General features: G+C 58.4%; 8 protein-coding genes across 10 annotated transcripts; 5 read left to right on the top strand and 3 right to left on the bottom strand.

Moving 5' to 3' along the window:
* The first annotated feature begins 3,865 nt into the window (after positions 1 to 3,865).
* On the top strand, positions 3,866 to 5,907 carry FNDC10 (fibronectin type III domain containing 10). Its single transcript, XM_043573540.1, has one exon. It carries the CDS (start codon positions 3,870 to 3,872, stop codon positions 4,560 to 4,562), a length of 693 nt encoding a protein of 230 aa, XP_043429475.1. The 5' UTR covers positions 3,866 to 3,869; the 3' UTR covers positions 4,563 to 5,907.
* Positions 5,908 to 12,700: 6,793 nt separating this feature from the next.
* On the top strand, positions 12,701 to 39,155 carry SSU72 (SSU72 homolog, RNA polymerase II CTD phosphatase). Its single transcript, XM_043573539.1, has 5 exons — positions 12,701 to 13,051; positions 22,368 to 22,511; positions 36,317 to 36,456; positions 37,045 to 37,163; positions 38,653 to 39,155. The coding sequence occupies exons 1-5, from the start codon at positions 12,972 to 12,974 to the stop codon at positions 38,752 to 38,754; spliced, it is 585 nt and encodes a 194-aa protein (XP_043429474.1). The 5' UTR covers positions 12,701 to 12,971; the 3' UTR covers positions 38,755 to 39,155.
* Positions 39,156 to 40,105: 950 nt separating this feature from the next.
* Positions 40,106 to 46,646, top strand: TMEM240 (transmembrane protein 240). The gene is made up of 4 exons (XM_043573536.1): positions 40,106 to 40,310; positions 40,670 to 40,776; positions 45,101 to 45,309; positions 45,852 to 46,646. The coding sequence occupies exons 1-4, from the start codon at positions 40,254 to 40,256 to the stop codon at positions 45,998 to 46,000; spliced, it is 522 nt and encodes a 173-aa protein (XP_043429471.1). The 5' UTR covers positions 40,106 to 40,253; the 3' UTR covers positions 46,001 to 46,646.
* Positions 46,647 to 46,730: 84 nt separating this feature from the next.
* Positions 46,731 to 69,816, bottom strand: LOC122479790 (ATPase family AAA domain-containing protein 3). 2 transcript variants are annotated; one of them, XM_043573531.1, is made up of 16 exons: positions 69,467 to 69,816; positions 65,854 to 65,930; positions 64,960 to 65,061; positions 64,598 to 64,657; positions 63,960 to 64,029; positions 63,482 to 63,647; positions 63,253 to 63,322; positions 59,810 to 59,965; positions 59,093 to 59,149; positions 58,723 to 58,848; positions 58,404 to 58,528; positions 57,379 to 57,430; positions 56,966 to 57,036; positions 55,990 to 56,157; positions 54,562 to 54,670; positions 46,731 to 47,568 (listed from the first exon to the last, which is right to left on the bottom strand). In XM_043573531.1, exons 1-16 carry the CDS (start codon positions 69,666 to 69,668, stop codon positions 47,425 to 47,427), a joined length of 1,755 nt encoding a protein of 584 aa, XP_043429466.1. In that variant the 5' UTR covers positions 69,669 to 69,816; the 3' UTR covers positions 46,731 to 47,424. The 2 variants fall into 2 exon arrangements, with proteins under 2 accessions (XP_043429466.1, XP_043429467.1); XM_043573532.1 differs by lacking the exon at positions 59,093 to 59,149.
* Positions 69,817 to 75,202: 5,386 nt separating this feature from the next.
* On the bottom strand, positions 75,203 to 80,870 carry VWA1 (von Willebrand factor A domain containing 1). Of its 2 annotated transcripts, XM_043573533.1 has the most exons (4): positions 80,708 to 80,870; positions 79,030 to 79,587; positions 76,800 to 77,078; positions 75,203 to 76,665 (listed from the first exon to the last, which is right to left on the bottom strand). In XM_043573533.1, the coding sequence occupies exons 1-4, from the start codon at positions 80,778 to 80,780 to the stop codon at positions 76,328 to 76,330; spliced, it is 1,248 nt and encodes a 415-aa protein (XP_043429468.1). In that variant the 5' UTR covers positions 80,781 to 80,870; the 3' UTR covers positions 75,203 to 76,327. The 2 variants fall into 2 exon arrangements, with proteins under 2 accessions (XP_043429468.1, XP_043429469.1); XM_043573534.1 differs by lacking the exon at positions 75,203 to 76,665 and having other exon boundaries at positions 76,965 to 77,078; positions 79,030 to 79,192; positions 80,708 to 80,859.
* Positions 80,871 to 87,224: 6,354 nt separating this feature from the next.
* TMEM88B (transmembrane protein 88B) lies at positions 87,225 to 90,311 on the bottom strand. The gene is made up of 2 exons (XM_043573535.1): positions 89,738 to 90,311; positions 87,225 to 88,772 (listed from the first exon to the last, which is right to left on the bottom strand). Exons 1-2 carry the CDS (start codon positions 90,080 to 90,082, stop codon positions 88,512 to 88,514), a joined length of 606 nt encoding a protein of 201 aa, XP_043429470.1. The 5' UTR covers positions 90,083 to 90,311; the 3' UTR covers positions 87,225 to 88,511.
* Positions 90,312 to 92,224: 1,913 nt separating this feature from the next.
* ANKRD65 (ankyrin repeat domain 65) lies at positions 92,225 to 96,058 on the top strand. Its single transcript, XM_043573538.1, has 4 exons — positions 92,225 to 92,541; positions 93,288 to 93,508; positions 93,651 to 94,185; positions 94,701 to 96,058. Exons 1-4 carry the CDS (start codon positions 92,329 to 92,331, stop codon positions 95,139 to 95,141), a joined length of 1,410 nt encoding a protein of 469 aa, XP_043429473.1. The 5' UTR covers positions 92,225 to 92,328; the 3' UTR covers positions 95,142 to 96,058.
* A 3,754-nt stretch (positions 96,059 to 99,812) lies between these two features.
* On the top strand, positions 99,813 to 105,581 carry MRPL20 (mitochondrial ribosomal protein L20). Its single transcript, XM_043573537.1, has 4 exons — positions 99,813 to 100,255; positions 100,345 to 100,455; positions 103,712 to 103,789; positions 105,184 to 105,581. Exons 1-4 carry the CDS (start codon positions 100,169 to 100,171, stop codon positions 105,355 to 105,357), a joined length of 450 nt encoding a protein of 149 aa, XP_043429472.1. The 5' UTR covers positions 99,813 to 100,168; the 3' UTR covers positions 105,358 to 105,581.
* Positions 105,582 to 107,270: the final 1,689 nt, after the last annotated feature.

Here is a 107,270-nt window from a genome sequence, read left to right as displayed (position 1 = left end):
TCCCCAAGTCAAGTCCCTCCTGACTCCACAGGAGGCCTGGGAAACCATGTGTTCCTGTCACAGAAGCGGTTCCCCGGGTTCTTGGTCACAGCCCCAGGCTGTGGTCCCCACCTTGCCTTGCCAGCCTCTGGTGCCTCACACTGACCCCTCACCAGGAGCTGGGTCCCAGGGCTGTGTCTAGGCCCCCCAGGCACAGCTGGAGGCAAGGGACGGCGGGACCCGCTACCCACCGTGCTGCCTCTGAGGCCCCTCTGGACCCAGCCGGGGTGTGGGAGGTGGGACCGGGCAGAGATGCTCAGATCTGCAGGGAGGAGCCGTCAGGCAGAAAGAATGACCTGGGGGTCCTAGGAAAGAGAAGGGGTCCGTGGAGGAGGAGGAGGTGAAGTCGGTGAGGTTGGCAGGGCCCGCTTAGGGCCTCCAGGTCACCCATCCAGGGGACTCCGAGGTGCACAGTTAGAAAATAGGTGTGTCGATGTTTAGGCAGTTTTCCTGGCTCCAGTGGCCTTGACGTTCGGGGGACTCCTAGCCTCGGGCAAGGCTGGATCCAGAGACTGGGAGCAAAGAGTCTGTCCAGGTTGCTTGCACTTCTCAGGGGTCGGCTTCGTTCTCAGACCAGCTCTTCCCACACCTCATTAGGGCTGCAGCAGCTGGCAGTCCGTCCCCTCCAGCGGAGCAAATGCCCCTTCCCGCTCCCTTCGGCAAAGGCCTCGAGGCCAAGGGGATCATCGTCTGAGAGACCAGGCCCGGGTGCCCCGCCAGCCCGTGGGCGGGGGAGGGAGGGTGAGGATGGAGAAAGGAGGTTCCCAAAGAGAAATGAGGGGTCACTACTCCTGGAAGTCAGAAGGGGGGGCAGGTGGGCACCACTGGGGTTTCAGCTTCAGTTGGCGTCTCTCTCACTTCAGCCTGGCTGCACCCCAGTGGCCAGCCTCCGTGCCTGCAGAGCCCAGGCTCCTTCCCCTGGTTTCCCACGAGCCTGCCCAAGAAGGTGACCCCAGGCAGAAGTGGGGGCCACCTATTCCAGCCCACCCCACCCTGCCTCTGGGGGTCCTGAAAGGTTGGTGAAAGGAAAGCTTGTGTGTGTGTGTGTGTGTGTGTGTGTGTGTGTGTGCTTTTGGCGGGGTGGGGGGAACTTTGAGTGATGGGCCACGTGGTCTGTGCACGGGAGGCAGGCGGGCTAAGCTGATGGATGTGCACGGGTCCTGCCCACGTGCCTTTTCTGCTGGCAGGGAGGCCACCGGAGCCACACTCAGCTACCTGGGGAGGGAGCGTGCTGACCCTCGACCTCCTCCTCCCCTCCCCTTAATGGAGCAGAGATTACAACAGGCCCAGATGCTCCCACAATCCCCATTAGCCCTTATATTTCTGGGCAGGGGGCGGCTGAAGGGGGGTTCTCATTGGAAGTTCTCAGGACTGGTGGGTCCGGGATCACAGATGGACTGCCTCTGGGGGGCCAGAGGAAAGGGCCCCAATCCTTCCACTTTCCCCTCAGGCTGTGGCTGGTGGCAACACAGAGCCACGCCCTGGGACTGGGTGTCAGGCAGAGTACAGTAGCTATTCTGCTGGCCATTGGCAGGGGCAGCCATGGAGGTGGGTGTGGAGGTTGATGTGGGGTGTAGGCTGGTTGGGGGGGTGTCCCTTGTGGTCTCTGGGGACAGTTCCTTTGCTTCCAGGGCCCAGAACTTCACATGGGAAGAAAGCCTTTCTCACGTCTGCCCTCCCCAATCCTGCTGCATCTCAACAGAACTCACACAGGGACACGCGGGCACAGGTCTCCCCTCCCTCACTCGCTCCCCTCCCTCCCCTGCCCTCACAGTAGGCAGGATGCCCTGGACGGAGCAAATGGCCACGTGGGGGCACAGCAGAGCCTTCAGCCTCATGGTCAACCCTTCCACCCGGCCAGGAGTTGCCCTGACCAGGAAGAGCTCTGCAGTGGTGAGCCCCCAGCCTCAGAACAGGCTCAGGTCACGGCCACCAGAGCCCCCAGAGAGGCATCAGGCTGGATCTAACCAGATCTCCACCTCGCCACTTTGCAAAATGCTCAACGGCCCTCCTATTTCCGCCGGGCTCTTCTCCGTGGGGTGGACTGGCAGATTGGCTACCCGTAGGTCCTCAGGCCCAGAGATGCCACAGTAGTGGAGATTTGGGCCACTGGAGAGAATGGGGCCTCCCCCACCCCCACACTGTCGCCTGGGGCAAAGTGACTGCAGGAGCTTCAGGCTTCCATGGGAAACGGCAGCCCAAGGAGCTCGGGGTAGGGACATAGAAGTTCCTAGATCATCATCACTTTCTGCTTCCCTGTGGAAGCGCTCAAGTCCCCCACCGAGCTGGGGCAGTCCGAGCCCAGGGCCCTCCATGCCAACAAGCACCCCTCCCCAAATCTACCCACAACCCTTCCCCACGAGGTGTAGAGGCCTGGGGAGACCCTTGCAGGGTCCCAACCAGCTGGAGGGGCCTGGTGTTGGGGTCAGGCTCCTCCAGGCTGGTAATGAGGCATGCTGGGTACAGGACTTCTGACCCTCGGCCTCAGGTTTTGGTAGAGGCCTTGAGATCTAGCGCTGCCCTAGGACTTTCTGGGATGACCAGGAATTATTAAGGCTGGGGGTGGGAGTGTGGGGAGCAAGGAATCTGTGAGTGCTGCAGCCCTCATAGTCCCTCCTCTCTCCCCCAGGTGAAAACAGCACGTGGGAGGTGCTACAGGGAACACAGGGTCCATGAGACAGTTGCCAGGGACTTCTTGTCGCCTCGCTTCCCAGGGCAGAGTAGCCCCTCAGACAGAGACATGTCCCCTGCACCTGACGTGTTTCTGCTTCAGGTCCCTTCAGGTCAGGCGGACCCCCAGCCCTGGAGGGGCGTCCTGAGAACCGGGTCCTTTAGGCAGGGACAGCACTGAGGGGCTGCTGTCTTGGGCCGGTCCTGAAGACAAGAGTAGGAGAAGGTGTGTGTCCGTCCTTCCCCGGGGATGCGCCAGGTGAACTTGTTGGGGGCTGTTCCCTTTGCCCAGCCCTGACCCCCTCCCCAGGGCATGGGGGGAGGGGGGCTAGCCCAGGGTCATGCGTGTGAAGGGAAGAGAGAAGTAGAGGACTGATTAGAGCAGGGGATGCTCTTTGATGAGAAGCTCCATTCAAGTTTTCATCAAAGGAATCCTCCTCTCTCTGGTGCCCCTCCCGCGTGGGCGCTGCCTTGTCTCTAACCCGGTGAAGTAAAGTGTCCGTCTTCGGCCCCTCCTCGTCACTGCAGGCCGACCCTTACCCTGGGTCCCCACCGCGTATCTGGGGAATGGGGCAGCCTAGGGCAGAGTGACCCGGACTCCTCAGCGTTCCACGGCGCTGCCTCCTGTCCCTGTCCGGAGGCGCTGCCAAGGGCGGTCGAAGAGCGGCTCTCGGAGGCCACCACTACCCGCCCCGTCCCCCCCCCCCCACCCCGGTCCCCAGAGAGCCTTCGGAGAGGCCTAGAGGGGGCGAGGAACGGGCGGAGAGCCGCTCACTCGGCGACAAAAGAAGGGACAGGCGGCGTGGACCGCGCGCGCGCGTGCGCGCGGGGCCCGTCGCATCTCACCCCGCCCCACGCGCGGGGCCGGGATCTCCAGGCCTCGCTGGCCACCCCCTCCCCTCGGCGATCCACCCTCCGGGGGCCGCGGGCCCGCGAGGGTTAAGGGGGGTGGGGCGTGGGGCGGCCCCGCCCCCGCCGCCACGCCGGGTCCGAGCGCGCACGGGGCGCGGGGGCGGGTCGGAGCTGGCGGCGGCAGCGGCGGCGGCGGAGGGCGCGGCGCGCCGGGGAGCGCGGGGAGCGGCGGCGGCGCGGCCCGCGTGACCCTCCGCCGCGCCCGTGAGCCCGCGAGCCCGCGCCCCGCCGCGCCGCCCAGCCGCAGGATGCGCGCCCCGCCGCTGCTGCTGCTGCTGGCCGCCTGCGCGCCGCCGCCCCGCGCCGCCGCCGCCGCCCCGACGCCGCCGGGCTGGGAGCCGGCGGCCGACGCGCCCTGGTGCCCCTACAAGGTGCTGCCCGAGGGCCCCGAGGCGGGCGGCGGGCGCCTGTGCTTCCGCAGCCCCGCGCGCGGCTTCCGCTGCCAGGCGCCCGGCTGCGCGGCGCACGCCTCGGCCGGCCGCTCGCTGCGCGCCAGCGTCCTGCGCAACCGCAGCGTGCTGCTGCAGTGGCGCCTGGCGCCCGCCGAGGCGCGCCGCGTGCGCGCCTTCGCGCTCAACTGCTCGTGGCGCGGCGCCTACACGCGCTTCCCGTGCGAGCGCGTGCTGCTCGGCGCCTCCTGCCGAGACTACCTGCTGCCCGACGTGCACGACGGCGTGCGCTACCGCCTGTGCCTGCAGCCGCTGCCGCTGCGCGCCGAGCCCGCCGCCGCCGCCGCCGCCGCCCCGGAGCCCACCGGGCCCGCCGAGTGCGTGGAGTTCGCTGCCGAGCCGGCCGGCATGCGGGAGATCGTGGTGGCCATGACGGCGGTGGGCGGCTCCATCTGCGTCATGCTGGTGGTCATCTGCCTGCTCGTGGCCTACATCACCGAGAACCTCATGCACCCGGCTTTTGGGCGCCCCGGCCTGCGCAGGCAGCCCTGAAGCTCCGGGCGGCCCACCGGGGCTCTGCCTCCTCGAGATGGGCGCCCGCTCCCCACTCCTCGCTCCTGCTCTCTCCTTAGGATCTTCACGCAGGGCCCACCGGAGACCGGTAGGGCCTTGGAGTCATCGCACGACCTTCCTAGCCCGGCCTCTGCCTCCCAGACTCCAACTCGGGACTGACCCTTGGGCCTGCGCAGGGGTGCCAGCCTCGTCCAGGGCTCTCCCTGCTTTCCAGAGGCCTTTTTAGGGGCCACCAGGACATACAGCCCCTTCTAGCAAGAGCCATTGGCACCCCCGGGTCATCACCCTGCACCTCCAGCCTGTGCCAAGTTGGAAAAGGAACAGGCTGTCGTCATCGCTTGGTCACTGTGTGCTTTGCTGGCTCGACGAGGTCCCTTGGAGCCTGTCCTCTCCCCACCTCACCCCAGTGGGCTTAGATTAGCTTCGTGCCTTAGTGTCTCTGGCCCACTGCGGAAGCCACCCACCCGTCCTGTGCTGTCTGAGGGCGTCCGGTGGCCCTGGTACTGGCCGGCTTGTGTGTGCTTCCGGCCAGGGCCCCCTGGGGAACTTACCCCCCCTTCAAGCTTTGCAGGAGCCTCAAGTGTGGGTAAGCGTTGTCCTGTGTTGTCTTCCTACTCTGGTGTGTGACACGCCGGAACCATGATGTAGCAGCAGGCAGGCCCAGCCTTTCATTGCCACGTCCAGGGGTGAGTGTCCTCTTACCTTGTGTGAAGCTGGCGGCTCTCCAGGGCTGCCCCTCATTCTGTTTTGTGGGTACTGCCTCTGTCGAGGGCTTTACGTGGTGAGTGAGGGCAAGTGGCTGGAAAGAGGGGTCTGGTTGGAAAGGACGGCGTTGTATCCAGAGGGCGGAAGAAGGGAGGCCGGCCTCGCTCAGCAGGACTTGCCTCTGTGGTCTGGGTCCCAAGCCTGGACCACAGCATGATGGACAGCACCGCCCCACCCCTTCCCTGGGTTGGCAGTCAAGAGCCAAGGACTTGGCTGGTGATGCCGCTGCCCACGGTGGATGGAAGGCCGGCCCTGCCCCTTTCTGGGAAGACGTGAACCCCCTGGCCAAGGTTGCTTCCTGAGCTGGGCACCGGGCATCCCCAGGAGGGGTGAAGCTCACTTAGCTCTCCAGGAGCCCCTGACTGTGACCACATCCTGGACCTGGCACTTCTGGAGTCACTGGGGCCAACCCCTCCCCACCCTCACCCCAGGTCCTGGCCGGTGCCCCCACAGTGCCCGCTCCCTACCTCTCTGTCTTTGCTCTGCCTGCCCTTGGCATGGCGCTGGTCAGGTGCAAGCCTGGCGTCAATGTCTAAACGTCCATCATTTTAGACCAAAACCACTGTCTTGTGTGCTTACTGGGGAGGAGGGAGGGAAGGGTGCAGGGTGAGGGGAAGAGGTGGCTTCTCCTCCCAGTTCCAGGGCACCCTGCCCTTCCAATTTGGGGCTGAAAAAGTATCTCCTGGGCCTGTGGTATTGGGGGGGGGAGGTGGGTATGGCACTGTCTACACTTGGAAGTAGTCCAGTCTCACGGGTGACCCAGTTGAGCCGTGACACGTGCTAATGCAGCTCCAGGAGGGTCCTCTCCCCAGCCTGGGCCTCCCCACGCAGCGCTAGAGCCGGGGAGAGGGGGACCTGGGGGCCGCAAGTGGAACGCGCACTGGACCACCACCCATCCTGCCAACAGCCGCCCCCTTCTTGGCTGTCCTTGAGATGCTGGAGCTGGCTGTGACCCTGAAGAGCAAAACCAGCTGGGGGCGGGCCAGGCTGTGAGGAGTGACTCATCCCTGTGGAGGGGGCAGGGTGCAGTGATGTGTCTGTCTAGACAGCTGGGGCAGGAGTGGGTTCTGCCTCTAGAAGCTTTCGTTCTGACTTTCTGGGGGCCCTTTGCCTGCTGCAGCACCCCCCCCCCAACCGGTCATGTGCTTGGGTGTCTTCGACAGGGCAGAGGTGGGAGCCCTTGGCAGCTCTGGTCTGAAGAAGCCTGGCGTCTGCCCTCAGCTCCTGGGTGCAGTTGGGTTCCGGGACTGGAGCCACTGGGAGGCTTTGTGAGGCCTGCCCTCATCCCGTTCTCCCCCTTCCTTGGCGCTCCACCTGGTTTGGGGCCCCTTTGTGGGTTCCAGCTCATACCAGCCGGAGCCACAAGCAGGTCCCATGCGCCGCTTGGCCCGGCTGGTCAGCACTGACCTGCAGCCTTCTGCTCCGTACGGTTTCACCCCAGGGGCTCCTTGAAGGACTGGAGTCCGACTGTGGGTTTGCAGAGGCGAGCGGCCCTGCCCCGGCGCGGTCCGGTCGGCGAGCCTCGGCCTGGGGGCTGCCCCGGAGCTGGTCTGGGTGGAGCGCTCCTGCTTCTGAGTTCACCGTTATCCTCACCAGTGCTCCCTTCCCACCTGGCCCCACCGTCCTTCCAGGGGCGCAGGGGACACTCAGGCTCCTACCCCACCTGGCATCACCCCAGTCCGCCTGAAAGACTGACCGGTGTACCTTGTCCAGGGCGTCCCCTCCCCTCCATCCCTACCATCTCCTGGAGGAGACTCCCTCTCCTGCCCCCTTCTGTCTCTCTCCCTTTCCCTCTCGTGTGGCCTCTGCTCTCCTTGTGGCCACTCCAGTTCTGACTGGCCAATGGGTAGACATGCCACCCTCCTGTAATCTCCACGGCTTCCCTGTGTCCTGCAGGTGGGGTCCAGATGCCTCATTTGTCGGTTGAGACTGCCAGTCTCGCGAGCGCCCGGAGATACTTAAGCTTCTGACTTTCTGACGTGGAATATAAGTAACCGCTCTGGTCCCGAAACGCCGAAGGGCTGCCCGGCTGTCATCCTGGCCGTGCCGTCCAACAGCCGTGCGGCCGTTCAGAGCCTTGGTTTCCTCATCTATAAAATAGAGACCGTCACAGAACCTAACTCACAGGCTTGTTTCAAGGCTCGCATCGCTGTCCACGCCCACTTGGAGTGCCCTCTGGGCTGAGACCCCCAGGGCTACATCCCCAGCTGAACCACACGCGAAATGTAGACGTGCGACCCTTCTTGAAATTCCCATTACGATGCCTTCTGTGTGCAAAATAGAACTCCTCATCCCCTGCTCAGTCGCCAAAGCTGGTTCACAGCCTTTACTTCTTGCTTAGCGGGCAGGAGTGACCCACCGTCATCCTGTGAACACGCGCTGAGTGCCCCGGGGGGCTGGCTCTGCGGCCCCTGCACCGACTGCACGATGCGGGACGCGGCCCAGGCAGCAGCAGCTCGCCCCGGGGCCCGGGTTCCTCGGGCGCTGGGAGGCCATTCAGGCATCAGGCCTCACGGGAGCAGCCAGGTTTCCTCAGCGCTGGCCCCCGTGAGGATGTCATACTCTCGGAGGCTGCTCAGCTCGGGGGGGGTGGGGGTGGGGGAAGGTACACACAAGACGGCAGACAGGATGAAAGGCGAATAGAGGAAAAGTCTCTTGACGGGCACATTGCGGTGCTGGCACTTCCCTGGTCATCTCAGGATTGGAGGTCAGGGCTGGTGGATCTGGTTTTCAGGGACAGTCGGGAGCTGCCGAGGACCCCGGCTTGGGGGACCAGCAGTTTGGCCCCTTCAGCCTGGGTCTATAGAGGCCGGGGACCCTGACACCCAGAGCCTCCCCAGACTCGCCACACCTCTCTGCTGCACCCATTTCGTTCCTCACTTGTCATTTTCTGTTTAGCTTTGCTAACCTAGGCAGTTAAGATTTTTATGTTTTCTGGACTTGGCTTTTTCTGCCACGCTTCCTTTATCTGCAGGGATGTTACTATGCTTCTCGTTCTCTGCTTTTCTCACGGTAAGTCTTCCTGGGATTCAACTGCCACTCTGTTCTGTTGGTCATGTAGAACCGAGACTGGTTTCCTCAGGCTCCTCGCTGAGTGTGTGTGGGCTGAGATAGCTTTCCTGACTTCCCGACTGTGTTAACACTGTTCAACACGTGGCCTCCCAGAATCTGGGATCTGCCTTTTCTTTCCCCTTGTCCATTTTGGGGGGGCGGGGCACAGGGAGAGAGAGAGAATCAAGCTCCACGCTCAGCACGGAGCCAGACACCAGGCTCGATCCCATGACCCTGGGATCACGACCTGAGCCGAAACCAAGGGTCGGACGCTGAACCGACTGAGCCATTGAGGCACTGTGCCCCATCCACTTTTATCTGGACTTTCTCATCCGTTGACCCCGGCATCTCTGTCCTGCTCAATTTGGATTCTAGTCCCACAAATTCTTCCACGCCCATTCCCTTCTTCCCTCGTTAGCAAGCACTCTCACGTGTCCTCAGATAATCTGCTCTTTTTTTTTTTTTTAATTTTTTTTTTTTCAATCTGCTCTTTAATTTACCTCCAAGTCGTGCTGTTGATCTTTACTCTTTACCCAACTCCGCGTCTGAGATTCGTCATGTTGCAGTATGCACAGACGTCTGACAGCTTCTCTGCCGCATACGATTCCTAGTGTCCTCACCCCTCGGGAGAACACGGGTAGGTGCAATACAATCACGACGTTTCCATGCAAATCCTCAATCGTGCTCTTAAGCGGTCCCTGCCCACCCGAATACTACAAGAATACTTTCCTAGGGCGCCTGGCTGGCTCGGTCGGTATAGCATGCAACTCTTGATCTCAGGGTTGTAAGTTCAAAGGGCAAAACCCCGAAGAAGAAAGAGGACACGTAGATCTATAGCTTAGTACAGACTAGCATGTGTGAGGGAATTATGAGGCCAGCCAAAGAACCAACAAAAAGGATCAGAGGGCAAACTCCTAGAGTTCAAGCAGGGCCAGGAGCCTCTACCAACCAGCCAGAGCGCAGGCCTGCTTCCTGCGATTCAGTCACACGCACACATGCTGCCTGACGTCGCTGTGCAGCTCACTGATGCGGTTTGTTTTTATCCTTTCTTTGGTTTCAATTATAGTTTCTCTTTGTATGTGTTCAATTTCACTAACTTTCTCTTCTGTAATGTCCAATCTACCATTAATTCCACCCAGTGTATTTTTCATATAGATATTTCAACACAAACCATAAAAGAACAAATTGATAAGCATAGTTTATCAAGCTTCAGAACTTTTGTCCTTCAAAAGAAATTGATGAAAGGAGAAAATATTTATTTTTAAATGTTTATTTTGAGAGCGAGCACAAGCAGGGGAGGGACAGGGATAGAGAGAGAATCCTAAGCAGGTTCCGCACTGTCAGCGCAGAACCTGACTCGGGGCTCAATCCCACGAACCGTGAGATCATGACCTGAGCTGAAACCAAGAGTCAGATACAACCAGCTGAGCCACCCCGGCGCCCCGAGGGAGAAAATATGTATAAATTACATATCTGGCACATGTGTGTGTATATATATGTATAAACATAGACATAGAGCTTGAAATGTAACATGATGATAAATGTATAAATGATTTAGGCACTTCACCAAAGATGTAGAGATGGCCAACAAGCACGTTAAAATATGCTCAATTTCATTGGTCTTCAAGTAAACATACACTAAGACTACATTAACATACCATGAGATACCACCTATTAAAATGTCTAACACGAAAAAGACTAATCATATCAAGTGTTGGCAAGGTAACTCCAACACTACTGGTGGGGACGTAAAATAGCACATCCACTTTGAAAACAATCTGGCAGTTTCTTAGAAAGTTAAATATACAAACATCTGACCTAATCATCCTACTCCGAGGTATTAACCCAGGAGAAATAAAAGACTGTGTCCATACAAAGGCTCACCTATGGATGTTCAAAGCAGCTTTATCTGTAATAGCTAAAAAGTGAAAACCCAAATGTCAGCAGATGGATAAAGTGTGGCCCACACACTCAATGGAATACTGCCCCGTAATGAGAATGACCCAGGGGCGCCTGGGTGGCTCAGTCGGTGAAGCGTCCCACTTCAGCTCAGGTCACGATCTCACAGTCCGTGAGTTCGAGCCCCGTGTCGGGCTCTGGGCTGATGGCTCAGAGCCTGGAGCCTGCTTCCGATTCTGTGTCTCCCTCTCTCTCTGTCCCTCCCCCATTCATGCTGTCTCAAAAATAAACGTTAAAAAAAATTTAAAAAATGAATGACCCACTATTGATACATGCAACATCTCCCCTACAGGCACTCAGCAAGTGCCAATAGGGACAACAGCTCGATGTGAAGAAAAAAGCCATCTCAGCTGGAAACAGAGGTCTTAGCTCTTTAGAGCTGAGTCTGTGAATGTGGTGGGCAGAGCAGAGAGTGCTAAAAACAACGTTCAGAGTCACCAAGAACTAGTTGAATGTGGTGTTGGGAGCACAGAATGGCCGATGGGAGAAGGTGGGGGGAGTGGGGAGTAACGTTTCTTCAAGTTGGTGACATTTATCTGAATCTCAGTGCGAATCTCAGTCTGAATTTGGGGGTGGTATATGCAGAGGTATATAAGGCATGAGACAAGCAGGTTGTTGTTGTTGTTGTTTAGTTGTTGGGCCACTGAGTTCTAAACAGGGACCAGGAAGAAGGAGGTAAGAGAGCTTGCTACTGTCAGACCAAGTCTTTGAATTCCGGTGAGTAGGTTCTGAGCACACTAGGGAAGCCACTGAGGACTTTGGTCTTCAAAATGTAAATAACTCTCGAATTTGTTGTGAATGTAAAAGAAAGTACATGTTCATCATAAAAAACTGAATCAAAGAATTCCAAAAAATATAAAGGACATTCAAACACCCTTAATCCTACCACCCATAAATACCTGCCACCTCACTTTTAACATTTTGGTGCGTGTCCTTCTTATGTTCTGCATATGTTCAAATAAGTAGACAGCAGGTGGGGAAAGTGTCCTCATTCCTCCTCATTCATCCCTCAAACCCCCAAGTTCTTTTTTTTTTTTTTTAATTTTTAAAAACATTTATTCATTTTTGAGAGTGAGACAGAGCATAAGCAGGGGAGGGGCAGAGAGAGAGGGAGACACAGAATCCAAAACAGGCTCCAGGCTCTGAGCTGTCAGCACAGGGCCCGATGCGCGATTCGAACTCACGGACTGCCAGATCATGACCTGAGCCGAAGTCTGACGCTTCACCGACCGAGCCACCCAGGCACCCCAAACCCTCAAGTTCTTCCAAGTAAATGCTTCCTTGCTGCCGTCTGCCCTGTCCTCCCCCACCCCAACTATGTCCAGCAGTCCTGAGAGTCTAGGGGCCGGGTTCTCAGCTTCTGTTTTCCCTGCAGACAGCAGGAGCAAGGATAGGACACTTCAGTATCGGTGACGGTGGTGCCTCACCATCTGGCTTCTGAGTTTCACACGTCCTCTCCAACAGGAAGCCTCTCTTCCACCGTGCCTACGGTCACACCTACCCTTCGAATACCTAGTTCAAAAAGCCGCCACCCCCACGTCGACAGCTCCAGGCACCCCACTACCACAGCTGTTCCACTCCAGGGGGATCTCCAAGTCAACGCACAGAGTGCCCCTCCACTGCCGCCACCCTTGCATGGCCTGATTCCTCCTCTTACCCAGTGCGGCTCCCACGGGGGAGCATCGCCCTCCGTTTGCCCCCCCCCCTTTGTCGTGCTCCCCTAGAAAACACCAACTCCCTGTCCACTCTAAACCCGGATCCAGGCGGTGGACAGGGCTGGAGAATAACAAAGGGGGTTCCCTAGTCTGTTACACCGTGACCCTAAATCTCGAGCCCGCAGTGCCTCCAAACCGACCCGAGGACCTAGTCAACTTGCTCTCCCGCGGGTCCTTCACGGGTCCTCTCCCCAAGTGCTTCGTAACTTCACCTAAATGTTAAACTTGTAAGGGTTTTGAGGAGAGCCGTGCGCTGACGCTTGCGCGCGCCCCGGGCCGCAAGGCGGTTCCAGAAGAGGCGGCGGGGGCCCACGACCGAAGCGACCTGGAGCACTGGGGACTGACAGCGTGCGCGCGGAGCGGGTCTAGGGGGCGCGTAACGGCTCCGGCGGCAGGAGCGAGAGCCCGCGGTCCGGCAGGCCGGGGACGACGCACACAACCGACCCCAGCCGCTGTCGCGGCGGGCGCGTCACTCTCGACGACGACGGCGGCGGGACGTTCGGGGCGTCGGGGGCGACACTGCCGGCGACGGCGGCGGGGTTTTGTGACGTAGGACGCCAGCGCGAGGCTCCCGGGGGGCCCTAAGGCAGCCCCTGCGAGGGACGAGGGCCGCGGCCGCGCCCGCCCGGAGCAGCGGAGCGCTTGCCGGAGGCCCGGCGCCCGGGGGCGGGGCCTCCTCCTCCCCTGGCCGGGCGCTGAGGGCCCGCGCGAAACGCCGCTGGGGCGCCGCGCGCCCGCCCGCCTGCCCGCGTCGCGCGTCTCGACGCGTTACGTCGCGGCGCCGCCGCCTTGGCGTCATGACTTCCGGGCGCCGCGGCCGCCATCTTGCTCGCGCGGAAGCTCCGCGGCTGGGTGGGAGTCCCGGAGCCGGCGCGTCGCGGTCGGTGCGGCCGCCGCTATGCCGTCGTCGCCGCTGCGGGTGGCGGTGGTGTGCTCGAGCAACCAGAACCGGAGCATGGAGGCGCACAACATCCTCAGGTAGTTAGGGCCTCCGCCCTGGCCTAGCGCGCCCCGTCCGATGCCGGCCGACAGGCTGTTTCTCCGGCCTCGCGCGCCCTGCCCTGCCTGTGCTGGGCGGCGGCGGTCCCGGCCCCGGTTCCCGGCCCGTGCTGGGCGGCGGCCCCAATCCCCGGTCCCGCAGGCCCGACGCCGGCGGCCGGGCAGGCGGTGCGCGGCGGCCGCCGGAGGACGCCGGGTGGGCCGCGCCGGGCCCGTTGGCTTCGGGGCCGAGCGCAGCGAGGAGTCGACGAGGCTCGTTGGTCCGCGCGGTACCCCCACACGTTTCCTAGCGTCGCGGGAGAATTCAGGTTCTGAGCCCAGAGGGTCCCGTTCGCGCAAACCTCCAAGCTCCCGGTAAACCCAGATGCTTGATGCTGTTGCATCCACTTTGCACGTATGTTTGTGCATCTGAAAATAGCCGATCTTCTGTAAGATTTTCATCGGTGGGGCGGTAAGTGCCAAGTCCAGGTGAGGGTCTAGGAGATGGTAGTGTCCTGACGACTGTCTCCAGGGGGTGTCGTCATTTATCAGATCTGGAAAACGTACACGACGTAAGCTCAGGATAAAGGAAGGCTTAAAAAAAAGAAAAACCCGCCTATTTTGTTAATTTTATGTATTTGTGTTTTTGCCCCTGACTACATTTTCGAGTCTCCTGCCAAAAAATGCCCCTCTCCCCAAAGCCTCCAGTCAGTAATTTCTGCACTCCACGTGAATTCGCTTTTTGTGCGCTTGTAATCGACGTGTCAGCACTCTCTTTTGTGATCGTGGCGTTGTATGTATTTAATAAAAGTTTATTCCCGCTTGGTAATTTTTTTCGTTCAAAATCACTTGTTAAAACGTGAACTTGATCTCTCACATTACAGTTAAAGTTTGGTATACATTGTCAACTTTGGTAGTAAAGCAAAGTTGAAACCGCCTTTTCTCCCGGAAGTTTTCCACAAGGGATAACAACAGAGCCTGCTGGTAGTTCTCACAGTGCAACTTTAACTCTCCCCAGTAACTCGGAAAACTTAGAATATCCTGCACCTTCTCCCGTTTCTTAACGAAGGTAGGAGTGTCAGGTGTCCAGGACCTGCTAATTAGAAGTTTAATTTTTTCTAATCTATGCCACACAGCCCACAGTATTCGCTTAATGTTTTTTGTTAGAGCATGGGATGCTTTGAACCTAACAATTCATTGTGAAGGTGGTTTTTAAACTACAACCTTTAAAACTGCGAACTTGTTTTAAAACCAGGAATGTGCTAGAATTAAGTTCGGAGTCATTAAATGTTTGGTGAGTTTGAGCAAAAGAATGTAAGGTTAACATTCCTGGAAGATTCCTCAAGGAAAATAAAATTTAATGTCCTGAGTTCTAAGAACGCATTATTTGGAGACCACCTCATTCTGCTGGTTCTGGCCGGTGATCTGCATAACAAAGTTGAGATGAAATGTAACAAAAGGAAAATGTTTTTTTAGTTACCTAAAGCAACTTTGTTAATGAAACCAGTTCCAAAAGTCTTGCCTGTCTGATAACTTCCCTGAGACGGTCATCACAAGACGGCGCGCCCTTGTTTAGTTCAAAGCGGCGGTAGCGGCTCAGCACTGCGTCTCCTGTTTCCCCTGGAAATGGGGGTGCAGAAGAGCCCCTCCGAATAATCACCAAGAAGGAATTATGTGTGTTTTTACCTGTTTTACTGTTAAAGTTTTACTCAAAAAGAGGTTCAGAATGAGGATACAAGGAGGTAAGTTTAGGTAACCTGTGTTATTGATGTGAATGCGACATTAATTTAGACATGAATCTTTAGGGTCTAAAATACTTACATTTGGGGAATGTATTTTTTGTTAGAAAGTAGCGTTTGTACAAACAAAGTTCTCCTTGTAAAAGATACAGAGAAGATGGAGACGATGGCGATGACTCAAAGGACCCTTTCCGTGTACCACCTTCTGGAAGTTTCTGTGTGCCCAGACGCCTAAGAGATTAAAATGTTGTTTGGTAATTTCACATAATGTTTGATTTCGGTTCTTGTTTTGATGTATGGAATTTGAATACCTCTGTTCACATTGAGTAATGGCAGTGGTTACAAAATCAGGACACAGTAATCCAGAGGAATTCTGTGTAGCAATTAATTTTGTAGCCAGTTCCTCATTAGGAGACACTGGGGCTGTTTTCTTTCAGTCTTAAAACGTCAACATCCTTGTGCCTATGAATATCTTTGCACAGTTTTCTGATTTCCTTGGCATGAATTCCTAGGGATAGAATTGCTAAGTCAAAAGATTGGCATATCGTACGTTTGCATATATTGTGCCAGACTGTCTTCCAGAAAAGTACCTGTTAGAGAATTCCCAGTTTCTCAATTTGGGTATCTCATTTTTTCATGCTGCTGGGGCGAGAGAGGATCTCCCCCTTCCTTTGGTTTTAAAATTGCTGTTGAGATGAACCAACTTTTCATGCCATTTTCACTTTTGACAATTATTTGTGGTTTCCTATTTGGATTATTTACAGGTTTTAAAAGCATCTTTAAGAAATCGATGTGGTGGTTTTGTTACCGCCTTAGGGCTTATGAACGTCAGGGCCTATAAAGGGGGCGTTTGTGAAGGCCTGGGGAGAGGGCGTGATAGGTGGGAAAGGAAAACCGCAGCTCGGTTACAGCCACCTGAGACGGCATAGTATCGGAAGGAATGCAGTGAATTGAACCCGCACAGTAGGTAGTTTTATTGGTGAAGCCCTGTTTTATTTTGTTCTTTATTTTTGCCCTACTGAAAATCAGCTTTGACTCTTTTTGACAGGTCAAATATTAGTGGTAATAAATGTTGGCATTTTTCGTCACAGTGTTCCCTGGGGTGATCATTTTTGATCCTTTGAGACTAACTTGTTTCAGATACCAGCCCTGGGAGCGCTTTAGGTTTTTAGGAGTGTTTCCACAGAGGCTTCTGTTCTTTGTACACTGTAGATTGAGATTGCCCTTTGGGGTCAATTAATTTACTTTTTGTTCCAAACTGTCTCCTAGATGTCAGTGGCCATGTTGATTTTTTAAAATTTTCGTCTGTTTATTTTTTCAGAGAGCACGAGCGCATGTACGTGAGTGCAAGCCAGGGAGGAGCAGAGAGGGAGAGAAATGCCAAGCAGACAGCTCATTGTTGGCACAGAGCGTGACGCGGGGCTCAGACTCACAAACCGTGCGATCGTGACCTAAGCCGAAACCGGGAGTCCGACACTTCACCAACTGAGCCACCCAGGCATCCTGAGGGCCATGTTGATTTTTAGGAAGCTCTCTGATGGTAGCCATTCAAAACATTTTAAGGATAGACTTATATATTGCTGAACTGAGTTCTCAATTTGCTTCTAGTCAAAGGCAGTGTGATTTGGGGAGGATGAGCAGAGAGGCTGCAGCTGTGAAGGAAACCAGGTGGGGGTCAATCTCTTGAGCTCCTCTCTGCCGAGCGCTTTCTAAATGCCATTTGATTTCAGCCTCATAACCATTAGGAGGTCCACACTTAATACAGGTGAGGAGATGGAACCCAGCGCAGGAAGCCCTGGCTCACGAGTGACAGCAGGGATTTGGACACGAGGGCCTCTGGGTATAAACCGAGACTCTAGATGGGAAAATCGTGGGCTGAAGAGGGGTCCCGGCTGAGGGGAGGACAATGGAATGGGCTGAGGTCCTGTGGTTTTCCGATTTGGGGTGAGGCAGTCAAGTCTTCGTGTCATGACTGGGTCATGTGGGCCTCCGGCCACCCTGGGACGGGCAATTAGACATCCTCTCCCAGATGGGACCGAGTCTCAGGCTGCCTGTGTTTATACCATAACAGCACACCCAGTTGTGCTAAATCCTCATTTCCAGTAGTGTCTTGTCCTTTACCAGGGAGGGATAGTCAGCTGTGCAGCCTCTCTGGCTGTATCTTTTGATATTTTGGTTCTGAGCACACTTGAATGGAAACCGTTTGGGAAGGTGAAAGGATTTGAAATCACATCTTTATGGCAGAGGGTGGGGCGCCTGGTGGCTCAGTTGGTTAAGTCTGACTCTGGATTTCAGCTCAGGTCGTGATCTCATGGTTCGTGGGATTGAGCCCTGTGTGGGGCTCTGCGTGGAACCTGCTTGGGATTCTCTCCCCACACCAGCCCCCCACCTACTTACGTGCACATGTTCTCTCTCAAAATAAATAAACGAACTTAAAGAGGGAGGTGCCTCCAGGGGAACACATGTGCCTTCATAGATTTTAAGGGACTGCGTTGTTTTTTGTCTTCAGGAGGCAGAACTGAAGTGAGGGTGATGGAGGAACGTAGATTTTTGTTTGAATACAAACATGGGTTCAGAACAGGGTAGACCAAGCATGGTGACCACTCAAAGAGCTAAAATATTCTCCCCTGCATCAGGGATCATCTTCAGTCTTTTATAGATGAAAACAGGAGGAGCCCAGAGCGGGGAATGGTTCAGCAGGCTCCCATCTATGAGCAACACATTCTTGTTTAGGGCCAGTTAGTGTTGGAGCAGGAAAGCAGCACATCGGTGGTCAGCTGTTGCTGGACCATCTGAAGTACCGGGTCTCGCAGGTCAGCTCTGCTGGCACTGTGCGGCGTGGGTGGGCAGGGACGCGAGAGGCTGACGGGAACCAGCAGAGCAAGGTGGCCTGCCGGAAGCCGGGGTTGAGGAAAAGCAGCTGTGGAGGGAGGAACACCCGAGAAGGGGTGCTGATGCGGGGGCTAAATGTGATGGCTCACTTGTCGCAGGCCTGGCACGGTGACCTCCCGCTTAGCCGTTCGGTTTTGTCGTTGACCTTGTGGGACGGTAAGAGTACGGTGTGAACCCTAGAAAATATTTACCGGAATATGTTTTCGGCCAACGTGTGGCAGACGAAGACGAATCTTCCTGGAGCGTTAACGTTCCAGAAGAGCTCATCTTGCAGTCTTCGCGCTGTGACACTGCAGGCAGGCATTCAGGTGCGATGCTTGTGAGCAGTTGATTTGTGTTCTGTACGTATGAGGTCATCACATACTAGACGTCGGGCCGGTGAGCAGTGAGTGATGTGCCTGCGTGAAGGTGACCTGGGCCCGTGCGTGCCTCGCGCCCTGCTTAGACACAGGGTGTGCCTTCAGAAGGTTGGCGGTGGGTCTAGGGTTCCAGTCGTAGCCACGGCAGTGCTTGAAATTAGATTAATAACCACACTGTAGAAAACTTGGATGCTAGCTTATGATCCTTTTTGGTATTCATTTTAACATCATTATTTTACTTTTAGCCATGGGATGATAATTGAAACAACTCGTTTCCCAAAATTTAACATTTTCTTTGATAGGTTCTTTGTGATAGGTTTTTTGATACCTGGGAAGACATTTGATAAAGGGTAGTTTAACATACTAAATAGTTGGTCCTTGAGACGAAGCTTCTTGGTTGTCAGGAATGTTTTTATAGCGTTCGGTTCCCTTATGTAAGGTCATTGTCACACCGCAGTGTTGTCACAGCACAAGATGGGCTGCTCTGTCACTTGCATCAGCTGAGAAGAAAGGGAGCTTCTGTTGCCAGTTAGTCTTTTTGCCGCTTGGGAACATTCTGTTGGGGAAGACCGAGCCGCATTTCGTTTTGTTTCAGCATACGCTGGATTGCCATTTCGGAAAGTCGGGGCGGGTGGGGAGGATGGGCCCCAGGCTGTTCCCAGTGGGGGCTGGCTTCCTCCATTCAGAGTCCCACCTGGTCCTTTGGGGACCCTGCAGTCACCCCCTCGGAAGCCTAGGGTATCTACTTCCACGGCTGTGGACAGACAAAAGTGGAAAATGTTCCATTTGGACACCTAATGCAAACCTCGAACCCCCCTGTGCTGGAAGATGGGTAGAAGAGATAGGTGGGCCTGCCAGGTGGCGGCCCCAGCAGGATGGGGGACATGAGTCCCTGCACCGAGGGGTCTCTGGTTGGAACCTCCTGGGAGCTCAGTGGGCAGCTTTCAGGTGGCCTGCCTGGAGCACCCTGGGGTCCGGTCCAGGGTCTCTGCATCACGGGCTAGGACGTGAAGATCTTTGAGGTGCCCTGTCTTCCCGCTCTCCCCGATCCCCTCTGCTCCTGCCCCACAGCTTTCTCCACTGCTGTCCTCTCGCTGGCCTGTCTGTGGTGCGCACTGACTGTTTTACCTGCTTTGTCGTCCCTCCGCCCGCCTCCTGACCTCCTGACCGTCTGAGAAGAGAGATTTGGGTCTGTTTTCATCACTGCTGTATCCCCAGTGCACAGTAAGCTCCAGGAAACATTGTTGCATCAAAATGGAATGATAAACCTGCCATTGGAAGTGGTGGTGGTTTTTCATCTTTTGAAACTTGAGTTGTGCCCTTGGGGGTCTTGTTTCTGTGGCTGATGTGGTTTCATAGCACACCTCCGTCCTTTCCCTTGCCGGCTAGAGATGCGGTGCCCGGGCCAGCAGATGCTGGGGATGTGAGCGGCCCAGGGCCCCCGGACACTGGTGAGGGGTCAGTGGAGCTGGCTTACCCACATCCCGGATACTTGTGACGCTTCCGGGAGCCTGCCTTTCCAGGAGCCACAGGGTAAACTCACAGGAGACTTGAGGCTTGGCATGGGTTCGCACACCAACAAGGGGGGTTATGCCTCTGGCCAGGGTTGGTCTCAGGAATCCCTCCCTCTTTCCTTCAGTGATGTGCATTTTCCACCTTGCATCAGGCTCTAAGCCGCTGGGGCATCCTGAGGACACTTCGGGGGAAGTGGCTCCGTGCTAAAACAGCAGGCTGCTTGTTGCGGGCAGTTCCTGACAGATTCGGGCTCACCGCTGTGTGCCCTCCAGGGCTCTGTGGCCACGACCTGCTCGCTCAGGACCCTCTTAAGGGGAATGGGACCCGCACGGAAGCAGGTGCCCATGGACCTTCCTTGCTCGGAGATCAGCAGGTGGCTGGCACCTGGGTAGCAGCTTGTCTCTGTTGGCTGTTGAGGTGACCTTCATCGTGGGCGTGTCGGTGATCTGGCAGGAAGTACTTGATCCTACGTGATCTGAACTAGCGAGGAATCGGATTCGGATTTGGGGTGAAGACGGTCTGCGTGTGCCTCCTCAGGGCACACGAGTAGAGGTGTCTGTGTGTCCGTGCCGGTCACTCTCTGGTCACAGCACAGGGTGTATCGTGGTTAAGTGTCGGAAATGTTGGTTGTCTTTAGGGTTTTAACGGTTCAGGTACGTGTGGGCCTTGGTTTGCTGATCATCGTGTTCTCTGTCGTGGGTGATGTCCCTGGGGGCCTGCTTGCACAGCTCGGACTGGACTTCTAGGGACGCAGGCAGGTGACTCCACCCTTGCCAAACTCCCAGGGCTCGGGTGAGGTGAGAGACAGAGTGTGAGTGGGGGAGGGGCAGAGAGAGAGGGAGACACAGAATGTGAAGCAGGCTCCAGGCTGTCAGCACAGAGCCTGATGCGGGGCTTGAACTCATGAGCTTGAGATCGTGACCTGAGCTGAAGTCAGACACTTAACCGACAGAGCCACCCAGGCCACCCCTGTTCCAACTCGATGCCCCGAGAAGGTACCGGCTGTTGAGGCTTCTCTTCCCTTGGGGACACAGCCCCTCCCAGGCTCCTGTGCCACCACAGTTGGGCATGTTTCCACTCTTTGATTTTTCTGTGAACAGTTGCACCAGATTTTGTGTGGGTGGCACCCTTCACCCTTTTCACAGCGGCAGTCGTGTCCCGCTGCGTGGAGGGACATGGGCTGGTTCTCGTCAGGGTTGCGGGGAGTGTCCTGCGGGCCGTTAGCAGATGTGTGCACGTAGCCCACAGGACGGACTTCCAGAGGGAAGTGTGTACGTTGGAGAGGGTGGGCGGTTTGTGCTTGACGGATGTCGGTGCCCCGTCCGGAGGCTCACAAGTCCTTGCAGCAGCGCCGTCTGAGGTTTTTCTCCCTTGTAAAACTGCTGTTCGTTCGCCGTCCGTCGGGTACTGTAGGTGCCAGGGACACGGCGGCAAGCAAGAGGGACCACGTCCTCGCTGTGTGGCGCTGACGTGGCAGTGGGAGGGCGCTAACCCCTGAGCAGACTCCCCGTCCTTCGTCTGATGCGTTTCTCTTGTGACGAGTGAGATGAAGCCGTTTCCTTTCTGTAACTTTCATGCCTGTGCCCAGCTCCTCTGGGTTATCTGTCTCCTCCTCTACGTCAGGGCATGCTCAGCCGCGGCCCTGTTGACATTCTGGCCTGGAGGACCGTCCTGTTCCCTGTCGGAGGCTTAGCGGCCTCCCTGCTACCTAGATACCGGCAGCACCTCCCAGTTGTAAACAAACAAAAATATCTCCAGACATAGTCGAATAGCCCAACTTCTAGAAAAGCCTGAGACCCTTCTTGCCAGGCGGGGCTTGCGCGAAGGATGTGGGAAACACACGTGCTCTCCCGAGGCCTGCAGCTGGGGAAGTCCCTTCAGATGCAGAAGGTTATGGTTTACAGATAGACAACTATGATGAGAAGTCCCATTTATTGAGACGCTTTTAACACTTAAACTTTTTGCTTTTACTCACCGTGAGTTTGGAAGCTTTCAAGTTCTATGCCGACTGACTTTTTTGCACATGACCGCCACAGACCCGAGAGTGGTTATCAGTGGTGACAGAGCGTCGTGGGCCCTCATACCTCTGGTGGTTATTGTGAGAGGACCTCTGTCCCCGTGTGGCTTGTCACAGGGGCTGCGCTTCGTGTACATCCCCTCCCCCCCCCCCCCGGTTGGTTAGGAGACACGCTCGTCCCTTTCCTTATCTTTGATCCAGGTTACAAGAGTCTCCAGCACTTGGGGACTATCTGTTCTCGGCCCTCACAGCCGACACGGAGCTGCCGGCCGCCCCCGGGCTCTCGGTTCTGGTTTCCCGGCAAGCCCCACACCACAAGATGCTGGGGACGGGACGCGTGGCACTCCCCGTGGTAGAGTGTGCTGTTAAGTCCATGGGAGCCTCTCAGGAGTCAGGAGATAGAGGTCCTGTGAACCTGAACCCTCTACAGAGGTCAGGGTAGTGGTCAGGCATCAGGAATGTTCCAGAAGAAATCTTCTCTAACCCTGCATGTCTGGCAGGCCCCTGAGGGTCAGAAAGTTTCTAGAGGGACGTGGTATACAGCTGTGGTGCTCAGACGCCACCTTGTAACTGGGTTGAGACCCTCTGTCTTCCGTCCGGGTGGGCTTCATCCAGATTCGCGCAGTATGCTGCAGGATTGCTGACGGTTTGTGCATGCGATGCCAAAAGTTACAGATGTAAAAGCGTGTTCTGTAGCATCAGCAGTCACTCTGTTTCCCATGTCATTTCCCTTAGTTTGAGAGGTTTGTGTCTTAATCCAACTGTGATTCTTTCTCTCCTTCTGTGTCTTTCAGCAAACGGGGATTCAGTGTCCGGTCCTTTGGAACAGGAACCCACGTGAAGCTCCCAGGACCAGCACCGGACAAGCCAAATGTTTATGATTTCAAAACTACATACGACCAGATGTACAATGATCTCCTTAGGAAGGACAAAGAACTGTATCCCAGTGGGCTGCCCCTTTACAAACCCCATGTGCTGGTCTCTGGCAGGTGTAATCTGTGACGTGTACGTCACTCTGACCTCCGGTTTAGGGGCGTCCGTGAGGTGGGCACGTAGTGGCCGCCTCCGTGGGGTGTGTGGAGTCACCCCACACGCGGTGCAGAAGCGGACACGTAGGGTGTGCAGATGGAAGCGTGGAGCGCACCTTGACAGAGTCGAGGAAAGTTCCGATTTAACATTAAGCAGAACAGCTTAGATGAGGAAAGCGGAAACCACAGAATTAAGTTGCTTTTCTCACTGCAGGGCTGCCCACCGCTGTCCTCTGCAGGTAGGTAGGCGTGTCCGTGGGTGTGCGTGTGTGCGCGCACGTGTGAGCGCGGTGTGCGCTGATGCGTATGTAGACAGGCCGCTTCACACATCTCTGCCACGTTGCCACAGGGTCAGATTAGTAGGAGGGCCAGGTTTGCAACCGAGGGAAGCATGTCAGAAGCAAATAATCTGAGAGAACTTTATTTCATCCCAAGAAGAGGCAACACAGACAGGATCTGCTACTTAAGACTCATGTGAAAGAAAAGGTATTTTTTAAATAGGTTTTATGAACGTGACCTCCGGCTGTGCAGTGGTTAAGATCATTGTTGCCTGGCTTTTGTCCAGGGCGCTTCATGATCACCCTGTGCTGCTTTAAAACTTCGGGGCCTGCCTTGTTACGGTGAGTGATTTATAGTTTTCAGGATGGAGCCCAGACATGTCCCAAGTGCAAGGAATATAAACACCAGACGGAGAACTTTGTCTTCGTGTTGGTGCTCTTACAATTTTTAATAAACTATAAATTTTTTTTTTGTAAATCTGTAGACTAATCAGTTAGCTGGAGTGTGGCTCCACATGTCATTCTAGCAGAGTGTAAAACTGGACCCTGACGGTTATTCCGTCTGCCCCCTGTGCTCTCCTTCCTCACCTACGATGAGAACGTTCTCGGAGGGCACTGAGGCCACAGTGCCATAGCCTGGCACGTGGGGCTGTCTGTGAGTCGCTGTGGATGGTGGGTCACCTGTGACGCACCGCTCCCAGGAGTCCAGGACACGTGGTGCAGTGGACCCGGCGTCTTCCTGGGAAGTCCTGCGTGCCCCCTTTCTCAGAAGCCCAGAGCCTGCTCTGGGAAGAGACCCCGAGGATTTCCAGTGAGCTGTGCCCCGGTCCCTGCATTGCAGTGACGTGCTCTGCTTGTGTCCTTGGGCCAAGAAAGAAGGCTGGGCTCTGGCTCACCGAGAGCAGCATCTCAGAAAGGCTTTCTCCCTGAACTTCTCCCTTGCGTCGAGAGCTGGTCTTAAGTCTTGCAGAGAAGTGTTGACCACAGCCCCTTTACCCTGGAAGAACCTTTGACCTTAAGTCAAAAACCTTTTTGTAGCTTGTTAAAACTCTCCATGTGTCGTCAGGCTTATCTTGAGACTCTGTTTTTGAAGATTACTCTTCAGCTGGCACCATTCATCTTTAAAACTCTTATGTTCACGAGGGAAATGAAATCAGAGAATATTTATTTGTTCGTACTCCCTTAATCGTTACAAATTAGGCCTTCTGACCATGGAGTTGATCGTGACCCCCCTGTTTCTAGGAACAGGCAGCAATGACCACATTTTAAAAAGACCAGAATGAGAGGATTTGGAGTAGGAGGGTTGATGCGATGTCCTGGCAGTTCTGAATGAAAGAGCAGAGACCAGCTGCTCAGAATTCAGAATCTCCTTTGTGGGCTGACTTTGTACAGAGGCACAGTCTCTCCACAGAGCATCCAGTCCAGGAGACAGCCACACGTGTGTGCCTTGGCTGCATTGTGGGGAGGGTGTGGCTGGGAGGGACGTGGCTGTTCCAACTGTCACTGCGCTATTTGCCTCCTGAGACCCTGCGTGGGAAGGTCATCCTCACAGACCTCCCCTTTTGATTGCTCCTCGTGAGGCTCTGGGAGGGACACCTTTGTCGATTTATTAGTCACTTCTCTTGGGTGGGATCTCTGTCCTTTAGGAAGGGGGTTGTACTTGGTTAGCTCGCCCAAGTACAGCCCTTGGCCAGTAAAGGAGGGACACGTGTTCCAGGGGTTCCCCGTGGGCACTGGCAAGACTCAGGACGGGGGCATCAGTCTTCGTGCATGAAGGGAACCGGGAAGGAGGCGATGGCGGAGGATCAGCTGTGTGTTGGGGTCAGACACCGGGCTTGGGAGGTGCCCTGATAACACGGGAGGGGATACTCGGCCGGTAATGGGGCACATCCAGCTGCAGGCGGCCTGCCGCTTTGGTTGCTTCCCCCATTGGCTTTTGTGCGCAGATAAGAGCTACAAAGCCAGATCTGTAGCCTAGACTGCCAGGGCTCTTACGGAAGTGACGGTTAGAACCTGCTGTGGAGAGCGGGAAGGTATTTTAGGATGTAACCCACAGATAAAACACCACATTCAGCACGTGCTCGAATTTTCAAGGGAGAGAATGACTGGACAGGAGAAAAATGGCACATGGTGAGCAGAGCTGGGAGATGAGGCCGAGTGGCGCAGTGGCATGGGTCGGGCGCCCTATGGCGTGCGTGCACAGCGCTCCTGAGGCAGAGTCAGGACGCGGTGCTGAGCGCGGGGCTCTCGTAAGTTTTGGCCGGCAGGCCTGCTAGTGTCAAAGCACTTTATAGGTAGGTGGTTTTCTCTGAGCGGGGTGGGCCTCGAGGGGTTGGGGGCCTCTTGCCCGTGGCTCCCGGTGATGCTTGAGCGGCCAAGCCCTGGTCTGCTGTCCCTGTAGGACCTGCCGTGGGAGGTGCAGCAGGGCAGGGGCGTGAGGTGGGATACAGACCTTGTTCAGCTAACCCTAAACTAGTCCATAAAGCTGGACTGGTCTGGTCACCAGTTTCCTGTGGGAATTATCTACCAATAGTACTGGGAGTCAAGTTTACAGAAGAGTTTTGTGGTCAGAGAATCCATGCAGCACACGAAGCTCACGGTCTTGTGGGCCTTCGTGTACTTCATGGGGCCGGGCAACCATCACCGCGGTAATCGTGGACCGTTTTCACCCCCCCCCCCCCCCAGCGTCCCCCGCCCCTGGCACCCACCGGCTACCTTCTGTCCAGACGCTTCATCCAAGTGGAGTCCTGGGCCTTGTGCCCTTTTGTAACGGGCTGCGCCCCTCAGCATGTCCTCGAGGCTCGTGGGGCCTGTATCCAACTGTCCATTTTTAGACATGATTTTTTTTTTCCCTCTTTTAACCTTAAGTTTTGTCTTCCTTTGCCCTGGAGTTATTTTGAATATGGAGCAGCTTTAAAGTTAGGGTTTCGCCCTGTGGGCTTGAGCACAGCTCCAGGGCTGGAGTGGGGCAGGCTTGGAGGCTCGGCTCGCACTTGCCTCCACGGCATTTCGGCGGGGGTAGGGGGGGGTGGGGGGGTGGGAGGGTGGTGAAGAGCCCTGGGCCTGCCTGGAGCACCTTTCCTGAACCGGAAGTAACTTCTGCGACAATAGCGGATCACTGGACCCGGTGGAGGGGAGGGCTGCAGTGTCCTCCTCGGGCCTGAGAGTTTTGTGCGTTCAAATTCGTGCCTGTTTAAAACCTTGAGTAGCTACATGCTTTGTGAACTACAAAATCACTTAAAATCACTTGTCTTTAAAAGCAAGTCAGTGTGTGGCTCTAAATATAGTCAATGACATTTTTAACTGAAGAGACCAGTTGCCCCCTAAACATGGATTTGAAATGCGAATGGAACTATCACTTCCTGGATCCTGGATCCACCGTATTCTCATTTTTCTCCATCTTTTGTAATTACCTTCTGGGGTTAGCTTTTTTTTTAACCATTTGTTCCTTTTCATCCTCATTTGCACTGTCTTTTAGGCCTTGGGTTAATTCATGTGTACAGTTGACCCCAAACAGCATGAGTTGAAATTGCCCAGGTCTACTCGTGCGCAGATTTTTCTCGATAAATACAGTATGGTGCTGTAAGTGTATTTTCTGTGCCTTGTGATTTTCTTAAATTTTTCTCTAGCTCCTTTGTTCTAAGAATACAGTATATGATACATACAAAATATGTGTTAATTGACTGTGTTCCCAGTGAGGCTTCTGGTCAGAAGCGGACTGTTAGTAGTTAAGTTCTTGGAGGGTCCCGAGTTATACTTGAATATTTGCCTGCAGGGAGCACCCCTCACCGCCCCCCCCCCCATGTGGTTCCAGAGGCCACTGTACAGCCTGTTCTTTACTGTGTACTTGTCTTGGGGTAAAAGGTGAAAATAAAAATGATCTCTAAGATCGTCAATCCCCACAGCCTCCTGACCTCTGTCTTGGGTCCGAGGTCGGTGGACACAGGAGCTCAAGAGGGGGTCTGTCCTCCCTGAGGCCCTGTTGCTGTGTGACAGGGCCTCTACCCTTTTCCAGAAGCTTGTGGTCTGGGTCTCCTCAGGCTCTTGTGTCCAGTTCAGCTGAGCCCGGTGGGGAGGAGGGGCGTGCCCGCCTGCCGGTCCCGTCGCGGGGACGGTTCCCGCAGCTCCAGCCAGAGCTCTCTCGTGCCTGCCCGGGCCCGGCTCCACTGTCGGATGAGCGCGCTCGCCTGGCTGGTGGTCCCTGGCTGCCCCCTGGCTCGCTGCGCTCGAGGCGCGCCGAGGCTCTCTTCGCTTCTGCTGCGTTGCACCTTGTCTCATTTCATGCTGGTTGGCAGCTCTTTAAAGTAGTTTTTAAGTAGTTTTTGAAAACAGTGTTTGTTTAACAAATGTCTACTTCTTAATCCAAACACTGATTTCTAGAGAAACTCTGATCTAGCGTTGCTGGTATCTAAGCTTTCAGGTCTTAGAAAAGCACTCGCGCTTGAAGTTTACAGATGAGGAGCCGGAACAGCCACCACCGTGTCGGAGAGTGTGTGCCACCTCGGCTGGGGTAGCTGCCAGGGGTCGCTTGCGTGTCTGGGCATGACAGAGCCAACACTGACCTCTCCCGCTGCTTCCAGAGCTCACCCAGGGCTGGGGGCAGGCCTGGTCTCCCCAGCCTGCGGGAGGTGATTTGCTGATGCCGGGCGTATAAACCCAAGGGTGGTCAGAGGACATTGTAGACTGGCCTGAACTGGCCGCCGAGCCTCGTGTTGGGGCAGCAGTTAGGTTGGATGCTGGTGGCTCGGGAGCTGACTTTGACATTTCCTCCGGGGGTTCCCAGGTTCTCATTTGTGCAGCCTGTATGCTCTGGAAAAACCGCTCTGATTTCCGAGTTGAATTTCTTCATATGAAAGAAGTCCCAACTCAAAAGCTTTTGATGTGCTGGTTCTGAGTATGGTCCCAGGGTCCCAGTGCTCCCTACGGCCCTTCCCGAAGACCCCGTGCTTAAAGCTTGCCTTTCTCCCTCTCCCCGAAGTGTGGAGAGGGCTCTGGCGGAGGCTCCCCTGCCCGCCGTTCTCAGTCCTCCCCCTGACGGCTGACAGGCTGTTTGAATGCTTTTGAAGACGCCCCAAACCTGCCCTTTCCCCCAAAACACTGGGCGCACCCTCTCCGGCTGGCTTTTCTCCCTCACAGGATGGGGAGGAAGGGGGACAGGACCGCCAGGTGCGGTAGGTCGCTGTGAGGCCCGTGGGCACCAGACCCCGGGGGCCCAGGGAGGCCGCCATGTCCCACTCCAGTCTGATAACCTGCTGCCTAAAGAGCAGCCACAAGAAACCCCTTGCTTCCGTGCTGCTTCAGTGCTTTGCCCTGAGAACATGGGCTCGGGGTGTCTCCTGTATCCGTGTGGGTGAGGGGTGGTCTGGGTTCCCACGTGTGCTCCTCTCCTGGGGCCTTTCCTCTTAGTCCTCAGCTTGGTAGCACTTGGCGTGCTCCGTGATTCCTCCGTGTGGTTCCCTTTGGCCTTTCTCCCCTGAATCGAAACTCCGAGATGGTGTGGCCTGTGGCACGTAGCCAGTGCTGGACAGTGGGAATCCAGGTGAGCCACCACGAGCTCGGATGGGGGGGGCGGGGGCCAGATGGGCACATGGGAATGGGCCTCTTCCCCGGGCTGGGGAGCCTGCCCGGGCCTTGACCAGGAGGAAGTGCGGGGTCAGGGAGGGCTCCAGGGAGACAGCTAGGCTGAGCAGCAGACGGGGGTCTGGGGCCCCGGGGGTCCCTGCGGCATCAGTCTGGCTTTCTCACCAGCCTTGGGGGTGGAGTGCCCCCTGAGGGAGCCCCGAGTGCAGACACTGGTCCGGCGGCGCCCACCTTGGTACTGACCACTAGCTGGAGCTGTGCGGCAGGGGAGCTCATGCACACGCAGGGCCTGAGGCCCCACTGGGTCTTCCAGCTGCCCAAGCTGTCGTCGGCAGATGCCCGGGCCCTCTGTCCAAGAGGGGCTCCCAGTGGGCGTGTGGCCTCTAAAACAAGGGGCTTCATCAGGGTGGCTCTGAGGACACATCCTGAAGGGCAGGCAGCAGCTGCCATCAGCACCCTCGAGGAGGGCCTGCTCCCTGTCCCGGCCTCTGAGCAGCAGGTCTGAGCGGCGTGTTCTGCCAGGATGGCCCCCTGGATTGCAGGTCACCTGGAAGCTTTGGAATCCTGTCCGCCTTTCCCCGATGCGTCCCTGTCCCGGCCTCGCTCCGAGCATGCTGGGCATCATCATTACCCTCCAGAGTAAGATTTCCAAGTCCGGGAAAAGCATCCCCACCGGGCCTTGTTGCGTGCAGTTCTGGGCGCGTCCCAGTTGGCGGGGGACGCTCAGTGAGGCCTTTCTCTCCAGAGGCCTCTGCACAGCTTGCTTCTCTGCTGGCGGTGAACCTCGCCGTCGGCTCTCCCGTGGCCACGGCTGTTTTCCCCGCTGGCTGTTTTCTTCGAGGCCTGTGGACCCGGCTGCTCTCGATCCCCACAAGGAGCCCTGCTGGGGGCAGATGCGCAGCTGTGCAGCGAACACTGGCCTCCTCCCTCGGCAGACGTCCCGACGCTGTGGAAGCTGAGTGCTCAACGGGGGTGGGGGCGGTTTCAGCTTGGTGACCCCCGTGGGCTTTGTCTACTCATCGTGTCCTGTTCCTGCTTTGGGCTTTTTTCTTCTGAGATTCTTAAATTTTGTGCTAAAACAAGGGTTTTTTTTAAGGTGTTTTTGTTTCGTTTTGTTTTTTATGTTTGTTTTCGAGAGAGGGAGAGAGCGAGTCCGGGCTCTGCACTGCCTGCAGCAAGCCCGACGCGGGGCCTCAACTCCCAGACCGTGAGCTCATCATCTGAGCCCAAGTCGGACGCTCAACCGACTGAGCCACCCAGCCACCCTCAACTATTTTTTTCTTAGCTCGCTGAATAACTAGAGTTTCAGTGAGGAAGAGGGATTCTTTGACTTCTCCTTGTACTCATCCACAGAGGTGTCGGCCGTCGAGAGTAACAGCCCTTGCTCAGCCTGTGGGACGCTGCCTTCTGATGGCAAAGCCCCGCGTGTCACGGATGTAGGTGGTCAGCGCAGGCGGCCCAGAGAGCAGGGTGTCTGCTGTTCGTGCTGCTGGGCTCAGCCCTCCTGTCTCCACGGCCCACCTGGGATTTAGTCCAGTTTGGGACCATTTATGTAAACTAGGCGTGATGATAGTCTAATTCATAATTTTAAAACTTTTTCTTAAAAAAGGGTCAGAAAGTAAGTTAATTTTCACTAAAATGCTCCATCCTAGGGCTCAGCTTTTTGCGTTGAGGTTGAAATTTGTATAACATTAAGCAGCTGGGGGTAGGTGTGTGTCTGTGCCTGGCCGGCTTGGTCGGTGGAGCATGTGACTCCATCTCGGGTCGCAGGGTCCAGCCCCTCGTAGGGTTTGGAGCCTACTGTTAAAACGCACACACTCACAAAGACTGAAGGTATTTTTCCCACTGTAATTTTATTTATCTGGCCAAGTTATTTAAATTTGTTTTCTGAACTTCCTCGAATTTAAGTGGATGTGGTGGTTTAACCTGTTTGGACAAGTGGTCTCGTCTCTTCTCTGTCTTTCCTGTGTATTTATTGAGAGAGAGAGAGAGAGAGAGAGAGAGAGAGAGAGAGAGAGAGAAGGCAAGCAGGGAGGGGCAGAGAGGGAATCCCAAGCAGGCTCCGTGCTGGCAGTGCAGAGCCTGGCATAGGGCTTGATCTGACGAACTGTGAGATCATGACCTGAGCTGAAACCAAGAGTTGGACGCTCAACTGACTGACCTAGGCGCCCTGTCATCTCTTTATTACGTAAAAGCCTCCTATGAAGCGCTAAAGTTGAATCATGCTGGACAGCGTGTTATGGTGGACCTTTGTCGTCTGTTCACTTGAAGCCGACTCTAGGTGGCCAGGGGTGAGGCCCACGCGTTCGCTAAAGCCGGGAGCAGCCTGGGGGGGGGGGGGTCAGTGACCTCACTGCCCCCACCTCCAGGTTTCTGAGGAGGTGGCGTGGCCCGCAGGATGGAAGAATTGTCATGCCAGTGCTGCATTTTGTAAGCCCCCTTTAAAGGGGGTGTTTCCTTTGAAGAAACGAGAGGATGTAACCCTTCCCTCCGTAGTGTCTGCTGCCTCTTTGTGCAGGGCCGCCGAGGCCAGGTGTGGGGCGGCAGCCGCTCCAGAAGCCGAGTGCCAGGGTAGTTCCGACGGCATCCTTCTGCGCTGAGTAAACCAACAGGATGTGAGCCGCATCACCTCCCCCCCCCCCCCGAACTGGAAACTTCCCCAGTGAGTTGTGGGGAGGCCATTGGTGCCCCTGGGCTGCGGCGGCCCGTGTGTGCCGGGTGAGCTCGCCTGGCAGGTGCCAGCTGTACTCAGGGACGCTCTGACTCGTGTGCCCCGGGAGCCGGGTGTAAATGTCCGCGGCTGGCACACTCGGTGTGACTACTGACGCAGGTCTCTCCACGCACTCTGCTGGTTGAGCCCAGCAAGGGCGACCCTGCCGCGGCTGTGGGATTCTGAGCCTTGTGGTGGGCGCCTCCGCTTTGGTGCACCTGCCGTGTGCCCTGCTGTCCCATGTCCCCACTTAGCTCATCTGCACCGTGGGGTTGCAGGTTGGGCCTCCCGGGAGGCCTCTGGTCCCCGCACTCAGAACGTGCTACCCCAGAGGCCTGTTCTCGTTTTCTTTATCTTTCACGTAAGTAACACTTGTTCCTAAGAACAGTGCCAGTGACCTGTCCTGGTGGGTTCTTGGGAGCTGTGTTCTCTGGGGGGTGCTGTGTGTACAGCCCCCCGTTGCCACCTGTGTGTCTGCAGGACCCGGTGCTCAGTATTCTGTTTGTGGACGTGGTCATTGAACATTAAGTTACCCTGAGGGCTCCCCACAGAGACAGAAGTGCTCCTGACCTGCTTCCTCTGCAGGCCAGCCGCTCTTGGGTTTGTGTTTTGAATGAGTCCTTAAACTAAACCCTGGAGGTTTTGTTCTAACGTTATCTAGGATCCAGGGAAACCGTTTCTGCGGCGTCTGGCCCTGGGTGTGTGAGGCCGACAGCCATGTCACTGTGGCTCCCGGGGCAGGGAGGGCACCAGCCCGTGCATTCAGCAAATGCGAGACCTCGCTGGCCACAGGCCTCAGTTGGTGCTGATTTGAAGTTGAAGGCAGAAATGCCACCACGTAATCCTGAATTTGAACTGAGCTCTTGAATGCTCTCTGAGATGGGTGGGGAGGCTCATTCCCTGCCTGTTCCCTAGGTGCGTTGAGGGGAGCGGGCACCTGAGAGGCTCCAGCTGCACGGTGGGGGCGCCCGGACGCCTCTCCCCACTTCTGACAGGTCACACACTCCAAAGGAAAGTCCCCGGGGGCAGGAGGGGTGCCCAGGGGGTTCTTGAGGGCAGCAGAGAGGAGGGCTGACGACTGGGAGTTCTAACTTCCTGGGCCAGGGAGTTGTCCCTCGTGGTGGATTTGGGGTCGGGATATTACCCTGGGCTTCCTGGAAGCATGGCCCTGCTGACTTTAACACTGTGCTCTGTCCCCGTGCCTTTCAGGGGGTTTTCAGAAGCCCCAGTCCTCTCCTGGGGCATGGCTGGCTGTCTTCCGGCTTGGGAGCATGGACCTGGTCTCAGCCAGGCGGTGGGCCTTTTCCTCACCATCACCCACCCCCATGCTGAGCACCTGTGGTGGCCCAGACCCCGCGGTGGGGGGGTGGGGGTGGGGTGGGGTGCGGTGATTGGGCATTTCTGAGCTGAGCTCCCTTTGAGGGTCTTTCCCCAGAGGGGACTTGGGTCCCCACTTGAAAATTCTTCCTCCGTAACTTATGTTTGCATATAATCAACCCTAGATGCAGGGTTTAAAAAGATGAGCAGGTTCTCTGGGTGTGGCCCACGCTTGGGGAGCCTTAACTATGGAGGGTTTGGGTTTACATCCAAGGCCAGGGTAGTTCCGACGGCATCCTTCTGCGCTGAGTAAACCCCCCGAACTGGAAACTTCCAGTTCAAGTGGAAAGACCTGAACTAAGTATGGTAGTGTTGGGGACCAGAGCAGGTGTTGACAGGGGTCTGGTCACCCATCGTCTCAGCGGGGCATCCTCTGTTAACACAGCCTGAGCAGTGGAACCAGGGCCTGATCCAGCCGCCTGGGGTGTGCTAACCCCCACGGGGGGGTGGAAGGGGAGCCCAGTGCACCCCTGCCTGGGTCAACTGGCCCAGGCCCCGCCCCCCCACCCCCCCACCCCGCCCCAAGGTGAAGGTTCTGACTTGGCCTGGTTGCTAGCCTCTGGGATCCACGGGCACTCTGGGGCCAGCATGCCCCGCCTCTCACCGGGGTTTGTCTTGATTACGTTTGGTTGGTGACATTTGTGGGGAAACGAGGCTTGGGCTGTGCTTCCCCGTCCTTGGCAAGAGCCTCTGTTTGGCTGGGGAGCAGGGACGCTGGTGCCTGGTGGCAGCCTGGTGAGGGTGTGGAGCGTGAGGCTCCCCTGGGAAGTCCGTGGCCTTGGTGAGCGAGCGTCAGGCCCCCGAGCTCCTGCGGCGCCTTTCCCGTGCGAGCTCTGCAGGTGGCTCGTCTCCTGTCACTTGTCTTTAGCGTAAACCTCCGCCTTCCCTCCGTCCTTCATGGAAACCTCTCTGTTTGAGCCAAGGTTCCGCAGGTGCTCCAAGGGGCACAGGCCTTGCTCCGTGGCAGTCCCTGGCTCCCTCCATCCCCTCCCTCACCCTCCTCCCGGGACAGCAAGTTGTGCTTCCCCTGGGGCTGTGAGGGTCTAACTCGGAGGGCCCAGGGTACACGTTCACAAAATGACTGTGGAAGCCCTCGTCTTTGGGAAATCACCGGAGAGAGAAAAGAGTTCGGCTAAACCTCTTTAGGTTAAACCTAGCATTGGAAAAGTTGCTTTGAATCAGAACGAGAGCCGTGTGGCTCTGCTCTCAGGGAGAGCCTAGATCCCTCAAAGGGCGGCCCCTTGAGGCAAAGCTGGCCCCAGGCCCCCGGGGCTCCCGCCGGGCTTGGTGTGGTCTCTGCAGTGTTTTGCCGTGCGCATTTCAACTTTGCAGAGAAGACGAGTTATCGTGGCTTCCCCGTTCCTTCTCTCATTGCCTTGCTCTCTTTCTGGGGACAGTCTCCCATCCTGTATCCCATGGGCTTCCCCTGAGTCTCGTTTGGCCTACATGCTGAGGTTTACATGACAGCTTTGAAAGAGCACGTGCCATGCGCTGGTGCCGGGGAGGTCTAAGTCGTCTGCCAGTTGAGACCCCAGAGTGTTTGAAGACGACCATTCCTTTTGTACTTCCTGCGATGTGACCAGAACACCAGGTCCTTCCCCGGGGGAAGGCAGGGGGTGCGGGGAACCTACTGCCTTCACCTGTTGCAGGTGAGAGCGGTGAAGACAACTGCCTTCCGAAGGCCGGGAGTGAGGCGACAAGGCCGTCAGCCGGGAGTGCGCGGTGGCTCCTCGCGTCACACCACGCTGCTCGGCAGGTGGGAACCTCGCTGTGGGTCCGCATTGTGCCACAAGAGCGAGAGGGCATAACCGGCTTCATCCCCAGCAACTTGGCCTTCTGGAAAGATCTCGGGGTTCACTTGGAGGCGGAAGCTTCATTAGGAGCCTCCCCGTTTATCCCAGGGCGCTTCCGGTCAGGGTGCTGGGGAGAGTGGCAGCCCGCATGCCACGTCCCATGTCCCCACCCCCCCCGGGAACCCGTTTCCCAGCTGGACAAGGGAGCTCGTCCCTTCTGAGGGCGAGACTCTGGCCTGCTGCTGTCCCATCCCTGGAGATGCCTTCCTGCCTCTGGGAGTTGGCCGGCCCCTTACTAAGCTGGTGGTCGCTTCCGGGCCCCCGTCGCTGCCAGCCACAGGAGAACTGTGTGTCGTGGGGGGTCTGACGGTGCTGCCTCCTTCCAGAAGCAGGGCCCTCTGCTGACCTCTGCTTTGGCCTCGCTGTGCCCAGATAAGTTTTTCAGCAGGGCCTCTCTCTGCTCCTCCACGTCCTGTCCCTGTCCCAGGCCACTGTGACTTGGAGAAGCAGGTGGGTTTGTGGTCAGTCTTCAGAGGCTCGTGCCCAACCCGGCCTTGCATCTCTGGTGTTTGCCAGGAAACGGTCCAGAAAGGCCACCGTCACTCTTCCCTTGGACACTAATGAAGGTTAGGGTTTAATCCCTGAACGAGGCATTTTTCTCCTTACAGGAATCATTTCATCTGTTCCTCTTCTCCGTAAGTAATTGAGGCTGAAGTAAAGGAGGAACGGTTTCACGAGGCCTTAGCACCGCAGGCCCCAATGAGGGGCCTTCCCTGAGCGCCTGGTGGCCACCTGTCCCCAGGGGCTGGGAGCCTCCAGCCTCGGCCTCGCCCGAGACAGGTGTGTGTCTGAGGACACACAGGACACAGTCAGGCGCTGTGGTCTTCACCCTGCCGGCAGGGGTGCGGGGGAGCGAGACCATGGGCCGCCCCGGTCGCCTGAGCCGCCTCTGTCCGCCCTGCACCAGCGGGTGGGCCTTCCCGAAGCCGTTTCTTTACGCTGGACTTCGGTGCCGAGCGTGTGAAGGGCCTCCGAGTGGCAGCACAGCCGGCTGGGGCGGGCAGGAGGGGCTGCGGGCCCAGCCCAGGGGCGCACACGGGGGTTCGGCGGCCTGGCAGCTGACGGGTGTCTTTTCAATGTAAAACTCGACACGGGCCACTCACAGATGTTCTAGAAGCTCTTTCCGCTATCCAAAGAGGTAGGAAATGTATTTTGAGTAATAGGAGATTAAATTGCCCTAACTTAAAATCTGGGGGAGCCCTAAAATGTATCACTCAGAAGTCCTCCAGCAGCTAATCTGTCTCGTAAACAGAATTAAAGATGCTTGTTCCCAGTTGTCTGGAATGCCCTTTAGTGATAACCATGGAGCTCATCTTTGGGGGCTTTGTCCCTGTCTCTTGAGGTGGTGAACCCTATCCCTGGGGTCACTGGGTTGGGTCGGGTGTGGCCCTGTCTGGAGGGTCCCATGTGAGGTGCTTGCCCCTCCTGCGGGGCCTGGGCCACCTTCTGTTTTCAGTTGGTCCCCTGCTTCCCCCCTCCCCCACCCCACCCCCCAGCCTCCTCCATGCTTCCCTTTCTCTCTTCTTTTTTTTTTTTAAACTGTTGCAACTGAGCCAGACCTGGGACTGGCTTTGTCTTCGCTGAAGGGCTTGTGCTCAGTGTGAGTGATTGCAGAGTTGCCGGGGGATGAGTCAAAAAGCAGGTTGTAGACGCTAGGTCTCTGCTCTCTAGAAAAGGTTGGTCCGAAGGGCTGCCGGGTGTAGGGCAAGCGCGTCCCCCGCCCGGCTTGTCTTCCGCAGGACTCCAGGGCCTGGCCTGGTCCACCCTAAAACGGCCTCAGCCCCTCCGTGGCTCTGCTGCACCTGCCAGGAAGGGGTCCAGCAGCTCTGCTGTTGCAGACGCTGAGGTGCTGGGCTGGGCTGTAGGCGCTCCCAGCTTTACTGCAAGTCTTTAAGGTTCCTTGACTCCGGCGCTTAGCTATACGCAGAACGGCATTTTACATATGTTGGACAGAAACAAGAGAATCAAGCCCCGGCCAGAAAGGTTCCAGAACTGCAGAGACCTGTTCGATCTGATCCTCACCTGCGAAGAGAGGGTGTACGACCAGGTGGTGGAGGGTAAGGATGCAGGCTGGGCGCGCCCCGCGCACCCGCTGGCCGTCTGCCCGTCACGGCCTCGGGGGCCCCCCTGGCTGTGAGGCAGAGCCGGTCCCCAGACGGCCAGGCTGCCCTGCGCACGGCTCGCGCTTCCCGGCCCAGGGCGTGGCGCGGGGTTCCTGTGGCTCCTGTGGGCAGGGGAGAGCGGTCAAGGCCGCGGTGGGGTGGATGGGGCCCTCCCTCCTCCTCCGCCCCCAGCCTGCAGGCCGAGGGTGGAGGTGGGGTGGGAGGTGGTGGCCTTCGGGTGGCCACGTTCGTCAGAGCAGACCCACCTGTGTGTTGGCTGACAGCACCGTGCGGGTTTTAAGTCTCTTGGGCACATGACGAGCATGTGCGAAGCAGAGGAACCAGGGGCCTGGTGCTCGGCGAGTGGCACCACGTGGCCAGCTCGTTGAGGATGACCGTCACCGGGTCTCCTTGAGTCACACCACGTCTGGCGCGCAAGTGCTCGGGCCTGGCCTGTTACCCAGAGGCCAGAGGCAGGGAGCGCGTCGGCCCCCTCGCACTCTGGTTCTGAAGCCTCTGACCGCTGTGTCTCGTCCCTGTTAGATCTGAACTCCAGGGAGCAGGAGACCTGCCAGCCGGTGCACGTGATCAACGTGGACATCCAGGATAACCACGAAGAGGCCACGCTGGGGGCGTTCCTCATCTGCGAGCTGTGCCAGTGTGTGAGTACCCTGTGCCCTCCTGTCCCCTGCTCTGGCCCAGGAGTCCAGGTCTGCCTGACCCAGGGCCCCAAGGAGCAGTCTCTGCCAGAGGGACTTGACCAGGGCCACCTTCTCCCGACACACGGGTTTTACCTGGAAAGTGGCTGTCACGTGATTCGGATTCACGTTCGGGTTATTTTCAAATGTTAAAGTAGGTGCAGAGGCGCCCACAGATCTGTGGATCAACCACACGGCTCTGGCTTAAGAACTTGCCTCTGTGCCTTTCGTTGGGTTGACGGAGGCGCGGTGCCCTGCTCCACGTCCGGCTTCCGCGGAGATGGCCGTGCGTGCCCACCAAGACCCGTCTGCCGAAACCTGGCTGACGTCGAAGGGAGCCTGGGGCCCTCAGAGGTGCCGTCAGAGCTCTGTGGACGCGGTGGGTCCTCCTCTCTTGACCCTCGACCTGTCAGTCCTTGGCCTGCCCGAGTGGCCCTGGGCAAACCTCCCTTGAGTGGAAAACCCCAGGGGCTTTTGCAGCCACTGTGCAGCTGTGCTCAGAGCAAGACCTTCCCTCTCAGATGTGACAAAAGGACTGACCCAAGCAGAGACCCATGCGCCTCGTCCTGTCCTCTGCCCGCAAGCTCTGCGTTTAGGTCAGCTGGCTAGGAGTGGCCAAAATGAGGGAAACAAGTGGCTTAACCAAGAAGCCAGAGACAGGCAGGCCCGGACTGTGTTGCTGGGAGGGCCCAGGCCCTGGTGTCCCGTTCCACACGGCCAGCCTCTGTTCCCAGCATGGCCATCGCGCGAGACAAAGGGCTGAAGGGGAGCGCGTGGCCCAGAAGCTGCGCGTGCGCTTTCCGTTCGGGTCACCCGACGAGAGGCGAGGTACAGGGGGTCTCTTCATGTCGGAGAGGCGCTGCTTACAGGCCGAGGCTCGGGCCGGTGAGCGGCCTCGGCCACTGTGCGGCCCGCGCCGGTCCCGGGCCACCCTTGGGCTGTCCGCCAGCAGCACCTATTTCTTCCAGGAAGGGTCTCCACCAGGGGACGTCTGGCCTTCTCTGCTAACAGCTCTGGCTGTCACAACTGGGAGGGACCATAGTGGCAGCCGGGGTGGGAGGGGGGACGCCACAGATGTCCCAACACCCTGCCGTGCACGTGACGCCACCGATGCAGAGCACGGGCTGGCTTTGGGCAAGTGACCGAGCCTTTACGGAACGGGGACGGCGGAGGCGGCGAAGGTCCCCAGTCGGTGTACTTGGGACATCAGTGGGCAGGCCTCCTGCGGTCAGAGCCCGGCCCCTTCCCGGGTGGGCTACAGCAGCCGGAGGCCGGGGACTGCCCGAACCCTCTGTCCTCAGGCCCCCGCGGGGGTGGGTGCCAGCAAGTCTCCAGAGCACAGGTCAGCACCGGGTCGGGGCACGGGCGGCTGGGTGCGCGGCACCCCCCCCCCCCACTCCCGGGGCCATCGCCCACCTCCGCACCCGCTCAGGCGGCCTGTGCCTTCCCCCAGATTCAGCACACAGAGGACATGGAGAACGAGATCGACGAGCTGCTACAGGAATTCGAGGAGAAGAGCGGCCGAGCCTTCCTGCACACGGTCTGCTTCTACTGAGCCGCCCGCCCTCCTGAAGCCGACTTTCTGAGCTTCCTTTTGTTAATACTTTTCCTCCCTGATACCTGTTTTTACTTTAAGGTATTCTGCTGGCGGACAGCAGCAGTGCCCAATGAACTGTACATACAAAATGAGAAGATACACAGACACCAGATTAAACCAAATTCTTTTCTTTCCCACTTCTCCTTATGAGTGGGATGTCAATTAGGGAGTTTCCTTTCTTTAACCAAAAATGTAAACAACGGTTTATAGTACATTTTCCCCATACATTTGTGGCTCTCATTGTGGTTCCTCCCCTGTGCCCCCCAGACTTGCTGGAATGTGCAGATAACCTGAATGAAGCCGTGCACTGTCTCACTAGGAGAGAACCTGCAATCGTCCAATAAATAGATGCTGCTGCCTTTGCTTTGTCCTCAGTTGCCCACCTGGCCTGCCGGGGGGGTGGCGTGGGGTGGGGGGACAGGGGGCGCTCTGGGACCTGTGGACCGCAGCCTGACTTCTGGTGGGACCCTGAGGTCCTGCTACCCACAGGGACTGCTGGAAGAATGGAGCCCTCCCTGTGGCACCTCCTGGGGCTGAGATAGTTGTCCCCAAGAAGCCTTATTTCCTCGTGATCCTCCTGACCCCCATATCTGTGGAAGACCTCAGGTCACCATGGGGAGGTGGTAGGGGCTCCCACACCGGCAGTGCCCTTCTGGGGGCTGTGGGTGCGGCCTTGGCGCAGGGACTCTCTCCCAGACCCCCAGCATCCCCGGGCACTCTGAGCAGAGCCACAGACGCTGGCCTGGGTTTTCGAGGTGCCCAGTCCTGGTGCCTGGTGCAGACTCCTCAGGGAAGATGGGCCTGAGGCTGGCCCTGCCACCACTGTGGGGCACCCTTTGGTCTTTGCTGGGCCATGTGGCCATGGCTTTGGAGTGACCTCCCTGGCAGCTCCCCAGCGGCCCTGCAGGGCGGGCGCTCCACCAAAGGCAGGTACTTGCTGGAGGAAGCCGGGTGCCAACCAACCTGCCTGCGGCCCCGCGACCCGGGAGGAGGGGTCTTCAGTTGAGCGCCGGGGCGGAGGGTCCGGGAGGGCGCAGGGCCCTCCCCAGGAACGACCGGTCCGGTCGGGACTGGCCAGACGGGGACGAGATCCCGCCCTGCGGTCCCCGGGGAGGGGTCCGGCAGACGGCGCGGGGCGGGGCGGGCGGGCGGCGCGGCCCCTCCCGGGAGGCGGGCGCGGAGGGCGGGCAGGCAGCGGAGGCCGGAGCGGCGCCGAGCGCGCGGAGGGAGGAGGCCGAGGGCGGAGCGGAGCGCGCGGGCGCGGCGAGCGCGGCGGCCGGGCGGCCGAGCGACCCCGGGAGCGGCCGCGTCCCCTGCCCGCCCCGCCCCGCGCCTCCTCCCCGGCGGGTGCGCGGCGGGCTGACCTCTGCGGAGGCGGCGGGGGCCCAGCATCGGGCCGGGGCCGGGGGGGCGCCGGGGCCGGGGGGCGGCGCTCCGGCCCGGCCCGGCCCCGCCCGATGTCCATGAGCGCGAACACCATGATCTTCATGATTCTGGGGGCGTCGATCGTGATGGTGAGCGGAGGGGCTTCCCGTGCGCCCGCGCCCGCCTCCCGCGCCCGCGCGCCGCCTCCCCCACCTCCCGCGCCTTGTTTACCGGCCCGCGCGGCCTGCGCTCCCCTCCCGGGCTGCCCCGCGCTCCCCATCCCCGGCCTGCGCTCCCCATCCCGGGCTGCGCCGAGCTCCCCCTTCCCGGCCTGCGCTCCCCATCCCGACTGCCCTGAGCTCCCCGATTCTGGGGCTCCCCCGGGCACCCCTACCCCTGGCCTGCGCTCCCCCACCCTCAGCGCGCCGCACCCCTGTCCCCCAACCCCCGCCCCGGGGCCCCGGCCAGGCCCCGCTCCTCGGCGCTGACCGGTCATGGGCTCTTCCAGGCCATCGCGTGCTTGATGGACATGAACGCACTGCTGGACCGATTCCACAACTACATCCTCCCGCACCTGCGGGGCGAGGACCGCGTCTGCCACTGCAACTGTGGCCGGTGAGTCCGCGCCCGGTTGGGCACACGCGTGATCACACATGTGCGGCGGCGGCGGCGGCAGCGGCAGGGCCCACTGGGGCGCAGGCGAGCCCCAAGCGGGCCTGGCTGCAGGACTGCGCTAGGCCCGCGGGGGGGAAGGACTAACCAGCCTCCGCTGGGCACCTGGGGATTGGCCAATCGCTTTCCAGCAGGGGGAGCATGCCCGGGTAGTCAGGACCCCCTCCCAAAATGCCTTTAGAGAAAGGGCCTGTGCCAGGGCGATGAGCGGAATGGGCCCTGGGCCTCCGGGTCCAGGGCCTGGAAGCCAGGAGGGCGACAGTCCAGTCCTGTGTGTCAGGAAGGATCCTGCGCACGGCCGTGCCCACAGAGTACACCATCCTCCCCGGGCCCTGCACTAATGTTCGTGAACTTTCCTGCGAGCCAGGTACGGGGAAGTGCAGAAGGTCAAGGTGGGCAGACCATCTGGTCCCACCCTCTCCTTAAACAGAGGAGGGACTGGGGGAGAGCTGGGTGTGGCTTGCTCAAGGTCATTCAGAGAGGGATGGGAGAGCCCAGGCCCCCACATCCACCGTGTGAACGCCCCCATTCTGTGCACATGTAGTAATGGAGTCTTCCTGGCCATGCATGTTTGTACGTCCATGTACAAAATAAACATCTTCTCATGAGACGCGCATATGTGTACTGTCTGTGCATATACATGTGCGTACACATAGCACACGTACACATTCGCATGCACGCCATCCCCACAGGAAGCCCTCTTGCCGGGGCCAAAAAAAGCAGAAAGATGCTCGGGTGGGTAGAGACTCGCCCAAGGTCACACAGCTAGTAAGGGACGAGGGGCGTGGGCCCAGACGCTGTGTTCCTCACCCTTGTCCTGTACTTCTGCTCCACGGACATGTGTGCGCACACAGTGGGTGTGGGGGGTTGTGTAAGAGAGGATAGTTTCATGCCTCACTAAGCATGCCACGTGCCCGTGGGTGCAGACCAGTGTGTGGAAAGCAGAACACAGACGTCCAGGAAGGTAGAGAGGGGCGTGTAAATGACCCTCACGTGTGCTGGCCAAGAACCGTCAGAAGCGTTTGCTGGGCGGGTGGCTACTCTTTCCCAGAGATCCCTGTGTTCCTTCCCGGTGCACGCGGCCCCAGGCTAAGGAAAGGCACAAGGTCAGCCCCGCCGCCTCCTAAGACAGCCACGGCCACGAGTGGGTATGAACCGGGGCGGTCTTGAGACCCTCCCGGTGGCTGGCAGCGTGCGCCCCGTGAGGCCCGGGCTCCGAGCTCCCTAAACGTCAGGCATGCACATTTTACGTGTGTGTGGGCTATTGTGTTATGACCAGCGTGTAAGTGCCTGTGACCTCCCGCCGAGGGCCCGTCTGGGCAGACGGGCTTTGCTTTCCGAGCGTATCTGCCCAGGGTGTGTGTGCGCGTCACACGTGGCGTCCGGACTCAGGCAAAGCGAGTGCCCACGGAGGTGCGGCTGGAGCTCCTGGTCCCGTGTGTGCAGGTCAGCGTGTCTGTGGTGCAGAAGACACGGAGAGTCACACCCGCCGCAGTTTCCGGGTGCGCATGTCCACGTGTGTGCTGTGTACACATCACCTCATACGGGATATGTAAATGCAGTGTACGGCGTGGTACGTGTGGACGCCATGTATGTGGACGCGCGGCACGTGCGGATCATACATACGGTGCGGCAAAGCGGGCGCTCCGTGTGGGCGCGGCGAACGTGTCTGCAGAGAACAGTTTTGCACGCGAGGGATCCGTGTGTAAACCGCGCACACGAGCCGCCACGGCGGACTCCTCGTGTGCAGTGAGCAGGCCGCACACCCACAGAGGATGGCTGTGTGCAAAACTGAGTGCATGCGCACGTCCATGTGATACGCACCGTGCTCGTGCCCAGGCAAGCATGCACATGCACAGCGGAGCTCGTGGCCTGAACCCCCGTATACACGCCACGTCCTGTGCATGTGGCCGGCGTGTATACACAACATGCATCGGACCGCAGGCAGACACAGGCAGCATGCGTGGCCCAGACAAGACCCATGTGTGTACACATCGTGAAAACACGTGGGCACACGGGAGACCCGAGCCCCTGTCCCCAGGGGCCTGACTTGGAGGAAGGAGGAGGGTAAGGGGCAGGGAGGAACCGCAGAGGCCAGGCCAGGGTTGGGGGCACAGGTTGTGACCTCTGACCCCCTGGAGGTCCCGAGCCACCAGGGCTGGTTGGGGCCCTGGCCTCACCCTGCTCCAGGGCACCGGGGGCGTCTCTGGCTTCCGTGGCAGCTTGGTCTTCAAGCTCCCCGCCTTGGCCGGCTGCGTGTCCAGGGGCCCGAGGCAGCATGCCGAGGAAGGCCCTGCCGGGGGTCTTAGGCCCAGAAGGCTGGGTAGAGCAGAAGGCGACCGTGCCGCTCCCTGTTAACAGCCCCGGTGCAGCCTGCCTGGCCCGGTGCGTCCCAAGTGACGGGCACCTCGAAAGGGTCATGAATCTGCTCCTGGGCAACCGGCAGCGGCTGCACGTTCCGGGTGGTGATTAACAGTCTTCCGCCACTTATTGGTGACTCATGGTGGCTCCTGACAAACTGTCAACAGAGGAGCAGGGCCGTCCTTGCTGACTGACTCCGGGCTGGTGGCCCCTGCTGCTCCGTGGGGCTGTGGCCGAGGCCCCACCACTGGGACCACTCGGGACCTGCGGAGCGGGATGGCCTCCGGGAGTTCCCAGGAGGAGCAGGAAGGGGTGTGAGCAGAGGCCTGCCCACTGCCATCCCTGCTGGGCTGCTGCCGGGAGGAAGGCGCTGTGTGGCCGCCGCTGGTGCAGGGACATCAGCAGGGAAGGAGCAGCAGGGACCTGTGATCAGGGAAGAGCGGTGCGGTTTCTGGTTTCGAGACGGTCCCTCTGGGGGGCAGCGAATATGGCCAGTCAAGAACTTGGGGTGGGGAACAGGGACCTGTGTTGGCTGAACACCGGGCGGAGGTGCCAGTAACTGAGGGGAGGATGGGGAGGGGTTTGGGGAGGGAGGAGCTATTTTTAGGTGTGAGTTTGAGGTGTCTGTAGATCCCACGTGGAGACGCCACACAGGCAGCTAGAGCTCAGAACAGACGTGGGGGGCAGCGGGGACTTCAGGGGGGTGGGGCTGGAGAGTTGGAGACCAGCAGAGGGCCTCGAGGAGGGCCACCGGGAGAGGTGGCCTCCTGGGCAGAAGGGCCCCAGAGTGGTCCCTGCACTGCCAGGCAAGAGAGAGGGCTGCAGCCAGTGAGGATGACAGGGGCCAAGGGTGGGCCCCACGGTCCCTCTCCTGGGCTCTCCTGCAGGCTGAAGCAGAGGTGGGAGTGGGGACGGGCCTGGGTCGTCCTGGGTGCTTATCTCCAGGATAGAGCTGCCTGACCCAGGACCTCGGGAGCCCCGAGGGCTTCTTGGAGGAGGAGGGAATCAAGACAGGCCCGAGGCTGGAGAGAGCCTTGTGGGGAGAGTTCAGAGTTCCGCAGAGGTAAGCAGGGCTGCAGTTCAGAGGGCTCAGCGGCCCGGGGCCTGGCCAGTTGAGGGAAGGGGGGCTGAGAAACACCGCACAGACCTTGGCAGACGATGGAACAAGTGGGAGGGAGCCCCGGACAGCTGGAACATCCCAGGAGCAGTCGAGCAGGGCATAGACATGCGGCTCCGAGGGGACACCGGCCGGCAGGAGAGCTCCCCCAGGAAAGGGGGTGGGAGATGGACACCGGGCAGAGCCCCGGGAGCCTCCCCTCCGGCACAGAGAACTGAGGAAAGGGAGGTGCCCGCAAAGGGTGGAGAAGGAAGACCAGAGGCCCAGAGCAGGGCTGACCCACTAGGCTCTCCGCAGAGAAGGTAATGAAAGGACATAGCGAGTGGGAGGGGAGGACAAAAGAATGGACCCCTAGGAACCAGCAGGCCCCCGCATCCGGCAAGTGGGCTGTGACCCTGCCACCAGATGGGGACACCGTGACCGGGGCCTTCGCACTGGAACAGCTTGTTCACCTGCGCTGTGTTCCCGCGACCCCCGCAGGGTTGCCTCTGAGCCCCGGGGCAGGAGGAAGGAGGGTGATACGAGGGGCAGGCACATCCCTGGCCAGGCGCGGGGCTTCCCTCTGACCCCTGGCCTCGCACACTTCCACCCTCTGGGCAACCTCCGGCCGGGTGACTGGGCCCTGGGCGAGTCCGCTGGCCCGGCCCTGGGCGAGTCCGCTGGCCCCCTCCTGACCTCAGCTCCGCACAAGGGCTGCTTCTAAGACCAGCGGGGCGAATGGGTGCCGCTTACCGCCGGGGTCGCTGCCCGCCCCGCGGGAGAGGTGCCAGCCCGCCCTGCCGCCCCCAGGCACCACATCCACTACGTAATCCCTTACGACGGGGACCAGTCGGTGGTGGACGCCTCCGAGAACTACTTCGTGACAGACAACGTCACCAAGCAGGAGATCGACCTCATGCTGGGGCTGCTGCTCGGCTTCTGCATCAGCTGGTTCCTGGTGTGGATGGACGGCGTCCTGCACTGCGCCGTGCGCGCCTGGAGGGCCGGCCGGCGCTACGGTGAGTGAGGGCGGCCCCACCCCCCCGCGACCCCGCCTCCACCCCAACGGCCACGAGACCACGCCCACTCCGCCCTCTCCGGCTCCGCCCGACGGCGCCCCGCCCCCGACAGACCACGCCCACCGGGCCCTCCCTGGCCTCGCCCTGGCCAAGGCCCCGCCCCCATCCTCTCCCTCGCCCGGCCACGCCCCCGCCCACCGTCCGGCCACGCCCTCACAAGGCACCGCCCTGCCTCAGCCGCGCCCCGCCCAGGTCATACCCCTCCGCCCGGCCACGTCCTCACAAAGACCCCGCCCTCTCTCAGCCGCGCCCCGCCCAGGTCATACCCCAGGCCGGTCACGCCCCTCACGGGGCCCCGCCCGCGCCCCGCCCCGGCCACGCCCCCGAAAGGACCCCGCCCACTCGCCCTCTGCGTCTATCCCTGGCCCCGCCCCTCCCCGCCCCGCCTATGCTTTTCCTCGGCCGCGCTCCCGCCCCGCCGCGCCTCGCCGGGGTCCGGGCCTCCGACCCGACCGCGTTCTGACACCGCCCCCGCCCCGCAGACGGCTCGTGGACCTGGCTGCCCAAGTTGTGCAGTCTGCGGGAGCTGGGCCGGCGGCCGCACAGGCCCTTCGAGGAGGCGGCCGGCAACATGGTGCACGTGAAGCAGAAACTCTACCACAACGGCCACCCGAGCCCGCGGCACCTCTGAGCCGCGCGCAGGACTCGCGGGGCCTTCGGCCAACGCGCCCACGCACACGGGACTGGACGGCCGCCCCGGGCCAGGGCGCCCGCCGGGCGTGTCCAGCGGAAGGTGCTGTCTCCTCTTCTTTTTATAAAAGGGGGTCGGGGCGGGGCAGGCTGCCGGCCTGGGGACAGAACCCCGGCCGTCCGGCCGCATAGGGCGCGGGGGCCGGGACGGCGGGCCCCGAGCGGGGGCGCGCGAGGGGCGCGGGCACCTGTACGGGCGGCCGGGACCACCACCTCGCCCCCGCGCACTGCAGTCTCGCTTGCGCCTGGGCTGGGACCACGTCTGTTACTTAAACCCGGCTGCTCCTCGGGGCCAGTTCTGGCAGAGGGAAGCGAAGCCGGGAGAGGGTCTTGACAGGGAAGGGGGCCGGCCCCCGGCCGCGCCCACGTCTGCACACGGGAGCATGTGCATGGGGCGTGTGCGTCCGCGGGCCGCACTGGGGGTGGGGGGCGGGAGACAGGGGTCTGGGGGAGGCCCCGGCCTAGCAGCAATAAGGCCCCTGAGCCCCACTGCGGCAAGTGCGGCCACCCTGCCCAGGGCATCCCCGGTCGGGCGCCTCACTGTGACCCCCACCCCTGCTGGTCAGTAAATTCTCCAGAAAGCTCCAGCCTCTGCCTCTTCTTTCATTTCTGAACGTGTGACCCCCTTCAAGCCCCTGCCCGTTGAAATCAGCCATGAGATACACACGTTGTGAGGTATCCTGTCAGAGTTTTTATTAGATTCTGGATAAAAAGACCCCCACGCAAGGGAGGGAGGGCTGCAGATCCTGTGGACTAGGGCAGCCCCCAACCCCCGCCCCGGATGGTCCTGGCCAGGGGGTCTGGGGCCTCGTGGGCAACCCCACCAGTTGCTGGCAGCTAGTTCTTCCCCCCGGGTGTATCGCAGTCAGACGTGTGCAGGGTACATCCTCCTCCCTAGCCCGGGGGAGAGCAACTCCCACCAGGCAGCACGGGGGCCTGCTCTGCTCACCCCTCACCTGCTGGGTGGGCCTGGGCAGGGTCAAGCCCCCCACGCAGGCCCAGCTCTCTCAGCCGGGCCCCCTGTACTGCCGGTCACAGATGCAGCAGCTGGCCACGGGAGCTTAGCCAGCTTGGACACTGTCCCTGGGCATGGGGACAGTGGCTTCTCCCCCACTCAGCCCGGCTTGGAGACTCCCGTCTCCCGGTTGTGTCCTGGGGGGCAGGGGGCGGCCCCGCCACAAAGACGCCACAGCTGCGGCTGGTCCCAAGCAGAGGCCTTCAATGCTGTCCTGGCCCTGACTGGAGAAGTACTTAAAAATGCTGAGGTGGGCGGCTGTGTAGGCCCGCCACAGGGAGAGGCGGGCATCTCGGGGCTTCTTCCTGGCAAAGCCACCTGGCTTGCGTGCCCCAGGTACCAGGGCCGGTTCACGCAGCCTGGCCACCCTCAGGCCTGGCTCCCTCAGCCTTCAGCCACTGCATCTTCTGCTGGTGCTGCTGGATGGCATCCTGGACCCGGGCATCCACCATGGCCTCAGTGAGGACTCCATCCTCAGAGGCATATGCCATGGCCTGGCAGGGAAAGAGAGTACCGACGTGGGGCACCCAGAGGGTCTGCCCGAGGGGAAAAGGGTCGCCCAGCCTCAGGCTTTCAGCGCCCACCAGTCCCCGGGAACGGCCCGCCCTGCAGGCCAGGGCCAGACCCAGGGATGAGGCAGCCAGGCTGGCCCCACCCGTGAGAACCTGACGGCCTCCTGTGGGGTGGGGGCCAAGTCCACTACCCTCAACCTTGGGCCTGTGCTCCGTCTCAAGAGGGGCCTGGCCTCACAACACACACGTGCCCACGTGCCCACGGCACACGCCTTGCTTCCCTGTGCGTGCAAGCGTGCCCCCCCCACACGTGCATGCTCACGAGGGAACCCACAGCCACGCAGCTGCCGTCCCCGCAATGCCCGCGGCCCTGCCCGCATCCCCAGTTGGCACCAGTGCAACATTCTCACATCACTGAGTTTCTCAATGACTTTCTAAAAATAGAAGGTCTGAGGCCAGCTGTCAGGAAGCAGCTCAGCACCCCCATCACAGGCCTGGAGGGCCTCTACCTGAGACTGGAGCCGGCTTCAGGGCCAGGGCACACGCGCCACTGTGACACCGGAGGGAGGGCAAGGCCCCTAGGCAGAGCGCTCCCCAGGAGCCCCCAGCGATCCCAACTTGGTCAGAGAGTATCCCACCAGGCCCAACCACCCCCAAAGCACACTAGGCTCCGTCTCTCATGAGCCCCCGCTGCCCAGGGCTCCCCAGCCCCAAACCCGGCCACGAGCACGGGTGGAGGCACCGAAGTGTGCCGATCAGATCAGGCCCCAGGGTGGTCCACGTGCCTCGGCTACCAGGCAGGTCACCTACGGCCAGGCTGCCACCCCTCCCAGGTGACTCACTGTCTCACCTGCTTCCTGTCACCCAGCCTGTCGCTCTGACCGAGGTGGCTGTGCGGTCGGCCTCAGTGTTCGCCAGGCAGGGGGCCAGAGCCAGTTCACCTGTCTCTCTCCAGCTACCTGAGTGGGCTCAGCCCATGTTGGGCACTGTGAGAAAGTCCCTGCCATCTGAGATGGCCGGTCACTTTGTTCACACAGGCCGGCCCTACCCTGAGGACACGGCCACCCTCAGTACCCCGTGGCCAACCACGGAGCCAGGGGGCTGCAGGGGGAGCACACAGGCTCAGAAGAGCAGTGAAGGAGAGGCAAGAGGGGACCGCCAGGGGAGCACACCGGCCTAGGGGCCCACGTGGGTCAGGGCCTGGAAGTGGCTGGAAGCTTCCCTGGTAGGAAGGCAGAGGGAGAGCAGCAGCCCCTCTCAGAATCCCACAGCGCCCAAGGGGGGCTGGGCCCCTGCTGAGGGATGGCTACACTTGGCGATGGGCTTCCAAATAAAGGAGGAAAGGGGGAAGCCAGTAACTCTGCATGGAGAACCCTGGCGGGCACCACTCTGACCAGGTCAACATCCCTGTGATGTTGTACGGCACTAGGTGCCCCCAGACCGGAGGCCATGACCAGGAGGACACCTCATCGCTGGGGTCTTCTCCCCAAACCCACAATCTTGGTCTAATTGTGAGAAAAACATCCGAAGGAGAATCTATGTAACGCCTGACCAGCACTCCTCAAAACTGTCAGGACCATCAGTAACCAGAAACATCTATCTGTGAGCTGTCACGGCCTGGAGGGGCCTGAGGACACAGGGCAACCGAATGAGACGGGGGACTGTGGATGGGGTCCTGGAAAAGACGAAGTCCAAGTGGAGTCAACACTGACGTGGCAAACGTGCCTTGGGAGAGGGGTCAAGAGGGGTCACTCATACACGGCGGGGGAGGCTCCGCGCTACCCTTGCAACTTTCCTGTGAGCCGGAAATTACTGAAACAGGAACCTTCATGAAAGAAAGGAAGGGAGGGAGGGAGGGAGGGAGGGAGGAAGGAAGGAAGAGAGAGAGAGAGAGAGAGAAAGAAAGAAGAAAAAGAAAGAAAGAAAGAAAGAAAGAAAGAAAGAAAGAAAGAAAGAAAGAAAAAGAAAAAGGAAGTCCTGGACTCAACGGCTTCACCAGTGAATCCTGCCCAACGCTTATGAAACGGATCCTTCTCACACTTTGCCAAAAAACCGAAGAGGAAGGAACGCTTCCTAATTCATTCTGAGGCCAGCATAACCCGGACAGTAGAAGCAGATAAAAATACCACAATAAAACTACAGACCAATACCCTCTATGAATATTGATACAAACCAGATTCAGTAGCAGGTTTGAGGGGATTTACTTCTGGAATGCACGGACGACCCAAAAGAGGAAAATCAATCAACGTGTTACACCACACAAACAGAATAAAGGACAAAACCCACACGATCATCTCAAATTGATGCAGAAGACGCATCTGACAAACTCAACACCCCTCCTTGGTGAAAGCGCTCAACCAACCAGGAACAGAGAAAATTTTCCCCAACGGTCTAAAGGTCATATGTGAAAACCCCACAGCAAATATATTATCAATGGTGAAAGGCTGAGAGCTTTTCCTCTGAGGTCAGGAACAAGACCAGGGCACCCGCTCCCACCACTTCTATTCAGCACAGTACTGGGAGTCCCTGCCAGAGGAATTAGGCAAGAAAAAGAAATGAAAGGGATCCAGTGTGGCACGGAAAAAGTAAAATTATCCGTTTGCAGACAATATAATCTCGTATGTAGTAAATCTGAAAGATCTCCTCCCGGAAGTTGTTAAGAATAACACGTTCAGGAAGTTTGCAGGAAACAAAATTAACACACAAAAACCATTTGTCTTTCTACGTCTTTCTATATCATAATGAACAATCTGGAAAGGAAATTAGAAAGTTCCATTTACAACAGCATCAGAAAGAATCAAATACGCAGGAAAGTAACTTAACCAAGAAGGCCAAAGAGTGGTCTCTTCAGAACTACAAAACACTGCCGAAAGGAAAGAAATTAAAGACACCAAAGTCAGGAAGACACGTGCGTCATGCGTCATGGCACGTGAGTATGTCAGTCCTACCTACCCAAAGTGGATCCACAGAATCACTGCAATCCCTACCAGAAATCCCATGGTGTTTTTGGCAGAAATCAAAATCCATCCTAAAATTCATACAGAATCTCAAGGGAAGCTGAACGGCCAAAACAGTCTTGAATAAGAACAGATCTTCAAGTCTCAAATTTCCTATTTTTAAACCCACTACGGGGCACCTAGGTGGCTCAGTTGGTTGAACATCTGACTCTTGACTTCAGCTCAGGTCATGATCTCACGGGTTCATGGGTTTGAGCCCCGTGTTGGGCTGTGTGCTCACAGCCCAGTCTGCTTGGGATTCTCTCCCCCCCCCCCCCCGGCCCTTCCCCTGCTTGCGTGCACTCTCTCTCAAAATAAATAAATACACTTAAAAAAAAAATCTACTACAAAGCCACGGTAACACAATCAGAGTAGCGCTGAGACGGTCATCTAGACAGATGAAGCAGGACTGAGAGCCCAGAAAGAAACCTTCACATGTGGGGTGACATGGTTTTCAACAAGGGTGCCACGCACATTCTACTGGGGAGAGGACAGTCCTCAACAAATGATGCCGGGACACAGGACGTCCACATGCAAATGAAGCTGGACCCCTAAATAACAGCACGCACAAAACTTAACTCCAAATGAATCAAATACCTAAATGTAAGATCTCGAAGTACAAAACTACTAGACGAAAGCACGGGGGAAGCTTGCAGACACTGGATTTACTGAGGATTTCTCGGCTATGACACGGCCAGGATAGGTAACCAACACAAACCGGACTTCATCAAAACTCAAACCTTGTGTGCCTCAAAGGACACTATCAGGGGAGTGAAGAAGGCAGCCCACTGAAGGTCAGGAATCTTTGTAAATCACACCGCTGATAAAAGGTTAGCATCCGGAATACGAAAACTGCTAAAACTCAACAAAAAACAACCCGATTCGAAACTGGGCAAAGGGCTATCCATACAGACGCTTTTCCAAGACGACACATGCCTGGCCAGAAAGCACACGAGATGCTGTCACTAACCGGCAGGGAAACGCCATCCACGTTACGAGGAGACGCTTCGCATCCCCCAAGATGGCTGCTATCCAGACTCGGGCAAACAAGTGCTGGTGAGCGGGGCGACGGACCGGAGCCCGTCGCACAGCTGGTGGCAAAGGGAAACGGCGCGGCCGCTGTGGAAGTGGCCTGTCCGCTCGCCCGAAACTAAAAACGGTATTATCACGTGATCCGAGAGTTCCACTTCGGGGTGCACGCTCAAAGGAGTGAGGAGTGGGGCTCCGCGGAGACCCCCGCACACCCACGTTCACAGCGGTTATTATTCACAACAGACAAGAGGTGGAAGTCACCCAGCGTCCGTCTCGGCGGACGAACGGACGAACAGAATGAGACCGGCCCACTCGGCAGATCACCACTCCGCCCCGAAAAGGAAATGCTGGCACCTGGTCCGGCACGGACGGACCTCGAGGACATCACACCGAGGGCAGTCCGTCACAAAACGACAAATCGTGCGTGACTCCCCTCACGGGTGGGACCTAGAGCGGTCACATTCAGAGAGAGCGGGTGCCACGGCCTGGGGAAAGGGGTGGGGTTGGTGTTTAAAGGGATGGCATTTCGGCTTGGGAAGGTGAAAATGTTCTGGATGCGGACAGTGGGACGACTGCACGGCAATGTGAATGTGCTTAATATCACTGAGTCGTGCACCTAAAAATGGTTAAAGCGGCAAGTTTTGGTTAAAAAAAGAAAGAAAAGGCAGCGAATTCGCACGCCAGAGGACTCCAGTGTGCTAAGAGGCAGCACGGACCCCACCGACGACATCATCATACTAACAACGTGGGCGGGGGTGCCAGGAGGGGGGCGGGAGGGAGGCTCAGTCAGTTGAGGATCCGACTGCAGATTTCGGCTCAGGTCATGATCTCAGGGTCATGGGATTGAGCCCTGGGCCAGGCTCTGCGCTGAGCGTGGACCCTGCTGAAGATTCTCTCTCTGCCCCTCTCCCCTGCTCTCTCTCCCACAAAACAAACAAACAGAAGCAACGTGGGCTTCAGGGAACAAGTCCAGCCTGGAAGGAGGCGGAGGTGTGCAGGACAAGCCCCACGAGCACCCTGAGCCAGAGGGCACACCAGCAAGGCCACCACACCCCTCCCAGATGCCGAGGCCCGAAGCACCCTGGTTCACTCTCCTCTCCCATGAGCACGACAGGACTCCCGGACACAGGCTGGGCTGGGCTGACCAGTCAATGACCGGACGCGCTCTGGCGAAGTACCAGATCCCCCGGGGAGGGCACCCTGTGGGCTTCAGCACCTACTCACCGCCTCCTGCGGCGGTCAGGGGTCAGACCGGAGGTCTCCCCGGTTCTCCATCCACCAGGCTCGCAGACCTGTCACCTCACGTGGGCAGGTGACATGTGACGTAAAGAGAAGGGAGGTGTGCGGGTTCTTGGTGGAAACACCGGGCATGGACTGCAGGGCACGGTTTGCAGTCGGGGACAGACGCGTCCCACGTTCATACGGTGAAGCCCTGACCCCCAGAGCAGCTGTAGTTAGAGGTGGGCCCTCTAAGGAAGTAGGCAACGTCAGAGGAGGCCGTAGGGGCGGGGCCCTGATTCCACAGGACCAGCAGCCTCACGCGACAGATCACAGACCACAGGAGGAGGAAACCGCGAGAAAACAAGCGTCTGAAAGGCAGAAAGGGGGCTGCCATCAGAACTCCACCACACTGGCACCCTCGTCCGGGCCTTCCTGCCTTCCGGACCTTGAGAAACACACGCCTGTGTTTCGGCCCTCTGGGCTGTGGCACCGTCACAGCAGCCGAAGCTGCCAGACATCCTATCCTCCACTCTGTCGGTTGTGGAAACGGAGCCACCCTCGTCAGGCCTGGGTCCTGAGTGAGGACGGCGGAGCAGAACGCCTGGCTGCCCGATCACACGTAGGAGCAGAGTCTACAGTCTGGAGCTGGGCATAACCAGGCTCACCCTCATACAGGCTCCTGTGTATCCAAGCTGCTGGGTTCAAGTCGCAGTAGATGTCTATTTAATTCACATAACACACATCCATTTAAAAGCACTGTCACATTTCTAGCGATCAGCCTGTCACGCAGCCTCAGTCAGATTTGACTGCGGGCCCCATGGAGGCAGTGATGGCGGAACAAGGCCAAGGGCGGCTGCAGACGGGAGCCACTGAGCACCCTGCACCCGATAAAGCTTTTCTCCTCAGCCATCACCAAGCTGCAAATGCTTTCTAGACGGCTGCACCCAGGACCCCTGGGGGTCAAATGGCTTCCCTGTCCTGGGCAGGGCGGGGGGGGGGGGGGGGGGGGGGCTTGTGGGCACTTCAGAGGAGGAAGCGGGTATTGGGTAATGCCAAGAACCACTCTGGGCTGTGTGTGCCCTGGGTCACGGCACAGCACAAGGCTAAAGTCAACTCGCATTCTCTACGCTGCCCTCGAGACCCCACAGCAAACCCGATTATGTATGGAGCGGACAACATCGTCAACACCAGGCACAGTGCTGGCAAGGAGACGCCCAACCCTTATCAGGTCAGATTCACACCCTGGCTCATCGCACACGCCCTGCGATGAGCTCACAGACCACTTACGGGAAGTTCCATATGCCCCCGCGGTCTCCCCAACCTTCCGTAGAGTCACCTGCCCGAAACGTGCTAGGCTCGAGACCACGTCCCAACTCCAGTGGTGCCTGAGCCTGAGTCTGTGGGGCCTTGATGCCGATGTGACACTTGGCTCATTTCCAGGGAACCCCAACTGAGTTCAGAGCCCTATCTGATTTGGACCCAAACCACAATGACGGTAAGGTAGGCCATAACGTGGGAAGCCAGGGACACCTCTCCACACGCTCCCTGCAGTGGGGGCAGAAGCAGGCGGTGGCGGAAAGCAGAGCAGGGCGTGACATCTGTGTGCAGAAAATCCTTCAACAGGAGCACCCTAGGGGGGCAGGGGCCTGCACGGGCTGCCTTCAGGTGACTCAGTGTCCCCCAACCGGTTGGGCTCACGCCTGCAGGGTGCATGTCCCCAACTCACCTGCCATGCCACAGCAAGCTGGGAGATCTCCCGACCCGACATGCCCTCCGTCAGGTGTGCGATCTCTGAGCACTTCTTGCCGTAGTCAAACTGAGCCAGCTTCAAGCGCCTGGGGAGAGCAATTCCCACATGACGCCCCGGGGGCCTGGGACGACCCCTGGGCTCCCACGCGAAAGGAGGACTGGGTATCTGCCAGGCGCAGGAGACTGTACTGGGAAGCCCTGTATCTGCTCCTGGTTCCTGCCCTTTCTACCCGCTGGGCACCTCCCTCCCTTCTGGAGCCCGGGGGGGGGGGGGGGGGGGGTCCGTGTGGGGGCCGTGTACGGACAGCAGCGCACGACCACTCCAGAGACAGGCGGAGGGCTGGTCGGGATGTGCCAAAGCGGAGGCGCTCTCGGAGCCTCGCACACAGCGCCACCACCAGGCTCGGAGGCGGGGACCACGTCCTTCTCCCTCAGACCTCCATCAGCGCCCAAACTAGCGGCACAGCAGCCACGCCCTGTCAGGCGTAGGAAGCACGTGGGAAATCAAAGGGAGAAAAGCCAACACCTCCAGGTTAGAGTGACACGGCACTGCTTTGGTTCATGTGCGGACCCCTTCCTAGTCAGGTCTGGTTGAAGACCCAGGAGACGAGCTCACAGGAGGAGAGTCTTTCAAACACTCACGGAAAAAGAGGCCTCAGGAACTCAGACCACATTCGGTGTCAGTCAGGCTAGAACAGACGATTGGAAGGGTGGGGGGCACTGGGGCCATCCGGGCACACAGGAGAAAGGAGGCCCAGATAATGGAATTCAAGGGGGCAGGGGGACAGCAGGGGCAGGCAAAGCCCGTCCCAGAACAGAAGACAGCTCTCACTGCCACCAGCGACAGGAAGGATTCAGGTCAATGCTGCTGCGAGGTCTGGCTCCCTGGGGATAGTTAAAAATAGACCGGCCCTCACGTATCTGGAGCACTGTGGACAGAGAGCAGTGAGGGAGAGGGCGCCCCCATCGCCCAGTGACTTCTGCAGAATGGGGGCCTTGCTGCGTGCTGGTGAGGGGCCCCAGGCTCCTGGGAGTCAGGGTGAGCAGGGAGCCCATGTCCAGGACGGCCACCAACAGCCTCAGTGAGCAGAGCTCCGCCAAGGTCTGGCAACCACTGTCACGGCCCCGCACTTCCCAGGGCAGGACTGCAGCCTGGATTCCTCAAAAGCCCCAAATCGTTAAAAGACGCTTCCCCTAGCAGGAAAGGATAGAGGTGCTAGCTAGTTTGTGACGATGGGCCGCTGAGTCAAAAACCTGGCAAAGACTGGGACGGAAGCACAGGGCCAGCAAGTGAGCACATCTGAGCCCCAGGTAAAACCACAGGGTTAGGACTGGGTGTGGCACCTGGGCCAGAAGCTGGTGGGGTACGGAGGGCCCCACACGCCCAGGCCATCAGGACACTTACTGCTTTCCTTCTGTGGCTGGCTTCAGAACATACTTGTCAAAATACATCCTCACCAGGCGTTCCCGCTCTTCCCGCCGCGGCAGATCGAAGCGGACCATCTCGTCGATGCGGTCGTTGACGGCCCAGTCAAACTGCTCGGGCTGGTTGCTGGCCAGGACCAGCATGAACCTGAAGCCAGCAGAGACAGCAGGGGCTGAGGGGCTTGCCCCTGGGATAGGGGGCCTCTTCAACCCACACAGGACTATTTTCTAACAGGATCTATCTGGCAGCTTTTTAACCCAGAAAAACCCAGACCCAGCATTGCCCTCTACCACCCATCCCTCCCTCCAACAGCTCCCTGACCGATGGGCCAGCGCGATGGGGCGGCCACGTAAGCCTTGCTGTGCGCAGGAAGCACAGGAACCCTGGGGTACCATACAGATCTCTGCACGCCCCCCCCCCAACCTGAGTTGCAGGGTTTGGGGTTTAGCTGGTTGAGCGGAAGCGCCAACTCTGCAGGTACCAGACCAGACTCTTAGGGGGCCTGAGCAGGGTCAGGGGTCTCTGCAGGCAACAGCCACAGCAGGCAAGGAGGATGCACATGATTTGGTGGCCACACAGCTGACTTGGGGCCTTGACAACGGTGGAGAGCAGGATTAAGGGACTCGTAAGGAGTGAGCCCTTTCCCAGGGCAACCTGCACCCCAGGACACCTAGTCGTGGGGTGACCACTCTGACGGCCCATCACGGGAGAGCAGCCAGAGACGCCCAGTGCAGCAGCGCCCTGTGCACGCGGACTTGCCGCCCGGCCCTCCTGAGACCCCAGCGCGTCCTCTCAGAAGGCCCCACAAGGGTGCAAAAAAGGTGCACCCCCTCTGCACCCCCACGGGCCCTTCCCATTGCCCTGTGCCCGCCCTGCCCCACAGCAGCCCTATGAGCTCAAGCGGAGCCTCAGTTTCCCTCTGTGAAGGGGCCTCGCACCAGAAGGTGGCCCTCACTTGCTGCTGTGCTGCCCTGTCCGGTGCAGGAATGCATTCAGGGTGGCCCTGAGGTCCTCGCTTATCTTCTCCTGCAGAAAAAGTCCTGGCATCAGGCAAAGGCTTCCAGGGGGAAGTTACACACAGGCCCCACTCCATCCCTCCAGGAGCCACACTTGCCAGTGTCTCCATGACCCTGAATTTCAAGGAAAGACTCTAAAAATGCCACAGATGTAACTCCTGCTTTTCAGGCCAGATTTATGAAGAAAGTGCAGCTGAGGACGAGGTTTGGGTCAGACTCAGTCGGGGAGGGGGGGGGGGAACAGCAACTTCCCCACAAAGCACAGATGCGGCCACTCGACACGCCACCCCTGACTGCTCACCTATGGCCAGCTGGACCCAGCAGGCCACAAAGAAGCTTCCGGAATACTCACAGTCGCTCGCTTCCTGAGGAAGGCATCTGCTTCATCCACGAAGAGCAGGAGGCTGTGAGGGGAGGGGAATTTAGGACTGAACGAGGATGGGTGAGGCGGCCCAGCCGGAACGCTAAGGGGCTGTGCACACGGAAACCGAACCAGGGGCACAGGCTGCTCTCAGCAGCGTCTGGGACTCCAGACCCAACAGGGGCATGCTGCGTGCCAGCATGGCAGGACAGCGACCGGACTGTGCCAAACATGCTAATTTGGCACTAAATTAAATACCAGTGCTGGCAGCCCCTGATCTTCAGTGTTGCAGTTTTTAAAATTTTTTTAACGTTTATTACTTGAGAGACAGAAAGACACACAGCACGAGCCGGGGGAGGGGCAGAGAGAGCGGGAGATGCAGAATCCAAAGCAGGCCGCAGGCTCTGAGCTGTCAGCACAGAGCCCCATGCAGGGCTCAAACCCACAAACCGTGAGATCATGACCTGAGCCGAAGCCAGACGCTTCACCGACTGAGCCACCCAGGCACCCCACCCATTTTATTTTTGAGAGAGAGAGAGAGAGAGAGAGAGAAAGAGAGAGAGAGAGAAAGAGAGAATGAGCAGGGGAGGGGCAGAGAGAGAGAAAGACACAGAATCCCAAGCAGGCTTCTGTGCTGACAGCTTGGAGGCTGACACAGGCCTCAAACCCACAAACCGTGAGATCGTGACCTGAGCTGAAGTGGGACACTCAACCGACTGAGCCACCCAGACGCCCTTCTTTCTCCAGTGTTTTTAAAGTCAGCCCCTCTTTAAAGTCAGAGACTCCTGAGAGGAGCACAGGCCCCCAGGAATCTATACCTGGGGTGAATTTCTCCCTCAGACCCCCACCCCAGACCACAGAGCTGTTCCGGCCTTGTGCACGCCCACAGGCACAGACCGTGGGGAAAGTCACTGACACACCCTCCCACCCAGCCATCTGCAGCCCGCTGGTGCCAGGAACCCAGGCCACGCAAACGCATGCACACGGGGGGCCACCCCAGAAGGGACCCGGCTCACCCTCGCCGGCTGGTGCTGGCCCAGTCGAAGACCTTGTGCACAGCAGTCACGCCATCCCGCCCCATGGGGGCCACATCCCCACCTGTCATGATGGCATAGTCCATGCCCGAGTGCAGCGCGAGTTTCTGGGCAAGAAAGGGCAAAGCGTGTTTACTCTCGTCCCCCGCAAAGCCTGCACAGACCGTGCTCAGGCCCAGTGCCCCCGGGGATGCCCCTCGCCTGGAAAGCTGGCCCCACCACGTGGCTCCTGATGCCCCGCACCCACCCCCCAGAGCCGCAGCACGGCACCCCACGCACCTGTGCCGCCGTGTGCCCTCACCTTGGCAAACAGCGTCTTGCCGGTGCCAGGAGGCCCATACATCAGAATGTTCCTATAGAGGCTCCGGTTCTTCTTGGTGTTCCTTGTCGCAATGGCGATGTCTCGCACGCGCGCTTCCAGGCTGGGCTGCCAGGGAACGGGGCAGTTGGGGCTGACTCTGCAGCTAGCGTTGCCTCCTGAGCCCCTGGGCTGGCCCCAGGAGGCAGCTTATCCCAGGCTGGGCCTCAGGCAGCAAATTCTACTTTAGGAAAGAAAGGCAGCCCGATCCTGTGGGGGTGGGGGGTGGGGGGTGGGGGGGAAGAGCTCTGCGGGCAGAAGGGCACCTCCCACCCCGACACCCGTCCCGGCCCCCGTGGGCGGCACCACTTACACTGAGGACGACGCCTTCCAGTGCGTCCTGGGGCTTACCAAGGAGGCGCCTGCTGACCTACGGGGGGACATGGGGGACGGTCAGAGTCATCGGCAGAGCCCATGACAGCCACGGGGCACCGGGAGCAGCTAGGCCACCACACGGAAACAGAACGGCCGTGGCACCCCTCGGTCCGGGACACGCAGGCTGGGCCTCGCTCTGGAAGGCGGGCACACAGAGCCGACCGTGGGACTGGGCCGGGCAACTTACAGATTCCTCATTGACCTTTATTTCCGCAGTCGCACACTGCACACGGGCGACTGCCGTGGACGTCCAGCCACGGCCCACGGAAGGAGTGACACTGCATCAGGCAGAAGCCTGGACCCCTTGGGGGAGGAAGCTGACACAGTACTGCTTCCAGCAACTTCTCTCCTAGGGTGATGGCATGCAGGAAGCCGAGGATTTTGTAAGTGACCCAAAATCTACCCAGGGGGCAGTCACATCAACAGACACACAGAGGCAACTGACAAACCAGGGTGAGGGTCTTCCCAGTCCTGATGTGGACGGGCCCCTAGGATAGCACCAAAGAGGAAGAAGCCACAAGCAAATCCCATGTGCAAGAAAGGATGGATAGCGTTTGGGTAAAAGGGAGAAATGAAGACGCACGTTCACAACTTGGCTGAAACACCAGAAGGATTCGGGCAGGACACGCCCAGTGAGGACCAGACCCACGGTTACCTGCATGGGGTGCCTCAGGGCCTCAAGCACTGTGATCCGAGACGTCTCCCGCACCAGGGACGGCTTCCCCAGCCGGGCCTCAATGTACCGTCCAGCAACAGACGTGGCGTTCTTGGCAGAGTAGACCCCCACGGCCAGCAGTGTCAGCCCGGCCACCTAGAGCAGGGCAGAAGGTGAGTGGCACCCACCACCTGTTCAGCAGTCAGCAACGAGCCCTCCTCATCCCGTCCCGTGCTAGGGGATGGCAAGGGTCACACAGGAGCAGCCCCAAGCCCAAATCCTCAATTACACGAGACTGTAGGTATTTCCAGACAGAAAACATACCAAAAAGCTTATCACAAGCACTCTTCCTCACAAAGCTACTGGAGAATACATTCCGGCAGGACTAGAGGTGCTTCCAGGCGACAGGAACCCCAACCGCAAAGAGAGGAACCCTCAGGCTCATGGGGGCCAGACCAAACATTGTGGGGGGACCACAATTACAGGGCACACGACCGAGACCTACAAGAGGCTCCTGGAAATTAAAAGCTCTTCCCCACAAGACCAACAGCTTGGCTAGCACAGGGGCAGCGAGGACTCTGAGACCACAGGAATGAGGTTCCAGGAGACCAGACGGCAACTGCAGTGACAGAAACAAAGGCCCGCGCCTCCCGAATCCAGCAACCTTTGGTGTCATCCAGCCTTCTCCAGCAACCCCCTCTGCGCGTCTACCCAGCTTGTCTGGAGAGTAAATGCGAGGGACATTTTCCCACAGATTCCTTCATGCGCCCAGATTCCCAGCCAAGGAGCCCTGCCAATGGGCAGACCGGGACTGCCTGCCGGCCCACAGCACCACCCCAGCCCGACAGGGATTCTGGCCTGAGATGCACAGGAGACTCAGTCACTAACCACGGGTGTTTACAGCAGCTGGGGAGATCTGGAGAGATCTGAGTGCACGGGGTACTCAGCCCACAGGAGGAATCAGAATGCCCTCAATTCACTTCAAAACACTCCAGGGAGGGGCGCCTGGGTGGTTCAGTCAACTTCTCTCCCCCTGTCCCACTCTCTCTCTCAAAATAAATAAACTTTAAAAAATGTGAAATAAAGGGGCACCTGGGTAGCTCAGTCTATTAAGTATCTGAGTTCGGCTCAGGTCACCATCTCACAGTTTGTGGGTTTAAGCCCCCCAGCGGGCTCTGTGCTGACAGCTTCGGATTCTGTGTCTCCCTCCCTCCCACTCTCTGTGCCCCGCCCCTGCTCTCTCAAAAATAAACATTAAAGAAAAACTTTTCTTAAAAAAAACAAACAAAAACAGAGAGAGCAGCACCAGGTTTGCTGGTGGGGAAGCAGACCACGTGGTTTTCACTCAAAGGGTCTCACTGCTTTGCTGGGGCTCTGCTCAAACCGGCCCCAAGGGCCTCTGACCAGCCACAAACAAGGTCATGCCACAAAAGCAGGACCCAGGGTTATGAGGAAGAAGGCAGACGTGCTCTAGGGGGTAGAAAGCCACCACGCATTTCATAAACTCCAGTGACAGGACCTTGGTTTTTCAGGCGGGTTCATTAGCCTCTTCACTCCTGCAATGCTCACCGTTCAATGGCCTAGTTCAGAAAAATAAGCTAGTAAACAAGTTCCCAAGATTTGGAACTAAGTTTATTTATTTTGAGAGAGGTAGAGACAGCATGAGTGGAGAAGGGGTGGAGAGAGAGAAAATCCCAAGCAGACTCTGCACTGTGAACACAGAGCCCAATGTGAGGTTCAAACTCATGAAATCGTGAGATCATGACCTGAGTCGAAACCGAGAGTCGGACACTTAACGGACTGAGCCACCCGGGCGCCCCTCCGTAACCTTCAACTGTGAGCGTGAGCACTCCACGCTGAGGCTGTTGCAGGACTGAGCAGCTCTGAGGTGACCGGGCCTCCGCGTTAACGAAAGCTAAACTTCTTCCAGGAGTAAGCGAATTCCAAGGTTGATCTAAAGCTGCTAGTTCCACGAAACAACCCATCAGCAGGCTGACTGGCTCCGATACAGGCAGTGACATTTAGACTCTTCTACAAGACGCTGTCCCTGGCGCAGTACCCACAGCAGGTACTGAGCGCTTCCTGTGTGCCCGGCTGTGGCACAGAGGACACCGCATGAGCGCCACAGAGCTCCAAGGTGGAGACGGGCGAGGAGGGTCAGAGGGAGACGAGCATGCGGGTAAGGCCCGAGGCTTAGACGCTGCACAGCCAAGCCCACGCCAGCTCTGTCCTCTAGTCTCAGACGCGTGCCCCCACCCAGCTCGGCACCAGGAGAAGGCAAAGCCCAGACCCCGTGCTGGGTCTCCCTCCTGTGGGAACCCCAATCTGAACAGGGGTGCCCAAGGGGGGGGGCAAGATGGCGTCCAGAGGAAGCCCGTTTTCTTCACCAGAACACCAGAGGCCATATTCTGGCAGCTCCCTATGCGACGCGGGGAGTGGCGGGGCAGCCCTGTTGAGAAGCCAGAGGAACTGCTCAGCTCACCCAGCCCCCCGGGCTGCGGGCTGCATGACCCAGGGAGCCCGGACCACTTTCAACAGGGCTGAAACCCTCCGCTTCCAACCCGGAGTTACTCAAAACATGTTTGGGAAGACCATGTCAGGAGCCCCTGACCATGTCAGGCCAGCCCACGTCCCTGGCCTGAGCTAGAGGACTCGAGGGGCCATTTTAAGAACTAAGCGGTCTGACCAGCTTCAGGTTTCCTCGACCAGAGTCCTGGCCCTCCCCAGTCCAGTCCCTGCTCTCCCCAAGGCACGGCCTGACCTCACCTGCCCTCCCTCACGGTCTCCAGAACAAGGCCAGAACTGTGTCCACTTGCAGAAAGAGCTTCAGGAACCAGCACATCAGGAATGCAAGGGCACTCCTGGTCAGCATGGCTCCCTGCCACCCCTTCGTTAGGGCCTCAGTACCGTGTGAGCAGGTGCCAAGTCGCACCGTGCGGCCCAGGACAGCACCGGGCACAGTGGCAACGATCCCCTCTGCCTCGAGTGGGGAGCAGCCCCATGGCACAGGGCTTTCAGAGCGCGTGCCTAGAACCCTACAGCCTTGTCGGGCCTACCTCCGCTTCCCGCTGGAGGGTGGGAACCTTCACGGGAGCACGGCTTAAAAGGGTCCCCTGCCACATCTCCCGGAACGCCCGGGGTTTCGGCCGGGTCCCACTCCGGAGGCTGCCGGGCAAACTTCCAGTTCCCCTTTCCACGGGGCGGCACTTGTTAAGGACGAGGGAAAACGAAGCTCCCTTCCCACATCTTCCAGCCCACAGGTCACAAAGCCCACCGCCAGTGCCCCACACCCAGAGGCTACACCACACCTGACTTTCCCAGGAGCGTAGCAGGAGGGACCTGCCTGGCACACTTCCTACCGCTGAGCGCCAGGAGGCAGGGACACAACCCAGCAGAGACCCTGACGCAGGCCACAAGCAGGAGGATGTGTCAGGGGTTATTACCGTGGCTGTCACTTTGTCCCAGTCTGTCACGAAGGCACGGAATCCTTCGCCAAACAGGGTGCCGGCTGTCCTGTGGAGAAAGCAGCAACGTGACCAGCAGAGGATGGATCTGGGCACTTAGCTGGACAAAGGGCAAGAGCTCTGAAGCTCAGCACACGGGAGGGCCTGCTGAAAGAGCCCGCCTCCCGCCAGTGTGCCAACCGAGGGCCTCCTGGGGACTGGGCCTCACCTGATGGACTCCAGAATGGTCTGCCGGTGCTCAGCAGCCTTCAAGCGTATCTGCTCACGAATAATGTCTGCGTTCTCACGCTCGGCCTTGGCTCGGGCGCGCGCCTCGGCCTCCACCCGCAGCATCTCGTTCTTGTGCCGAAGTTCCATCTCCCGTTCCACGGTGGCTGCCCGGGGCGTGGCAGGAAAGGGGGGCTCAGCCTGCAGTCCCCCACCCTTCCAGCGAGGCCCAGGCAACCCTTCTCACAGGAGGGAGGCAATGCACGTCAGACCCTGGGGGGACGCCCGGCCTGCCTAGGCTTCTGCTGCAAAGCTCCGACTGAGGCCAAAGAACGCAGAGCCCCAGTCGAGGTTTGGGAATTTTACTTGGGAGCAAAGTGCTTGAAGAAACACATATCTATGCCTACGGCCTGCTTTCCCTGTGAGCCAGCTCCAAGGACGTAGCCCCCAAAAGCCCCAGGCAGAACTGACAACCCTACCTCGCCGCATGGCCTCCTGCTTCTGCACAGACTCCTCCTGCTTCCTTAAATTCTCCTCGTTGAGAAGTTGCTGACAAGAAACCACAGGAGAAAGGGAAAAGCTTCCAAAGCTAGGAAATGACCAACATTGATCTAAGAGATCAGCGAGGGAAGCTTCTGCCACCACAGGGGCTCTGCACGAGAACAGCGAGGGGCCCGGTTCAGAAGCTCCTGCCTCTGGCATAGCTCTGCCCCAGGGCGCTCCCAGCCCACTCCCAGCTGCCCTCCAAACACTCTTTCCCCTGTTAAATTTATAAGCTGTGAGGGCGCAAAGCATGATGGGTGCAAACACTTGGAAACCACCCCCACCATAAATTTGTCCCAGCCAGGTCCCCAGTCAGGTCTCACACAGAAGAACCCCTCCAGCACAGCCAGAGCCTGGAGGCCCTGGGCATTGTGTGTGTGTGTGTGTGTGTGTGTGTGTGTGTGCGCGCGTGTGTGTGTGCGCGTGCGGGCACACGCGCGCGCTCCTCTGGGACCCAGCACTGACTGCTGGTAAAACCACCCTGAGTTCTGGCCCACCCGCTGCCCCAGAAGACGCCCGTGCTCTCAGGGAGGCCAAAGGAGGCCCCCCTCGCGTGCCAGTGTGCGGAGCTCACCTGTTGCTTCAGCTGGTCCTCGTAGCGCTGCCGGGCCAGCTTGTCCTGGTACTGGGCCCTCTGGGGAAGAAGACGGCAGCATGAACGCGGGTCAGCTGCAGAAGCTGGCGGACGGCCCCAAACCGACGTCGAGAGCCAGACTTCGCCGGGCCCTCAGACGAGCCGCCTACCTCCGCCTGCTCGCCTGGACACGTGTGCTCCCCGGTCCGCTCAGCGCGGACGTATTCGTGGGCGTTCGCACAAGGTCATCCCACGGCCTCGGGGGGTCACTAACAGACCCAGACTGAACGCGGGGACCACGGAGTACCCCAGAAGCTTCCCATCCTGGCCCCCCTGAGCCCGTGTGGCCAAGCGGCCCTTACAGCCTGGTGCTGCCTCGTCTCCTCGCTCAGAGTCTTTCTCCTTTCCTCAGCTTGCACGCGGATCTGCTCGCTCTTCAGCTGCTCCACGGCGGCCTCATATTCCTATAGAATACACCAGCTGCTGCAAGCCCAAGGCGGGCGGGGCCTCCCGCTCTGGACTTTGAGCTCAGGCCTCAACAACCCTCTCCCACATTCCATGTGGGCTCCAAAGGGGCCGGGACAGGAGCAGGAGCTGCTTCCAGAAAACGCTCGCTGGACCAGCACCACTGCACGGGCACCAAGGCCCAGGAGGACCCAGACTCCCCGGCAGCCCAGTGGCAGGAAATCGGACAGGGCTGGGTCCCAAGGAGCAGGCCAATCTCTTAGGATACTGGTCACTCCCTCCCCAACACCGCTTCCAAGGTGGCTTATGTCACGTGCTCACATTTTTTTTAAGGTTTTAAGTAATCTCTACACCCAACGGGGGCTCAAACTCACAACCCCGAGACCAAGAGTCACATGCTCTTATGACTGAGCCCGCCAGGCAGCCCTCACATGCTCACTTTCTGACTACACTTTACAACAGCCAATGGCGGAGGGCAGGGCCCACGCCTTTGCTATCCTTCTCTGCTCGACGGGAAGGTCCTGCCAAATGCAGAGACACCCGGTAAGACTCTCCCCTGGGGAGACCAGATGGTCCTCACCTACACCAGCCCTTCCGGGTCGTTCTGCTGCAAGAACCCAAGCCACAAACCCAGCACATCTTTGACCTCTCCGTATTTCCCTCTTACCCACAAGCAGTAAGGTAATCCCAGAAAGGAGACGCCTGAAGCTCCGGTCCTGTGCCCACCACCCACCGTCCTGTGTCCCTCCACCACAAGGACCGCCTCCGCTGGCACCACACCCACTACCCACCTTGAGCTTGGACTGCTGCTCCAGCTGCAGCGTCTGCTCCTGCATCTGTGCAAGACTCAGTGCCTCCTTGGCGTGTCCTGTGGGGAGCGGGCGAGTAGGGTTAGGACGCTCGGACACCAGGCAAGCATTCGTGTGAACCAAGGGGCTTTCGGGGAGACCACAGCTCACCTCGACCTCGAAACACATGTGCCCACCTGCATTCCCTGACTGGATCTTGCTTGTGCCCCCTCCCTCCAAAGACCAGTACTCCCTTCTCATCACCTATGTCTGCTCTACGCCTGACGGAAAGCCCGTGTACAAGGTCTTGTATCCCAGCAGCTGTCACATCCCGGAGGGCTCTATCAGAAAGGCTGTTCCAGGGTGCTGGGGTGGCTCGGTCGGTCAAGCGTTCGACTGCGGCTCAGGTCATGATCTCACGGTTTGTGAGTCTGAGCCCCACACTGTGGATCCTCTGTCCTCCTCTCTTTCTGCCCCTCCCTGGCTCATGCACACGCATTCTCTCTCTCTCTCTCTCTCTCAAAAAAAAAAGAAAAAAGGGGTGCCTGGGTAGCTCAGTCTGTTGAGCATCCGACTTCGGCTTAGGTCATGATCTCACATTCGTGAGTTCAAGCCCCGCATTGGGCTCTGTGCTCGCAGCTCAGAGCCTGGAGCCTGCTTCGGATTCTGTGTCTCCCTCTCTCTGTCTGTTCCTCCCCTGCTCACGCTCGTTCTCTCTCTCAAATAAATAAACATTAAAAAAAAATGTTTTTTAAGAAAAAAGGAAGGCTGTTCCACAGTAGCCGAGAGTAGAAAGGTCAACGTGGCAGTCAGTTGCCAATTAAACAAAAAGGCACCTGTGGCTACAGTGTCTTATTTTTGTGGAAGTTGCTTAAACTCCTAAGCTTTTAAGCTTTCAGTACCTGTTATTATTAATCTACACGTGCAGATGATAAGATGAATAGGAAGCAAACAATTAAATTAGAAACAAGCCAATGCACAATGACGACTCTTCACAGACCTCCTGTTATAAACACACACGTTATAAATGTTTCCTGCGTATGTTTTGTTCACGAGATACAATTCACATCCATCAATATTTGGGGGTTCCAAAAAAAACTTCTGGTGGGGGCACCTGGGTGGCTCAGTCGGTTGAGCATCCGACTTCAGCTCAGGTCATGATCTCATGGTTCATGGGTTCAAGCCCTGCGTCGGGCTCTGTGCCGACAGCTCAGAGCCTGGAGCCTGCTTCGGATCCTGTGTCTCCTTCTCTCTCTGCCCCTCCCCCACTTGTGCTCTGTCTCTCGGAAATAAATAAATGTAAAAAACATTAAAAACCTTCTGGTGCTCTCCTAGCCAAAAAAGCCCGGGCATACAGCTTCTCAAATATTTTGGTGATGACACAGTTCTCCCATCTGCAGTACTTTACTGTAAAAAATATTCTAACACGTTAAAGCACGGCAAGAAGGTAGGGAATCCCTGTGAACCCCGCTCCCTGATGCTATAATGTACCTAGTTTTCTCCCTTTGCTTTCTTTCCACTCCTGCCCCATGATCTTTCTTTTTGAAGGCTTCAAAGTAAGTTGCAGACCCCAACACCCACAAACTGCAGCAAACACATAACTAAAGCATGACTTCTGTTTGCCGTTCCATAAACACATCTACACATTTAGAGGCATGTGACAGAAGCCCTGGTGTCTCTGGACAGACTGCTAGGGCATGTGGTGTGCAAAAACACTGCCTAAGCCTGGGAAGGACCTTCAGAGCGGGTCAGGACCTGGCTGACACAGCCTTCCAGACCTCACTGCAAGGCTCTCCCCTAGGTCTCTGGTGACTGGGAGCACAGAAGAGCTGAAGACCTGCCCCCAAGGAGAGGCAGCACAAAGGCACCAGGGTCCCATACCCTGCACTGTAAACTTGGGAAGGCACGAAGCCGAGGCCTAAAGAGACCGCAAGGGCCCCTTTAACAATGAACTCTGACCAGGAGGGAGTGAGAGCACAAGAGTGCTCATCCCGGTGCAGCAGACAGGAACGTGAGTGCCACAGGCCAACGATGTGGAGACCAGGTCCCAGCTGCCCTTTTTACCCACAGCATGACCTTTGGCCAGCCGGGTTAACCTCACCTGAAAATGGGAAATTAGAGATCCCCCACCACTGACTCTTGAAAGAGGAAAACAAGAGACAGGGGCAAGACGCATCCTGGGAAGAAGGGTTTGGGGACAGAAGGAGGTGACAGACCAGGGCAAAACGTCTCCCACTGGCCAGTAGTTCAGCCAGGAAGGATGGCAGGAAGAAGAGAAGTAGATGGGTGGCAGGCTGGCTCAGCTGGAAGAGCATGCAACTCCTGATCGTGGGTTTGTGAGTTCAAGTTCCCCATCGGGTGTAGAGATTACTTAAAAAAATAAAAAAATTTTGGGAGCACCTGGGTGGCTGAGTCAGTTGAGCGTCTGTCTCTTGACTTCGGCTCAGGTCTTAATCTCACAGTTCGTGAGTCCGGGCTCTGTGCTGACAGTTCGGAGCCTTCTTGGGATTCTCTCTCCCTCTCTCTGCCCCTCCCCCACTCACGCAAACTCAATACACTTAGTCTGGGACTGGTGGTGTTCCAGCTAGACCTAAGGGTACAGGCTGTTTGAGTCCCGGGCCCAAGTATCCATATGTTTTTAACGTCCCTCTGGGGATCTGAGAGCCAGGCAGGCTCAGAGACCTTGGACCAGGGTTTTCTTGGAGTCTCTGAAGAGCAGGAATTGAACCACCAAGTGCCAGGCCTCTAATTCCTCAGACAGACCCTTGTTTACACCATGGCTTCTCTACACAAGTTCCTTTAAGGGGGGGGGGGGGGGGTGGCAGACCTCTGCTTAAATAAGAATCTGACAGCCGTTATGGTCCTTTTCATCAGTACTTATTCTGTGTCTTCTACATTCTAGCTTCTCAAACACTTAGACTACATCCTGAAACAAATCATTAAACCAACAAGAGAAAGGAAAAGTGAGAGGAAAAGACGTGGGCTTAGCGAAGGTCCAGCCGACGATGGTGCCTTGGGGGCCCGGGAGTCCGGAAGGCAGAGCCAGGACGGACTGACCCCTATTGCTTTACAGACCTCGACTGCCCGAACGCTGCTTTCCAATAACACGCACAAATCTGCTTCATTCCCATAAAACCAACGGTCCTCAAGTGAGCTTGCCTTCGCAACGGGAAAACTGCTAACCACCACCACACTCTGGCCACGCTTTGGCCACGTGGAGGCAGCAAGAGGAGCAAAGAGCTCCCCTCCTCTACAGTGACTAAAGACCAGGCTCCGGCCCCAGCACCTGCCACCTGTGACCTCTGAAACTTCCATCTGCAGCGGTCTCCTCACCTGACAGACGCGTGACAGCTTGGGAAGCTGCCCAGGATGATGGCATCCCCAACCCCCCCGCACCCAAGGCGGCTTTGCCAGATTTGTTCCCGCAGACCAGTCTTCTCACCTGGGAAACGAGACTGCAGACAGCCACTTACCACTCGACCACTCAGACGACTGAGGAGCTACATGCGCCCAAGGACCCGGCATGCCCGGTGCTCGGTGGACTGGCTCGCTGTGAGTCCTGAGCTTCCCTGGCCCCTCGCCCCAGCCGGGGCCCCGCCCTCGCCGCCTCACTCACGCGAATGCTCCAGCTCTCGCGCCGCCTTGGCTGCACGTTCCAGGCCCGTCGGGTCAAAGTTGCTCCATTTGTCCTTGGGCGCCGGCCGGTCCCCCGCGCCGCGGTCCCCGCCGCCTTCGCCCCCGGGCTGAGCGGGCGGCAGGGACAGCGGCGGCCCCGCGCCTTCGCCCTTAGGGCCCTTGATCCCGAAGAGCCACGACATGGCGCGCGAGCGCCGCGTGTCGCGGCAGCCGCCCGGAGCTCAAGACGAGCTGAAGCGCGCGGACCAGAGAAGCCTCCACGAGGAGCCAGCCGGTGGTCAGAGCGCCCGCGCAGGCGCGACAACGCCCCTTCCTCCCAGACGACGGAAGCGCAGGAGGGCCACGTACCGCGTGGCCTTCGGATAGGCCGCGGGTATCGTGACATCACCGGTGGCCCCGCCACGATTGCTCAAACTAGCTCCGTCTGGGGGCGGGCCGTCGAGGGGCAGGGCGAAGCGCCGGGTTACGGGGGCCGATCGGGAACAAAACCGATGGGCTGGGCGCCTGTATATCCTGGTTATACGTCAGTTCCGCCGAGCAACAGCTCCGTGTCCCGTCGCTTTAGGCGCCCGGAGGATCCCGTCAGAGCGGGGGCGGAGAGGCAGGTGCCGCGGAGCCCTGGGGTCCTTGGTACGCGGGTGTGGGCGACGCGGCGGTGAGCCCCGGATGGAGGGGGCGGCCGTGGGGGAAAGGGCCTGCGGAAAGCGGCTGATCCGCGAAGGAAAATCAGCCCGGGGCAGGTGCGCAGCTGGGCCTCGATTCTGCGCCCCCGACCCGCCACCAGAGACACGACCGGGCGCGGGGACGTCGGGGCCCCTAGACGGTTGAAGCTGCGCTCCGCGGGTCTCCGTGCTAGCGCACATAGCCGGCCCATAATAAGGTGCTGGAAGGGTAGAAACGCGGTTCCTAGCCAGTCTCCTGCAGCCGTCATTAGGTTAAAGAGCCGGCTGGAGAACAAGCTCTCCCCATCCTCCGTTTCGGTGTCTCGGCAAACCACAGTGGTCCGTGGGCGTATGAGCCTTCGTATCACTTAAAAGTGGCTCACAATGGGAGGGAGACAGAAAGCGCAACCCCAGAAGAGTGGAAAAGCAGAGCAGACCCCCCCCCCCAAAAGCCCCACAAGAGGGCGCCCTTGCTGGAGGAGGAATCCTGGCTTCTTGGGAAAGTCCAAAGGCCACGTGCCTGCTTCTGGGACAAAGGGCCAGGCTAAACCCGCCTGGGGCAGAGGGAGAAAAAGGTGGACCGAGCCCTGCGTTGCTCTAGAACCCACAGTGCCCAAAGTTAGCAAACTTTGCTTCTTGGGCCAGCAACCAAGTTGCCCCTTTGGTCTTTCTTTGATGGAATTGGTTGAGTTCCCAGAATTACACAGTTTCCCCACTAGACTGAAAACAATTTTAAGCCTGAGTAAAAATGGGCGGGGGAGGGGGGATTAAAGATAAATCTGTGATCTTTCATCTCCAAATGAAGAGAAAACGGGATGAGTTCCCCAGCCAGATGCCCCCGCCCCTGCCCCCACCCCAGTGGCCATTATGGAGGTTCTTACCGACTAGCACAAACTACCAAGGCTCTTATGGAGAGCAACCCTGGGAGGGCTTCGCTGGATTAGAAGAGGAAATGGGTAAGAGACATGAAGTCCTTGTCCAAACACAGCTGGGCCATGTGCCCCTCTCTAGCTCCAACCATCCCAGACCAATATTTGGCAAGCCTGTGTACTTTTACGTAAAAAGGAATCACTTTGAGAATAAAGTTATGCATTTAAAAAGCCAGTTTCAAAGAAATAAAGTCAGTTTCATCTGCCTTAACTTGAAAAACAGAAAGAGATGATTGTTTAAGGATTTAGATAATTGCATTCCCTTTGACAAAGGGGTCTCCTCCAGTTTTCCTCATCCGAGGGTGCTGTGCTTTCCAAACAAAACATCCAGGCCACTGGATTGTTTGTCACTTATGATCTTAGACTGCGAACCATTGAGGAGGCTTGACACACCTTTCCTAAAACACTAAGTTAATAAAAGGGAATTATGGGACCGCCTGGGTGGCTCAGTCTCTTGCATCCAAGGCTCTGGTTATGATCTCATGCTGAGTTCCTGCTGACAGCTCAGATCCTGGAGCCTGCTTCAGATTCTTTGCCTCTGTCTCTCTCTGCCCCTCTCCTGCTCTCTCTCTCTCTCTAAAATGAATAAGCAGTGGGGCGCCTGGGTGGCGCAGTCGGTTAGGCACCCGACTTCAGCCAGGTCACGATCTCGCGGTCCGGGAGTTCAAGCCCCTCGTCAGGCTCTGGGCTGATAGCTCAGAGCCTGGAGCCTGTTTCCGATTCTGTCTCCCTCTCTGCCCCTCCCCCGTTCATGCTCTGTCTCTCTCTGTCCCAAAAATAAATAAAAACGTTGGAAGAAAAAAAAATTTTAAATGAATAAGCAGTAAAGAATAAATAAAGGGAATTATGATGATGCTTTCTACCTGATGCATTCACATTTAACTGACAAATGTAGGGTTCTCCGCTGCTTGTGCTGTTTTGCTGACAGATTCCCTGATAGCCCCCTCCCACAACATGTGGCTTTCTTCTGTGAGGGCGTCCTTCAGCATTGACAACCTGGAGGAAAGACTGCTGAGCTCGGAGATGCAGGTGGACAGCTTGGCCTCCAGCCTGTCCTTTAGTCCAAAGAGTACGCTATGCCCCTGGGAAGCCAAGCCAAAAGGAGCAAAGTGGCCCCACCCAGGCCAAGTGCAGAGTACTCTGCCCCTAGCGCCCAGGCAGTTGGTGTGGTTTCTGAGTCCACCCGAATTTGGCCAGACCTCCGGAGAGCTACACAGCACACCAGAGCCATGGCCTACCAGTATGGCCCACAGGCCCCCACTACCCAGCCCCAGGGTGTCCCATCACCAAGACTGTGGCTGCTGACTGCTCATCCTGCCTGGTGTCTCCCACCAACAGTGCCTCTGCAGAAGCTCGGCTGCCTAAACTTGGAGCCTCTCATGGGGTGGGCCTGAGGCTGCTGCTGCTGCCCCCAGCCCCCCTCCCCCACCTCCATATCACATTTAAGGCCCCCCAGGTCAGCGGGGCCTTCAGAAGTAAAGAGGTGGCTCCCTCTCCCATTCTCTCTCCAGCTTTCCGAAAGGAACTGCCAGTTCTGGTGTTGCTCACGGTCACCCCAGTCCACATGCACCCCATACCCACTCCCACTGGGCAGACCCCAGCCCAGCCAAAAGAAAAGCTGCCTAGCCCGGCCTTCTTAGGCCCAAGCCCCCAGATCTCCACAGGGCCCCTGCAGCTCTTCCCTGTGCTTCCAGAAGTTCGGAAGAGGTAATGGGGGGTTGTAGTGCTGAGCCCTCAGATGAGCTACCTTGGGCCCAGGGTTGGAAAGGGACTCAGGACTAAGCCAAAAGCTCACTGCCCCTCCAGCTTTGTCTTCCTGAGCAGTGTTTACTTGTAGGTGAGCATTTGCCTACTCGGGTGCCCTGGCCTACTGTCCTCTCCCCACTGGAGACCTACCTAGCAGAAGGTCCACCTAGCAGAAGGTCAGCGCAGCCAGGACATCCCCAGGGGCACCTGGGGTGGGGAGCCCTCAGCACAGGCACTGGGCTGCCTGCCCATGCAGTGGAGACCCACTGTGAGCACTGGCCTGCCCCTCGTGGGACTGAGCCGGGACCTCCACCTTCTCACAACAAAAGCAGGGTCAGATGCACAGTCTGGACAGACCTTGGAAGCAAAGTCGCATGAAGCCATGGCCACTGAGGGAGACCTGGTGTACTCTGCGAGGGGCTGTGAGTGGGCACACATCTGCCACACGATACAACCGCTTGTTTTCTTGTCCTAACCAGAAGCAATCACAGCACAGACCTTTCCGATTTTCACGTCAGCGTCAGAAGCTCATACTTCCATGTGTCACTTGACACGCAGTGACATGTACTAGTTCCTGTAGGTGGCAGTCTTGGCCCCAGACCCAGTGTACATTGAGGAGACAGGGCCTGCGTCTCAGGGGAGGGAGGAGCAGGGTCAATGGTGGGGGCAGGAGGAAACCAGGACAAAACTTTCCTGGAGATTGTTCCCAGACATGGCCTGGACCCATCAACCTTTAAGTGCTGCCTAGGACAGGGACGACTGGGTGGCTCAGCTGGTTGAGCATCTGACTCTTGATTTCCGCTCAGGTCATGATTTCACAATTGTGAGATCGAGTCCTGCACTGGGCTCTATGTGGAGCGTGGAGCCTGCTTGGAACTCTGTCTCCCTCTCTGTTCCTCCCCAGCTTGCACGCTCTCTTTCTCTTGAAAAAAAGAAAAAAAGAAAAAAAGAAAAAAAAAGTTAAAAAAAAAAAAAGGAGTTGCCTGGGACGGTGCAAAGGGCTTCCAAGGGAGGGCTTCCAGGAGAGGTGCTCCGTGGCACAGAGACAGGAGCGGGGGCTCCTCTCCCTGGCCTCAGTGTCCAGCAGTGAGGAGGCGAAGGCTGGAGCCTCTTCCAGGGGCTAGGGCCACGTGTCTTTGGCCACTCTGCCCTCCCTTGGGATTGTAGGTGTGTTTGGAGGCAGGAACTCATGTGTCTCAAGTGCGTGACCGAGCTATTAGGAAACCACCCACCAGCACTCTCCTGCTTTTCCTCCTGCAGCGTGCACAGTGCTCCGGAGGCTGGACTGAGAGGCTCAGTGTGGAGGGGGACCTCTCCGGGTGCCCGACGGGCTTGGACCTCCAGGCACCCGCGACATCAGGGTGGCGGACATTGGCCTGCACATGGGGAGTTCTGGCCCAAGTCCCAGCCCCGGGGAGGATTCCCCTCACTGGCCAATGCTGCCCGGGACACTGTTGTTCGCATCCACCACCCTCGGAGGGGGCCAGGTGACTCTCGGCCACCCGCTAACTACAGGTCAGAGTGTAAACAGACACCTGCAGCGGCACACACAGGCCGCACAGTCCCACTTGGCTTCCCTGGGCCTGATTCCAGGGGCTTGTGGGGACATGTAGGGGAAACCCCACGCCCACTCGGCGGCACCTCCCCCAGCATCTGACCAAGTCTGGCCTGGCCGGGCACTACCATCTGCTCCTGGGACCCAGGACCCACAACCGTAGCCCCCCCCCCCCCCCCCCCGCTTGCTCTGGCCACACAGGCAGGGCAGAAGCCCCTTGTCTCCTATGCCATGTCACACAGGCACACCGTGGGCTCACCGCAGCAGGCCTCCACAGATGTTAAATACACCGAACTAGCGGGCAGTGCAGGCCCTGGGTGTTTAAGCAGGGAGCCGCCGGACTCTTGGAGTCCGCTTCGTGAAACATGGTGGAGGCCAGCTCGACTGAAGGCTGCCGGCCGCGCACACACCCCCACCACACCCGAGTGGGCAGACCCGGAACACGGCCTCTCCGCCCTGCAGTCGCGCGGGGGAGGGAGGGCCTCTAACTGCTGTTGGGGAAGCGGTCTTGCCAGCAGAGGGCGCCACAGCCCCGGCCCCCACCCGGGTCCGAAGGCTGTAGTGAGGGGGCAGCGCGGCCGAACCCGGTCCCTGTCCGGGCTGTTCAGCTCCAAACGCCGCAGTCCCCGCCCACGGAAGCCGCCAGAGCTCCCCGAAGAGGAGGTGTACGTGGCACGGTGTTCTGCGTCTCGGCACCAGGAGGGGCTCCGCTCCCCTCCTCTTCCCCCAGCACCAGCCACAAAACACTGGCCCTCCGTCTGAGAGCATTTTCGGGGCTGGAGTGTTCTGACAGGGAGTAAAGCACACTGAGGAGACCGCGAGGCTCAGTTTACATCTGATTTACTCTATTTTACAGTCTGGGTTGTTAGTGGGGAAGAGGTGAAGTGAGCACTGAGTTGGTGCAGGCAGAGGAGCTCATGCCTTTGTGGGGCTGAAGGACAGCAGCTACGCCCTTAGGACTTGTCTGGTGGCCCCAGGATAGTGGTAGTGAAGACGTAGGAGTCAGAAGATGCTGTAGAGAATCGTTGGGGTGAACCCACCCAGGGAAACCTTGTTTGTCCCTGCCCCCAGCATGGCAGTGCCCTACCCAGAAGCAAGGGAGGCTCCCTTTGAGTGCCAGACTTGGGGCACTCCTGTCTCCAGGGTCCTGAATGCCAGGATCCGATCTTGTTCTTCCAGAAAGCGGCCATCCTCACCCCGGTGGCTGTAGCTGGACCCAGCAGGGTCCTGGGCAGGAAGGCAAGGTCACTGTCCCCAGCAGGCACTGCCTCTCAGGCCAACTGAATGCCCTGATAAAGACCACCATTCTGCTAACCCAGCTGCTGACCACACCGGCAACCTGCCACCACTCCTCCCTGCCCCTTTCCAGACCCTGTCCCCTCCAGGAAGGCTTTGGGACTCGGCCAGAGCCCGCTCCTGTCCTTCATCCTTCCGCCTTCTACCAACATCTAGGACCTGAGTAGCCGCAGGAAGTCAGAGCGGCCAACTGGACCAAGCCCTCTCAAACGGATGCCGGCCCCCGCCACCAGAGGGACTGGGCCTTCACACAAGCGAGAGGTCTAGCCGCTCCGCTCGGCCACCTCCTGTCCTGGGCCCACGGCCAGTCCTGTATCTGATGTTCTCAGCCCGCCCCAGACTCCCTGTCCATCTTGCTGCTAATTCCTGCCCAAAGGACGGCACCGTGTACCCAGGTCTGGGCCCGGGCAGGGGGTCGCGATGGCACGAGCTGCTGCCAGGGCTGCAGCAGAGAGAGGGTCAGGCGGGGGAGTCGGGCGAGGCCTGCGTCCTAGAAGGCAGACGCCCCGAGCAGGGAGCCCTCCGCCGCGGGAGAGTTCTGGGTGGGGGGGTTCGCGCGGAGTCGCCGCGGGGCAAGGCCCTGCTATCGGCGGTGGGCGCCTCCCCCGCCGGGTTCGGGAGAAGGGGGCCCTCGGGTGGGCGGGGCGGCGGGCTCACGGCTCCCTGCCCCCGGCCCCCGGCGGCTGGGGGCGCGGAGCGCGGCTGCGCTCGCCGTCGGGCGTGCAGGCCTTGGCCGACAGCGCCCTCTCGCGGCCCGAGCGGAAGGCTGCCGTGACGGTCACCAGGTAGGCGGTGCCGGGCGCCAGGCCCTGCAGCGTGGTGCTGTTGCGGCCCGCGGGCACCTCCACGCGCTGCGCCGCGCCGCCCAGCAGCGGCCCGAACTGCACGTGGTAGCCGAGCACGGCGGCCGGGCCCAGCGCCGGGGCCCAGCTCACCCGCAGGCTGCGCGGCCTGGCGTGCGAGATGACGATGCGCTCTGGCCCGGCCTCCTCTGGGGGGGGGGGGGGGGGGGAGGGAAGCGCGCGTGAGTGGGGTGGGGGCGGGACCTCGGCCCGGCCCGGCGCACCCCCCACCCCCCACCCCCCACCCCCGCCCGGCCTGGCCGGCCCTCCGCCTCCAGCTCACCCGGCAGCGTGTGCACCCGCAGGTACTGCGGCCTCACGAGGTGCACGTTGGACTCGGGCACCAGCTCCACGTCGTAGTCCGTGTCGGGGTCGAGGCTGACCCAGGCCCAGCCCGTGGCGTTCCCCGGCAGCTGCTGGCGACGCACGTTCCCCGGCTCGGCGCTGGGCGCCAGCTCCAACACGTAGTAGCCGGAGTCTGCGGTCAGCAGGGGCGGCCAGGCCAGGCGGAAGCTGCTGGACGTGACCTCAGAGGCACGGAGCTGCTGTGGCTGCATGGCGTCTGCGGGTGGTGCAGAAGGTCAGACCTCCCCGCGCCCGGGCTGGGGCCCTGACTACCGACTCAGGGAAGACCGGACTGGGAGATGCGGGGAGCAGGAGCGCTGGAGAGCCCCAGGCCAGGCTCGGCCACCCCAACAGTGCTAACGATACGCGAACCGGTGACAGGGCTGGGGTACGGACAAGAGTGCCACCCCAACTTGGGACTCCATCAGGAGCTTCCCTGCCTGCCTCAGCTGCAAACCCAGACGGGTGAGGAGCTATAATGGCCACCTCCCACCCAGCCCAGTCAGCCCCTCAAAAGTGGTGTCTGAGAACAGAGGACCAACCACCCTCCACAGCGCAAGTGGCCGGCACAGTGTGGAGTCAGTTCAGCTCTGGACAGTCAAGGCAGAGGGGCACCACCGGTGCAGCCAAAAGATGGGAGGCCATCGGGGGACACTTGAGGGGTGGATATATGACAACTTTAGGAGTAGCTGGATGTGGGGCTCAGAGTACTGCCTGCCTCTGGTTTCCAGGAGCAGGGGGATTCCAGAGTCAGCCCCCCAAATGTGCATTACTCCTGAGCCTGTGACACCACATGGCCATCTGAGTGACCACGCAAGCAGGTAAGGCTGGACACCACATGGCTTGCATGTAAGGCTGATAAATGTCGAGGCAGGGTTATGGCCATTGGGAGCCTAATGCTTTCTCCTCTAATGCCGGGTGCTCCAGCTGTCGGCCTGGCACTCATCCTCCTGTCTATCCCCCATACTCAGACCCCCACCCTTTTGCCTAACTGCCTTACAGCCTTGGGTTTCTCCTGTCCAGCTGCTTGCCTTTCCTCTTACTATCTCCTCCAGGTTCAGCCACAGTGGTTGACTCAGGGGCCACCAGGGGCCAGGTGTCCCTGGGGGAAATCTCTGGGAGGACCCTCTACCTTTCTCCAATCCACAGTCCAACTCCTGGTTTCTGGTGGATGATTAACCCACAGGCTGAGACTCAGAAAGAATCCTGGGGTTAGTGGCATTTTTTAGTGGTTAGAGCAGGCTGAGCCAGCAACCAGGCCCTTCATCTCAGCCCCTCCCACTGTGAGGTTTGGCTGGGGGTAGGGGTGGGGGTCCATTAGAAAGTTGGTGGGAGGGGCGCCTGGGGGGTTCAGGCGGTCGGACGTCAGACTTCGGCTCAGGTCATGGTCTCGCGGTTTGTGAGTTGGAGCCCCGTGTCGGGCTCTGCGCTGACTGCTCAGAGCTGGGGACCTGCTTCAGATTCTGTGTCTCCCTCTCTCGCTGCCCCTCCCCTGCTCGCACTCTGTCTCTCAAAAATAAATAAACATTAAAAAAAGAAAAAGAAAATTGGTGGGGAGCTGCCATCCCCTGCAGCAGGCCCTCTCTGGTCCAGCCTCTTCTCCAGCAATCCCCAAAACCACCAATGGTGCAGACCCACTCAAACTCCTCTGTACTGTTCCCACCCACAGGGTAGCAGGGCCCGAGCTCTGTGGGAAGCAGTCCTAGCCCATCCTGACCCGGCTTTCTCATCTCCAAACACGGTGGGAGCTGGCACACGTACAGGAGCCTGGGCTGCCCATCTGCAGAGTCCTCAGGCTTGGACCCTCCCTCTTCTTCCTCTCCACTTAACCACATCCCACCAGATGCAGCTCCTTGGCCTCTCGGCCCACTCCAGGCCCCCCGGTCAGGGTGGGCCCGTCAGCAGAGAACCCCACCCGGAGATGTTTATTCAGGCCCGACCCTCTGTCCCACTATAGCCCAGGTAGAGGGGCACACAGGGCACACGACTGGAGCATGTCCCCCAAGGATGCACAGAAAAGCCATGGGTGTTACCTCCCAGCCGAACCCCAGGAAGTGCCACTGTCCCCGAAGCCCTGGCCCCTGCTCCAGGCCCTCGAGTCCCTCTCCCCCATCTCTTCCCGGGTTCCTCGCTGGGGCACCCCCCAGGCCCTGCCTCCTCCCACCTACCAAGAATGGACCCCCTCAGCTCCTGGGCAATGATGTGCAGGTCGTCCACATCCACGAAGTGCAGGTGATCCTCTGCGGGGGCCGAGGCAGCAGCTGACAGCTCCAGGAGGTTGCCACGACCGGTACTGACGATGAAGACGGTAACACCCAGGTCCTTCAGCTCCTGCATGGGGGGCCCCACGGGGTCGCTGGAGCCGCCATCTGTCACCCACACCAGCACCTTGGGCACCCCCGGCCGGGCCCCTGCCACCTCGGCAAACAGCTGCTCCTTGGCGTAAGCCAGCGCCAGGCCAGTGTTGGTGTCGCCCATGCGCTGGGCTGCAGCACGTATGGCATCCTGGACAGCCGCACCTGAGCTGTGCTGGCCGAAGGGGAACTCAGTGTATGGGCGGCTGCCCACATGCACCAGGCTGGCACGCAGAGCCCCAGGGCCCAGGGGCAGTGGGGCCACCAGCTGCCCCAAAAACTCCCGAACTCGGGAAAACTCATAATGAGACACGCTGGCCGAGCTGTCCAACAGAAACAGCAGGTCCCCCTGGGGAGCCGATGCTGGGGGACCTGGGGGAGAGGAGAGGGTTCAGCCCCAGGTGGTGGCCCCCAGACAGTCCCACACCCAGGGCAGAACCCCCAGGGTCTGAGCTTTCCCTAAGCTGGAGCTTGCCCTTACCCAAGCAGGCCCCGAAAGCCTGCTCCAAAGGTCCTGCAGGCGGCACCCCTGGGGGAAGGGGGAAAGGGGTCCTGAGCCCACAAGCGGCCCACAGTCTCAGTGGGTTCTAGCTCTGCACCTCTCTGGGCTCTCTGGGTCCTCTTTGGGCTCAAGTCTTGTCTGTAAAGGAGAGCTGACCCCTCCAAGCCTCCACACCCACCCTTTCGTTAGCACACTCTGTGCAGGCTGGAGCCGAGGGTCCTGGTCCAGCCCCCAGGAGTGTGGGTGGATAAGCCTAGGCCACAGTCCTTGTTTCCTCAGGCTTGGCTTCCAGAGAATCAGCCTCCAGGATGGAGTTCAGCCCTACACCCCTGCCTCCAGGTAAAGCAACTAGTGGGGGGTGGCACAAAGCAGCTGGGGACACTGGGGGCTGAGATGGGCAGATGAGGGAGACAGAGCACGATCACAGCCCATATGGCCAGGCTGGAGTCATCACCCCACTTACAGATGATGTCACCCCTCCTCTGGACCCATCCTCTGCTCCATCTGGACCCAGGAAGCAGGTAACCTGCTGCAGCAGCTTGAGGGGCCGCCAACCCCCCAGGGCCTTCCTCTTCCTCCAGGTACCCCAGGGGGCAAAAGGACCCCTTCCACCACGGGAGCCAAGGGCAGACAGGAGTTGGGGCGTCTGGGTACTGATCTGGGCTTTGTGGCCTGTTTCCCCCAATCCCGTAGGGCGACTCCAGCCCTCTTACCGCCCCTCTACTAGGTGTCACTGCAAGGAGAGGAAAACTGAGGCAGGGACCGCCTCCCCGACACACACCTTCCCCTCCCCGTTCAGAACCTACCCCCCAACACCTGACGCTCCTCTAGCCGCTCGGGGTACCTGGGCCCGCCCGCCGCAGGTGGGTGGGGTGCCCCTGCGGCCGTCCCCGCCCGGGGCCGCGGGAGGGAAGACTCAGCCCCGCGCAGGCAGCAGGGGGCAGGGGCGCCGCCCGAGCTGGAACCTGGCCCGCCGCCTGCCTCACTCACCACGTTCGGCGCCGCTCCGCGCCAGCGCCAGCCGCAGGCTCAGGGCCAGGCTGAGCGCCGTCCAGGGCAGCATCGCGCGCGACGGGACGGGGCGCGCTCGGCTGCCGTTCGCCGCTCGCTCGCTCGGGGACTGCAGGGCGCGCCGCCGCGCAGGCCGGGCCCGCCCCCGCCCCCGCCCCCCGGGAGGCCCCGTCCCCGAGGCCCCGCCCCCGGTGAGCACTCTCCCCGCGTGCCGAGGCGCACAGAGTCCGGGAGGCGTGCGCGCAGAGGGACCCAGGCAGAAAGCGTCACGCGGCACTCACGCAGATGCGACCGCGGCACACACGCGTGGGCGTGCGTACACACAGAAACCAGAGCTTTCTTTCCTGGTTGGGAGGTTTCGGGGTTCCGCACTGCCCCCTGCCCCCAACCGGGAGCAGAGTAGGGGGCCTCTAAGCTGGGCCAGCCCCAGGGCTCACTGCCCGTGACCTTCCCACAGTGCTATGAGTCCTTGAAATCAGGCCCAAGAGCAACCCAGGGGTGCGAGGGGGTGGGGGTGACACCAAGAACAATGCCTCCCCCCCCCCCCCCCAGCAAGCCCCAGGCCCTGGCCTCACCTTTATCCCAGGGGTGAGAAAGGATGGGGGCTGGAGGCTGGACGCTTAGAAAGGACACAGAGCATTGGGAGGGGGGCAGAGGCCTGAAGGGGAGCCTTTTGAGGGACACAGAGCCCCCACCCCACCTGGCTTTCTGGAGAAAGAGGCATAGGAGCTGGTTCAGGTCCTGTCCAGGGTGCCCCTGCCGGAACTATGGCTGTCCCCATACACTCTGCCCAATGAGTGGCCCAGGGCTGGGCCAAGGGCAGGCCCCCAGACCTCTGGAGGGACCCACTGGCAAGCCAGGAAGGAACCTTGCAATCCAGGATTTTGGCTGGGCCAGACCAGAGGTGGCTGGCTGGAGGGGGCATCCCCACAGGCACTCAGCCCTTCAGGACAGATTCCCTCCCCTTAGGTGAGGCAGGGCAATGTCTTTTGGGCAGGAGCCGAGGGTCCAGATGAGGTCCCTCACTACTAGGAAGGCTTTCTGTAGGGTAACCACTGCCCTCTTCCAGCCACTAGTCTGTGGAGCTGGGAAGGCACAGGTTCTCCCAGCCCGAGGTGGCTGGGGCGTCTCTGCCAGGATGTCCCCTCCCTTTCCCTTCCCAGGAGGATGCTCAGAAGCAAGGACGGATGGGACTCAATGGTTTTCCTTCCTCCCTTTATGGCAGGTGAGACATTCTGTGAGACAGGCTGGAGTTCCAACTTTGCCTAAAAAAGGAAGTGGCTGAGCCAAGCTGGAGGAGCTGGGGCAGGAACAAGCGAGAAGTGTGTCCCCGCCGCCCCCACCCCCTCGAAGGGAGTCTTGGCAGTGGTGGTGCTGGCTCAGCTCCACGGGCCTCAGGACTCTGCTGGGACCAGAAACTGCCTGGTGCTTCCGCTTGGGCCTGTGCGGGTGGTGGGGGCAATGGGCTCCCGCCCCTGAAGTCCAGGGTATGCCTCCCGGAGGGGCCTGGCCTGGCCCCCAGCCCCGAAGCACAGGAGGCTGACCAGGACTGGGGCCGAAGGGGCCAGTGAGCGGAGGCCATGGTGAGGCCGCAGCAGCTGGAGGAGGCCTGGGGCTCCAGCCAAGAGCTGACCCCGGGGGGTGCTGGGGTCGAGGTGCCAGGTTAACATGTACAAACGCTCCTTGGTTCATTCTCCCTCTCACTGGGCACCCACCTGCCCGGGGCAGGGAGCTGGGCCATGGGCTGCTCTGTGGCAGGGCAGTTCCCCGCCTTGTCCCCCAAGTCCTGCATGGCAGGCGGGCCCCAGTCACGCTTCGGCCTGTGCTGCTGGGCTGACAGGGAAGTTTCCGTCCCTTCTGGAAAAACTGAGCGGGTCTTCTTGGCCATGACTCAGGCCCTCGAGGAAGCAGCCGCCCTCCTCCCTCCAGCCTCTCCATCAGAGGGAGAAAGACGGGAGGCCCCGTGTTAGGACTGCTCTGCCAGGGCCTCTGCCCAGCCTCGGCTGAGCTCGACCAGCAGCCCTGGCCAAGTTCCTCCTCAGCTCTGCCCACAGTCACTCCTGCTGCTCATGCTGGGCTCACACCTGACCCCTGGGAGATGCCCCCGCATCCCACCACCCGATCAGCTCTACTCCCTTGGGCCCCGCTCTGCCCTGAGGCTCTACTGTCCACAGGGCCCCTGCTGCCTGCATCATGGCAGTGATGCATCTCATTCCAGTGTCCTGCACTCCCAAGGCGGGGACACAGACAGATGGAGGACCCCCAGGGAGTTGTGGGGGTCAGCCAGGAGTGTAACAGTCAGGGTCAGGGCTGAGCTCGAGGCAGACGCCAGAGGAAGCACAAATATAATTGTCCGGAAACCTCCTCTCTGAAGAAAGACAGGCTGGGAGGCCAGCGGAGTTGAAAAGGACAGAGGCCGCCAGGACACAGCAGGCCCTGCCCCCGCCCCGTCGGCTCCCTCCCCCAAGCCCAGCCCCTGCTTGGTCCTGGACTTCAAGGGGCCAGGGGGAAGGAGCAGCCTGTGTGGCTAAGGCAGCCCTGCCCCTGCAGCCTTGGCTCAGTCTGAAATCCCCAGGGCATCACTTCCCGGAGCTGGCCCACCAGGCCTGCTGGTCCACAAGCAGGTGGAGGGGGTTCCCTGAAACGCAAGCACACTGCTGCCTGAAGGCACTGCCCCTGCCCCCACCGGGTCCACGGAACACTCCCTCCTCCGCACAGTCCAGGCCTCTGCAGAGAAGAAGGGCCTTTTGTCCCTAGCTCACTGTGGTCATGTTGACCCTAGGGAAAAGGGCAGCTCCCCAGGCCTCTGACCCCAAACCCAGGGCACTCTGGGCCTCAGGAGCTGAGCAGTGTGGGTCCCCACCCTCACCCAGTGGTGGTGGGGGTGGGGGGGGGGTACTACGTGCTGCTGCTGCTTATGGGTTTGTATCTCACATGTGCACCCATGCATGTGCCCACCAGAAACGGGAACAGGGGCTGCTGTGGTCCTGGAATGGGGGCGTGGGGCAAGCCTGAGGCCCCCAGACCCCGTCTTCAACAGTGAGTGGGGTAGAGGGAGGGGGAGCAAGAGCCCAGAAGTTCAGCTGCCCCACCCACACATTCTTCTCGACTTAACCTGCCTGTTTGTGGTCAGGGACATGCCGAGACTAAAGGATCAGTCCTGAGGGTCTGGAGGTCCTGTTGTCGCAATCCCTAGGAGCCCAGGCCTGCTCTCTGTGGCCCCAGGGCTGAACCCTACCCAGTCCCCCTGCTGGCAACCATGGGGCGTGCAGCCTGGGCATGGGGTGGGTACCACCCTCTCTGAGGTCACCCAGCAGGTGTGAGCTGGGGCAGCCACATGCCAGAGTCAGTACTGGGGACATGCAGGCACCCTGTCCTCCCAGGGCTGCCAGGCTGGAAGGGGGACAGGCAGTGGCATGCTGGCCCAAGATGCAGGCCTGCTTACTTTCCCTGTCAGGGTAGGGCCGTGTCAGACCACATGGACAGGAGCTACAGGGAGTGCCAAGACCCTGGGGCAGAAGCTGACTGGCGCGTGTCAGGGCAGTGAGGGGGCCTGGGGGGCAGAAAGGGTGGGGCAGGTTGTAGGGCTTGCATGGGGGAGGCAAGGGCCCATGGCACGTGCAGGGGCAAGGTTGATGCCAGGGGACTGATACGAGCCATCTAAGGGGATGCCTTGGTGGCTGCCGTCTCGGGTAGAGCCTAAAGGACAAGGGGTGGGAGGCAGAGAGCCAGGCAGGCATCCAGACTCCCAAGTTTTTAGCCTGTGCAGAGAGCCGCATGGTGTGCCCTTTCTGAGGTGGGACTCCAGCTTTGGTTCCCCCTGCTGGAAATGTCTGTATCAGGGAGGTGACCACCACGACCAGCCCCAGCCACAGGCAGAGTCCAGGCCAGTTTGGATTCGTGAGCAGAGAGTAGGGAGGGATGGACCAGGGTCAACACCTCGGTGGGGGCTCCCCAGTGGTCAGGGTAGGACCCAGGGGACAGCGTGAGGGAGCTTAGCTCTCAGAGCCAGCACCAGGCACTATCTGTTGCCACCCAGCTCACCCACCCCAACACCCTTTGCTTACCCCACATCCCTGGATGGGGGATGGGGGATGGGGGATGGGGGCAGGGCTTACACCGGTTGTGTGGCTGGGGGGACTGAACCCGCCAGCTCCCCCTGGACCCCTCCTAGCTGCCACCAGTGTCTGAAGGGGTGCCTGCAGACACCTGAGCTCCCAGGAAGAAATACTTTGTGACTGAATATATGACCTTGGGCAGGTCCAGGAACCTTACAGAGGCCGATCTCACCACCTGTGGGGATGGGACAATGTGCCTGCCTGGGGTAATAGGGGAAGCAGACAGAGGGGTGCACACACCTGTACACAAACACGCGACGCGTGCACACACACTGGCACACAGACACGTGCACTGTGGAAACTCCCCCCTGCCCCCTGTAGCCAGGCACACTCTTACAGGGCAGGGGCCTGGGCACCTGGGAAAAAAGTGTTGCCCGAAGTAGAGGTCTCTGCCTGGCTCACAAGTAACTCAGCGCCTCTGCCCTTGCCTTTCCAGACTGGTCCTCTAAAAACAGATCACAAGGCCCCTTCTGTTAACCTCCTACATCCCCTCACAGGGGCTCCTTTTGCGAGTGGGTGGGGTAGAGCTGGGGCTGAGGCTGGTCATCCCTGGGGCCAGCTAGAGGCCATGCAGGACCTTGGGAGTAGGCCTGGGAAGCTGGGACACACCTTAGGAACCCTTCGGGCTTGGGCAGCTGAGCTCTCCATCAAGGCCTCCCCCCCCCCCCCCCCCCAACAGGCCCAGCTGTTGTTTTGATGACTCTGGGGCCAGGCGGATCCTCAGGAGAGTCCTCGTCTCCATAGCCTGGCCAGAGCCTGCCCAACCCTGGGCAGGAGGGGAAGGAAGCGGACTTAGACCAGGGGAAGCTATCCTTGGGCGCTGGGCGGCCAGCCAGGCTCCTGTCTGACTGGGTGCAAACAATTGGAAAACCCCAAGAACTCCTGCGGGATCTGAGCCAGCCACACACCGGGCTCTGCTCAAGGCCATGGAATGAGCCCTGAGCCTGTAGCCTGAACCCTGATCTTTGGGTACTTCTGAGTTCTGCCCCTGCTGGTCACACACAGAGCCCTGCTGGCAACACGGTATGCTAGATCCTTTAAAAGGCCTTTCAGCTACCCCTAGAATCTGGACAAATTACAAGAAACACGGTTTTTTTAAAAGTAATATCTATGCCCAACATGGGGCTTGAACTCACAACCCCGAAATCAAGACTCACGTGCTCTATCAAATGAGCCAGCCAGGTGCCCCAAGAAACATTTTTAATACACTGCTGGGCTTACAAAGAAGTATCTATGTTCAAGACTCCCCCCAGATTAAAAACACTAAAAATAAAGAAATAAATAAACAGAAGAGTAACGAGCAGAAACCCAGGATGATGAAAAGAAACAGATGGGAAAGCAGGGCGTCCCTGGACACAGGAAAGAAGAGCTGCACTGGCAATTATGGAAGCCTGCACAGGACCCTCACAGGGCCCAGAGGGGGCATGCGTCACAAAAGGAATCTCCTCTGGAGGGGTGTGTCCTCAGAATTTTCACAGGCATTGGTGCGCCCCGGGGTGGGGGTGGGGGGGTGGAGGCTGTCGGTTGAGCATCCACTTCCTGCTCTGGTCTTGATCTCACGGTTGGAGGGTTTGACCCCTCTGCCCGGCTTTGCGCTGATAGAATGGAGTCTGCTTCAGATTCTGTCTCCCTCTCTCTCTCTGCCCCTCCCCCACTACCTCTCTCTTTCTCAAAAATAAATAAACAGGGTGCCTGGGTGGCTCAGTCCGTTGAGCATCTGACTCTAGATTTCGGCTCAGGTCATGATCTCATGATTCATGAGTTTAAGTCCTGCATTGGGCTCTGTGCTGGCAGTGTGGAGCCTGCTTGGGATTCTCCCTTTCTCTCTCTCCCTCTCTCTTTGCCTCTCTCAAAGTAAATAAATAAACCTTAAAAAAAAAAAAAAGGGCACAACTTAAAATAAATAAATAAAGGGGCGCCTGGGTGGCGCAGTCGGTTAAGCGTCCGACTTCAGCCAGGTCACGATCTCGCGGTCCGGGAGTTCGAGCCCCACGTCGGGCTCTGGGCTGATGGCTCAGAGCCTGGAGCCTGTTTCCGATTCTGTGTCTCCCTCTCTCTCTGCCCCTCCCCCGTTCATGCTCTGTCTCTCTCTGTCCCAAAAATAAATAAACGTTAAAAAAAAAAATTAAAAAAATATAAATAAATAAATAAATAAATAAATAAATAAATAAACATTAAAAAAAACCACAAAGAGTCCGGGACGCCTGGGTTGCTCAGCTGAGTAAGCATCCAACTCTTGATTTCAGCTCAGGTTATGATCTCACAGCTTGTGAGTTCAAGCCCTGCATGGGGCTCTGTGCTGACAGCTCAGAGCCTGGAGCCTGCTTCATATTCTGTGTCTCCCCTTCCTCTGTCCCTCCCCTGCTTGAGCTCTGTTCTTTCTCAAAAACAAACAAACATTAAAAAAAAAAAAAGAATTTTTACAGGTATGAGCTGACAGTTAAAAATGAGGGTCCATTCAAAGAAACAATATGAGAATCAGCAGAAACAACAAATAACAGATTTGGACCCCCAAAAAGTAAGAAATTGGAATTGTTAGGTACAGAATATTTAAAAACTGTATGTGAAATGTTCAAGAAATTGAAGCAAAGCTGGAATCCAAAAATTGAACATGCATGAAGATACCATAAAAATGATGAGATTTGAATAAAAAAAGCAATTATGACTTTTAGATATGATAATAAAATAACTTAAAATTGAATGGATGAGTTGATAGGACACAACCAGTGAATTAGTGAGCTGAAAGATGAAGAAATCACCCAGAACGCAGCAGAGACAGGAGGTGGAAACAGAAAGAGAAGAACTGACATGGAAGGAGAAGGGAAAAGGTGAAGCCAGAAAGGTGTCCCCAGAGACTAGGTACAATGAACCAGGAGGCAGACTTGGAGACCTAGAAAACGGTTGAGAAGTCTCCAGAACTGATGAAAGATATGAATCTGTAGGAACAGGAAACACAGTGTAAACCGAATGGACAAGTAAGAATATATCCACGACTAGAAACATGCTAATGCCAAAGACTGCAAAAGACAAAGACCTCAAAATTATCCAGAAAGAACAGACAGCTTTCTTAATCTGGCACCTATCTAAACGCTAACCCTGACCGCCATCTCAGGCTGAGCCCTGCAAGCCTTGGGGCTGCTGGCCATCGCTAAGCTTCTGGAACCGTGTTCTTGGGCCGGTCGTGGAAGCCTCCCAGGCAAGTCTCACCACTTCTGGAACCCTCTGGAGGCCCGCTGACCGACCAGACATGGGGCCCTAAGGGCTGCCCTTTGGGAGGGAGCAGGAGCCCAGGGCAGCCAATGACAAAAGCCAGGAAGGCCACCTTTCTCTGAGCCTGGCCATGCGCCCCTTCTCTGGGAGGCATCTCCCTCCTCTCTCCAGGCTTCCCAGCCTCTCCGCGTCAGAGGGGACTGCGGGGGTGGGGACACCTTGGGGAAGGGCGGGCCTGCGTTCCGGGAAGTCAGGTGCCATCTCGCGGCCACTCGAAGCACTGCGCACGAAGCCCCGTGGTATGCCCGCGATTTCCGAGGATGGAACCTGGACGCAGACCCCGAGCTTCCCGGCCTGGGGCCGCCTTATGAGGGTCACGGGGGGAGGAGTTCGGGTGCCTCGCGGGATTCGGAGGTCGTGTCCTTTGGAGAGGCCTCTGGGCTGGGGGGGGGGGGTCACACCCAGGCACAGAACTGCTCTTCCCCGTCGGTGTGGCGTCCCGCCCGCCCACGGTCGCTGGACCCCGGGTGGCGGCGGGATCCAGGGGTCCAAGTTGGGGGCGGTAGCAGCGGGCGGAGACGCCGGGCCAGGCGGGTGCGGGCGGCCGAGGCAAGCACGAGCAGCGGAGGCAGCGAAAGGAATCCGAGAACGATGAGCGCCGCGGCGCCTCTGTCGGAGAGCAGTGCGCGGCACGCGGGGCGGGGCGCCGGGTGAACCTGGGGGCGGGGCGACCAGTCAAGCGGGGGCGGGGCCTGGGTACAGGTGGACGGGGCGGGGCGCGCCGTCCTTGGGGGCGGGGCCCGATAAACGACCTGGGGCGGGAGTAGGTGGACCGGCCGGGGGCCTGTGGTGGTCAGTGCGAACCAGAGGGGTGGGGCCTGGGAGGCTGGCCTGAGGTCTGGCGGAGTGGGGTGACTGGGGCTGGCTGTGGCCAGGCATTTTTGAGTCGAGAATGGGAGATCCAGGGCCCAAGCGGTAAGGGCTCAAATAGGAGTCTCTTGAGGGGAGGCTCAGAGACTTGCTCCCCGGTTGTCCCATCCCCACTTTCCTCCCTTCTCTGCTCTGCCATGGCTCTTCCCTATGTTGGCATCTGACCTCGAGCCCCTACCCGTGCCTCTCACCAGCTGGTACCACCCTCTTTTCTGTGGCCCCGCGCTCAGTCTTCCGCCCCTGCTTTATGCCTACCGAAGGAGGACACGGAACCCATCTGCCTACATCCCCCTTCCTTAGACCAAGCCTTAGCCCATTGCGCATGGGGAAACCCAGCCCAGGGCAGGAGGGGTCTGTGAGTGGCTGGGGCGGTGGGTGGACTGGAGAACTTTGATGATATCTTCATCTTCTCTTCCTGGAACCCCTCCTCTTCCCACCATGCCCAGCTGTCCAGACCCTGGTGGCCCCTGGTACAAGGCTAGGAGGCCTCAGGGAAGGGGAGGGAACTGTCCCCTCCCATGACAAACAAAAGCCCTTCTTTTGCTGTGTGTGTCTGTGTGTGTGTGTGTGGGGGGGAGTTGGAAGAAGAAGGGGCTTTCCAGGGAAGGGCACATATGTCTCTGGGGACAAGGGGACCATGCTGGAAAGGGGCATATTCACCTACAGCCCCAGGGCCCTGCACTTCTGCAGGACCCCCCGCTACCAAGGGCCCCAGCCAGCCCCCACCCTGCCCACGGAGGGCTTAGCTCACCCTCGAGTGGCACAGGAATCCCAGGTACACGATGGCAGCTGCTGGCAGAAGGGCCAGCAGGAACACGGTTGCAGGCAGCAGCAGGTGCAGCAGCAGTCCAGCCAGGGCCTGGCCAGGCAGCAGTAGGGTCCCGAGGCCTCGGACCACCAGGCCTACCCACCGTGGGGACATCAAGACTGAGGCCTGGCCGTCAGGAACCCTTTCCGGCAGCATGGGGGCTGTGTCCGAAGTGCTGCCTCCCTCATCCTCCTCCATTTCCTTCTCCTGTTCACTCATGCTCTCGCAGGCAACAGGCCTGGTGTGTTCACGGAGGTAGTCAGACGGCAGGACTGAGGCCCCCAGCATCAGCCCTAAGTCCCCAGGTCAGACTCCCACCCAGACACCAGCAACCATAGTGGACCCAGCTGGAGGACAGCACCCCGGTCCAGGTAGGTCCAGCCCTGACCATCAGTCTCCAAGGCCACACCCCTGCCTCAGTTTTCCCCAATGCCAGGCTGGGCCTCTCTCTACCAGGCGACTACAGCTCCGGCTCTGGCCAGTGTCCCCAGCCAGCTCCTGTGTGTTCTGGGCAGGGCTTGCACAGCTGTCCTGGCACTGGGGCCCTCCTCCCTCCTGGTCCCGCCCTCTCCCTGCTTGGAGCTATCCCCCGCCCCGCCCCCCCCCCCCCCCCCCCCCCCCCCCCCCCCCCCCAGATTTCAGTTCATAGGTCTTGACTCTGACAACTGCCCCATCAGTTACTGCTGTGTACAGGTGGCCACCCACACCGCTTCCCAGCCTTAGTCCCTGCTGGTTGTCCTCATTGCCAAATGAGGTTGGCCTCTCTCAGCCTCAGGAAAACAGGGAAAACACTGGGTGCCCACACCACAGGGCTGTGGAGGAGGCATGTGGGCAATGCATGTAAAAAGGCGCTTGGTGTAGGACTCAGAACACAGTAGGTGCTCAATAACAGCATCCTTTGCGTTGGAGTCTCATCCATCCTGAAAACAGTGGGAGCACATATTCTGTTATTTCAATTGGGGGGAAGTATTCCCAGCTCCTCCGTAAACCCCAACTAATTTCCCCAAGTATTACTGAAATGCTCTTAACTCCTAGCAGAGCATTCAGCATATTAACCCCCACTTATGTAACTAGCTGATGTCTAACTGACGAGTAGGTTACCTGTGAGCCCAACGAACAAGGTGTGCAGCCTCAGACGCGAACATTTCCCTTTCACACCTTCTCCCACCGTTGGCTTCATCACGTCCAACGTTTCTTCTAACATTTTCCAGCGCATACACTCCCTTCGGACACATGCGGACAGGGGAAGACGGCAGCGACTGGGCACCGCAGGTTTAAGGAATGCAAGCCTGAGACATGTCCCTGTGAGAAGGCTGCTCGAGGTTCCCTGCAGCGCGTGCCAAGCCCTGTTGCCCAACACGCATGCGATTTCGTTGTTTTCACTGGCACACACAGACCAAAACCTTACAGTAGCTGTTTTTTTTATTCAGATAATGAATTTAGGGTAAAAAATGTTGCAAGTGGTAATGTTCAGATGCAGAGTTCGGGTGGAGAGGGTACCTGCCTAATCTCTTAAGCTCCGTCCTTTGCTCGGGTCCCTCTTGCAGTCATTTGCTCACGCAGTAAAAACTCAACACTGGCTGGGCTCCCTCAGTGTACCAGGACTGCCCTAGGCTCTGGCGACGCGATGGTAAAGGCCAATGTGGGCCTCTGCTCTGTAGGGACGGCTCTGTGTGGGGCCCTGAACTCGAGCCTGCACGAGTTCACAGCTGAATGAGCTGCAGTGCTCCGGACGGACCGGACGGTGGCAGAAGCCGGGAGGACCAGCCTCGCCGCTGGCTCCCACTGACTCCTGCCTTTGGGAAGGCAGTTTCTAGGCTCATCTGGCTCTCAGGAGGTATGTGGTTTTCCACCAGGCCTCCCAGGGTGCAGGGTAGCTCTTCAGCACCGGGGTGCCCATTCACCCCCTCACCCCACCCCATGCCATTTGTCAAGCTTTTGCTCTCTTGCTTTTGTGGACTACTCAGGTGGTAAACTGTCCTCATCCACCCGGAGCATGTTGCTTCCTTACTGGCTGAATCTGTCAGCCGGTGTGATGTGCCCAAACGGAGACTTCATTCTAGAAGAGGAAGGAAAACATTTAAAATGAAGTTAACACCTATTTTTGTGGAGCGGTAAGTGCTAGGGACAAAATAAAACAGGGTCGAGCTTCTCCAAATCAGGGGTGGGGCTTGAGGGTTCTCTTGCGGAGGCGACATCTGTAGAGTGACTGAGGCTCAGCCGGTAAAGTCCATATGGCTTGGGGGTGAGATGGGGCCACTCAGCTCCTTGCCAAAGACCCGCCCTTTCGGATCTGGCACAGGAAGGGCTTCTCTGTAGGGAGGTGGGGGAAGGGCCAAGGCTCTGCCGTGGGGGACGGGGCAGGGCCTTCAGGACACCTCATCCCTGGGAGTGTGTGCGTGGGGACGGGGAGAGAGTGGCCATCCCAAAGCTGTACTGCCTCTGGCTGGCAGCTGGACAGGGGAGGCTGCAGGAGCTGGCTATACCTCCTTCTGTCTGGGCTCTGGACAGGTGGCCTCGGACAGGGATCGGGGATGGTAAGGCATCCTCAGGCCAGGGCCCCAGAGTCAAGGCGACCGATCCTGGAGGCCTTACTCTACTGCAGCACCGCTTTCTACCTTCTGGACTTGGCTCTTGGGAAAATCTCTTTGCCTGGGTCCCTCCTTCTGTCGGGGGGCTCTGCCCCTTCCCAGGACCCGAGGGATTCCTACTCCCCACAGCGTCAGCCAAGTTGCCTGGCATCCATGGTAAGTCTTCTGTCCTGGCGTGGCATCTGCGTGTGGGGGAAGGGTCCCACCTCACCCTGTCCCCCTCCCCAGCGTGGAATCAGGGGAGAGGCCAAGCTCCAGCCCCACAGGTGGCCGTCTTGGCCAGTGGTGAACAGGAGTGGAGGTGAGCAGCAGGGCCTGAGGGAGGGGCCCAAGGAAAGGCGTGTGAGTGTCTCCCTGGGGGCCTGTCAGGGCACATCAGAGGCTGTGGGCATGTTTCTGCCTGCCTGGCCTTTGTCTCTGAGGAGGGAGCCCAGGCCAGGAGCCCTGGCGGTTGGCAGGGGAGGAAAGGTGCTGGGGCAGGGGCTGTTGCCGGCAGGCAGGGCTGGGCGTCCCCTTAAGTTGCTGGGTGAACAGGGTGGAGAAGTGGCCCTCAGCCTGGCGGGGAGGCAGCACTGCTAACCCCCACAGCTGCAGCTGCAGCCCTCCAGCTTCTGGAAGCAGACACCCCCGCCTCCACACTTCCAGGAGATTCAGGAGAGGGCCTCCAGGGCGTGGCTTGCCCAGGAACTGCATGGAGGGGATATCCAGCTGGAGGACAGGACCCCAGGGAGGACTCCCTCTAGGGGTAACTGGGAGCTGAACTCTTAAGAAGGCTAAGTGGTAGCCCGGTCCCCTGGGGAGATGGGGGGGGGGGGTGCGGCAGTTCATATTGGCCTGGGGACATATGGGCTGGAGCTGGCCAGGGGCCTCCAGTATCCGTGAAGGATTCCTGTTCTTCTCAGATGGACTCCGGGAGCTCCCGGCCGGGGGAGCAGAACCCGACCGAGGCAGGGGCAGAGCGGGAACTGCGGTGGGTGGAGCTGAGCTCAGAGGAGGCCCTGGGAGCCCAGACAGAGGGGCCCAGCGCCCCACAAGCCTGGGGGCGCCTGCTGCAGGCCGTGTGGAGGGGTCACCCGGGCCTGGTGACAAAGCTGCTGCGTCAAGGGGCCAGTGTGGAGGAGAGGTGAGCCCCGGGGCCGCTCCGAGAATCTTTACCGGGGTGGAGGAGGTGGCAGGGGCCCCTTCACTGAGCGAGGGAGGCGGGGCGGCAAGGGCGCCTCTACCCGCAGGCCCGCCCTGGTCCACGCCACCCTCGCCGCCCGCAGGGACCGCGCAGGCAGGACCCCGCTCCACCTGGCCGTGCTGCGCGGCCACGTGCCCCTGGTGCGCCTGCTGCTGCAGCGCGGGGCCGCCGTGGGAGCCGCCGACCGCGCGGGGCGCACCCCGCTGCACGAGGCCGCCTGGCACGGCCACTCGCGGGTGGCGGAGCTGCTGCTGCAGCGCGGGGCCCCGGCCGCGGCGCGCTCGCGGGCAGGCCTCACGCCGCTGCACTGGGCCGCCGCGCTGGGCCGGACGCTGCTGGCCGGGCGCCTGTTGGGCGCGCCGGGCCCGGGCCCCGCGGCGGCGGACGCGCGCGGCTGGACGGCGGCGCACTGGGCGGCCGCGGGCGGCCGGCTGCCGGTGCTGGAGCTGCTGCTGGCGGCGGGCGGCGCGGGCCCGGACGGCGCCCTGCTCGTGGCGGCCGCGGCCGGGCGCGGGGCGGCGCTGCGCCTGCTCCTGGCGCGCGGGGCCCGGGTGGACGCCCGGGACGGCGCGGGGGCCACAGCGCTCGGCATCGCGGCGAGCCTGGGCCGCACGCAGGTACGTTCCGGCCCGGCTGCGGGGAGGGCGCGGACAGGCGGGCCCCCCCCCTCCCCCCGGACAGACCGAGCGAGACTGGAGGGCGGGAGGGGCGGCGGGGAGGGGCTGCCGGGGCCCTGAAGGCAGCCTTGACTGCGTGTCTCTCGGAAGCCCGGGGAGGACGCCTGGGGGCGGGGAGGGCATGCGGACTTTATTCTGGTGACCGGCAGCAACGAATAGGTATTGAGCACCAGGAGTGTGCTTGAGTCCCGCGGGTCCCTAGGCAGCGGGGAGGGGGGCAGCCGGCTGCTTAGTCTTGGGTTTTGGCTGAGAAGTTCCAAGTGGATGTGTTGGAGTAGAGCCCCTTCAGACCGGCAGAGGTGCTGGCTCATTCTTACCAAGCGGGGAAGCGGCATTGAGAAAGAGGCTGCTAGGTCGGGGAGGCCAGATGAGGTGTGGGTCAGACAAAAGCTGTGTGGCCCCAGCCCCTCACCTGCCCGGGCCAGTCCCTGTCCTCTCCTTCCCTCCTCTTCCAGGACATGGAGGTGCTGCTTGACCGTGGGGCAGATCCCAGCCTCAAGGACAGGCACAGTCGCTCTGCACTCCACAGGGCTGCTGCTGGTGGACACCTGCCTGCTGTCCAGCTGCTAGTGGCCTGGGGAGCGGAGCTGGATGCTGGAGACTCACTGGGCCTCACGCCACTGCACCACGCCGCTCGGGGAGGCCATGCAGAGGTTGCCAGCCACCTCCTAGACAGTGGAGCGCAGGTCAATGCTGCTGGGTGGCTCCACAAGACCCCCCTTCACCTTGCCATGGAGCACGGCCACGGCCCCACCGCAGAGCTCCTGCTGAGCCGAGGGGCTAGCCCCACCTTGAGGACACGGTGGGGTGAGGTGGTCCGGGACCTGGTGTCCGAGGGGGCCCGCCCCAGGCGCTGCTCACCCTTTGCAGAGAGTAGGAGTGGGAGGGGCACATAGCCCCAGAGGCCCTGAGCTGGGCAGAAGGCTCCAGGCTCCCACAGCCTTCTGAGTGTGCCAGGCTCCTCTCTTCTGGGCCGAGCCTGCCTGCCTGGACAGAGGGGAGGACAGCTGAGAGGTTCCTGGAAGAGAAGGGGGGCAGTGGCTTGAGCTCCAGTAATGGGCCTGGGACTGCCCGACTGCCCCACTGCCCCCTAGGGGGCACATCACCCCTGCAGCACTCGTTAGCAGAGAGACTGAGTTGTGGCAACAGATTTGACTAAAACCTGACAGTGTCCCCTGGGTCCATCATGGGGTTGTCACTCTCAGCTGCTCTGTACATGGGGATTATCTTCCTGTGTTTTGTTAGATCCGATATTTGTCTGTTGGCACCCATGTATTACGGGGCCGAACTAATGGCCCCAGTTGTTTCCATCTCCCCTGCGATCGAGCCTGTACTCAGAACTGCTGTCCTCTCTCCACACTCAGTTGATATTCCCCCTGTCCTAAATTATCTAGGGTCAGGTACCTGTCAACTAGGGACAGGCCCCATGCACCAACGACCACTGGGATTATCCAACCAGTCAATTCTAAACTGCTTTCCTTGCCCTGCCTTGCCTCTCCTGTGGGAACCCCAATAAAGGCTCTGGCCGGAGCTTTCCCCTTGCTCCCGCTTTTGCCTCCAGAGGACACTGGTGCCTCTCCCTGCGGCCCTGTAGGGCACGGTGTGCCCTCTTCTCTCAGGAAATGCAGGTAATAAGAAATGTACTTTCAATGGCATCAGCCTCTCCCTGTCATCACTCAGCCGTCTCCATAAATTAAAACTCCTGCGGTACAATGGAAACAGAGGGACGCTTGTCTCTGACTCTCCACCTCCGTATCCTCATAGAAAAATCACCACCATTGTTCGATTTAAAACTATAATTTTCCTGAGAGAACATCTTTTTCAAAAAAAATCTTTTTTTAATGTTTTACTTTTGAGAGAGAGAGAGAGAGCACACAAGCTGGGGAGGGGCACAGAGAGAGGGAGACACAGAATCCGAAGCAGTCTCCAGGCTCCAAGCTGTCAGCACAGAGCCTGACTTGGGGCTTGAACCCACGAACCATGAGATCATGACCTGAGCTGAAGTCGGATGCTTAACCGACTGAGCCACCCAGGCGCCCTGAGAGAACAGCTTTATAGGACAGATTTCATTTTTGCAAAGTGAGAGTTGTGCCAAATTAGTGCCCCTGCTATGGAAGTGTTTGGATTTACATCTAGGGCAACAGGAAACCTTGAGGGAATTTGTGTGAATACGACGTGGTCTGATCTGCTCAGGAGCCTGCCATGTACAGAGTGGATTGTGTCTGGGGGAGGAAGATACAGGGAAACCAGTGAGATGGTGGCATGTTAGCGGGGGTGGGATAAGCCTCAACATCAGACTGGTTTTGTGGGAAGAGCCCCTGGACTTGCTGGCAGGTTGGGCATGGGGGGCCAGGGAGACGGAAATAACAATGACTCCTAGTGACACCTAGGCCTGGGGTGGAGGGTGGGTGGTAGGCTTTTTACTACGTGAGGAGGGCAGACACCCAGGAGATGAGAAGGGGGGGCTGGAGGGACGTCTTCAGGATCCTCAGTGAAGATGGTTTTCAGAGGTGCAGGATGGCCCTACACGCGGCTGGCCGGCACAGCCTGTGGGCTCTACCTTCAGAGCACACTGGGCACCCAACTGCCTCTGACCTCCTCCACTGTGTCTACCATGGCCAAGCCTCGCCTGGAACGTCATGTTGCCCCAGCCAGGCCAGCTTCGAGCCTAACCGGTCTCCCTGTTTGAGCCCTTGTCTCCCTGCAGTCTGTTTGCAAAACGGCGGCTCTGAGATTATTTAATAAGTTGGATGATGCCCGTAATGACTTCACCTTTCACGAGTGTGAAAAACAAATGTGTCATATTGACGCGTTCAGATGCCCTAGTAACCTCACCCAGCTCCCATACTCTCTCTACAATGTGATTTCCATGTTTCTCCCACGAAAATTAGTAACAGAAAACCTCACTAAAATGTAGTTAGGAGGTTCGGTCAGGGGAGCTCTCAGACCTCCCACTCCTCCTCAACTGCTGACCGAACAAGAAGAGAGGGACTCTGCAGGTAGATGCTACTTCATGACCCCAGCTGAAGAAAAAAGGATTTTCTCATCTCCCCAGCAACAGCTCAGCCAATGAGAAGTCATTATACTTCAAACTCTCAGTTTACTCCGGTGGACTTTTTGTTTGCAACAGTTCCTCCAACTGCCACTTTCCTCTAGAAACCAGTCGCGTGTGGTTGTCGCTCCAGGTTTTCCAGTAGTTTCCCTGTCCCGGATTGTAATTTTCTTCTATTCTCAAATAAACCTATTTTTTTTTTTTTTTTGCTGGTAAAACTGACCATTTTGTTTTTAATGTTAACACTACCATCCAGAGTTGGAGTCAGTGCCTCTGCCCCTTGACGTTGAGTGAACTTTTGTGACTATTCAAGCTGCCAGAGTACTGCTGAAATGATGCTGTGTGGCCCTACAGGGTGGGCAAGAAGGCGCTAAGGCATCCGCACCACCTTGCGCTTCAGCCACCATGCAGGGAATGGTGTGGAATCCCAAATGCAGCATGGTAGCCAGAACACCAAAGTCCTTACATGACCAAGGTCCTACACATCCTCACCAACTTCCATCTCCTGCCTCTGATTTGCTCGCTTTGATTCAGGGGTCCCTGGGATTCTCATTTGCCCCACCCCTGCCACATTGGTGGTTTTTTTTTTTTTTTTTTTTAGTTTTAATTTAATCTCTACATCCAACATGGGGCCCAGCCCAAACTCCTGACCATGAGATCAAGAGTCACATGTTCCACCAACTGAGCCAGCCAAGCACTCCCAACATTTTTGCTGTTGTTGACCTTACCAGGTGCTCTCCTGCCTCTAGTCCTTTACACCTGCTGGCTCCTCTGCCTGGCAAACTCTTCCCACAGATGTCTGCTTGGCTCAATCAGTCACTTCCTTCTTAACACTACTCTCTCACTGCACCCTCTAACACTATTTAAATTTGCCCCTCCCAAAGGGGAAAGCTCTTCTTTTTAAAAAAAATTTTTTTTTCAACGTTTATTTATTTTTGGGACAGAGAGAGACAGAGCATGAATCGGGGAGGGGCAGAGAGAGAGGGAGATACAGAATCGGAAAGAGGCTCCAGGCTCTGAGCCATCAGCCCAGAGCCCGACGCGGGGCTCGAACTCCCGGACCGCGAGATCGTGACCTGGCTGAAGTCGGACGCTTAACCGACTGCGCCACCCAGGCGCCCCGGGAAAGCTCTTCTTTAAGTAGAGTGCCAATAACTATAGGAAGAACGATGGGGTCACAAAATTAACAATGAATGCTCCAACGAATGAATGCAAATTAAAAAGTTTTTAAATGTTTATTTATTTTTGAGAGACAGCGCACAAGCAGGGGAGGGGCAGAGAGGCAGAGAGAGAACCCAAGCAGGTTCCAGGCTCTGAGCTGTCAGCACAGAGCCCAACTCGAACTCACAAGCTGCAAGATCGTGACCTGAGCCGAAGTCAGCTGCTTAACTGACTGAGTCACCCAGGCGCCCCAGGAGTTATTCTTCCCAGGAAGAATAATCTTAAAATGGAAAAAACTGTGGTTAAGCAACTGACTTTGGCTCTGGTCATGATCTCACGGTTCATGGGTTAGAGCCTTGCTTCCGGCTCTGTGCTGACAGCTCAGAGCCTGGAGCCTGCTTCGGATTCTGTGTCTCCCTCTCTCACTGCCCCTCTTTTGCTCACACACGCACACACACTCTCTAAAATAAACATTAAAAATAAAAAAAAGGGGCGCCTGGGTGGCTCAGTCGGTTAAGCGTCCGACTTCGGCTCAGGTCATGATCTCACCCTCCGTGAGTTCGAGCCCCGCGTGGGGCTCTGTGCTGACAGCTCAGAGCCTGGAGCCTGTTTCAGATTCTGTCTCCCTCTCTCTGACCCTCCCCCGTTCATGCTCTGTCTCTCTCTGTCTCAAAAATAAATAAACGTTAAAAAAAATTAAAAATAAAAATAAAAATGAAAAAAAATTTGAAAAAACTGTAAACAGTTGGTACTATGGGGTAAAATACCTTGGGGAGTTAGAAGTAGTCTTGCAACTTTTCTGTAACTTCAAAAGTTACAAAGAAAAAAAGGGAAGGGGCGCCTGGGTGGCTAAGTCAGCTAAGCACCGACTTCCGCTCAGGTCATGATCTGGCTGGCTGCTGGTTGGGCTGGAGCCCTGCGTGGGGCTCTGTGCTGACAGCTCTGAGCCTGGAGCCTGCTTGGGATTCTGTGTGTCCCTCTGCCTCTCCCCTGCTCTCTCTCTCTCTCTCTCTCTCTCTCAAAAACAAACATTAAAAAAATTTTTAAGTTACAAAGAAACTGCATGCTCCCATTCTGCCCCCCCCACTTCATTATTTTTCAAATTAATGGTAATATAGTGGTAAAATATACATAAAAGTTACCATTTCGTTTCAATTTTAGTATATGTACTGCTGAAGTGAGCACCCATTTTGACCATTTTAAAGTGGACAATTCCATGGCGTTTAGCATCTTTACAACATTACGCAACCGTCACCAGTATCCAGTTGCAGAACGTTTCATCACCCCAAAAGGAAAACGTGCCCCCGGGCGGCCACTCCCCATCTCCACCCCCCCCACTCCACCCTCCCACCTTTCCGCTTATTCTGGGCAGTTCCTACGAGTGGAACCATTAACGTTTCCTTTCTCCACCGCCCCTTCCGCGTCCGACGCGCTGCCCTGTAAAGACTGGGAGCCCCACCCCCTCGGCGGCAGCCAGCCCCCGCGGAGGGCGCTCCGCAGCAGCCCGTCCGAGCCCCCAGCGACGCGAACTGTCACGCACGGGAACGCGCACAAGACTCGGCCCGCGGGTGGGGGCTCTGGGAGCGCTCGCGGCGCCCCGGAAGTCCCCGCCGGGCCGCCGACCCGGAAGCGCTCGGGCGCGGCCACCGCTTCCGCCGAGGGCGGTGCGGCGCGTGCGCGGCCGGGCGCGGGCGCCGGCCGGTGGGTGCCATGGTCTTCCTCGGCGCGCCGCTGTGGCTGCGGAGCCGCCTCACTGACCGCTACTGGCGGGTCCGGGAGGTGCTGCAGCACGCGCGGGTGAGTCGGCCGCGCACGCCCCGCGTCCGCCGCGTCTCCTGCCGGCCCGGGGCGCGCTGACCAGCCTCCTTTTCCGTTTCTTCACCCAGCACTTTCGGGGAAGGAAGAATCGGTGCTACCGGCTGGCGGTCAGAGCGGTGACCAGAGCGTTTGTGAAATGCACGAAAGCGCGAAGACTGAAGAAGCGGAACATGAGGACAGTAAGCGCGGGCCCGGGGAGGCTAGGCTTGGTCGGCCCCTCCCTCCCTCCCAACCCTTCCTCGTGGCGCCAGGAGAGCCGCGGTCGCTGCAGGGAGGAGGCTGGACTCTCCGCCGTCTGAGAGCCATTTCGAACCCAGCGAGACAGGCCTCTGGGTCCTGACCCTCTCCGCCCCCCACCCCCCACCCCGCCTTAGGGGATGGCTTCTCCGCCCTCAGTACCACCGCCGGACTCCTCGTTTCTGTTTCTCTCGCTTCAGATCTTTTTTTAATGTTTATTTTTGAGACAGAGACAGAGTGTGAGCAGGGAAGGGACAGAGACAGGGGGAGACAACGGAATCCGAAGCAGGCTCCAGGCTCTGAGCTGTCAGCGCAAAGCCCCACGCGGGGCTCGAACTCGGAACCGGGAGGTCATGACCTGAGCCCAAGTCGGAAGCTTAACCGACTGAGCCCCCCCCCAGGCGCTCCTGTTTCTCTCACTCCACGTCCGAAACCCGGCAAATTCTGGCCACCCCACGGACCGAATCTGGGATGTCCGGGAGCTCACCTTCTCCCCACCCACTCCCACTTGGGCCCGTGTCAAAGCCGCCTTGCCCCTCTCCCTCCTTCCACCAGCCACCATTGTAGTCTCTACTGCTCCCATCTCTCCTCTGCTTAAAACCCTGTGGTGGCTTCTCACCACACCCCTAATGAAAGTCGCCCCCAGGCCGACTTGGTTACTGAGACCTTGTCCCTGGCCACCCCGTGTGGCTCACCTGCCCCGGGGCCACTCTTGGCTTCCCTTGCGCATCTGGAGGAGGCCAAGCCTGCTTCCTCACAGGCTGTTTGCACTTACGGTTGGTTTCTTCTGCGTCCTGGGTCCCGCTTCACTGCCTGCGGTGGGCGTCCCTAAATCTCGTGCACTTAGCATCCAATATACCACAAATTTGACTTGATTGGTTATTGCTCCCAGCCCCCAAATGTAAGTATTAGGAGGGAGCTTTGTGTTCTTTTGAATTCTGTAACCTCCCGCCTAGATCACGAACACTTTGCAAATACTGCCTGAATGAAGAAGGGAGAGGGGAGAATTCTGACCCCCTTTTTTTTTTTTTAATTTTTTTTTCAACGTTTATTTACTTTTGGGACAGAGAGAGACAGAGCATGAACGGGGGAGGGGCAGAGAGAGAGGGAGACACAGAATCGGAAACAGGCTCCAGGCTCTGAGCCATCAGCCCAGAGCCCGACGCGGGGCTCGAACCCACGGACTGCGAGATCGTGACCTGGCTGAAGTCGGACGCTTAACCGACTGCGCCACCCAGGCGCCCCAACTGACCCTTTAGAGTCGGAAATGCCCCATTAACTGTAGGTTAGGATCACAGCATGATAGACTATCCCTGCACATGATGGCCTGGTGTGCAGGAGTGGCCTCTGCATCCCAGCTCTGTTCTTTGTGTCTTTTATTTTCTCAGAATGGTAAGGTGGTGCTTCCCGTGACCTTGTGGGTATCTGGCCAGGCCAGATTGCTGCTCATGGGAGCAGAGGTTCTCCTCGTGGGGTGGGGGCCCGGTACCGCAGCAGCCTCACATAGGAACATGGTAGCAGTGTAGACTCGCAGGCCCCACCGCACCCACTGAATCAGAAACTCTGGAGGTGGGGCCTAGAAATCTGTTTTAACACACCTCTAATAATTCTGATGCACGTTCAAACTTTAGAACCACTGAAGTAAAAGAAGAAAATGGACTTGAGTACCATCTTAAGATTGAGTAAAGAATGCCTTAAGAATCTAATCCCCCCTGTTTTTAAGATTAAAAAAATAACAAAAGCAAAGGTAAAAAAGATTTATTTTTAGAGTAATCGGTACACCCAACGTGGGATTAAAACTCACAACCCCAAGGTTGAGAGTTGCCTGCTGTACTGAAGGAGCCACCCAGTTGCCCCACAATCCAAGCCCTTGTTTAACAGACCAGGTTTGTTGTTGATGCAGAAACTTCCACATCACTCTGACTTACCTTCCAGATCATTCTGAACCTAACCAGCCTTGATTTCCCTGCAGTCTTCAGACCTTTTGCTGTGCCTGGAACCTACCCTGCTGCTCCCTGCCAGGAGGGTCCTCTGTGATGCTTCCCCCTCCCTCCACCCCTGCCCCTCCCTCAAGACCGCTTTCCATCCCCCTCCGTGAAGCTTTCACCTCAAGTTTTTCATCCCCACCTGGTAGCACTGATCTCAGTGGCTGTTGTAGCTCATTGGTGTACACTTTTGCACACTGAGCTGTGTCTGCCACAGAATCTTTTGCTCATTTTTGTCTTCTCGGGGCCTAAAAATGTGTATTGAATTAGTGCTTTATACTGTGGGACTTTCCTATTTATCACTTAGAAGCTTGCATTTGAACGAGGAGCATCAGCCTTTGCTGGCTGACTGTACTACAGCCCAGTGTGCCTGAATAGAAAGCACTGCTTTTCTATTTTAATCTTTTTTAAGTTTACTTATTTTGAGAGAGAGCACAAGCAGGGGAGGGGCAGAGAAAGAGAGAGAGAGAGAGAGAGAGAGAGAGAGAGAATACCAGGCAGGCTCCTTGCTATCAGTGCAAAGACCAACATGGGGTTTGAACTCATGTACTGGGAGTACTGTGAGATCATGACCTGAGCCCAAACCAAGAGTCCGATGCCTAAGTGACTGAGCCCCTCAGGCACCGCAATTTTCCTATTTACTTTTGCAAAAAAAAGTTTACTTTGACTTTTAGTTGACTCAGAACCTTTGCTGGGAGTTGTGGAGGTAATGCACAACCAGGTCTTTTTTAAATTTTATCTTATTTTTATTAAAATGTTTTAATGTTTATTATTTTTGAGAAAGAGACAGTGCGAGCAGGGGAGGGGCAGAGAGAGAGGGAGACACAGAATCTGAAGCAGGCTCCAGGATCTGAGCTGTCAGCACAGAGCCTGACACGGAGCTTGAACTCATGAACCATGAGATCATGACCACGGAAGTCAGACACTTAGCTGCCTGAGCCACCCACGTGCCACTAGTTCTTTTTTTTTAATTAAAAAAAAAAAAGTCATAGCACGCGCGCGCATGCGCGCGTGGGGGAGGGGCAGAGAGGAGACAGAATCCGAAGCAGGCTCCAGACTCTGAGCTGTCAGCACAGAGCCTGATGCAGGACCTGAACCCACAAACCTCAAAATCACGACTAGAGCCAAAGTCAGACACCGAACTGACTGAGCCACCCAGGCGCCCCTGGACAACTAACTAGCTCTTAAGCATCTCGATGTTTTCTTATTTCAGCTTTGGATTAATCGAATTACAGCTGCCTCCCAGGAACATGGCCTGAAGTACCCGGCATTCATTGTCAATTTAATTAAGGTACGGTTGAGGACATGGTCTGTTGAGATCTACAGAAAGTGGCCCAACTGGTGTGGTCCAGTACGACGGGCAGCAGAGTGTCAGCCCCCTGCCGAGTTCTCAGGTTGGAGTTTTGGCAAGTTTAGGGACTCCTCACAATGGCTTCGTCTTTGCCTGGCTGGTAGCAGAACTGGAAGTAGGGCAGGTGGTACCAGGACATGCGCCCTCATGTTTCCCCATCAAGAGAAGCAGCGGAAAACTTGGCTTTACTTTAAAGTGTAACTTCAGAGTTTTACACTGAAAGATTTCCGATGAGGAAGCAGATGAATTTGAAACTCCTGGTGTGAAACAGTAGGGTGGTGGTCTTGGGCAGGAGAGATTAACCATGTGTCACAAAACCTTGGTAATTGTTGAATCTAGTGATTATGCTAATCCCTCTCCTTTTGTTTGCATTTAATTTTTTTTTAAAGGGGACTGGGTGTGGCGCGTCTAGCGTGTAGCACGCCCTGCCTTTGGTACTTTGCAAGGGTCCTCATGCGTGACATCCCCACTTTGCTGACAAGGAGCTAAGGCTCAGGACGGACTATGCCCAAGGCACACAAGGCCCAGGTCGCGGGGGAGCCACCCCTGCATAGTTGGGTTGATCCGCAGGATGATCCTTTCTTTTGCTCTTCAAGTTCGTCAGTTTTCAGAAGTCGCCTGCAGTTTTACCCGATAGCTGGGAATTGAGAATGCCTGGTTTTGTTCCTGACTCTGTGCTCCCATCTCACGTACTTCTCTGTGTCCCATTTCATCGTAGAATGAGAATTGTGATATCCTCTTTGAAGCTGACTTAAAGGGCTACCCCAGGCCAGCAGTCATAGCTCTGTCTGGGTGATGGCCGTTGACCCTAAACAAGGTTTTTGTTAGTTTGGTTTCTGTTTTTTAATTTTTGAAAGGGAGTGTGAGCGAAGGAAGGGGCAGAGAAAGAGGGGGACAGAGGATCTGAAGCTAGCCCCTCGCTGACAGCAGTAAGCCCAGTGCAGGGCTAGAACTCACAAACTATGGGATCATGACCTGAGCTGAAGTTGGACGCTCAACTGAGTCACCCAGGTGCCTGCCTAAACAAGGTTCTTAACTCCACGGCTGGCACCAGGACTGGGTGCCAGCATTCATGTCCACGTATATCACCTCTTGCAGCGATGCCTTCCCTTGTCCTAGTCCACATTTATCCTCCAGCATCCTGCTTTGATAGGATTGGCCCTGTGCTCTCCACCTCCTCAAACAGACCATGTGTCCCAGGACAGAGGCCGCCCTGGAGCCATGCAGGATGTGCTTAGCAGCAGAGACCATAGGACTCTCAGCTGCATTCAGTCTTGCTGCTTTTCACTGAAACACATTTCCGATGCTGACACAGGATTTGATTTTCTTCCCAGTGCCAGGTGGAGCTCAACAGGAAAGTGCTCGCAGATCTAGCCATCTACGAACCAAAGACTTTTAAATCTTTGGCTGCTTTGGCCAAAAGGAGGCGACAGGAAGGATTTGCTGCTGCCCTGGGGGATGGGAAAGAGCCCGAAGGCGTATTTTCCAGAGTGATGCAGGATTGCTGAGCAGGATTCCGACATGCATGCTTTCTGCATGCTCTTTGCAGCGGAGTGTCTTAGGAAAACGTTTTTCCCCCTGATGATCACAGCAGCTAAAATAGGAGCTAAAAACTACTTGTCAACAGTGTGTGATCAGCAATTATATTAATTTGCATTTTAGTAAAAGGCGTGTAAAGCCCCTTCTTCCCTCATTGAGACAGATAAATAAAGCTTGTGTGGTGTGGTGTTCAGTGTTCTGAGTTGTGTTCTCTGGTATAAGCACACGTGCTATGGGTGCCCCGTGGGAGACTGCCAGGTTGAGGGGTTCAACTGAGCCTGTGCTTCCTCTCGGAGCCTGAGATCTCCTGTGGGTAGTCTGTTCAGAACTCAAGCCTCAAAACCCCACTCTGACCCTGCCCAGGCTTAACCTTGTCTTCTACCCTTCCAGCCCTCCCCTTGTCTTCAGTTTCCAGCAGGGACCGTGGTGCTCAGCTCTTGGGCCACCCTGAGTGCCAGTTTCAGTTTCCCTGCTTGCTTCCTCACTCTCCAGCCCCGTAAGAGCAGCAAGCTGGGTGGCTCTCCCTAAGCACAAAGTCAAGCCCAGAACAGGTTCCCAACATGCCAGCTACCTTGATGAGGAAGAACTCACCGCAGCTCTAATTCTGCACGTCCCTTATGTCTGTCCACTGCTGACTGCTGCCTTGCAGGTGTATCTGCCTCCCTGCTCAGGTCCAGGTCCCTCCGGTTACCCTCTTGGTGAGCAGACGCCACCCTCAGCCTCTCTTGCATGTATTTCACATTCCCCTCTTGGCCAGCTCTCGTCTCCACCTCTTGCTTTCTGCCACTGGGTCTACAGTCGGCCCCATCAGGCATAGGCAGCTCTCACCAAAGCCATCAGGAACCAAAATCCAACAGATACAGTCAGCACTTGACCCCCAAGGACCATGGACTCCCTCCCCTCTTCCCACGCAGTCTCCCTTTGCCCTCTGCCTCACCCTCCCACACGCTCCAGCCCAGGGGAGTTCTTCAGGCCCACAGTAGCAGCGGCTGTCTGCGTTTACCTGGCAATGTACACCTGCCTACCCAGACTGGGCGTCCACCTTGCCCCCACTCCTAATGTTCCCATGATGAGCCTTCCATCCTTTGCTAGTAGTCCCCTGAAAGTCCTTCCGGGTTCCTGTGGACTCAGCACCCACCTCCAGACCCACAGAGAACCAATCAAGTCCTGACCGCCTACCATTTGGCGATCTCCTGAATCTGTCCACTTTACTTCATCTTAACTACAGGCCAGCATTTCTTCTGGCTTCAGTTACTGTACTGGCCTAACAGGCCCCTCCTCCTGGCTCTTGGTGTCTAATGAAGGCCACCGGACCATTTGGAGGTGCGGGCCTGAGTTGTTCACGGTCTCTTGCACCCAGGGTGCTCAATGTGCGCTAGTCAGTAAGTGGGTTTTGAATAGACAGCAGGGTGGAGGACACACAGGGCCCTTTGGTGTGTGGGGCTGAGCTGCGTGTGCAGTGAGCTGCTGCGTCAGAGCTGCCTGCCTTTGCTTTTGCATCTCAATAAAGGAGCATGGGTGTGTGGTAAACAGCCGTGGGCGGCCCCCAGCACCCACTCTCCCCCCAGCAACAGGATCCCGGTTTCCCCTCATGTAAGCCTGGGTGCATGGCCTGGCTCTGACCGGCTAGAGCCATCAGCTTTTCCTTCGTTTCTGGCCACTACTTAGGGGATGGGAAAATCACCCAGGCAGTGCCAAAGAGAAACAAGCTGTTTCCTGGAGTTTCCAGACAAGAAAAAATTCCTCCTTTCCTGAACAGTGTGAGGACATTCTGGAGCTGCCAACATGAGGTAGGGGTAAGATGAGAAAAAGGCTGGATCTTGGCTGGCACTGTCTGAGTTGCAAAATCAAGTTATCACCAGGGGTGAAAGCCAATGGTGGC

The sequence above is a fragment of the Prionailurus bengalensis genome, chromosome C1 (assembly GCF_016509475.1).
Source record: "Prionailurus bengalensis isolate Pbe53 chromosome C1, Fcat_Pben_1.1_paternal_pri, whole genome shotgun sequence".
Lineage (NCBI taxonomy): Eukaryota > Metazoa > Chordata > Mammalia > Carnivora > Felidae > Prionailurus > Prionailurus bengalensis.
This window is presented reverse-complemented; position numbering and strand designations above follow the sequence as displayed.

Bases quoted from the DNA above. Each gene is read 5' to 3' on its own strand.
- SSU72 (XM_043573539.1), top strand. From the start codon at position 12,972: ATGCCGTCGTCGCCGCTGCGGGTGGCGGTGGTGTGCTCGAGCAACCAG. The intron at 22,512-36,316 runs GTATCCCAGTGG...TCCGGCGCTTAG, and splicing joins CTTAGGAAGGACAAAGAACT to CTATACGCAGAACGGCATTT. The intron at 37,164-38,652 runs GTGAGTACCCTG...GCCTTCCCCCAG, and splicing joins TCTGCGAGCTGTGCCAGTGT to ATTCAGCACACAGAGGACAT.
- TMEM88B (XM_043573535.1), bottom strand. From the start codon at position 90,082: ATGCTGGGGGCCTCAGTCCTGCCGTCTGACTACCTCCGTGAACACACC. The intron at 88,773-89,737 runs GTGAGCTAAGCC...CCCCGCCCCCAG, and splicing joins GATTCCTGTGCCACTCGAGG to GTTCACCCGGCGCCCCGCCC.
- TMEM240 (XM_043573536.1), top strand. From the start codon at position 40,254: ATGTCCATGAGCGCGAACACCATGATCTTCATGATTCTGGGGGCGTCG. The intron at 40,777-45,100 runs GTGAGTCCGCGC...TGCCGCCCCCAG, and splicing joins TGCCACTGCAACTGTGGCCG to GCACCACATCCACTACGTAA. The intron at 45,310-45,851 runs GTGAGTGAGGGC...CCCGCCCCGCAG, and splicing joins GAGGGCCGGCCGGCGCTACG to ACGGCTCGTGGACCTGGCTG.
- MRPL20 (XM_043573537.1), top strand. From the start codon at position 100,169: ATGGTCTTCCTCGGCGCGCCGCTGTGGCTGCGGAGCCGCCTCACTGAC. The intron at 100,256-100,344 runs GTGAGTCGGCCG...TTCTTCACCCAG, and splicing joins AGGTGCTGCAGCACGCGCGG to CACTTTCGGGGAAGGAAGAA. The intron at 100,456-103,711 runs GTAAGCGCGGGC...TTCTTATTTCAG, and splicing joins AGAAGCGGAACATGAGGACA to CTTTGGATTAATCGAATTAC.
- VWA1 (XM_043573533.1), bottom strand. From the start codon at position 80,780: ATGCTGCCCTGGACGGCGCTCAGCCTGGCCCTGAGCCTGCGGCTGGCG. The intron at 79,588-80,707 runs GTGAGTGAGGCA...CCTCTCCCCCAG, and splicing joins GCGGAGCGGCGCCGAACGTG to GTCCCCCAGCATCGGCTCCC. The intron at 76,666-76,799 runs GTGAGCTGGAGG...CCCCCCCCCCAG, and splicing joins GCGGGTGCACACGCTGCCGG to AGGAGGCCGGGCCAGAGCGC.
- LOC122479790 (XM_043573531.1), bottom strand. From the start codon at position 69,668: ATGTCGTGGCTCTTCGGGATCAAGGGCCCTAAGGGCGAAGGCGCGGGG. The intron at 58,849-59,092 runs GTAAGTGGTGCC...GTTCCCTGGCAG, and splicing joins TGGAAGGCGTCGTCCTCAGT to CCCAGCCTGGAAGCGCGCGT. The intron at 58,529-58,722 runs GTGAGGGCACAC...TTTCTTGCCCAG, and splicing joins GCAAGACGCTGTTTGCCAAG to AAACTCGCGCTGCACTCGGG.
- FNDC10 (XM_043573540.1), top strand. From the start codon at position 3,870: ATGCGCGCCCCGCCGCTGCTGCTGCTGCTGGCCGCCTGCGCGCCGCCG.
- ANKRD65 (XM_043573538.1), top strand. From the start codon at position 92,329: ATGGTAAGGCATCCTCAGGCCAGGGCCCCAGAGTCAAGGCGACCGATC. The intron at 92,542-93,287 runs GTAAGTCTTCTG...TGTTCTTCTCAG, and splicing joins CAAGTTGCCTGGCATCCATG to ATGGACTCCGGGAGCTCCCG. The intron at 94,186-94,700 runs GTACGTTCCGGC...CTCCTCTTCCAG, and splicing joins CGAGCCTGGGCCGCACGCAG to GACATGGAGGTGCTGCTTGA.